Source organism: Carassius gibelio, chromosome A12 (assembly GCF_023724105.1).
Source record: "Carassius gibelio isolate Cgi1373 ecotype wild population from Czech Republic chromosome A12, carGib1.2-hapl.c, whole genome shotgun sequence".
NCBI lineage: Eukaryota > Metazoa > Chordata > Actinopteri > Cypriniformes > Cyprinidae > Carassius > Carassius gibelio.
In genome coordinates this window covers 4,941,689-5,050,155 of record NC_068382.1, presented here as the reverse complement: position 1 = coordinate 5,050,155, position 108,467 = coordinate 4,941,689, and the positions used below count along the sequence as shown (strand labels likewise).

Here is a 108,467-nt window from a genome sequence, read left to right as displayed (position 1 = left end):
TGTCGAGCCTTTCCACTTGGATTTCACAGGTTTTTATTTTGTATTTAAAATGTTCTCCGTGGAATCTCCAAAACCGCAACGCAAGCACCACCCCAACTGCACAAAATGGTCCCAAAATGAGAGAGAGCTGCAGGCGCAACGATCTGCGACCCTACCGCACACCTCGACCTGCCCCGCCCCACGCAAGCTCTTCTTCACAAGGTCCAGTGGTGCACATTACCACAAAAGCCCAAATGATGCACACTTCAGCTTTGTACACCGAATCAGGAACAGGGACAATTTTTTCACACTATTAGCGGCAAACCCTAACGCTAGTATTTCCTGTTACTCTCACTGTCATTCAGCGATGAAGACTGCCATCTAGCGGTCGGGATGCAAACTCAAAATGAAACAACTGCCATCAATCTTGTATGAATTATTTATTTTTAATATCGATATTCCGTTTTTGATAATCGATACAGTATAGCCAAACAAAATATCGCAATACTCACGTGTATTTATATTTTCTTACACGCCTAGCCGCTGTTGTGCCTTCTTGAGAGTAGTGTAGTGTTGGTGGTCCAGGTTATGTGCATTTGAACTTCACAAGTTCACGCTTACATATAATTAGCTGAAGTATGCTGATAAATCGTCAGTGGATAGAGGTAAGTCAGCTGTATTTATACTATGGTGTTGATTAACTTGATTGTGATTCACCTGTGTTTGATTAGGCTAAGTATCTTACGGGCTCCTCCCGAACCTTGTTAATAAAACATCATTTCAGGAGTTCACGCTTACAAATAATTAGCTGAATTATATGTGAGCCCTACCGGCCGATGGGGAGGAGCAGCGTGATTGTATGGTGGCAAGTATAGAAGCTCAACCAGGAGAAATCTCTCTGACGTCTGACGGGAGAACATGCATCAGACGGGTAACCCTCGCCGGGTGGGGAAAGAGAAGAGGAAAACCTGACTGGGAGGGCTCTCACGGCATCCAATGGGGTATCATACTCAGAACATCGAATGGGTAAGCCTCACCAGGTGGGGGGAAAAAGACATGAGGATAGCTGAGAGAGCTTGGACAGCGTTCGGCGGGAGGTCGAGACTCATGGCGTCAGATGGCTAAGCCTCGCTAACCGTTGAACAGAAAGGTTAAGTTGTGTGGCCGGGAGACTCTCACTGACATCTGATGGGAGCACACAGCATCGAACAGGTAAGCCTCGCCGACCGTAGCATGGAAACAGTAAAGATTGTTTGGCCAGGAGGCTCTCGCTGATGTCCGACAGGAGCACACAGCATCGAACAGGTAAGCCTCACTGACTGTAGAAATGGAAAAAGAAAGGTTGTCTCACCGACGTCCAACAGGAGCTAAATACTCCGGGCATCGGGGCAATGGTGGTGTTGAGTGAGGCAAGTTCTGGGCCTTGCGAGCTTTGCACAAAATATTGGCCGCCCTGCTGGAGTGGATTTAGGACTGAGGTTTGGCTGATTGCTGGGAGAATAACTTTGATCATACAGATCTGCTTGTTTACCCTTCACGAGGACAGAGCATCGGAATTAATAAGCGTTAGCCTCAGGCTTAAATACGGTTAACTTTACGATTGGAGGAATTGTGGGCACAGCCGATTGATAAGAGGATCCCAGGCAAAATTGGAAACGATGCCAATAGAGTTGAGGTTAAGCCTCGGCGTCGTGGTCAAGCAGAGAAAAGCGGATGGGATGAAGCTTGGAGCTCGGCGGCGGTGTCTGGTGGAGAAGGAGCGATCCTGGGGCTTTTCAACAGAATTTCTTCTGAAGTCCACCATGGTGCACGACAAAATATCTGCTGCCGAACTTCTAAGAGTCTGTGTCTAAAAACAGTACATGAACGAGTAGGAAGCATAAGCCACAAATCAACTGAACATGTCTGCATCAGTGCAGTGCGGCAGGTAATGTTAGAGAGAGAGGGGAAAATCCACCAGCTCACTGTTATAACTTGCTATAAGAATACTCTAAAACACATGAGCTTTTCTACTTGTTTCAGCTCGACGCAGCAGCAGAGCCGAGGGTGTAGTTGGACAACTAATGATTGGTAACATGGAGCGCCAAATCATAGTGCATAATAAACATCTGCTGCAGGACTCCTCAGAGTCTGCATCAAAAACAGTACACGATCAACAGTTGGAAGCATAAGGGCTAAATTAAATGAACATGTCTGCATTAGTACACCACAGCAGGTAATGAGAGAGAGGGTAAAAAATGCCTGCTCACTGTTATAGCTTCCTATAAGAAATACTCCGAAACATGTGAGCTCTTCCACTTATTTGTTTCATCTCAATGCAACAGCTTTGAGGGCAAACTAATGCATGGTAGCTTGAAGCGCAAAAACCATATAGTGCACAACTAAACGTCCTAAAAAAGAAAATGAGAAATAGGGCAGAAAAGGGCCAACGAAAGGACGGCCGTCAGGGTAGCATTGCCGAGGGGTCTTTTCCATTCTTTTTTCATTCAGTGTTATGTCAAAGTAAGATATTTTCCTTCGATCAACAAAAGATCCAATTAAGCTTCTGTCAGTTATTTTAATATTATTATTATAATTTTTATTATTATTTGTAATTTGATGATATTATAGCATATCTGCATTTGGCATAATCTTTGGGGTTTTTAGGCAAACCGTTTTTAACACTGTGTGTTACTGTAAATATTATTCATGACCAAGAGAGGGTGCCCCAAGCTTGTTGCATATGTGGATTTATGGTTGTGTGCATGTTCTTGAACATGCGGAGATTTATGAATTTATGCTGCATGTTATTCTAAACAAGTGGATGACCATTCAATAATGATAGATTACAATGAGCAGTGTGTAAACCTCAAAAACAGAAATAACAACAGAACATTTGTTTGCAAAGTCTCCAGATTTTCGTGTGTGCTTGCATACAGAGCCGACAGCACAGCCTGTAATAATTTCAGACATTATTGTAGATGTTTGGATAAGAGTGGGGTCTCTGAGCCTCCTTCTGCCTTATATTCAATGGAAGTAGGGGAGAGTGTGGTAAGTTGAGCCAGTGGGTAAGTTGACCCACCCCCTGTATCTTAGAAACTGTACATTTTAACTGTAATGTGACCATGTATTTTGGAACCACCAATAATTTCTGCCAGAATGTGAAAAGAGAAACAAATGAGAGGAGTGGAAGGCACCCATTTATTTTGGAAACTGATGATTTGGTTACATCTAAGCAGATTTATCCAGATTTAAAAATATTTATGACACATATAGGTGATTTAGTAACATATAAAACTATGCAAATCATTAAGCTAAATATTAGCCTGAACTGGTAAGCAACAGTAGCTATTTTTATCCAAAATGGCAGCTATAGGGCAAAGTGAGCCATATGTTGTGGGTTAAATTGAGTCAGTTTTTTAACTTGTCACATCATAAGGCACTGTAGTTAAGTTAAATATCTGAACTATAAACTGGTATTTTAATGTGATATTACTTGTTTAGTTTATCATATATACATATTATTTGTAGTTTATTTGATAGGGACAGTGTAGTGCACAAAATCTTTCTCTGATAAGAAAATGCTTTTCATCATATTATAATCAGACATATCTTTGTAGTCCCTAATGGCCAAGAAATTAAGTCTGTTTTTAGAAAGGCTACAAATTTGGTGTTCAACATAAGTTTTTAACTGCTAAATATTCTACATCATGTTTGCAATGTTGAACTGCCTTCTCTCCGTCTCTTTTGTCTGTTGTAAATAATTACAGACAGAAATACAAAAACAAACTACCAAATTACTAATTGAGTGAATCATCCAGTGACTGTAATGTGGATTGTAAACCTGTTAATGGAACGACATTGGGAACTGTGGTCTCCACTCTCCAGAAAGCAGCACACAGATCGTGAATGATGCTGCAGTCTCGAGCGGACAGGAAAGCACGGAGCGGATTAGCGGAATCCGCGGAACTTTAGTGGAGCGGTAACAGCCCGCTTTGAGCCGGGGTGATGGGGGGGGGATTGGTGAGTGGGGCAACTGAGCCGATGAGGGCAAAGACGGGCCACCCCCCGTGCACAGCCCACACACGAAAACACACACACACACACACACACACGCACACACACACACACACACACACACACACACACACACACACACACACACACACACACTCCATTACAGCCTATACATGTTCATAAATGTATTTTTAAATCGCTAATCACCTAAGTATTTTTAAAGCATGCATGGGGCGTCTCAGTAACCTTTAGGAACCTGTGTGCCACCCTGCCCAGTTCTTTGTTTGCCTTTCTGAAACTATCATGGGAAAGTGTTACCCTCATGCTGAAAGGGCAACAGGATAAAACATTGTTTAGCTACTTACTTTTTACATTCCAGCAGATTAAATGTACAGTGGAAGTATGATTGTAAAAGTGAGATATAAATGTTTTAAACATAACATTGTATGTGAAAAACTTCATTTGAAGGGCTTATGTTCTGGAATTTAAGTGTATAGTTTCCAGCAATAAAATTTATATGACCTTTTGAGTCCTTTTAGATAATAATCGTTTTAAAAGGCAAAACTTTAATGTACTCAATGTCTGTTCATTTCTGCATTTTAAAAGGATTTATATTATTTTTGAAAACCAGGAGCAGAAAGAAGGATTATATAGGCTACTGTATTACAAAATGTAACCAATACTATCTATGTATTAAAATATGAACTGTCTACCAGCAATGCGCATGTTTATTTCTCATTAGTATATATTAAATTAGACTTCATACTGCCTTTGCACAATGCTTTTTGAATAAAGCACGCATAAAACAGATGACACATTGCTTTAAGGATCACATGTTAACAAGTGATTATCTTATATTATGATCTGCAATTATCTGTCTTTCATTTAACAGATCCATCCTTCAGCAAAGGAAAAACTGACTTTGGGTCTAACACTGCTGGCCTGGCACTGCTGTAGTTAAACTGTTTTGACATATAAACTGTGCAGTAGGACTCATGAAGTGGATCTGCAGTTTCAAGATCCTGCATATACTCACACAGATTCACATAATTAATAATAATAATAACAAACTGATAAATAATGATCATCCGCTTTTTAGACTTTTTGTCTTAGCAAGCTAGCCAATAAAAGGCATTTACTATTTATTAATATGTTTATACCCCTCTATCTGCACGGTCTTATAATATATTGTAGCCTCTATTTTTTTTTTTTAATTGCCCTTTTATTTTGTGAAATTGTCAAAAAATTTAAGTGCTTTAAGAACAGTTATTAGAATGCATTAATAAATACCAATTGACATTGATGATGAAAGAATACATAAAAAAGTAAGATGTAGATGTAATTATAATCCAGTTTCAGTGAAATATCCTCACAATCCTCTATGATGTCCATTAAAGTCCATTAATATATGTGTATATTTTGGTGTAATTGAATGGTTGTTTCTCTCTGCAGTTGATGAGGCTGTGCAACTGAATTTAGAGTTACGACAGGTCTCTTCCAGTTGTTAATGTAAAAACAATTGTTTATGTAGGGTAAAACTAGCAAAAATTGACAGTATGTAAGCCATTCAGAGTCTTAAAAGAAAAATGTGATAAAATGTTTTTGTTGTGACTTGGTAATTTTATGTACAAAAACAAATACATTTTATTAAAGTTCAATTTTTTTAATTTATAGACTTTAAAAAAAAAATAACCTACTGATAGTGTTTTGACAATCTGTGTAATATAGCTGACCTCCAGAAAATCAATAATGAAGTGGTTTTGACCATTACAGATGTAGGGATCATATTGATCGGAACACCATTCATTCACATAGCTAACTTCTGACGAGTTGTTCATCTGAATCAGGTGTGTTATCTAAGCGAGACATGCAAAATATGTGCACGAGGACTGGAATTGGGAAACGCCGGGCTACATCATGTGTCATTCATGATTGTTGATGTATGTCTGCCATTCTTTCTGTGGCTGCACAGCATGTGTGAACGCGCTGATGACATATACTCTCTGCGTGAACAGGGTGCGCAGAGGTATCCAGATACATACGTTGACAGGCAGGTAAGAAAGCCATTTAAAATGCTCCAAGCATTTTGATTGGATGTACATTCCTTGGCCCTACGCCTTCCACAGAATATATAAATACAGATAAATAGATTTAAACCACTTAACTTAATAATTGCTATCGGGATGTGAAGAGGCTTCAACCAGCATAACAAAAACTAGAACTGATTTATGACTTCCTGAGGAGTTCGGCTCTCGTTTCAATGCACACAGCTCTGATAGACTCTTTGATTTGTCTGATTCGACTCATTTCTGCTACACCTGCAAGAGACAATCTTCAATTACTCACAGCTAAGAAACTTGCATACCTTTACTTCCTCTAAATATTCACCTTCAGACTGTGGCTTCTCATCCCGCTGCCTGTTTGTCAATAAACCTGTTGTTGTGAGAACTTACCTCTATGTCTCTAGCCTGTTTGCTGACAAGGGGTTCAAAAAAAGCACACTTAAATTTTTACATTTAAAGGGGTCATATGATGCGATTTTAAATTTTTCCTTTCTTTTTGGAGTGTTACAAGCTCTTGGTGCATAATGAAGATCTGTGAAGTTGCAAAGACTAAAGTCTCAAATCCAAAGAGATATTCTATATTAATTTAAGACTCGTCCACACCCCCATAAAATGGCTTGTTCCAACACGCCCCCACATCTCTACGTTACTATGTGGGAAGATTTGCATAACGCCGCCCAGACGCAAAGAAAGAAGGCGTACCTTTTTCTCTCGGAATATTGTTGTTGCCGTCGCCGCAATGTCATATAGACGCTGTGTGTTTCACTGTGAAAGCGGAACTACTTTGTTTGAACCATCATCCAAAATAAACCATGGCTAACAGTCAGATTCAGCCATTTATTTATGATCCAGAATCAGATCCCGAGGCTGAAACTGAACGAAAGCAGCAGCAGCAACCACTCGCTCCGAGCGGGGCTTGAACCCGGGTCTCCGGCATGGGAGGCGAACGCACTAACAAGGAGGCAGAGATATTTGAAGCAGTTTTACTCACCGCCTGCGGTTCCAACACACGATCGTGACCCTTTTTCGTTGGGATTGCATCATCCTTAAGAAATAAACGATACGCAAATCCGTCGTCAAACTGGGCCTTGTTTGTAAAACAAGCATCTTCGAAATGCAGGGAACAAACACAAACACTTGCACAACTCCGTCGATGCTCTGTAAAAATAAACTCCATCCACTGGTCCCTTAATGCTGTTTTTTTTTTCTTCGGTAATCTGTGCAGGGTTGTCTTGCCCTGGCAACCAAAAACACTCCTTTTGTGACATTTCGCGACGCTCTCGCTCTGATCAGTGAATGCTCTCAGTGCTCTGCTATACGGGAGCGCGCGCTCTTCCGGGAGAAGTGCCCTTAGCACCCATATAAGGAAATTCCGCTCCATCTAACGTCACACAGAGCCATACTCGAAAAAAACTTTCCGAAACTTGTGACAAACCGGAAGGAGTATTTTTGGAACAGAAATACTCTTTCAAACGTACAACTTAATTTTTGAAACTTTCCAACTCTTTAACAGTGTAAAAAACTCAGTATGCATGAAATAGCATTTTACCCCCCCTTTAAACCACATAAACACATTTCATCACAGAGAATGCAAGGTAATACAGGTAGCTTCAACATACTTATTGTTCGCCTTTGTTACCATATCACCGGATAATATGAAGGTATAACAGAAAATCATTTTGAGTGCCCCAAAACACACACACACACACACACACACACACACACAAACACGAACATCTTGTTTCATTAATTCCATAAGTGCTCCAGCAGGGCACAGATCTATCAGAATTAACAACAGCCCACACACAGGTCATCCTTTTAAGTAACTGTCTGATTTAGATTAAGTGTGTGAGACAGAGAAAGAGAAAGAATACAAGCGGGTGAAATAAATGAAAGATTACTTTCATCAGTCTAAAGGCTGCATTTTTTCTCTGTTGTCTAAATAAAATTACAGTAAATGTAGTAGAAAAAATTGCCTCTTGGGTTAGATGCAGAGCTTAATTAATTTGCTCATATTAAACAATATTGCAATATGCCTGTCAAGCCAGCACGTGGCAGCTATTATTTACGCAACAAGTTTTGTTTTAGCATGCGGGAGATATTAGGTTTTTCATAGATTTAAACTGGACAGATAATAATGTTACAAAGCTTATAGAATTATAATAATTTGCAACCAGTTATTCTGTTGTTTAATGAGATTTTCAGTGCATCCACTTGTTTGATTTTCAGTTCAGGACCTTATTTGATTCTTGTATTCTAATTTAATAATTACTTATATTAATTAATTAATAATTACAGTCCTCCTGGGATTTGTACAAATTATGACAGAATTACATTTACAGTTTTTCACATGGAAAATATCAGAATAAAGTGTCATGGCAACACTGTGAATGAACAATGAACAAATGATCTGTAGTTCACTGAAGTTAAAGGGGTCATATGATGCAATTTCATGTTTTATGTTTACGCGGTGTGATACACAAAAAGACAGTAAAAGTCATTATAGTCAGTTTATGTCCCCACTCATGCCTCATTTGTGGCATGAGTGGGGACACAAATGCCACAAATGCCTCATTTTTAATGTGTTTTATTGTTTTTGTCTTGTCACACCGGGACACGGCATCACAGTATGGTTGGGGCGTAACATTTCCATCACAAACTTGAGGTATTCGGTCAATCACAATGCACTGGCCAATCAGAGCACATTTCGCTTTTCAGAAGGATGAGTTTTGTAAAAATCTATGTGTTTCAGAAAGGTGGAGCATAGAGGAGAAACTATAATGTACAGTAGCTATGTGGAAAATAATGTTTCTTTTTTTTTACCTTAAACCACACAAACACATTTCATTACACCAAATACACCAAAATGTTGTTATTTTTAGCAACATTATATGACCCTTTCACAGTTATGTGGAATCTCTAATTTCCTTTAAGCATTAACCATGATTTTACTGTAGTAAAAGTGTAGCAACATTTTAATATAACATTTGAATAATCACTGTTTTACTACAAATACATTGGTTAGAATTATTTTTTATAAGTTAATAATTTGAAGTTGTTTGTAAATATGAATCAGTGATTTGTTTGGTAAAATAAAGTTTCTAAAAATCGAATCTCTCTTATATATATATATATTGTTGTAGGCAGGGGCGCCAAACTCTGGCCACACCTAGGATGATTTGCAGTGGGTACTATTAATTTAAATACAGAATGTAAATTCACAATAGTTTAAGAAGTGAACAAAACGCTCAGCATAGTTTTGCATCTCTGAGCAACATTATAGTGTTTCGCTCCTGAATGAATCAACCGTTTAAATGATTCGGTTCAATCGCAATGACTCACTTAATAACAGTGACTCGCTGCCACCTATTGGTGGTTTAAATTTCACATTTTAGGTACCTTTTCATTTTTAAAATAATTTCAAACATCAGTTTTCAATATTTTATCTATAAATATCAAAACATAATTGATCAATTTGTTACTGCAGGTTAAAATATTCCATGTTCCACAGAGGCAGAGCTGCATTAAACAGTGTGTAAAAATATCTAAATTGGCACTTCAGATGCAGCTTCTGTTTTCTCTGCATTGCAAAGATCAATTTTGTTGATACTGATTGCATTTGCCAATCATTTGACCTAAAAGATGGTGCACACTTTTACAAACAATGGTGTAAAGGTAAAAAAAAAAAAAAAAAAAAAAAAAAAAAAAAAATAAGGAGTCAGCTGTCAGCACAATTAGAAATAAGACATCAGCAAAATAGTCTATTTATCGTTATCGATAAAATCCCAGAAATCACAGAGATATAACTTTTTGTCTATATTGCAAACCTTTTTTGAATATTTTTTTTTTTAATGTGCGAACCCAAAAATTTACTGTGGCCTCATCTGGCCACCCCTGTTAAAATGTTCTGGGGGCGCCACTGGTTGTAGGAGTGTTGAATAGGAGAGTTTTTATATTTTGTATTAAAAGTCAATTCTCTCTCTCTCTCTCTCTCTCTCTCTCTCTCTCTCGCTCTCTCTCTCTCTCTCTCATTTTCTGACCGCGTCTGAACGCGTCCACGACTCGCGATGCGTGCTGATCTTCATCACTAAACCAGAAGGAATATTTGCGCAAATGACAATGAACTCCCTTCTCTACAGCAAACACGCGAAGGCGAATGCAGAGAAGAGAGGAGATCACAGAAGACAGAGAGGAGAAACGTGAGTCTGGCTTGTATTTGAATGAGAAGTGCACTGAACGCACGCTACTTTCCAACGCGTTTACATGAGGAAATAAGACATTTGACAGCTCTACAATAAGCTTTAATCGATCTATAGGTGTTTGATGAAGTTGAAGATGAAGCCTCTAGAGAATGAAGAACATGTAGCATACAACTAAGTAAAAGACACGTGTAACTCTTGTAAAACACGGCATATTTATATGTATGTACATGTTAAAATAGTATGTGCGTTAAGGTTGAATTTAGATATGTTTTTACATTATTTATTCGTATTATATTCAATACACTACCAAAAGTGAAAATGAACAGTCGTCAACTTGAGGAGTCATCTGTACCCATGCTTAAAAATTAGTTAAGGTAGTCAAATTGATTTTTGGATTTAATAAAATGTATTATAAGGTAATTTAGATGTTGAACATGAAGCACAAAAAAAATAAAAAATAAATAAATATTAGTGTGGATAATAACTACTTTATTTAATTATGCATAGCCTAAATATGTCATACAGTTCAGTGATATTATGTGGAGACACCAAGGACATAAAATCTGCTCTTTATAAATTACTTTATTTGTCTATTCACCTTTAGACCTTCAAGATAATAGGAAAGAGTTTGTGCATCATGGCGATGTTGTGTGATTTATGATTACTGGCAATTTCTGTAGATCATTTCTATAGATTGGCCATTTCAGTAGATTATTTTTTAGATTACTGATTTTATTATTATTATTATTATTATTATTATTATTAACTCAGATAATTGAATACAGGTTGGCAGTAGGGTCTCCATGTAATACACTGCCAGCTGTCAGGAGCACTCAGACATTGTTTGAAATGAATTATTAAACAAGACTAGAGATGAGGAAGCACAACAGTTTGTAGACTAAGAACTGTTTCTCAGGAGTAAAACTTTTGATGGATTCAGAAGACTAATTATGGATTATGGATTCATAAAACTAACTAAATCAAATAATGAGCTATCTCAAAAATATTTTTAGTGTATCAAACAGCTATTGTAACCTGCCCCCCCCCCCCCACAATTCTCTGTTCTCTCAGAGAACATCCACTCACATTTTACATTTACACTACTGTACACTGTAAAATGGAAAATTAACAGTTACCCTAAAGAGCTATTTCTACTTAATCTGACACTGAAAATTTCTTTACACTTAAATGTAACATATTTCATTCAGTCCTGTTTAATAAAGTTAGACATTTGAATATTGCCACTATTACCACTGGAAAAAAGGGGCTTACAGTCTTCAACTAAAGAGTAAAATGCTGGGTTAAATACAACCCAGCGCTGGGTAAAGGATGGACAAACCCAAAGATTGGGTTGTTTTCAACCAACAGTTGGGTTAAGAGTTTAACCCAACCTTCTGGCAGTAACCCAACCACTGGGTCAAAACAGCCCAATTCACTGGGTTTGTCCATATTTTACCCATCACTGGGTTATATTTAACCCAGCATTTTTTAGAGTGGACATTTACAGTAGCCTACTTGGAGAGTCAACATGATTTCCTTTGAGCAAACCAGTAGTCCAATTTAGCCAAAGATGTCGATAAAACATATCACTTAGCGTTCATCTAAGTGCAACTCTTAATGTTAGAGCTATCCAGAGTCAGTCATCTACCAGACTTTCTCATCCTATAATGCTTACATTCAGCATGAACAACAAGGATAACAGTTTAATAAAATGGCTAAGTGACAATATCAGGCCAATTATCATCTGAGTCAAGTTCCATCTAATGATACGTCACTCAATACAGTCCAGTTCAGCTCTGTCAAAGCTTCTTTCCTCCTTTCCCATCCCCACTTTAATGTACATTTCATTCTCTTCATCATAATTTGTATTCTTGTTTGAGAGTCTGGACACAAATCTTATGGCGGTTCACTGAAAAGTCATAGCAGTACTATTCAGGAGTTGCTGAAGACATAAATATCTGTGTACATGGCTAATCATACAAATCGCATGCATTTCCTTGCTGTTTTGTGGTGATTACTAGTGCTGGTTTGGTGGTTTGTTGGCCAACTGGAATAATGCTACAAACTAGTTAAGAAGTGTGGTGGGTAAAACAGCACACCAGCATCACATGTTTCCAGCAAGAATCCAACTCTTCAATCAGGCTGAAGTAGAAATTGACATATCAAAAATTATATCAAGTATGTGTCTGTAATTTGTGATATCTTTATGGTAATAGCATTTACATCACTAATCACAGCGTTTATTTTAATAAACTAAACTGGTTTGTTGGCCTTTCATTGCAGGGGCAGGGTCACACCAGTTTTCTCCCCCAAAATCTTCTGTCCTGAACCTTTTAACCCCATTTTTCCTCCTTCTCTTCTTTCTTCTCTTCTGTAATGTTAGACCGGCTCCTCAGATTCTCTTGTTTCCTCTCTTGTTCTCTCTGTTGAATCATGTTAACATCCTGTGTGGTTTCTCTTCACCCCCTGCATGCTTCCATCTCACGTCTTGTTACACCCTTTATTCTGTCTATCTCTGTCCACTGAGCTGCCATTGAGCTATCATAGAAATTTCCCCTATCTCTCTCAGTTGTATTTCTCTGCCGATCTGTGTTTAAGGTCTTTGTTGTCCTCATCTTTCACTGTCTGTCTGTCTCTCCTTATGTGTCCGGCCTACACTATCACTTGCGAAAATGTCATGACAGAACCCTGTTGTGTATTCATGAGAGGTACAGCTTTTCCAGGAGGTCTGTGACTCTTATCTAACCTATCTTCCATCACTTTGCTCATCCTTAGGCCACCCTTTCGTGCTTTAATAAAGAAAACTTTATGCTACAGCAAGGCTAAAATGACTTCTTTTAAACCTTGGTAAATAACTGTCTTGGTTTGGTTTTTGGCATGGGAAGACTTTGGTCACTGAAGCATGAAAGCTGAGCTAATGTCTGTCTTTCTCCCTCTCTTTCTCCCTTCTTCAGCCTTCAGATCTATTTGCCTGCCATTTCAGCTGCTTTTGTAGTCTAGCGTCTTATTCCCTCTCCCTTCAACAAACAGTCCCTGCTTTAAGAGACTCCCACTTGTTATGTGATACTAAGAGGTACTTAGAGATCGAGTTCATTTTTAATCTGTGTAAGTGGACAGTGGCGGTTTCGCTGCCATTTGTCAACTACGAACCCAGTTGACTTTTGTTACTGGAGAATTCAGAATTATAGGTATTAAGAGGTGATGCAATACATAAACAGAGAACCAGTGATTTTTATATTGGTGGATACTGCAGGCTTGTGCAGAGTTGAAATAAGTTTTTCTTACAATGGTAAGGGTGGAAATTATTGCAGCTATCAAGGCAGCTTCCTTGTTGTATGTTGCCTTGAAGATTTGTAAGAGAATAGCGGCTTCTTATATGCTGCTGATATATTAATGAGCTAAGGTGGCTAAGCTATTATTAGAAAATTAATAAAGAAAAGTGTGAATTATAAAAAAAGTTGTTGTTCATCTTTACTTGGACTAACAAGACCAAGATACATCTTAAGTGAAATTATTATTATGGATTACTGACCACAACATTGGTGGGATTAAATATCCAAAATGGCAACCACAGTTCGGATAGCAGGCAGTGTTCCTTACCTGCCCTGTCTTCTACTGTATATCATTTGGGCTGATGTCTTTTCCATCTGCAATATTTAGAATGACCAATGTTTGTGTTATAAGTAAGTTAAATATATACATTCAAATTAAGATATATTTGGGGAGTTTAACAAACACAGATATAAATTTGGCCCAGAATAAAAGAGCATATGTTGCACTTTGCAAGTCTGATATGTGCAAATGTGAACCCCAGGAGAACTTCAGATAAAAAAGTACCTTTTGCAAAACCATGGAAGTCCAATCTCACTGCTCAATATTTTTACCACGACATACTGTATTATACTTATCATATATATACATGCATATAGACTCTATATGACTTTAGTTGTCTTGTCACGATTCCAGAAGAAGGCAAGGAATCACCTGCCTCTCTAAATTGTTCTGAATTGTAAAGTAGCATTTTTACCTGAGCCTCTATGGTTAGATAATTTGGATATAATATATAAAATATTATATTCAGAAGAAAACTGACTGTATTAACAATCGGTCAATTAATTTGTTTTACATGAGGATCGAGAAGCCCCACATTCCACCTGTGTCATCATGAACGAGATACATCGGTGGAGAAAATGTGAGAAGTGTAAAGGCCTTGATATAATTAGTTTTGGGGGATTTAAAAAATTTTTTTTTTTTGAAAAGGCTGTGTGACAGTACTGTTTTTGAACATTCTAATAGCCATGTGCTGCTGGAGGCAGAGTTTAGATTGGGTATGTAAATATGTGTAGCTCTGCTCACATATTTCTCCTCAACCATGGCAGCTGTGAGAGAAGAACAGTTTCTTAAACATCTGGCAGTAGCATTAATCTATTCAATAACAAAGAAAAAGTAAAAGAGCAAACGATGTAGGTAGTATGTGTGTCCACTTCATGAAAACATAAAGAATAATGGCAAGTTTTTGCCCTTTTTATTCAACAAATGTGGAGCACAGATGAGGAAGTGCATTTTTTGTACTTCACAATGTGTGCCTTTCGGATTGACAATCAGTTTTTTTTCTTTGTTTGACAATCTCTTGAAGAGGGTATTCATGTTGCTCATAACATCAAGTAAGGTGGAGTTCTAGAACACACCCACTGATTGCGTAATCGCCACAGAACAATGGTAGCTCAAAGTTGTTTAGGAGCCAAAACAAACTCCCCCAGAAAGTTTGTTTTGGTGAGCTGTTGAAACTACTGAAACAAACTCAAAATGAATTTTGTTTAGAGCTGATTTTGTTTGAAATTACGTCATATCAGTTCGTTCTTCAATTTCATTTGAAGTGTATCGGGGCCTCAAATAGGACAAGTTATTGGGTCTTTGAAATTAAATTAAATTAAATTAAATTAAATTAAATTAAATTAAATTAAATTAAATTAAATTAAATTAAATTAAATTAAATTAAATTACATGGTATTATAACTATTTTTAATGTTCTGACTATTTAAAATTTCTTTTTGAAGAAGCATCTTATTCACATGCTTTGTCTTTTTTTGTTTAACTTTTTTCATTCTTGGGGTTCATTAATGCCTGTAGCAAAGTTGTGAATAAGGCCAGCATAGCAGGGATATAAATCAACCAACACTTTTGAGGAAGTACCACTTTTTTACGTCATCAACGTGAATGGATAAGCTTTGAATTTTTTTTTTATTTTTTTTTTATTTTTTTTGTAAGAGCATTGATTTGCGTCTAGCAAAAAAGAACAATAAATATATAAATAAATAAATTAATCCAGCCTGGAAATAATAATAGCTACAACCACACTGCTTTGAGCATCAAGCACACTAGTTTCCAATAGTAAATTAAATTTGAAATGTTAAGGCAACAGTCTGCTTATTAATTAGAATTTTTGTGCTGCATGGGTTTGTAATTCTTGCATGCATGTTTCTGTGTACATGTATGTATGTCTATGTATACTACACATAGACACTCGAAGACAGATGTAAGGGATGTAATTAATTGCAAGTTAATCAGGGACAATCAAAACAGGCTATGTACAAATCCTTAAATCACAAGAGACTGGCGAGGCATTGCTGCAAGAGATGGCAAGAAAAAATTATTTGATTTAGTATGAGATTGTACATGCTTTTAAACAATGTCAAGATAATGATATTGTATAGCATTAAAAAGGACTAGGAAATACAGCTAAAAATGATCTCTGCAATAATTATCTCTTTGAAAATGTTTGATGTGTATCTCTGTATGTATGCATTCACTCTGGAATGTACAGAGCCCCACACATGACACACAGGAAAAAAATATAAGGCTAAATCATGTGCACGATTTACTAATTCTTTCCCTCAATGTACTAAAACGTGGACACGATTACTATTGCGTTCCCTCGATTTACTATTGCGTTCACTCGAATTATAAATTGTGCACAAGATTTTATAATTTGTTCCCTCGAGTTGCTAAATCGTGCGCACGATTTAGCAAATCAAGTGAACGCAATAGTAAATAGAATTTAGCAAATCAAGCGAACGCAATAGTAAATTGAGGGAACGGAATAGTAATCGTGTGCACGTTTTAGTAAATTGAGGGAATGAATTGGTAAATTTTGTGCACAATTTTTTTTTTTCTTGTCATGTGCGGAGCTCCGTAGGAATGGTTTAAGGGTAATCTGTTTTAATTAGAGGAATCATTTAATCCAAATGTTTTACTTTTAATTCAAAAGTATCTCAAGCAAGGAGCACAGTAGTATTCAAAGGAAACATGTTATAATCTTGACATATCTGAAAGTCTGAAATCTGAAACATTAAAGAAATATATATTCCATTAACTGGTTGTATTCTTCAATATTCTAGGCATGCAAGCTGTTGGGGATTTTGATGTAGGGTACAGCCCCCTGGGTGCTCTCAGCACAGGTTGTCCTCTAAAGGGATTATGCCTGCAGTCCTACAATGCTGCTACCCTCAGGTTGGCTGCTTCGGCACTGTGTGGTCATGTGGTTGCTGTTTCACAGCTTAGTGCTGATGACACTATGTTTCCAACATGCTGCGACTTCCTGCTCCAAGCGCTGCTACTGTTCAGACAATGAGGACGCATTTGGTGGTAAGGCTATGCGCTGCAGCAACCTGCATCTTACTGAGATCCCTCAGGATATTCCCAATGACACACAACACCTCTACCTGGACTACAACCTCTTGACCAGCATCCCTGCCAATACTTTTCATGATCTTCCAATGCTAGCTGAACTGGATCTTTCCCATAATGAACTGGCTTTGCTTGAACCTGGAGCTTTTAGAGGTTTGGCAGCCTCTCTACAGTTTCTGGATCTCTCATCCAACCAGCTCACAACATTGGACCCTGATGCCTTTGAAGGTGTTACAGCAAGATCTAACTTCACTGGAAACCCCTGGCACTGTGACTGCAAGCTGCAGACAGCCTTTCCACACCTGGACCTAGAGCCTACATCTTTGACTGGTATTATCTGTCAGACATCTGAACCCTCAGACTCTGCAGCCCAAGGTGTGCCTTTCCTGCTGGCCAAAGACCTGGACCTGTGTGTGGTGCTCAAAAAGACCACGGACGTGGCCATGTTGGTGACCATGTTTGGATGGTTCACCATGGTCATCTCCTACCTGGTCTACTATGTGAGACACAATCAGGAAGATGCCAGGCGCCACCTAGAGTATCTCAAGTCTCTGCCCAGCAGGCAGGGCAAGTCTGAGGAGTCTTCCACCATCAGCACTGTGGTATAGTGCCATGACATGTGGAGGAAGCTTCTCAGGCTGCCAAAAAGCAATGGGCACACTGGACAATGGGCTACTGGACTTAAAATCATTGGAAAAACAAAGAATAATGGCTTTGTATCCTTGAATCACAGACCATTCACTTCAAGATAGCACTCAGAATTGATCAATACCCTCCCAAAGGACAAGGGAGAACTTCTGACATAGGATGCTTCATGGTCAGTGGAGTGCAATGTATACAACAGGGGAATGTGAAACATATCATATAAAACATCCACAGACATACACATGGAAAGAGATGACTGGAGAGGGAAATCACAAGGTCCATCTAATCCAATTCAGATGAATAATTGATTCAGAAATGTCTGAGCTTGAGGCTCCTCTTGACTAAGAGGTCTGTCTGCTCTGCCTGCTTTTAAAGTAGGCGTTGTCTGTTTTTTATTTTTTTTCTTCATCCAGTGTTTCTTTTTTCAGCCAGATCCCCATTTAGCAGGCAACACATGGAGCGTAAAGCACTCATCCTACTGGGTATTTACAAAAAGTACTGTTGTTGTCCCTGCAGGCAATATCAATATTTTACAGATAAACAAATTCTTGAATGCATCAGTGATTTTCATGTGTCTCACTAAACATAGTATACTGTGCAGATGTAAAAAGCACTGTAGTTTGCTTTGATACTCAGTGGTTAGATTTTTAGGGGAGCACAGAAAATGGCTTGTTATTTTCTTCATGAATCCTTCAGTGTTAATGACGCTGTGACTTAAAAGAAATAAACAGGTTAACTTGTTATTTTTGTGATCAGTCACTGTAAGATAAATCACTGTAGTTGTTTCTAGGGAAAACACCCTTAGACGCTTTAAGAAAATGATTTCAAATGTTTCAGAACTTTTATGTTTAAAGATAATGAGGTGATGTTGAACACCACATGGTGTGTTTGCATTGTTAGAGTGCATCCTTGATATGTCACATCCAATACTGTGTGATTTTTCAGTTTCTAATGTGGAGTGCCAGCAAGAATAATTCAGAATGCTTGCCAAGATAAATCATAAATTGAAATCCACCTGAATGTGCAGCCTGTGTGAGTCAATATCTTCAAAGATTTACGAGACATGTCCGTAAATTTCGAAAATACCGTTTTGTTAATCCTTTACAAAAGGCAGTGAAGGGTGTCATGGAATTCATCAGAAAAAAGGTTGACTCCAAAACCTAATGAGTTTCCGACCAAGACCTTTTAATGTATCATAGGCACCCCTGACAGGAAAGTTGTTTCAAATGATAGGCAGGCATCATTTTGCTGGTATGTGGCTACATATACAGGAGAAAACAAGGCAGCTCACTAGGTAATAAGTGTAGTCCAAATGTGGTTATAAATTGGTCCATAAGCACTAGATTTTCATATGAAGAAAGAAAAATGAAACACTTTACAACAAGGTTATAACCATTAACATTAGTTAATGTATTATATATCATGAACAAACAGTGTTTTTTGAAAAGCATTTTTTAACTTTATATTAGTGCTAATATAAAAATATACAATGTTACATTTAATTAAAAGTAAATCATGCAAAGTTAAAAATATATTATTCTATGTGGAAATTAAAAGCTCTAAAAGTACTGTACTGTTCGGTGTTTTCAAATATTGTATAAGCTAACCTTAATAACGTATACAACCTTATTGTAAAGTGTTAGTGAAATAAATGTTTTGCTGGTCATGCATATGCTAGATCTTCTGTTTCTGTGTAAGCAAAAGAAAATGTATGCAGTACGGTTTGCTTGAAAGTGTTATTTGTACTAGATTGCCGCCTTTATGTTTCATGTTTATGTGACACTGGCCATTGACATGTTTTAATACATGTGTTGGGATCTGATCACAGCTCCTCTTCAGAATGTTCCAACCTTTTGACTGATACTTAATGGAGAGAAAATGGATAAGGTACAACTGGCTTCTGCCTGATATTGCAGGTCCTTCCAGACTTCTGGAATTATTCCCCAAACATAATTTTATAGGTGCAGTTATATGGCCATTTATAATGCATAACATATTTTGACATGCCAATCAAGTATGAAGACCAGATGCCTTAGAGGTGACAGCTCTCCTTCCTGGTGTGTTTTCCTTCTTGGGATGCTGCGAGACAGATTTCCCTGCCCTGGACGGTTGCCCAGAGAACCTTGAGGAATCTTCCCAGCATCTAAGGATGTTCTGAAAGGGTATTCCTATGGGGATCAGAATTTTAAACACAGGAGAAGAAAAACATGACCTAGTCTAGTTACAGAGCCTGAAATAGCGAGTCCCATGTTATATACTGGTAGAAGAATGAAAGACCTAAGCATTTTGAGCCTAAATTATAGCAGTTATATATTGGTTCAATATAGAAGATAATTGGTGGTGATCTTATGGTAAACATGAACTGCTTCTTTCAACCTAATCTCTGGACAATGACAATGATATTGTAGGATTGATTGTTATTTTTAGATTATTCTCCATTTTTTACTACATTTTTATTTGTTTTATATAAAAATATTATTTAAATTATTATATAAATTCTATATTTTTATTTTAGTTACTTTATAAGAATTAAAATCTAAAACGTGAAAATGGAATGGAAATCAGATTAAAGGAATTCTTAAATTCTGGTGAAAGAAACTTAAAAAACAGAAAAACTTTTTAACAGAGATACAATGTAATAATTATTAAAGGGGTCATATGATGTTGCTAAAAACATGATTTTGTTTATTTGGTGTAATGAAATGTTTTATGTGGTTTAAGGTTTAAAAAACACATTATTTTCCATGTAATTTACATTATTGTTTCTCCTCTATGCCCTGCCTTTCTGAAATGCGTAAATTTTTACAAGGCTCATCATTCTGAAAAGCGAGGTGTGCTCTGATTGGCCAGCTATCCAGTGCATTATGATTGGCCGAATGCCTCAAGCGTGTAACAGAAATGTTACACCCCTTACCATACTGTGATGCGTGTCCTGGTCAGAACTCCAGCGAACCAAGACAAAAACAATTAAACCCATTACAAACGAGCCATTTGTTGCATCCAGTGGGGACATAATTACTGATTAAAATGACTTATACTATGTTTTTACGCATTGCGTTCCATTGCTCTGGGTACACATAAAACTATGTCTGCATTTGTGATCGGAGAAACGACAAACAACAAGCTGTACAATGCTCAGAACTCCTGTTTGATTCATCAGTGGCAAATCCTTTAAATATGAAGGGGGCAACTGTGGCCTAATGGTTAGAGACTTGGACTAGTTACCTTAAGGTCACCGGTTCAAGTCTCTGTGCTGGTAGGAGTTGTAGATGGGAGGGAGTGAATGAACAGCGCTCTCTTCCACCCTCAATACCCAAGACTGAAGTGCCCTTGAGGAAGGCAATGAACCCCCGGTTGCTCTCCGGTTGCTGGATCTATAGCTGCCCACTGCTCCGGGTGTGTGTTCACTTCTCACTGCTGTGTGTGTGTGTGCACTTGGATGGGTTAAATGCAGAACACTAATTCCGAGAATGGGTTACCATACTTGGCAGTGAAGTAACGAGCCAACACCGGGCCCTTAAGCAGGATTATCAAGGCGGGTCCCCCTACTACAACACGTGATGACGCTACGCGCACCAAAAAAAAAAAAAAAAAAAAACTGCTGGTGTCGGCGCACCATAATAACACATTGTTACTGTTACTGTCACTGCTATATACACATAGGCATAGGTCCAAATACATAAAAAAGATGCTCACTTACATTATAGTTGCATTTTCTGGGCTTTTCTCTGTGCAAAGTTGTCGATCATATCCTTAAGGTCCAGATTGTCCACACAGGCATTCTCAATTGACGGTATGGCAAGTCCAGAGAGACGACTCTGTCCCATTGAGCTCCTGAGATAGCTTTTTATCAGTTTTAGTTATGAAAAAGAAGGCTCTGCTGAGGCCACTGTCACTGGGATGGTCAGAAAAATCATGAAAGTAATGCAAACCACTTTTGTGTTTATAATTTGACGACTCCATGTCTGTCTCCAAGTTCAACGTTTTTTACTGTTTGATTCCCCAGTTCCAATTAGAAACAAATTACACCAAATTCATCATTGTTCGTTTCAAACATTTATTTAATTTTCAGTCAAATATGCTGTTGTCATTATTTATTCAAATCAATTCGCAAAAAATGTAAATGCGATCAAACTAAAAGTAGTCAAATGCGATAGGGGGACCCGGCTGTCAATCAAAATCTTCCAGTAATGCGGGCGGGCCCCTGATTGGTCCGGGCCCGTAAGCAACCGCTTACCCTGCTTACCGATAGTTACGCCTGTGATACTTCACTTTTTTTCACTTTCACTGAACGACTGTGAGTCAGAACAGCCAGCTTTGTAGTATAGTCTCCCAGGATAAGGAAACAGTCCTCTATAAAATGCACTGCACACATCTAAATATTTGGGTTGAACTGTTCTGGAATAGTGTTGTAAATACAACTTAAGCACTGATTTCTGGCTGTGTCCTCTTTTGGAAGGCCAAACAAAGTTTTTTCGCTTTAATAACAAAACAGCGTCTCCATGACATGCCCCTGGCAGCAACAGCGAGAATCAAAGTTTACGCCTTCTTTCTTTGTGTGAACATTTAGGCGGTGTTATGCAAATGTTCCCACACAGAGACATAGATATGTGGGGGCGTGTCCTAGGAGGCCTGGACATGTCTTAACTTTTATAAAGAATGTCTTTTGGGGTTCGAGACTTTAGTCTTTGCAACTTTACAGATCTTATCTATCAATGAAAAGCTTGTAATACTCCAAAGAGAAAGTAAAACATGAAATCGCATCATATGACCCCTTTAAAATGTCTTTTCATTTATTGACTTTTCATTTAAGGCATGTGACCTTTCAAGAGTCACATGTCTTTTGTTTAGTTTGTGTTCTTGTTGTTACCCACCTCTGCTGTATCTTTTCTCTTCATAATTCTGCTTCATCACATGTCTCACTCTCATTCACACATGCAACGGAAATGCACAGGATCAGACAACACAACTGTAATATGTTTACAAACGATCTTGTAGACAAAATACAGTATGTAATTATTGTAGCATTTGTCCCTGATTTTTCAATAGATGAGTAAATTAAGGGTTCATATTAAGCAGGTGTGTGTGTGCGCCTGTGTGTCAGTGTGCAGAGGGGGTTGGTTTAACAGGTAATGTTACAGTTGTTACAGTACCAAAAACACACCTGTTGCCTCAGTTTCATTTAGATTTCAGACTAGCTCACCTTGCAGTCTGGGAGACGGTATGTGTGTGTGTGTGCAAATGTGCGTATATGCATGTGCATGCTTAAAAATGACTCTGGATAAATAACTCAAGCAGAATAAATTTCAATGTAATTAATTCGTAAATACGTTTTTTTTTTATGTCTGATTTAAATTGTATTGCTTGTGTTTCATAAGGCTTGATATGTGGACCCTTACAAAAAAGTACAGTGGCAGTATCAAGCATGGCATCAGATGATATAACCATTCTTAATATTTCTTAATATATATATGAAATTTACATGATACTTCAGGGTACTTCAGATTTCCTCGCTTGCTTTCAGATTTCCTCTCTTGCTTTCTAAGTCTTTTTTTTCCCATAGAGTTTGATTTTATAAACAACATTGCCCTCTACAGGTAAGTACTGAGTTTACTCATGACTTAGGGTATAATAATGTAAACACCCATTGTTGTAGAGGTTAATATCATTTGTGTAGGCTACAGTGAAAACAAATCTCTATATTGGATATCTGTGTATTTTTATCAGTGTTTAGTGTAAGCCATGGGTGACTCTTTAGACATCCAAAAATAATGAATAATGGAAGCATGTTTTGCAGCAGCATCTGTAAACTTAACAGCCGATTTTTAAATGTTAAAGAAGAACGGTGAAGAATAGTGGATGAAAACCGAAAGTGAAGAATGGGGAAAGAAGGATTGTGACTAAACAACACAAAATTTACAAAGTGAACAATATTAATTTCAAAGACACAATTTCACAAAGCCAAAAGTCAGACAAGACAAGCTACAATTACTAAACCTTAAATCATTGACATCAAAACAGTAGTACAATGCAATAAATGAATAAATAAAAGTGTCAGTGTCATAAATCCTGGACAGTTGGAGCACCAAGATGAACCTCAGCATTTACCCTGGCCAATCAACTGACTATTTCCTAGGTATGAAATATAAGGATTGAGATATAACCTTTGATCTTACCACCACTGAGCCTGATACGGTTGTTGTATTTAATATTGTGAAAGCACACATATCCAAACATGTCTGCTAAACTGTATTGTTGTGTGATTAAGAGCAGGAGCATGATAGATAATGATAGAGCTTACATAATGGGTTCAGGACAATGATCAAGGCGGTTTATACCTGAAGAGCGCTATACATTAGCGTGCCATTTCTTCTCAGTGGCAATAGCTTGACTTTTGTATGAAACCCTGGACATATATGCAAGCTGCAATCCTAGAAACTTGCAGAGCAGACAACAGAGAAGCACTTTCAAAAATAATCAGTCACTAGTAAAAGATCTGTAGTGTATGTTACTTGTGGGGAAAATGGTCAGAATACCAAAGCCAGAGCAGAGCCACAGACTCCATAAAACATGCTGACTTATTATGGAGGCAGTTCTCTGTTCCATAAACGCCAGGTAATTAATTTCTTCAAAGAACTACTGAGGTTCTTTATTCATGCTGAGGACTCATCTTTTTAAGACAAGTTTTTGATCAAACAGTAAACCCTTAGAGAACGAAAGGTTGGTTATGAATCTTAAGGATGTACAGATATAAAGCTTAAGCATTTTTCTTTGCCAATCCCTACTTTCTTAATTTATATGAGCATAAAATTGACACCTACTTAATTAATTGACATTTTTAACAATGACATATTGTTGCTGTTTGACTCCTTCCACTATAATCTAACTGTATAAATTGCATATTTTTAAATAATTTTGTTTTAACATAGATATTATTTCTTTTCTTGGATTGAATGTTGAAAGCAGTTGTTCAGTTTATTGAAAATAATAAACAGAATAAAAAATGAAAGAATGCGAATAAAAAATGAAAAGCCTCGAATCATTAGAAGGAGTGTTGCTACAAAGGGGAATGGTCAAATAGATTAAGCTCATGGAACGGAAGTGTTCCATTTTCTCTCCACCACTGACGCCACAATCACATTTAGATTGATTCATTTCAAAATTTTCCCTTTTTGGACAGTACTCCTCTAAGTGATCGACAGATGCAAAGATTAAAAATGGTACAATTTAAGACACAATTCAGGGCTGTATTTATGGAATTGTTTTAAGATAAATTAGTAAAAAAGAAAAAAACTTTGATAAAAATCTGAAAAGACCTAGTATTTATTATGTTAATGCATTGGCATCATGATGTGCAACTGTAGCAGCACTTCCAATCAAGAGTGAATATCTGTCTGAGAAATGAGTGAGTTCATGCTAATGGAGGGTTTTGTGGGAACCCACTGAATTTAGCAACACCAATCTTCCCCTTTCTGTGTCTGTCTAATTCTGTTTCTCTCCGACCCTCAAAATTAAAAAATAAAAATCTTTTTTTGGTCAAACTAGACTCATACTGTGCATGTACATGATGTAATGGTGAGGTCACTTTTATTTGGCCTATGTCTTTAGGTTGATACCCCTTGTTTCCATAGAAACCCTAAACCCTTCTTCCCCTTTCCCCTCATCTGTTTGACATAATCTCTTCCCCTCTTCTTCCTTTGAAGGAAAAAATGTTTCTATCATTGGTTTTGGTTTGATGATGACAGAGTAGGAAAAAGTGATCTATCTATCTGTATCTGTATCTAAAAATCTTTGGTGAAAATCATACTTTATGTCAAAGCCTTATTACAAAACGTATTATTATGACCCTTTGTCACAAAATTTTGAATATGAGTGCACATGAATATGCCCATGCTTAAAGTTAAAGAAGGTTTTACATCATTATATATAATATAATATCTATATTAATATAATATAATATAATATTTAGGGCTGGTAAGCGATTAAAATTTTTTAATCTAATTAATTACATGATGTGGTGATTAATCTAATTAATCACACATCAGATTTGGAGAAATTACTCTGAAAAGATTTAAAGTCATTGTTGTGCAAAGCATCAAACAGGCATTACAAAAACTAGGTTCGGCAAGAAATATTTTGTTTGATAAAATTTATTACATACAGTATACTCTTTTGGACCATGGATAAATGATGACAGAATTGTCATTCTTGGTTGGGTGAACTATAACTTTAATCATTTATCTTCTTATTTATTTCTTATTTTCTTTTCTTATTTTTTTATTATTACTATGAAAATATTAAATTATTTCTTTAATGAAATGGTACTCTAAATAATAAACTAAAACTGCCAGTAGGTGGTGGTAAATGTCTTAATGATTTAGTCATTTATTCATTCATTCGATTTCTTCAAATGGCTGATTCATTTAGGAGTGAAATAAATTGTTCTTTATGGATGGTTCATTGAATCATAAGGCTCATTCGACTTGAAGCGGATCATCTCCATAAGATCGACCAGTGTGTGAGATCAAAGTACCGCATGAGCACTTTGATGTCATACACCGATCGTTCTGTGCAGGGCCACTTCAAAGCCAACGCCAGTGGTTCAACGCGCCAAATAGTTCACCCAATTCGTTCAAAGCGTGGATTAAGAAATGAAATGCCGCTGTGGGTTGCTCGGAGACAAACAGTTCTGCTTTGTCCTTATCTTCTGTTTGACAAAATTTAGCAAAACAGACAACATTGTGTCTAAAATAACATTAGTCATCAACACTAACATTAATCAATCGACTGTATGAAATGGCAGATTATCCACATAGGTCTGGGGCGGGGCAAGTGTGTTAAATGCGTTAATAATTTTAATGTGTTATTTTTCTCCATAATTAATTAATCTAGTTAATGCGATAAATTACCAACTCTAATATAATATAATAATAAAATGTTGTCCTTTTTTATTTTGTCATATTATCTGAATATAAACATGATATTTAGTCAATCAAAACAGTTCTGTGGTTAATTGATTTAATTGTGTGTGTGTGTTTGTGTGTGTGTGTCTATATTATCTTAGCAACATGGAACTGTATTAGTTATCACTTACAATATGTTATCTACAATATGATACTTTATAAATATATAATGGCACTTTTTGACAAAATGTTGTATTGTTCTCTGTTCTTTATGTTTAATTTTAGGGCATTTTTTTCAGAAGTGTCTGTAGTAAAAATGTAAAATGTAATTTAACAGCATTTAGCTACAAATATTTTGCATAATAACTTTCATTAATAACATAATAACACTGGAAAACATTACTGGCTTAACAGTTCATTAAGATGTTCATTTAAAAAAAAAAAAAAGTGGTTTATTGATGCAAAAGCATCAGTAAACTTTATCATGCTTTGAGACAAGTTTCTCAATATCTACTCAAGATGACGTCAGAAACAGGAATTTCCGCTGCAGGATATATAAATCGTGAACATGATGGGTCTTTGTTACTGCTGAGGTCTGTTGACTTTGTGCATGTTCTTTTTGATTGCTGTTGTCATAATGAACTTCCAGGGTATGTTTTTATTTATTTATTTATTATTATTATTTACATTACATTCAATTTTGTTATGTTTACATTCAATTGTATTATGTGAAAGAAATATATATTCTGCAGAATTTTGCTTCATATACTATTTTCAACAATATTTTAAATTATATTATACTGTGCACACAATTGTAATTTTGATGATAGAAGGCTTAAATGATTAATGTTTTATTTAAGGTTGTTTAAAATATATATATATGGAAATAAGAACAAAGAAGCCTTGGGAATTTTTGCAGTCAATTGGAATCAGGTTTTATTTACCTGAAATCAGGATGTCCAGACACCTGAGCCATCTGTGTGAGATCTGCGTCACAGTGTTACGCACTTCTAATCGCTTCTCTCTCTCACTCTCTCTCTCTCTCCTCCAGGGGCTCTATTAGTCACACTTGTTGGAATTGTGGCATCTGCCCCAATCTCAGACAAACTGGACATTTTTAAAAAGGAGACTATTCAACTGGCCCACAGTTTTATCAACAAAATTCTAGAAGATACTCCTAAGGCTCATGCAGCCTGGGTAAATAGCAAGGTAAGCACATTTATTTTTTAAGGACTGTAACCACCATATACACTGATGGACACACTGTCCCCAGTATTCAGAAGAGCGGTCAATAAATATGCTGTTCGGTGATCGATTCTTAAAAATGTGCATTTGGTCCGTCTAATCCTGAATATTTGTTTACATGCTTGCTGATTAACATTTTTATATATGAATATTTCTTATTTTGTGCATAGTGGCCAAAGATCTTGGCTGAACTAAAGAGATATAGAGTTGATCTTTGAATGTATCACCATTTCACATAGGATCAACTAGCTAAACTAAACAGAGTTTTTGATGATCGAAGTGTGTCCGAATACCTTCGAGGGTCACTGATTGCAAATTTACTTTGCTCTGGCATGTAGAGTATGTGAGGAGTATGTACTGACAAAAGAACAAGAGTCTCTAAAAACTATAGTTTTAGTTATTTGATAATATTATAAATTTTTAACGTCAAATGTTGGATTGTAATTTTCATTCTTGTAGTACTGTTATTTTTTGTATAGATTGTGTTTTATGTGTTGTGTTTGTTTTTTGGAGAATATGTTGTGATAAGGGCGTGTAATGAATGAATGACCATATGAATTTCCCCTTGTGGGACAATAAAGTTCACCTTGACCTTGACCTTGACAAGAAACGCTGTCCTGTCGTGTTTAAACAAGTCAAATGCTTGTCCTCTCTTTCAGAGTCTGACTTTGGGCGACAACTCAACTATACAACAGCTGGGGCTCTTGGAGGAAGAAATGATACCCTCTGACCCAGCTCTTCTTAACTTCTCCAGTAACTGCAGCATGGTACGTTTTCTTTTTGTTTTTCTTTTTTTGCCATTAGCAAATAAATCAAGTATGACTTTTTTGAATTTAACCTAACCCTATGCAGTACATTAAACCCACACCATCTGAGCTTCAAACATGAATAATGCCACATACTATGCAGACTGTTAAGGAGAGTAACATACTATACCGTTCAGAAGAAATCAGATTCAAAAAAAACTTTTGACATTTGAGAGATGGGTCGATAAGCAACAGCCTTAAGCATTAGCAGTGGGTTTGGCATAAACAAACACCACTTTTCTTCAGAAAGTGCAAAATCTTCTTGTATTATGATAGCTGGAATATAATTATTACTTTTCAGACTTTATAATGGAACACAGTTAAACAATGAACACAATGAAAAGACAAATATAACATGATTGTTCAGCAAATAAACTGTAAGATCTCTCTGTTACTGTCACAGGAAACCTGCCTTGCACACATAGTGAAGGGACTGCAACGACATCTGAATCTCCTGAATGAAATCAGCAAAAAACTGTCAAAGACAGACCAACTGAGTGAACTTAAAGCTGATATCCAAGAACTTCGTTCCCTAATCAAAAAGGTATGGTATTTGACTTGGAGACTGTTCTTTTGTGAATGAAATGTAATCAATTTACTGTTTTGTAGTATCAATTCCTGAATTCCCTAAATGATTGCCTTAGTCATGCCTTGATTTACTTATTATAACTTAATTTTGCTAAATTCAAATTATGTATGGCATCATATTGCAGTGGATAACAGTCAAGTAATTTAAATAGAGAAGGTCAGCTTTATCTCATGAGAAGTTATAATAATTCATACAAGATGGCAAAAATGTCTTACTCATGGCGAGAGTATGCTGGGAAAGTGCAACTTTTGGTTTTCTTTCCAAATGCAGTTTAACTGTCTTTTTTTATTTACCTTTGTTTTTGCGTGTGTGTTTTTGAATGCTCCATTCATGTATTTATGTATTTTCCCAGTTGCAGAAACAGGCGGGTTTTGACCCATCAAAGCAGGAAAAAGATGAGCAGTTACAGACCCTCGTGCATGATCTGCACAAGCATCTGACAAATGATTACTTAATCCATGTGGCGGCCCACCTCACCATTCAACAGCTTCTGGACTTCAGCTGTGAAGTCCTCCGCAGTTTCCTTAGGATTCGCAGAATGACTTCTAACATTTCCGTGGCAGAGAACCCTAAAACTGTGCACCTCTGCAGAAATGCAGCAGGTCTATGAAAAGCGTAGACTGTTAAGCCCAAAGTATACTTGTGTTTTGAAACAGACGCATAGCCTTTAAAAGTATACTGTAAGCAAAAAACAAACAAACAGATATGTGTTTCAAGGTACACACTCAAATTATTTGTTGCTGGAATCATGTTACATCATCAGTCAGGCCATGGAGGCACTGCAGGGTATTTGTTGTCTTCAAATTTTGCATTTTGTTTATTTATTTATCTATTTAGTTATCTAGTCTATTTATTTTATATTTCACTTCACATTTTATTTATTATTTATTAATTTAACACTTTAGGAACTCTCTTAAAAGGCTTTATTCTTTGCAGTCTGCCTCAGAAAGCAATGTATAATTTAACTCACTGTCAAAATGTATTATTCAACTTTACTGTGTCATACAATATGAGTGCATGAACACGTCTATAAGTTGCTAAATGAGATCATGGTCGTTGGACTGATCTCCTGATCTCTGTGAAAACTACCTGCTGTAATGTTCTGGTTTTTATTTTTCATACCCCTAAATATTACTTATAAATCTGATATCAGATTTAATTTATGAATATGTATTATTTATTTATTTATTTATTTAACTGAAAAATACATGTATTTATTTTTGCCATTATTTGTTATGTTTGGAATGTCTGAAGATGCTTTACATTTTAACCAAATAAATTTTTTTTGAGGTTAATGAGTGTTAAATATTGTTGTGCATGCAGTTAGTTTCGTTTATGCATTGGCCTGGCCTATGTGGATGCGTGGGAGGAATGAGCCACGACAAAAGGATCTTTTAGTTGCACAGTTCACTCACCAATAGTATGAGTGGCATAAACACACAATTTGCATGTCACTGTTCTCGCTGATCGGTGCTCTTGCTCTGGCACAGAACAGCACCATTTCCGACCATGCGATAAGCATGCGAGCAACCTCTACTACTACTCAAAAACTCTGTACACACATAACTCAGTGCAAACTCAATAATTGACATAACTAACAGCCAATAGGAATAGGAACAAAATGAAAACAGTGAATAGGCTTAAAGGGACCATGCCCTCTTTACTACACTACCCCCCACCCCACTTTAGCAGTACTTAGTCCCTTCAGTACAAAAAACAACTACAATAATAACCAGACAGTTACCAAAAAAAAAAAAAAAAAATTAATAAGAAAACTGTATATAATGAACAGTACAAGCAGCAGTAAAACACTAACTGTTGTATCTGGCCGGCTTCCAAATTTCTCTTCCTTTATGAGTTCTTCTATAATAGGGTTGTCAGGTGCATCCATGCTCTTTTTCAGGATCTCACTCCTTTGACGTCTGACCCTCGTCTGACCTAGGTCTACATTTTTGTGGAGGAAAATTTATGAATCCACTGTAGATGTCTTCAGCGCGTTCCTGCGCTCACTGATGGTGCGTCATTATTCACCCATCATTCTCATTATAAACACGGTCAAAACTTTTCCACACCTCAGCATTTGCTTTAGTTGCTGGTGCAACCAAAACGTAATCACCAGAGGCAAGCCTCTGTTACACCTGCTCAGCATTCATTTTTCGCATCTTTCTCGCGCTAATCGAAACACATCACATGACCGCTCGTTTACCTCGCAAACCGGAGCGCAAGCCCGAGCCCGACTCGAGCCCGCGTAAGATGATAGAAATTAAGCCCGAACCCGTCGGGTCCCAACGGGTCCCATCGGGTTCGGGCAAAGGTCTTCAGCTCTAAAAGGGGCCTTTCCAAGGGCCGTGAAGTTGCTCCTGGGCAACATCATGTGCGTCTCTCAATCCTTTTTCCAAGTTGTACAGGAAATCTTGTACTCCCAAACTGTCTGACCTTTGCTCTGCCATACCGGACCATAGATCCTGAGGTTGGCAAACTTCCCTTCCAAGCATGAGCCTATTTGGTGTGAATCCAGTAACTGCATGCTGGGAGCTACGGTACGCTGATGTAAGGAGAGAAAGATGCTCATTCCAGTTTTTCAGATTCTGGTTCACATAGCATCACATCATCTGAAAGAGCGTTTGATTGAACCTCTCAACTTGCCCACTGGAGGCAGGATGGTAAGGTGTTGTCCTTGTTTTTGTGATTTGTAATAGACTACAAACATTTCTGAATAATGAACTTTCAAAATTTTGACCCTGGTCTGTGTGCATTTCAAATGGTGCAGCAAACCTAGAGTTGAACTCATAGACGAGTGTCTTAGACGTAGTTTCTGCCCATTGGTCTTGCACAGGGAAGGCTTCTACCCATCGAGTGAACTGGTCAGTGATGATTAGGATGTACTTGGTTCCTGAACTGGACACAGGAAATGGGCCCAATGTGTAGATATGGATCCGATCCATTGGTGCCCCTGCTTGGTAATTTTGAAGCTTGGCTCTCTTGGTCAGCCCCGCTACTTTGCATTCTGGTATTCCTCAGTCCACGAGAATGTTACTTTTTTCCTTAGGAGTTCATTAAGAATGTTCATGTAGCTCAATTGGTAGAGCATTGCGTTATCAAGTGCAAGGTTGGGGGTTTGATTCCCTGGGAACACATGATAGGTAAATATTGATAGCCAGAATGCACTGTAAGTCACTTTGGATAAAAGTGTCTGCTAAATGCATAAATGTAATTTAATTTAATTAAGAGGGCTGGCTAGCTCAGAAAATGCCAGAACAAACTTTCTGTAGTAGTTACACAGTCCAAGAAAGGCCTTCAGCTCATGTACACTCGTTGGGGGGTTTCAAGCTTCCACATCACTAATCAAAGATGGGTTGGGCTGTATACCTTCGTCACTGATCACATGGCCCTGGAAAAGAACTTCATCTTTAAGCAGGTGACACGGGTGAATGCTGTCTTTGCTCTGTTAAAAGGCCAAGGTCCACATCTGAAAAAGCAAAGAGAAGCATGTATGAGATTAGAAGCTCAATAAGTCACTGTTGCTGTGCCTCACTTAATGCTCCACTTGAAGCGGCATACAGGGCTTGAAGGTGCTCAAGTAGGTCTGTGGCGGTTGTTAGTCTTCTCAGATCGGAATAATATGTGTCATCACTTTGTTCTTGATAGCTACAATAGTCCCTGTCCAGCTGTTTGTAATCCATTAAGCCCTCATCTGGATATGTTTCCACTAAGAGACTGAGACAGGCCCCTTTTGGTAGGGTGGTTTTATTACTGGAAAGATTGCAAAGTCTCACAATCACTCGACACTCCATGGTCACACTTCACCCCAGACTAGACATTCACTTTCTCGTAGTAACATAGGACCACTCAAGCAACGTGATAATCCGTTCCATCCTCTCCGACAATCTTAGCAGGAACTAGTTCTTCTGCAATAAACACTCTGCCACTAGTAGGGATGGTTACATTTGCAGCCTGCAAAAAAATCTAGCCCCAGAAGGACAGGGTCACATATCGGAGCCACAAAGACTTCTCATTCTGTACACCAGGTGCCAATCTGAAATGTAACTTTCAGTCCGCCTTTGGCATTCATGTCCTTCCCTGTTTCTGCATTGTGTAGATTTGTCTGTGTGGTAGCCGTCTGCTTACTGAAGGGAAACTGTTTATACAAAGTATCTGAGATAACTGTTGCTTCAGCTCCTGTGTCTACAATGGCTTGTGTTGGAATCACATCAATAAGCAAGCTTGGGCCTCTGCTTTTTGCCGGCCCACCTGTGGTGTGGGAGACTGGCTCCTCCAGCTTTGTAGCCCTTTTAAAGTGGTACTATGGTTCTGGTCATTCCTGCTATGACTAGGATTGGGTGGCAGAGTTGACAGCCTGACACACTCTCTGCGAAAATGCCCTTCTTCACCACAGTGATAGCACAAACCTGCTCCAGCACGATTGGGGCTTGGCGAGTAGGTTTTTGTTTGTGCTGTGCCATCTTGTGTTGGAGAACCTCCTCGAGTACATTCCTGATTTACTGCCTCCAGCTTTCTTGTCTCTCCGGCTGTGAGGATATGAAGCTTTGATTTCAGCTGTTCCATCTTTTGCATCAGGTGGTTAAACTGGTCAGCAGACACATAGCTCTTACTAATTTTCTCTACTTGCTCAGTTAGCAATGCAGTCTTCTGTGAGAGTGCAGCTACTTGATCTGCTGTAACGTAGCTTGGACTTTGGACTCTGTTCTTTACATCAATATCAAGACCCAAGGTGGCTCGATAATTGTGCGCATTGGCCTCTACCAGTCTTTGAGCCTCCACTAATGAATGGGGATCCTTGTTCATTACTTCATAGGCAACTTTTTGGTGACAAAGTCCCTTGAGGAAGAAATCTGTAGCAAGTTGGTCCTGCAGCTCGAGCTCCACACTTTGCTGATTCTTTGAGGTGGCGGAGTTCACCCAGTTACCCTCTGATTGTGGTTGGGGGTCATGCTAACCAAAATGTTGAGTCCTCACGAATATGTTCAGGAAGTGAACAGACATACTTAATAGCTGCCCCTCTCAGACTGTCATACAAACAGTCCACTCTGTAATCTCCAGTCCAACCATACTTCCTGGCCTGTCGCTCAAATGGTACCAGAAATGATTCCCAATCTCCATTACCGCCAAAAACAGCAAGCTTTGCCTTGGGGCCCTCTACAGCAATTAGATGGCATTGATAATGAGGCATGCTAGATCTTTGTTCAGCAGCATAAGTATGTGGAAATGGCTGGGAGCCACACTCAGTGTTTCGTTGCCTTGTGCCAGTCTCAGTGGAGGGATTAGCTCTGGAGGGACCTGAAGTACATGCTCTTTGCTTTATTACCTCTAGCTCTGCAGTGAATGGCCCACCCGTGATATTGTGTGACCTCTCAGAATCTTGAAAGAGGGTTGAATCTGAATACGCAATTGGGCGCGATGACGTTAGCCTGCTTGAGTCTCACCCTGAAAAGAGCGCTATAAAATTATCTTACTGCTTATCCGCTTCCGCCGTATGTGCTGTTTTGCCAGCGTCCGACTTTTCTCTCGTTTAATACATGTGGTTGGAATTTACAGATGAAATCCCACTTCGGACACCAGTTTGTCCTGTGTGCTGTTAGTTTCGTTTATGCGTTGGCCTATGTGGATGTGTGGGAGGAATGAGCCACGACAAAAGGATCTTTTCCATAGCGTTTAATTAACTTCTTGATCAGGTTAGTTGCACAGTTCACTCACCAACATTATGAGTGGCATAAACTATGGAGTCAATTTAACGGCGTATATATATATATATGCAAAAAAAAATACGTTTTACAAAAGAAAATAAAGTTTTGCAAAAGAAAATAAAGTTTTGCAAATTAAAATTTAAGTATTGAGGAAAATAAATTTGCTTTTTGCAAACAAAAATTAAGAATTGCAAAACATAAATGAAACAGCGTGAAAGCAATGATTTTGCAATACATATTTTCCATGGTCATATCTATTAATTGATTTGCAATGCTGCTTTTATTTTGCGTGTCAGTCTAGTTTGAGCTTGCGATACCATTTTTCCTCTGCGCTTCACTTTTCTGCACATCTGTCTTTGTGGCACTGTTTTGATGTCGGGGCGGAGTCAAGGGACGGGGGCGTGTACAAAATTCCTCCCTGGAAGTGACGTCATCGGCCCGAGACGCAGTTCATCGATCCAGGTCCTGTCATGATGAGCAGAGACTTTCGAGTGGATCATTTATTTTTATTCAATAGCATTAAAACATTCATGTTTTCATTTTATTTACTTTATTAACAAATGTATGTGTATTAGCAGTTAAAGAAGTTGTTAACATGAACATCTGCTGTAATGCATCTGTAATGCATGTCACTGTTCTCGCTGATTGGTGCTCTTGCTGTGGCACAGAACAGCAGCTTTTCCGACCGTGAGATAAGCATGCGAGCAACCTCTACTACTACTCAAAAACTCTCTGTACACACATAACTCAGCGCATACTCTCTGATTGACGTAACTAACAGCCAGTAGGAATAGGAACAAAATGAACACAGTGAATAGGCTTAAAGGGACCATGCTCTCTTTACTACAATATCCATTGTTGCTCATATTTTCTCTCTGTATTACTTTCTGTATCTGGAATTTAATTGTATCATCTTTAGCCAGTTGACAATTAATTAGGAAACAGACAAAGGACTTTAAAAAAATATTGCACACCTTAGGTGGTAATGCGGCCACCATGCAACAAGTTCTGCATGCATTATTTTTCTAGAATTAAATGGAGTTGAATATTCTGCTTAAACCACAGTTGTCCATTCATAGCTCTTGTGTGTAAAAATACTTTCATAAAATTTTCATGGAGTGATTTAAGTAAGACAATCATGGGCCAGTGCAGATAAAAAGTTCCTGTAGGCAAGTTTTAAAGGGATAGTTCACCCAAAAATGAAATGTTACGTTTATCTGTTTAGCCTTAGGGTATCTAAGATGTAGGTGACTTTGTATATAAATATTTTTAACATAAGCCGTTTCAGTCTCTCAGTCTTATAATTGATGTGAATGGGAATCCCACTCAAAACATACAATAAAAAAAGAAAAAATCAAAAACCCACACACTACCAATGTTAAACCCTGTTGCTTGTGACTATACATTGATGTATAAAGACACAAAACATTCGGTCTGTGCAAGAAACGAAACAGTATTTATATCGTTTTTTTTTTTTTTTACCTCTGATTCACGCAGTGTGTCCGAACTGTTAGTACTCTCCTGAGCGCGTCCTCAAGCAGGACTTATAAGTGCATTACCGCCACCTATCTCTCAAATGGACCATTGAGATGCTATCTAAAATTCAGAGATGTATAGTAACGAAGTAGAACTACTTCACTACTGTACTTAAGTACTAAAAGGCGATATCTGTACTTTATTAGAGTATTATTTTTTTCTCCTACTTCCACTTTTACTTCAGTACATATTTTCGCTGAGTTTAATACTTTTACTCCGATATTTTTTTTCATGTGCTGCATCGTTACTCGTTACAATTATAATAATGTTACGAATCATTCCATTACAAACCACTGCCAGAACTGTAGATGGCATGTTTGATGAAGCTGGCACATCATTGAGCGAATCAAGCGAGACTGCGCGTGCTGACTGAACTGCTGTGAAGAGAGAGATGAACACCGAGCCGAGCCAGATAATGACTCGTTCACGAGTCAAGAACTGTCACGTTACGAGGCGCTTGAAACGACGAGAGAGAACCAATTGCAGGTAAGTATGATTTATTCAAGGGATAATCCAAAAGGGTAAACAGTCCAGGCAGGGTCAAAACCAGAAGATCCAAAAATAACATAAACAAGACACGAATACTAGACAAGGCAAGGCAAGGCAAGGCAAGAATGACGGACATGAATTATCATAAGACACTTGACATTAAACAAGGACTCCCTAACATAGACTAAGACAGACTGGGTATTTATACACTGAAGGATAATTGGGAAACAGGAGACAGGTGGGGTGAACAATCAATTACGTAACAAGGAGGAAGGTGACCATATAAGGGAACAGGAAGTGATCTGGGACAGACACCGTGAGAAGGAGGACATCTAGTGGAACCCCGGGGAACAACAACCCAGACACTGTGACAGTACCCCCCCTCTACGGAGCGGCTCCCAGACGCTCCAAGACAAAACATGACACAGAGACCAGGAGGGAGGCGGACAGGTGGAGGCTCAGGGGGAGGGACGGAGGGCCAGAAAAGGAACACATGGGGGACAAACACCAGAAATGTATACATAAAACAGGGAGACCAGGAGGGAGGAGGACCGGAGGAGGTACAGGGGGAGGGACGGAGGGCCAGACTAAACTAAAGGGAACAGACAGAAAACATCACAGAACTCAAATACACAAAACAGAAGTCCATAAAGGGCATGTTGAGGCGCCCACCAGGGCGGAGCGGAAGACCACCACGGCCTTGTGGTCAAAGTCAGAGCCCTCCAGGGCGGAGCGGAAGACCACCACGGCCTTGTGGTCAAAGTCAAAGCCCTCCAGGGCGGAGCGGAAGACCACCACATCTTTGTGGTCAGGGCGGAAACCCCCCAGGGTGGAGCGGATGACCACCACGTCTTTGTGGTCGAGGCCGGAGTCCACCAGGGTGGAGCGGAAGACCACCACAGCTTTGTGGTCAGGGCGGAAGCCCCCCAGGTCCAAGTGGAAGACCACCTCAGCCATGTGGTCAGGACGAGAGCCCCCCAAGGCGGAGCAGATGACCAACACGCACCTGTGGTTGAGGCCGGAGTCCCCCAGGACGGAGCAGCAGACCACCACGTGACCTGACCCGACTCCGGAGAGTCCACCGGAATCTGACCCGACTCTGGAGAGTCCACCGGGACCTGACTCAACTCTGGAGAGTCCACCGGGATCTGCCTCGACTCTGAACTGTCTGTGGAAACCTGAGGCGCCTCGGTCTCGGGCACTGCCTCTGGAACGGCCTCGGGCATCACCTCGGTAACGGCCTCTGGAACAGTCTCGGCATCAGGCACAGCCTCGGCCTCCGGATCAGTCTTGGGCACAGTCTCGGCATCGGGCACCGCCTCGGCATCAGGCACCGCCTCGGCCTCCGGAACAGCGTCGGGCACCGCCTCGACCTCCGGAACAGTCTCGGGCACCGCCTCGGCCTCGGGCCCTGCCTCGGCATCGGGTGCCATCTCGGCCTCTGGAACAGCGTCGGGCACCGCCTCGGCCTCTGGAACAGCCTCGGGCACCGCCTCGGTAACTGCATTGGGAACAGCCTCGGGCACCGCCTCGGCCTCGGGCACCTCCTCGGCCTCCGGAACAGCATCGAGCACCGACTCGGCATCGGGCGCTGCCTCGGCATCGGGTGCCACCTCGGCCTCTGGAACAGCGTCAGGCACCGCCTCGACCTCCGGAACAGCCTCTGGCACCGCCTCGTAAACTGCAATGGGAACAGCCTCGGGCACCGCCTCGGCCTCCAGAACAGGATCGAGCACCGCCTCGGCCTCTGGAACAGCATCGGGCACCGCCTCTGCCTCCGGGACAGCATCGTGCACATTATCTGGAGACTCAGGGTTTGAGTCGGCCATCTTGTGCTGTGGCGCTGGGATGGCGGCCATCTTGTGCTGTGGCGCTGGGCTGGCGGCCATCTTGTGCTGTGGCGCTGGGCTGGCGGCCATCTTGTGCTGTGGCGCTGGACCGGTGGCCAATTTGGGCATTGGCGCCGGGTTAGCGGCCATCTTGTACTGTGGCACTGGGCTGGCGGCCATCTCGTGCTGTGGCACTGGGCTGGCGGCCATCTTGTGTCGTGGCGCTGGACTGGCGGCCATCTTGTACTGTGGCGCTGGACCGGTGGCCAATTTGGGCATTGGCGCTGGGTTAGCGGCCATCTTGTACTGTGGCGCTGGGCTGGCGGCCATCTCGTGCTGTGGCCCTAGGCTGACGGCCATCTCGTGCTGTGGCACTGGGCTGGCGGCCATCTTGTGTCGTGGCGCTGGACTGGCGGCCATCTTGTACTGTGGCGCTGGACCGGTGGCCAATTTGGGCATTGGCGCTGGGTTAGCGGCCATCTTGTACTGTGGCGCTGGGCTGGCGGCCATCTCGTGCTGTGGCCCTGGGCTGACGGCCATTTTGTGTTGTGGTGCTGGACTGGCGGCCATCTTGTACTGTGGTGCTGGACCGATGGCCAATTTGGGCATTGGAGCTGGGTTAGCGGCCATCTTGTACTGTGGCGCTGGGCTGACGGCCATCTTGTGCAGTGGTGCTGGGCTGACGACCATCTTGGGCTGTGGCGCTGGGCTTGCTGCCATCTTGGGCTGTGGCGCTGGGCTTGCGGCCATCTTGGGCAGTGGCGCTGGGCTGATAGCCAACCTGGGCAGTAGTGCTGGGATGACGACCACCCCGCCGGAAGAGACAGGAGTGGCTGGGGCATCCCACCGACACCGATGCTGCAGGTAGCTCACGAATTCCCAGAACTCCAGTGTCTCCAACTGCGCCATCTCCTCCTGAGACACTGGATCATCCAGCCCATCATTAAAATAGTCCTTAAGGGCCGCATCGTTGTAGCCCATGCCCTCGGCCAAGGATCAGAACACCTGAGCTAGGGCACCCACTTCATTGCCCTCTTGGCGGAGGGCGATTAACCTCAGGTATTTGGCTCGCCTCTCCGCCATCTTGACTGGGGAGCGGAAAAATGACATACCGCTGGTTCTCTATGTGACGGAGTCCTTCTGTCACGTTACGAGGCGCTTGAAACGACGAGAGAGAACCAATTGCAGGTAAGTATGATTTATTCAAGGGATAATCCAAAAGGGTAAACAGTCCAGGCAGGGTCAAAACCAGAAGATCCAAACATAACATAAACAAGACACGAATACTAGGCAAGGCAAGGCAAGGCAAGGCAAGGCAAGGCAAGGCAAGGCAAGGCAAGGCAAGGCAAGGCAAGGCAAGGCAAGGCAAGGCAAGGCAAGGCAAGGCAAGGCAAGGCAAGGATGACGGACATGAATTATCATAAGACACTTGACATTAAACAAGGACTCCCTAACATAGACTAAGACAGACTGGGTATTTATACACAGAAGGATAATTGGGAAACAGGAGACAGGTGGGGTGAACAATCAATTACGTAACAAGGAGGAAGGTGACCATATAAGGGAACAGGAAGTGATCTGGGACAGACACCGTGAGAAGGAGGACATCTAGTGGAACCCCGGGGAACAACAACCCAGACACTGTGACAAGAACCGGTTGCATCGGTTTTCGGATGACCAGTAACGTTAGTTCTTTCTGACAGTTCGATTCAATAAACCAGTTGAAGAAAACAGTTCACCGATTATTTTGCGCTCGATGCAATGGCGTCATTGGCGTTGACTGCACATGGGCTCATAACATTAACACAGAATCAGTTCAGAATCAATCACCAAAAGAATCAGTTCGGTTCCAGACGCTCTGTGTGTCGGTTTGCTTCACGCTAAATCACACATGCGCTGTATCATCAGCTCGGTTCACGAATCGGACGCGTCTGACAGAAACGGTTCTTGACTCGTGAACGAGTCATTATCTGGCTCGGCTCGGTGTTCATCTTCAGTTCTCTCTACACATCAGTTCAGTGTACTGTTTGAGTCAATGAATTACTCCGGGATATTGGTTTGTTTTAACTCAGAGGGAGTGTCAGACACATTTAACAAGTTAACAGCTTAATTCATCTGTGGATTAATGCGTATTGGAGACGCGAACTGTTTAAAACGATTCAGTTCGATTTGGTGGACTGTTTCAAAAAGATCCGGTTACATCGAATGATTCGTTCGCGAACCAGATATCACAAACGGCTTTGTTTTTAACTGTCTTACAACAGACACGGAAGAGAAGACAATGCTGAATAAAGTCGTAGTTTTTGCTATTTTTGGACCAAAATGTATTTTCGATGCTTCAAAAAATTCTAAATGACCCTCTGATGTCTTACTGGTTTGAAACAACATGAGGGTAAGTTATTAATGACATAATTTTGCAAATTGGGCTAACTAACCCTAGTAACCGTTTTTTTTTTTTTTTTGTTTACAAGAAGTTACAGTCAAAGGAATTGTGATTGTCCTTTAGGTTAATCATTTGAAATAGTAAAAACAATATGTTAAAACTTTTGACTACTTTCTTTAATAGCTACATAACACAATACTTCTACTTTTACTTTCAGTACTTGAGTAGTAAATTTTAAAATAGACTACTTGCAATACTTAAGTACAAAAAATGTTGAATACTTTAGTACTTCTACTTAAGTGTGGTGCTTAAAGAGCACTTCTACTTCTACTCAAGTCACTTTTTTGATAGAGCACTTGTACTTTTACTCAAGTATGGTTCTCTAGTACTTTATACATCTCTGCTAAAATTTCAGTTAGAGTGTCAATGGTCCATTGTTTTTGTGTATTTTTTGTGTATTTATTTTGTGTATTTGTGTAACAGGCGTTATAGAAACTCCTCCTCTAGGTGGAACAGCGTGGTCCCGGCGCTGGTCAATCGGGTCTGGCTCGATGAAACTCGATGAGAGAGGGATCCAGAATGTTGTAGGCAGCTACCCATGACCTCTCTCCAGGTCCATAGCTCTCCCAGTCCACCAAGTATTGTAGCTGACCCCCTTTCCGTCTTGAGTCCAGTAACTCATTCACCTTGTAAGCTGGGGATCCATCAACATCCAGCGCCGGTGGTGGCTCTTGAGTCTCATTGTGGGGTCAGAATCCGAGTGGACTGGTTTGAGTAGCAAAACATGAAAGGATGGAGAGAAGCAATAATTAACAGGAAGTTCTAACTGGTGTGTGACCAAATTTATTCTTTTTAGAATCTTGAAAGGACCAACATACCTTGGGCTGAGCTTCCTGCTTGGTAACCGCAACTTGAGGTCCCTCGTGGAGAGCCAGACCCGCTGCCCTGGTTGGTAGGGAGGGTGTGGCCAATGTCGCTTGTTGGCCTAAAGTTCCTGTACTCTCACAGCTTACTGAAGACGTATTTGTAAACTGTCCCACACTCTCTCACTATGCCGAATCCAGTGGTCCACAGCAAGGACCGATGAGGGTTCGCCAGACCACGGGAACATAGGGGGTTGACAACCAAGGACGCACAGGAAGGGAGTCAGACCTCCGGATGAGTGAGTCAATGAATTTTGTGCGTATTCAGCCCATGGAAGGAATTCAGACCATGGATGCTGTTCTCGGCTACAATAGGATCGAAGATACAGTATCTGCCCAGCTCTTGGTTTAGCCGTTCGACCTGTCCATTTGCTTGTGAGTGGTATCCTGAGGTGAGACTGACATTGATGTCAAGGTGCTTGCAGAAAGCTCTCCACTCTTGAGATGTGAACTGGGTTCCTCTGTCACTGACGACATCCTCTGGTAAACCATAACTCCGAAAGACATGATGAAACATTGCCTGTGCAGTTTCCATGGCTGTGGGGAGTCCTTTTAAGGGGACCAAACAACATGATTTGAGAAATGTCTATGATGACGAGAACAGCAGTGAAGCCATTGGACAAAGGCAGGTCTATGTCAAAGTCAATGGAGAGATGGGACCAGGGACGTTGTGGGATGGGTAGTGGTTGAAGGAGTCCTGAAGGTAACTCTTTGGGGGTCTTGGACTGGGCACAGACTTGACAAGCTTTTACATAGGTAGTGATGTCTTTAATAATTGAGGGCCACCAGAAAGACTTTCGTAATAAGTGCAGTGTGCGGGATATTCCTGGATGACCAGAGCTAACAGAGGAGTGGACCCATTGCATTACACTGTGATGTAGGTTTTGTACATATTGTCATATTATGTGGGCAGTTAACAGGGGCTGGTTGTTGGAGTTGTTTGTTCAATTCAATTCAAGTTTATTTGTATAGAGCTTTTTACAATACAAATCATTGCAAAGCAACTTTACAAAAAAATAATTTTCTACAATATTTAGTAGTAGCTTATAAGTGGTGATAGGTTTATGTGCAAATGACAGGAATTTTCTGAAAAAAAGACATAGTCAACCAGATGAAGAACACTATTAACAGCAATTATAATGTGATTGCATAGTAAATAGCAATATTTGTTAGTTCTGTTTGTTGATTCAGGATTAGCATAATCTGAGGTCCTCTGAGGGTCAGCATCATCTCTTCTCAGGTGTTCTGGATCCAGACTGGAGCTTGTGTAAATCCTAGTTACCACGGGATGTAAATCTGGCAAAACAGAGAAACAAATCAAGACATAATTAGCTGCTGTTTCAACAAAGTAAAATTAATTAGTTTAACCCAAGCTAAAGAATAAGAATGCACATTTGATCACAAAATTATGTCACAAATTATGAGATGCATTATTCGAATGCTTGGTGAAAGAGATGTGTTTTCAATCTAGATTTAAACAGAGAGAGTGTGTCTGAACCCAGAACATTATCAGGAAGGCTATTCCAAAGTTTGGGAGCCAAATGCAAAAAAGCTCTACCTCCTTTAGTGGACTTTGCTATCCTAGGAACTATCAAATGTCCTGAGTTTTGTTACGTTAGGGAGCGTGATGGATTGTAGCGTGGTTAGGTACACAGGAGCTAAACCATTATGGGCCTAATAGGTTAGTAATAATAATTTGTAACTGATATGGAACTTAATAGGTAGCCAGTGCAGATAATGTAAAATTGGGGTAATATGATCATATTTTCTTGACCTGGTAAGGACTCTAGCCGCTGTATTTTGGACTGCCTGTAGCTTTTTCATTGAGGATGCTGGACAACCACCAAGAAGTGCATTACAATAGTTCAGTCTAGAGGTCATGAATTCATAAACTAACTGTTCTGCATCAGAAACAGTTAACATATTTCATAGCTTGGCAATGTTTCTAAGATGGAAGAATGCTGTATTTGTAACATGGGAAATATGGTTTTCAAAAGACAAGTTGCTGTCTAATATAACACCCAGATTTTTGACTGTAGAGGAAGTAACAGTACATCCGTCTAGTTGCAAACTGTAGTCTACTAGATTCTGTGTACTGTTTTTTGGTCCAATAAGTAATATCTCTGTCTTATTCAAATTTAATAGTAAAAAATTATTTTTCATCCAATCTTTTACATTTTTAACACACTCTGTTAGCTTAGACAATTTAGAAGTTTCATCTGGTCTCGTTGAGATATATAGTTGAGCAGTGGCAGCTCCAGCCAATTCTCTCGAGGGGGGGGGGGGGGGGGGGCTTAAATGTTAGCTTGATTAATGAGGATAGGTCACCCATTCAATTGATAAATTAACGGCTAGTTAAAGATGTAAAGGGAACTGAACTACTATAGTATTAATTAAAAATAAACTGACATTAGGAATCAATCTCTTTCTCTCCTTATGTTTCTACTGTATATGCGTGTTAACATAAATCAGCAGCAAATGAAGACTGACGCCAGGATGAGTTTAAAAGAAAAAAAAAAAACATTTTATACTTTGATTTCAGTTTAATAAGAAATAACTGAAGTCACATAAATCACTGTTCACACAACTTATATTACACTGCTCATTTATATCACATTCCTCACTTACATTACACTGCTCCCTCATATCCATATGCATCTTTACTCTTTCGTGTTTTTTCACCTTCTCCAAGAGATGATGCATTTTGGTGACACCTGTAGTTGTCCATGCGATGTCCGTCACGCTCTCACGATGGAACAAAATGCAGTGGTAAATATGCAGAATACCACATCCTCGAAAATCCTTGTTTATATGACTTCCTGCCCTTTGTAGATACTTGTTTGATGTTTAAATTTGGTTTTGGCTGTCCTAATTCTTTAATTGCCAATTTATCCTTATTGCTACAATTAATGGTATTTCTTTCAATGACACAATAGATTTAATCTGCGCTGTGGTAACGTTCACCATGATGTTGATCAAGTTCAGCTGACAAAGGCACAGCTGTCCCCATCTCTCAGTTTTTTTTTTTCACATTTGATAAAGATAAAGTAGTTTTTCATTTTTGTCTAGTTGTTAAAATTCAAAATAGTTTTTAAATATTATTGGATGTCACTGTTCCCACCAGTTGTTGCACAAGTTAAGGTTACACACGAAGACGAAAGCACGTTAGGGCTAACCCTCCCGGAACTCATTGAGATTGCATTGCAGAGCCTGCAGTTCGAAAAAAAAAAAAGTCTATGAGAGCACTTGGGGCGATTCTCAGTTTGACAGAAATCGCCCACAAAGGGGTGGTACTACACAAAAACGCGAATCGACGCTGAATGGACTATATGGAGGCAGCACAAACAGTCTAGAATAGTGAAAGCTAGTGTAACACTGTGGTTGAATGTAAAAGAACAAAAAAAAATCCCTCCCTTTCGTTTGGTGGTGCGTCGCCCAATCACCCTAATGGAGAAACCACCAATGTATTTGAGTATCATGAGCATAACAGTGGAAACTAATCCCGTTTTTTCTAATAATATTACCAAGGGGCAACATGTATATTGAAAATAGAAGAGGACCTAGGACAGATAATTGTGGCACTCCATATTTTACTGGTAATAAATGAGTTTACTCCCCATTTACATAAACAAAATGGTAGCGATTGGACAGGTAAGATCTAAACCATTTAAGAGCCTCCCCTTGAATACCTGTATAGTTTTGTAATCGATCTACGAGTATGTTATGATCTGTGGTGTCGAACGCAGCACTTGTCAGGGTGCGTACTAGACAGAGGACTCAGATGCAGAGTAGAGAAAAGGAGAATCTTTATTCTCGCCACAAAACACAAAATCACATACAATAATAAAATGCTCTGGCGCACACAGAGATCTCCGAGCTGACCGGCACACTGCGGACCACTCGCGCTGCCGGATCTCCGAACTACAGATCTTTTGACGGAAAAACAGAAGGTGAGACTGATACTTAGAACCATACAAAACATGGATAAAGACAAAACAATCTACTCACGACAACAGACAGAAAAGCAGAGACATATAAGGGAGTGGGGGAACGAGCGACAGGTGGGGAAGAATCAGCTTGTGATCTGCACAACCCCGCCATGATCAGCGCTGATTGCCCAGACCACAAGCTACCGAACAGACAGGACAACACAGGGGAAGCTGAGACGGCACCCTGCACCATGACAGCACTAAGAGAAAGTAAAACCAGCAATGAGATGCAGCCTTGATCTGATGCAAGAAGCAAGTCATTTGTAATTTTAACAAGTGCAGTTTCTGTGCTATGTTGGGGCCTGAAATCTGACTGAAATTCTTCGTACAGATACTTTTTTTGCAGGAAGGAGCTCAATTGAGCAGACACAATTTTTTTCTAAAAGTGTAGACATAAAAGGAAGATTTGAAATGGGCCTATAATTTGCCAGTTTACTAGGATCTAGTTGTGGTTTCTTAATAAGGGGCTTAATAACCGCCAGCTTGAATGGTTTTGGGACGTGACCTAAAGATAACAACGAGTTAATAATATTGAGAAGCAGTTCTTCTGCTACAGGTAACAACTCTTTCAGTAATTTAGTGGGTAAAGGATCTAATAAACATGTCGTTGGTTTAGATACAGTGATAAGGCTGCATTTCCGTGTTAATAGAAATGAAGCTGACAGAAGCTTCAGCAGAATTCTTCTTTTATCTGCCTTCCTCTGCGGGACCTCCTGGCTTTCACTCCGCTGTTCATATCTTCATCCCTTTCAATCACTTCTTGAGGAATTGGTTGGGTTTCTGTGATAGTCTGATGAACAACAGCCTCAGCAGTTTGTGTTACCTCATCGTCTTTCTTTGGTCTTCCCCTGCGTGAACGTCTGCTTGCCATCTTGTTGCTGAGGTCTTTTTCTTGTCCTTCATCTTCCTTATGCACAGACTCGGTTTCATCTACGCTGATATGGGAGCTCGAGGGTATTGGGGATTCTGTGGATTTGTCTGCATCTATCTGTCTGGTGCTAACTGCATTAATCAGATCTTCACATGGTACCTCTTCTTCACACATAGGTTGCGTTTCAGCAACAGTGATACATGCTGTCAAGTCCGATTTAGCATGTTCTGGAGATCTTGTTGCTTGTTGTCTCCCAGAGCTAACCTCACTTTTCAGATCCTCAGCTTGTTCTTCCTCACACATTGGTTGTGTTTCTGTTATAGGTAGTGGGACTTCCTTCTCTTTTTTTGGTCTAAACCTGTGTGATTTTCTGATGGACATCTTTCTGCTGAGCTCTTCCTCTTGTCCTTCATCATTTCCACCGACAGACTGTGTTTCAGGGATGGTACGATTGGAGGTAGAGGCTTTCTCAATATGATGTTCAGGCTCACCCTCAGTTTGTCTTTTCCTGACCTCATTGTTCACATCATCCTCTGGTGCTTCGTTGTCCTCAAACATCGGCTGCGTTTCTGCGATGGTGACATGGTAACTGGAAGGTTTCTCTATATAACTACTGCTGACCACTTTGTCCTGATCTGGTGCGTCGTCCTCCTCACACATCGGTTGTGTTTCAGCTATAGCGAGATGGGAGCTGAAGTTGTTTTCAGCAAGATGTACAGAATCATATTTCTCAGCCTGTTGTCTTGTACTTGGTTTCTGAAAGCCATCCCCACATTATTTACCTCTTCCTGTCCTGTAGTTGTAAAGCGCTGCAGTTTATCTTTGGGTGCGATGGATGAAACTGAAGTATTAAATGCTGTAGAATCTACATTTGTTATTGTATTTTTGATGTTATCTATTTTATCAGTGAGATTCTCCATTTGTGCTCAAGACTATGAGTTTCTTTCTTGAGAGAGTGAGTATTACTGTTATACCAAGGCACAGTACGTTTTTCTCTAACCTTTTTAAATTTGATGGGGGCAACATTTTCCAATGTATTAGAGAAAATAGTGCCCCTGTTGCCAGTCATTTCGTCTAATTAATGTGTATTTATGGGTACACATAGCAGCTGAGATAAATCAATAAATCAGGCAGGTTATTTGCACATTTGTTTTTGGTGGCTGGAACAATAGTTCTGCTCAGACGGTAACGCTGAGCCATATAGTTAATATCAGTGATATGCAGCATGCACAATACAATAATCGGTTACATCATCACTTTGAGGTACAATATATATATCAGTAAGATTGATTCCATGTGATATAATTAAATCTAGTGTATGATTAAAACGATGAGTGGCCCCGGTAATATTTTGCTTGACTCCAAAAGAGCTTATTAGGTCAGTAAACGCAAGTCCTAATGCATCATTTGTATTATCAACGTGAATATTAAAATCTCCTACAATTAGCGCTTCATCACCTGTAACCAAAAGGTCTGAGAGGAAATCTGCAAATTCTTTTAAGAATTCTGTATACGGCCCTGGTGGTCTATACACAGTAGCCGGGAAAGAGACACAATAAATTTGTGCAGGCCATCAGAGCGAAAAAGCCTAGGACGCTCCTAGAAAAGAATTCAATTATTAACAAAGAGCATTTTCTGTTCTTCACACCATGACAATAACCATTCATTTAAAGCAACAGGTCTACTGAATCTTTCGTGTCCTCAACGATATGTGGGCAGTGGTCCTGATACGATGATAATCGCTGTGGACGTCGTTCTGTGAACCGTCTCGATCAGGCTCCTGAAGTCCCTCTTCAGTGTCTCTGTCTGCTGCAGCATGGTGTCGTTAACCCCGGCATGAAGCACGGCTGCTCTGGGGCTCTCGTCGGCTTTATTTACCTCTTCCTGTCCTGTAGTTGTAAAGCGCTGCAGTTTATCTTTGGGTCTAATGGGCTATAAGCTAAATAGTGGACCCAGAAAATCAAAATAAAACTAGTGATAACAATCTGATTGTTTTTTTGTAAAATATGACAAAGGATATATTCACACATTATAGGAACGAAAATTATGGTGTATAAAACAGTCCAACAGTCATAAACGTGAAGTCGGGAAGAATCATACGCAGGCAGGAAGGCAGGCAGGCAGGCAGAATAACAATGGGAACCGCTTGGCAAGGCAGGTAAACTGGCAATACTTCGCAGTGAGCAAACACTCAGACCCGTGTTAAGTACCGTCCCAACAGGAAATTAATGTAGAAGCAGAGGGAACATAAACAGTCAGTACTCAGGTGAGGGCTTCCTCTGCTGGTGCGCCGTACAGTAAGTCATATGCAACTGGGACAGTATGAATACATTTTTGCCTGGAGTATACCTTTCAAAGAGCAAGATGTGATGCAGAGGCCACATATTCCAAACAGAATACAAGAACGTGTGTTGAATCAATGATGAGTGATGCAGAATTAAAACATACAATACAGACTTACAGTATATACATTGTTCTCTCTGTAACAATACATCTTTTCATTGTTTATTTTACATCTAGTATTTAGAATTAATGAATTAATCAGCAAATATATAATTATTTTTGATTAGATTAATTCATGAGCAAATCATCTAAGTTTTTAGAATAAATAATGGAAACTTAATTAAAGATTGCATTTGATGGTGAACTTTTGAAGGCAGAAATTTCCCTGATGAAAGTAATAACTGATGTTGAAGCAGAAGTGCTTGATGCAGGAAAAGCATCACTGATTCTTTGTTTGTACGTTTGAGCTTCTGTTTACCATATTTAATGTGCATAATATGGAAGAAAATAAAATCCAAAATGTAAATGTAATCAAATAAAAGTACAAGTAATCAGTCTAAATAGAGTGGTGTTTTTTTTCACTTGATCGTACACTGGAATTTCTCAGAATGAGTCAACTGATTCATATCAAACTGAGTTGACTCACTTGGTCCATTATCCCACCATGTCTACCACAGTTCTACAGTAATTTGTTTTAATTATTGGATTATATAGGACGTTTACTCACACCACACATCACTTTTCCTTCTTAAACATATATTAAAGAATAACAAAACTTTCATGGGGTTTTTAAAAGAAAATAGCCATGCCATAGTTATCTAACAGACTTCAAAAGAACTTTTTTTTTTTTTTTTTATTGTATCAATGTATCAAATCCATTAATCATTTTTTGTTTTAAGGGGTTGTGTGTGTGTGTGTGTGTGTGTGTGTGTATGTCTGACCTGAATTGCCTGCATCAGTTGATGTCAGTTGGATTTCAGTTCTGACATTTCCATACATGACAAGTATTTATTTTTTTGCTTGTTTTTGGGTGGCCTGATATATGAAATTTTACATTGCTATGCCTACACTCTTAAAAATAAAGGTGCTTTGTGATGCCATAGAAGAACCTTTTTGTCCAAATGGTTCCATAACAAACCTTTAACATCTGAAGAACCTTTCTGTTTCACAAAATGTTCTTTGTGGTGAAATAAGGTTCTTCGGATTATAAAAAGGTGAGAAAGAGATGGTTCTTTAAAATAACTTTTGATTGACTGAATGGTTCTTTGTGGAACCAAACATGGTTGTTCTATGAAAATTGCTTGAAGAACCTTTTGAAGCACCTTTTAAGTGTGATTTTACATTTTTCAGAGTGTAAAACCTTTCATACCATGAGATTTATCTCCATTTTTGGAACCGAAACCTGGGTTTATCCACTTTCTCCCAAACATACCTGGGAAGATTTTCTGGAATACAGCCCAGGACTTGTACGGCTCATATTGTATGATATAAAGAACCAAAAATAACATTTTGCTATCCTAACTGAGAAAAATTCTGCAGTTTGCTACAGTTCCTGTTGTATAGCCAAAAATTCTTATAGCTTGCATTGTAAATCATTGTGATCTTTATAACAGTATAGTAGTCTATTTACCTAAAATAGAGAAATATTTGTCACTCTAAATAATGTCTTGGAAAGATGAAATTTAACTGCCTAGTTCGTAACACCTTTGTATAGGGATCAATTCTCACTTTTAACTAAAGTTGTTTATTAGTGTACCTATTATTAACAATTGCCATTTATTAGTACTTACAGTGGGTACAGAAAGTATTCAGACCCCCTTAAATTTTTCACTGTTATTTTGCAGCCATTTGATAAAATCATTTAAGTTAATTTACTTCCAGGATCCCTGGCTTAGAAATAAGGCCAAAAAGTTCTATCTTTGTTTTATCAGACCGGAACATCCTTCAGGTGTTTTTAAGCAAACTCCATGGGGGCTTTCATGTGTCTTGCAAAGGAAGGAGAGGCTTCCGTCGGGCCACTCTGCCATAAAGCCCCGACTGGAGTATGGCTGCAGTGATGGTTGACTTTCTTCAACTTTCTCCCACCTCCCGACTGCATCTCTGGAGCTCAGCCACAGTGATCTTTGGGATCACTGTGGGACCAAGGCTCTACTCACCCGATAGCTCAGTTTGGCTGGATGGCCAACTCTAGGAAGGGTTCTGGTCATCCCAAAGGTCTTCCATTTAAGGATTATGGAGGCCACTGTGCTCTTAGGAACCTTAAGCGCAGCAGAAATTGTTTTGTAACCTTGGCCAGATCTGTGCTTTGCCACAATTCTGTCTCAGAGCTCTTCAGGCGGTTCCTTTGACCTCATGATTCTCATCTGCTCTGACATGCACTGTGAGCTGTAAGGTCTTGTATAGACAGGTGTGTGGCTTTCCTGATCAAGTCCAATCAGTATAATCAAACACAGCTGGACTCAAATGAAGGTGTAGAACCATCTCAAGGATGATCAGAAGAAATGGACAGCACCCGAGTTAAATATACAAGTGTCACAGCAAAGGGTCTGAACACTTAGGACCATGTGATATTTCAGTTTTTCTTTTTTAATAAATCTGCAAAAATGTCAACAATTCTGTTTTTCTGTTAATTCGGTTGTTAAGTGATGATGTAAGAAGAGCTGTTTCTGGGTCCAAGCCTCAACTCGCTTCACTTGAGAATACGACCTCAGCAGCTGTTTATGAGCACTGATTATTCATATTAATCATTTAAGCTAAAAACTTTCAAACATATGGTGTACACTACAGTCTCTTTGCTCACAGCATCCCAAATAAAAATAATTTTTTTATATATATTTTTTTATATTTATATTTTCATTGTCTGGCTATCTGGGACTTCGGTATGGAGTTAAAGGTTAAGATTTAAACTTTGACATTGACGTTTATATTAACATTTAAGGGGTCTGAATACTTTCCGTACCCACTGTATAAAGCACATATTCTACATCTCTAATCCTACCCAGTAAACTTACCAACCACCTTACTAATTTATTAATAAGCAGCAAATTAGGAGTTTATTGAGGCAAAAGCCATAGTAAATGGTTTTTAACAGTGATATCTGAAAGTAAAGGTGAAGTGACATACAACAAAGTTGACCCATACTCAACAATTCATGCTCAGCAATTAACCCATCCAAAGTGCACACACGCACACATGGAGCAGTGGGCAGCCATTCATGCTGTGGCGCCCAGGGAGCAGTTGGGGGTTCAGTGACTTGCTCAAGGGCACTTCAGTCATGGTACTGCCAGCCCAGGACTCGAACCCACAACCTTAGGGTTAGGAGTCAAACTCTCTAACCATTAGGCCATGACTTCACCAAGTTTAATTTGGAGCAGTTAGTTTTATGATCAATGAATCAAGCTCAATGAATTGATTGGAGAATAACAAATAAAAATTCCTCAAAAGCCTGATGCATCAGATTTGATATTCACGTTTTCAAAGGATTTTTTTTTTTTAAATAGTACTTGGATGATCAAGTAAACCCAAGTTGTTTGGGTCCAGGTGTTGACCTTGAAATATTACTAACAATACAATAGTTCTTACGTTTACTTTATAAAAATCAAAAAAGATTTCACAGCAAAAAGAGGAGCATAACAGCCAGGTATTAGATGTTTTTAAAATTACAATAAACAGCCATTTGCTAAAAAAGTTTAAACTATAAATCAGACAGAAGGCATGGAACAGATTGTGTACAGCAGGTTTTTCATCAAAGTTTTAATCAGGTTGAAAATTTGGATGCCTTCAAAATTTGTGTATCAAATATGATATAATATAATGGGCTGCCAGTATTAGCGTACAGGATGCTTGTGTTCAGTTGAAAGTCCTGCTAAAAAGCCATAAGCCATGCATATATGCACGCACACGCACACACACACACACAGATTTGAACACATTTTGTAACTCTTATTTTCGTCAAATAAAGAACAGTTTGAGAACTTGTGACCAACAGATGATCAGATAAACCCCCTTTAGTGTTTCCTATGTACACAGATAATATCTAATGGTAAAAATATTTCATAGTGTGAAACCAAAGATAATTCAGACTTCAGTGGAAATCTAACCCGTAACCACAGCTGAACAAACACTTTTGCTCATGTTTGTTGACGGGCATAAATTGCACCACATGAAGTAAAATTTTAACAAAAGAAGTGGCATAGAGAAGCATCTACAACAGTTTTACCATTTTATTGGCATTTTACAAAAAAAATATACAATGTTGAGGTTTCATATTTTGCAGGAGATTCAAATCACAGGCATTTTTAATAAAAACACAAAAAAAGTTGTAAACAGGCAATACTATATGAACTTTGATAACGTATATAGAAAAACCAAACATCATACCACAATTTTACTCTGTTTACTTGTGATTGATGGAAGTAAATGGTTAATTAATGTGAGCAGTCAGCAGTCAGCTTCAGTTTTAGTTCACAGGTATGCCCATGAATGTCAAATCAGAACTAATACTGAGCCGTCCTCAAAATGTCAGACGTAAATGCAACATCATAGCTCACCAGCAGTTACAGGAATCATATGTAAATAATGAGGACAAAAGTCTGTTTTCCCCTAGGGAGGGAGGTTGAAGCAGTTTCCTCAGTCACACACCTACTAAAACCACGTCTTCTTTGAGGCGAGCTTTTGGAATTAATGTCCTCTACAGAGCAGCGATGGCTTTAGCTGCCATTCTCCGGCCCAGTGGAAGGCTCAGGTCTGTGATGGACAGCACAGTTCTGGGTTTTGCCAGCGCCTGAAGCTTCACCAGTTCTGAAATCTGTGGAGACGAATTAAAAGTAATTTATGAAAGACTTTTCATGCTACTATTTGGGGCTGAATTATTATGGTTCAACTGATAATCATGATTATTGCAAAAATTACACCACCCTGCATCTGATTTGCTGAATGATATGCTAAAATCCATTTTGATAGGACTGTGGTGAGTGATGAGACCGAACCTGAACTTTTTTGACCCATGGATGAGCAATAGGTCTGGTGCAAAAAAAAGGCAAGCCTTATGAGCAGAAGAACAAGGTGGAACAGTCTTATTATGGGAGTACTTTTCTGCTGTATGAAGGACATCATGGATTGTTGAAGTATTAGGTCATTTTGTCAAAGACTGTGATGCCTTCAGTGCGGAGACTGAAGCTGATGATCACAGGAATTCTTAATGCTAGCAGGGCAAACATTACAGGGCAAACATTACTATTTATTGCAAAATGTAATATTACATTTACAAAATGTATGTCCAAATGTATTGAGGCTTGGTTGAGAGATTGCTCATAGAATGTTCTTGAGTGGCCTGTTCAGTCTCCAGATATAAATCTCATTAAAGCAATTTATCGGTGATCTGAAAGCTTTTGCACATGAGGAATTGGCCAAGATTCTGGTAGAGAGGCCTCAGAAGCTTGAATGCACTTAGAGGCAACATTATAAAGAATAAAAGATTCTCTATAAACTTTGGGGGGTTGAATAATTTTGAACATGAATGTTTAGAGCCAATTATATGTATCTTTTTTTAAGGTCTAATTTTCACTATCAACAAACTATTAACTATGACTTCTGCCTCAATAAACTCTTTGCTGCTTATTACTAGTACAGTAGTTGTTAAAGTTAGGTATGGGGTTGGATTAAAGGATCTAAAATAAGGTCATGCAGAATGAGGCATTAACATGTGCTCTATAAATAATAAAAATAAAATATCTAATAAAAAAACAATATGATAGTAATTAATATGCATGTTACCAAGCAACTAGTTAATACTGAGAATTGGTCTTTAAAATAAAGTGTGTTACCATATATATTTTCATTTATTTTTCATAAACTTTACATCTTCAAAATCACTGAAATGATTCCATAATGGGTTTACTGATGAAAATTTCTATAATGGTTTACTGATGCTTTGGTTGAACATTTAAGTACCATTTTAGTGTAGGGACCAATTATCACTATTAACTAGTTTCTTATTACACGGCTATTATTAACACACTGGCTGTTTATTAGTAGTTCGCCCTAACCCTAACCCTAACCCTAACCCTAACCCTATATTCTACATCCCTAATCCTACCCAATACCTAAACTTAACAAGTACCTTACTTATTAACAATAAGGACCAAATTAGTTAATAGTGAGAATTGGACCTTAAGATAAAGTGTGACAAAAAATAAACAAAAAGGATTTCAGGATGAATAACCAGAGGGCCAATCTTACAGATGATTATGCTTATCTAATCAAGAGAAGCAGAAATCGTGATCTAATTGTGCAGTGCTTTTAGAAAACTCAAAGTATTTAAGTGTGAGTGCAGTGCATGCATAAAGTACAAGATGATTCCCTCACCATGGTAAAGGGCATAAATTGCAAGATGCTGCCCCGGTTGCCTTGCTCTGAGCACTCCACACACTCCTCGATAAAGCTCTGAACAAACTGTGTGTGAGGGCCTGCTGTCTTAGACCCCAACAGAGAGGAAATCAACAGGAACAAATTTGCTAGAAAGAAAAAAAAAAGACAAGAATCTCCTTTGACTCTAATAGCATGACTTGTAAATAAGTAGTATGGTGGTGGAACAAAGACAGTACCAGATGGTAACACCATGTTATTAATCTATCTAGTGGCACCAAATGATCAGCAGAAATACAGCACAAACCTAGCACTCTGTTAAGAGGGTCTCTCATGTTGACGGTGTGCAGCTGAGAGGCAGACAGTGAACTGCTCATGGAACGGTCACCTAGAAAAGAGAACATCAGTTACTTTGAGTTGATGAGTTCTTATTGACCTACATTTAATGTACAAGAAAAAAGAAAAAAGAAAAAAGAAAATGCGTACTGTCACAGTATCTATCAAATTAAATTTCACTATATCATATCCTGTTAACTTCCCTTTTCTCCGTTGACTGCGTTAATAAAATCAACACTTTCGTCCTTCATTTTTTCTTTTTTTTCTCTCAGTGAAAGTGACTAAACAGCCATTGCTTCCAGACACTTCTCATAACAATACGTTTTTTTTATACATACATACATATATACACTCACCTACAGGATTATTAGGAACACCTGTTCAATTTCTCATTAATTCAATTATATAATCAACCAATCACATGGCAGTTGCTTCAATGCATTTAGGGGTGTGGTCCTGGTCAAGACAATCTCCTGAACTCCAAACTGAATGGCAGAATGGGAAAGAAAGGTGATTTAAGGAATTTTGAGTGTGGCATGGTTGTTTGTGCCAGACTGGCCGGTCTGAGTATTTCACAATCTGCTCAGTTACTGGAATTTTCACGCACAACCATTTCTAGGGTTTACAAAGAATGGTGTGAAAAGGGAAAAATATCCAGTATGCGGCAGTCCTGCGGGTGAAAATGCCTTGTTGATGCTAGAGGTCAGAGGAGAATGGGCCGACTGATTCAAGCTGATAGAAGAGCAACTTTGACTGAAATAACCACTCGTTACAACGGAGGTATGCAGCAAAGCATTTGTGAAGCCTTCACGCACAACCTTGAGGCGGATGGACTACAACAGCAGAAGACCCCACCGGGTACCACTCATCTCCACTACAAATAGGAAAAAGAGGCTACAATTTGCACGAGCTCACCAAAATTGGACAGTTGAAAACTGGAAAAATGTTGCCTGGTCTGATGAGTCTCGATTGTTGTTGAGACATTCAGATGGTAGAGTCAGAATTTGGCGTAAACAGAATGAGAACTTGGATCCATCATGACTTGTTACCACTGTGCAGGCTGGTGGTGGTGGTGTAATGGTGTGAGGGATGTTTTCTTGGCACACTTTAGGCCCCTTAGTGCCAATTGGGCATCGATTAAATGCCACGGTCTACCTGAGCATTGTTTCTGCCCATGTCCATCCCTTTATGACCACCATGTACCCATCATCTGATGGCTACTTCCAGCAGGATAATGCACCATGTCACAAAGCTCGAATCATTTCAAATTGGTTTCTTGAACATGACAATGAGTTCACTGTAATAAAATGGCCCCCACAGTCACCAGATCTCAACCCAATATAGCATCTTTGGGATGTGGTGGAACAGGAGCTTCTTGCCCTGGATGTGCATCCCACAAATCTCCATCAACTGCAAGATGCTATCATATCAATATGGGCCAACATTACTAAAGAATGCTTTTAGCACCTTGTTGAATCAATGCCATGTAGAATTAAGGCAGTTCTGAAGGCGAAAGGGGGTCAAACACCGTATTAGTATGGTGTTCCTAATAATCTTTTAGGTGAGTGTATTTGTTTTAGTTAAGCAACAGCAAGCTTGCATATTGAGTGATACTGCCACAGGAAGCTCAAACCAATTGCAAGCTTTGCTGCTTTTTTGTGGGGATTTTTGCAGCATTTGCAGTTTCTAGATTGACTAATAGATAAACAAAATACATATACAGAGGGGAAAAATGATTTAAATGCAGCTTGTGGCAGGTGAGGCAGGCAGGAAATGACCTGGACTAGACAGCATGACATTCTCGTCCTCATTGGAGCTGAGCAGACGCATCAGTTTAGATGGCTGTGTGTCATCCAAAGGAAAAAGGCTGGTGTAATCCTATAACCAAAAAAAGAAGAGAGTGTATTCACATTACGGATAACACAAGTGAATCATGGCGGAGTTTAAATAGTAAGAATTACATTCTTAATGGGTAAGCATTAAGAATATAATCCGTATTGAATATAATCCATATTTAAAGCTGCGGTAGGGAACTTTTGACGCTCTAGCGGTTAATAAACAGAACTGCTTGCGTATTGCGGAAGAACATCGTAGCCGGAACTACTTCTCTCCGTTTATGTCTATGAAGAATCACAAAGGTACTGGGTTGCTCCGCCGCGGTATCCCCGAAGCAATCTAAAATAGTCCGAATATAAACACTTATTATAGGTGCACCCTAGTGATTCAGGACAAGCCAAAAAACACGATTTGGAAAATTGATTCATGGTGTACTCGCTTATTATATACATTTTTCTACATTTTGAACACAAACAAAGTTAAGGACCGCAGCTCTGATTGGTTGTTTCTTACCGGGAGCGGATTACTTTCTGCAAATGGCAATAGGAGCACTGGGAGGAGCTTGATTTTTTTCACAGATTATCTGTCTCATATTCTACTGTCAGGACATAATGACAGGTTTAACAAATATGTAAAAAATATTTTTTTACAAAAGTTCCCTACAGCACCTTTAAGTATGCAATTGTGTGAGAGAATACACAGAACAACGAAGTTCTGTGACAGACCTCAATATCCTCACGTTGTCTCTTGCGTTGTCGTGCTGATGCTTGACCCTTATGATGAGATGAGTAAGAACTGAGTGCACACCACACTGACAACCTAGAACACATCATCATTATCAACTTTTCATATAGACCTTGTGAAAGTAAAATAAGACATTTGTGGTTTTTATTTCCTGACTATCAGTTCTGAGGTTAACTTCTAGATGCTAGTATACTGATACGCTGGCAACAGAAATGTAAGATTTGATTTCTCTGCATTAAAGATGGTGAAAAAACTGTCAGATGAAGGGAGATTTACATCTACGGTAGTAAGTTTGACCTCATTTAAAATGGTGATTGAACTTTCTGTAACTAACTAAATAAAAATGTCCAAAAATGGAAAGAGAAGCCAAGAAGGAAAAAGCCTGAAAACTCCACATCTGACAGAACAGATGTCAGTTTGAATCTTAGACAAAAACTAACTAAATAAATAAATAAAGGAGGAGGTGGATCAAACAACGGATATAAAAAGAGAAATGGGAGTAAAGACTGTGGTTCATCCATACACATAAAATTGTCATTCTTTTATGAACCAATCCTTTCTACATAAACAAAACAATTGATCAATCAAAGTATGTAAAGAGTTATGTGGTGAGGCTCCATCTGTCTTTCCATGTTAACACAATATGGATTTTCCTGTGGTGTCGAAAATGGGGTGAACTATGGAAGTATACAGATGTCAGTGTCAAAGGATATTGTAAAAGATAAGACACTAATAACCAAACTGGAACAAAATAATCATACAGCATTAATGCATCACTGTGGTAATTATAAAGTAGAATTCTACAATCTCTGAGGAACATTTAACCGGTGCTCACCATCGTGAAGCTACAGCAGTGGATCTGATCCGACTCAAAGGCCCTCTCATAGTCTAACATTCAAAGACCCCTCTAATATAACTTAAGTAAGATCCTATGTTTTTCTGCTGTAATTATGACAAAGCTGCTTGTTTTCCAACATTTAATTAAAAAATAAACTGGGATACTACCACAATTTATTTTCTGATTCCTAAAATGTCAAGAACTGTCTACTCAAACCAATAAAGTTATTAATGGCTGCAACAGAATTCATTTTATGTTTTAAAAACCACATAAAAGAAATTCAGATAATTTTTCTAAACGCATTATAAATGCTAGAAATGTATTGCTGAAAACACGTTACAAAGACTGTGAACTATGTAGTACTGAATTGTGGAGTTATCAGTTATTAGCATCAGTGGTTCGCCCACTCAATCACAAGTCACTGGTTGCTATGTTTATAAAACAGCTTGGTCTCATTATTTACATTTTCTAAAAACGATGATATCAAGAAGAGGTGGATTAATTTTGTTAAGAGCCACGTTGATGGAGAGCTGATGATCTCCATGGTCATGGTTTCAGCCGCAGACAACAGACACACCCCCAGTGTTTCAGAGCAGAGAATACTGCTTATTATTATTTTTTCACTTTTTTGATAATTATTTTATTTACTTGCCGTTTTTTTTTTTATCTTTCTAAAATTTTTCGGCGGTGTGCAAACTCAGAACATACATTTAATATAGCTTTACACAGACTTTAATTGTATTTCTTAGTATTTTAATTAAGTTAGATAATCTTAATATATTCAAAATAATATTACTTATAATTAAAAGAAGTCGTCCTGTGTACAATTAAATATGTGTGAGTAAATACCTACACTCGAATACAAATATCACGAATCTGCAAATTAAGATTCTCTAGAACTTTTAGCATTAAGGCCTAGGATGCATCCTACATTCATTTATCCTTGAGTATACTTTAATACTGCATGGAAAAAAAAATGGGTCACACAGATATGGAATGATAAGATGTAAATAAGTACAAAGAATTTGGTTTGTGGTCATCGCTTTACATGCACCTAAAGTGTGTAGTTTGTGTTAATTTACCATGCTTCTAATGCACTATGCAATTAAAAAAAATAAAAAATAATACTAATTCAAATGAATTTGCAGCTCGTACTTTGCAAGGGCTCTTCCTGGGGGGTCTGCCAGGCTGTGCCAGTGCGCAGGGTCTGTGAGGAGACGTGGCAGAATGTGACCCAGCAGGGTGAGGGTGATCTGCTGTGTGTCCAGGCAGAAGATACTGTACAGCAACTCAACCACTCGAGACGCCCACTCCTTACGGGTCTCTTTCAGAAGCTCCTAGAACACGAATACACAACCAATTCTTATAACAGATGCAGTTAATTTCCCATAATCCTTAGTAGTGGAAACCCAGACACATTTACCTTAACCAGGTTGTTAGTAAACCAGAAAACCCCTCCCATATATAGCAGGTTCTCAAAGAGATGGAATGCATGCGAGTCCACCCAGCCCTTCTCCAGAACCTCCCTAAACTGGGTCTGCAGAACCTGGCGGATGGGCTGGCGGGCTGGGAGAAGGTTCCGGTATGGAATGGGCTCCTGACCTTCGACTGCTGGCCGCAGGGATAGTCCTGTCTGCTGAAATACATCAGCCCACATGTGCTCCAAGATAGAGCTCATGATCACCACACTGGAGATAGAGACAGAGAGGGGAAAATACCAGTCTTTGAGGGATATTTAGTGATAATATTCAAGGACCAAGCTATGCAAAGTTTACTTTCATTCAATTATGACAACAACTAGCAATTCACAACCGCGTGCAGAGATTCCTTACCGCTCATGGTAGAACTGCAAAGTGTTTTCTCCTGACATGGGAGTCATGAGCTGACGAATCATTGTCTGAGGTTTTTCTCTCTCGTCCAATCCCAGCATCCGAACATGTGCCACCAGCCAAGCCACTGCACAGATGGCCATACTGCACACCTTCCCTTTAATGTTATCCGTGATCTTCTACAAAAACGGAAAGAGAGACTTCTTTAATTACAGTTCATAAAAAATTAAACCGTATTCCTACAACATGTTCCCTTTAAGATCTTTTCAAATTGTAATATGACTGTGTGGAAATAAATGCCTCATTGCTTTTAAAAATGCTTTTTGTTAGGACACCATTAACCTCCTCACCTGAACAGCTTCCACTGATAAAACTCCATTCTCCCAGGCATTCAGAACCTCCAGTATAGCTGCTGGTGTACTGAGACATATTTCATGCCATTTCATCTGACTGGAGAGAGAGAGAGAGAGATCACATTTGACTAACAGATCCTTAACACTGCTGAAAAAAATAGCAGAACAATAAATGAATAGATAATACTGCATTTTGATTTGTCGACTCGGAACAGACAAAAACACAAGGTGCGCAGGGCTTATGTAATAGATACCACATAGCCACACTAACTAAAAGCTTCTCCAATTTATTAAAACTGCATAAACATCAATTTAAAAATTGTAGCTCATTAACTGCCCAAAAATCTCTACTTTAACAATTAATTTTGAACTAGAAGTTGTCATTTATTAAAACAGTTTTCTTAAGATTGCCCTGTCCCAGGTCCGAAGATGTGAATTCTTCACCATATGCAGTACATACACTGTAAGTAAGGGACTTTGTATCCCTTTTTTTTGGTTTAGGCCCAAGTCAAATTGGGTAGGCATGCTTGCCAAAGAAATGCTCAAATTCCAGCTTCCAAATACAAAGGAAACACTTTCATTTTAAACTAACTACCATGTTATGTGATATTTAGGCAGTTGTTTAAACAGAGTCATTTAAAGACAAATGTTAGTGAAGTCATAATGTACTTATTTCTCTGCTAAAAATACAAGGGTTTATTCAACCTTGATTAAAGGTGCCATATGCAAAAATATCCATAACATGACCTACACGCATCAAAAGAATGAGAAGAAATAAGGGCGATGACGTCATTAAAAAAATGGCAAGTTATAGTGCTGCAGAGATATCAACCTTAATTAGCATTAGCATTACTAGCCCCGGCCCGACAGGTGTCGTAATACCAGTTTCGGCCATGGGAGGCGGTATGCGGGCAACATAACCACCAGCCAACCTGCAATACACGAATAACTCGCATGGCTTGTGGGCGTGTACTTGAACCTGATGTCAATTGTGTGGAAAGTACAGCACACTACTTCATTTCAGTTAAGGGAAACTGCGCTCGGAAACACAAATCAAATCCGATAAGAAAAAGACCAGAGTAAACATCAGCACTGCTTTCAATCGCTGGAGAAAACTGATGGACCTGAAAGAAATGAGGTTCCACTCCGAACTTGCAACATTTCTTTTGGATTGGTAAGCTAACGTTAGATGCTGTTAGTATTTCGCTAGAAGTTTGTTTTATATGTTTGTGTATTTGTTTTCGGGAAGTTATAACATAGAAATGTATCGAAGGCTGTTTGATAAACGTGCTAATGTTAGCGATGGCTAATCATAGCTGCGTTTGATAATTAGCTATCTATAACTTACCCGTTGTTTTATTTCATAACTAACCTGCTCTGTCTAGTCTATTGGTCTCTGTGTCCTCTTTGCTTCGTGGTTTTTCTTTGCATGAGAAAATTGATGTGTGGCGTGAAAGCGTGTGAAAAGAGTCGTGTGTCTCACGGTGAATGCGTGAGGGTTGGCAGCTCTGGTTACGTTGGTTGGCGCTAGCTTTGATCAGCTGTCTGATGTTTACCAATGATGTTGACAGAATGCTGTCTGTCAAATTAAATTCAAATAATGTGTATATACAACTCAAAATGTAATATGAACAAACAAATAGGAACGAATAGGAACATGACTGGTAAAGGTGAAGGGGAGTAGCTTGAAGATGTCATGTTTCAATATCACTTGACAACACCCAACGTTCCTCTGGAGGCAAAACGTCCTCTTAGGCTTCGGGCTATGGCTGTAGGGTTGTTGTGAAGGTAGGTCGGAGCATAGAGACTATGCCGTTTCTCGTTTGTTACTCTAGAGAAGACCAATTCACTTTATTGAGGCATACTGCCCCCATCTGGTAGGGAATGTGGAGTATGACTTGATTTATTTTTGCCAGACATGACAGATGGCACCTTTAAAGCTAATTTGGTGCAAATAAGTATGGAAAAAACAATGCATTAAAATTATTAATGCATTTAACACACCCCACACTGGCCCAGACCTGTATGTCATCTTACACTGAATGCAGTTTCTGACGAACATGAATGCATGCAGCTGCTCATGAACGGTGGGACATATGTAAATATTTCTGAGTGATGACACAAATAAATCTATTTATAGTTTTAATCGATTCACAGAAATTAACCAAATTTACTAACATCACTACTAAAGTGGGTGGTATATACTGTAAATCAATGTTTATGAAGATGTTAGTGTGACGATGTGCAGCAGCACTTACACAAGCTTCATCTCAGAGGAAGAATTAAGCAGGGCCACCAGACTCTCCACCTTCCCAGACTCAGGTCTGAAGCAAGGGTGGTCTGGATTCAGGGTCTTCCCTTCCTCTGGCATGCATGTCTGCAACCATGTCTCGAAAAAGGGTGTCTCACCCGATGGGCTGGGGTCTGAAAGAATCACCTAGACAGATATGGGAAATGGATATGATCAATACACTAAAGTGTCTGTCACTGCAGGATGTGGTTACGAATTCTTAATATGTGTGTGTAGAGACTGACCTCTGACCCATAGGTCTGAACAACGTGACACAGCATGAGGAAGGAAATGTCAAACAGCAGAGCTCGCACTGATGCAGATTTTGCTAAAAAGTACATTCACAGATGTTATAAGTGAATCTGCTCTCAGATCCGGTGAGTAACTAAATACTGACACATTCTCACACGCTAAAGCTAAAAATAATTAACAAGTTCACACTGCAGATGTGAATGCTTGAGCAATTGTACATACTTAAAATGTGTTCTTTAGTTACTGTGGTGGTAACAAACCTCAGAACTTGAGGAGAAAATGTACTTAATTTTCTGTTATCATTAAAAAAAATAATACACAAAGATGTTTGTGTCTCGTGATGTCATCTTTCAACAAATATGCCTAACTAGAATTAAGTGATTAACTGGCCTGATGTAATCATAGCAAAATAAAGCACATGACTTACATCCTTCTCCACTGATGTGCTTTGGAAACTCATTCAGCCTGGAAGAGAACAGCAGATATCAATCTCCTAGACACTCATTCATGTATTTGTATTTATTTGGGTAAAATATATAAGCTAATCCTGATGTAGTGTATCCATTCACTTTCATATCGTCTTACTTGATGAATTTGCGAGCAAACGACTTGAGTTTTCCAGTCGCTGCTGCTGCAGCCAGGAGCAAATCAAGACTCTTTCCTGAAAGCATGTGACCCAAAACTCCCAGCAGTCCCTCAGGAGACTTCGAATGATCCGCATCCACTGTCTAGACAACCAAAAGGAAGAAAACCTGTGAGTAAATGGTAACACTTTACAATAAGGTTCTATTCATTAACATTAGTTTATTATATTATTTAACATGAACTGAAAATGAAAATACTTGTAAATCATTTATTCATCTTAATGTTAATTTCAACACTTACTAATACATTATTACAGTCAAAAGTTTTTTCTGTTAATATTTACTCAAAAGGCCTGAGATTACGTGAACTAACAATGAACAGTATTTAACTAACCTTAACTAAGATTAATAAATACTATTACAATAATACTTATTGTTAGTGTAAGTTTATGCATTATTGTAAAGTGCTATTCAGAAAGTTAGTTATCAAATAAATACCATTAAGAGCATGAAACCATTTACTCAACCAATTTGGAAGATAGAGACAATAGTTAGGGGGTGAATGGCATATTTAAAATAATATTTAATTAAAAAAAAACAATGCATGTATTATATATATATATATATATATATATATATATATATATATATATATATATATATATATATATATATATATATATATATATATATATATGTGAAAAATGTGCTTCACTTTTATGAAAATTATAGCCTTTATTTTTATTATGTTTTATATATATATATATATATATATATATATATATATATATATATATATATAATGCAAAACAAAGTTTTATTGTTGCAATATATGCATACATACATGGTTTGAGTAATAGAGCTTTATTTGCATCTAGTTGGTGATGGTAAATATCTTACTGAGAAAATCATTGAGTCATTCATTCATTCGATTCATTCAAATGGCTGATTATTTCAGGAATGAAGTAAATGGCACTATTTGTGAATGAGCCATTAAACCATTGGTTTACTCAATTTGTTGAAAACACTGATTCATTCAGAAATGAAACTGCTGTGTACTGCAAGATGCACAAAGTTATATTGTGGTTTTATAGGTAATATTTTTGTAGGCAAAATCAGGAAAAAAACAGGCAATATTATGCCTAAAATATAACAGCTCATGCACTCTTTATTGAACTCATGTGATATTGCTTAACTATTATCATATGACCTAAATATGAGACAAAAACTCACACAAGGTTATTGTGCCACAATATTGTGCCAGAATTTTAAGGACATTCTCACAACATTCTATTTTCTATTACCTACAAAGGTCTGGGACGGTCAGGTGCACTTAACACATTATTTTTTCCATAACTAATTAATGAAATTAATGTGTTAAATTGACAGCCCTAAAAATAATATAAAACCAGCTGAGAACCTTAAGGATGTTGGTGACGGTTGGTTCTGCTCTCAGGATGAGGCCTGGGTTCGGCTGAATATTTGCGTTCTCTGCTGTCCTTAGTCTGGGCGCATGCTCTCTGTCCTCAGTCCTGACAAAAAAAAAAAAGAAGAATAAAAAGAACTTGGAATGCAGTGATAAATAAACAAGGAAAAAACTAAGAGAAAGACAATAAAAAAAAGTGAAAGTGACATGACGTGTGGCCAAGTGTGGTGTCCCATACTCGGAATATGAGCTCTGCATTTAACCCATCCAAGCGCGCACACAGCTCTGAGAAGTTAACACACACTAGGGATGTAAAATATTGATTAATTCCATAATCGATTGTCGTTTAAATTAACGATCAATGAATCGATTAATCGTTAACCATAATGCTGCAAAATGCATCTATTGCAGGCAGCAGTCACTAGCATGACATGATGTGCAAAAAAAAAATCCTACATATGTCACATTTAATGTCCAACTGTAAATATTTCAGCAAAATGTATACGTTAGAATTGTTGCGCTTCTATTTCACTGAGCTATGTCTGTTTGGCGCATGTGCACAGCTCGTTCTTCAACTCTGTGGAGATTAGCGGAGAATCGCTAAAGCAAAAGCTCATGCACTTCTGACAGCAAAATGCAAACATTTCCGTTGGTTTTTTTAACATTTACAGATGGAGAATATACCTGTGAAATGTAAATTATGCATTAAGGAAAACAGCATATCTCAAACATTAAAAGGGGGGGGGGGGTGAAATGCTCGTTTTAACTCAATATCCTGTTAATCTTGAGTACCTATAGAGTAGTACTGCATCCTTCATAACTCCAAAAAGTCTTTAGTTTTATTATATTTATAAGAGAAAGATAGTCTGTACCGATTTTTTTCCAAACGCGTCGAGAGTGTTTGGAAGCTGTGACATTACCCAGAGCCGTTGAAAAACATATTTAACGGCTCTGACATTGCCTTGAGGAAAAAACCATCATCCCAAATAAACCATGGCTAACAGTCAGATTCAGCCGTTTATTTATGATCCAGAATCAGATCCAGAGGCTGAAACTGAACGAGAGCAGCAGCAGCAACGACTCGCTCCGAGCGGGGCTCGAACCCGGGTCTCGGCATGGGAGGGAACGCACTAACAAGGAGGCAGAGATATTTGAAGCAGTTTTACTCACCGCCTGCGGTTCCAACACACGATCGTGACCCTTTTTCGTTGGGATTGCATCATCCTTAAGAAATAAACGATACGCAAATCCGTCGTCAAACTGGGCCTTGTTTGTAAAACAAACATCTTCGAAATGCAGGGAACAAACACAAACACTTGCACAACTCCGTTGATGCTCTGTAAAAATAAACTCCATCCACTGGTCCCTTAATGCTGTTTCTCTTTTGGTAATCTGTGCAGGGTTGTCTTGCCCTGGCAACCAAAAACACTCCTCCTTTTGTGACATTTCGCAACGCTCTCGCTCTGATCAGTGATTGTCTGTGCACAGCCTCTCTCTGCTCTGCTATATGGGAGCGCGCAAGCACCCATGCCCAGACCCGGGTTCGAGCCCCGCTCGGAGCGAGTCGTTGCTGCTGCTGCTCTCGTTCAGTTTCAGCCTCGGGATCTGATTCTGGATCATAAATAAACGGCTGAATCTGACTGTTAGCCATGGTTTATTTGGGATGATGGTTTTTTCCTCAAGGCAATGTCAGAGCCGTTAAATATGTTTTTCAACGGCTCTGGGTAATGTCACAGCTTCCAAACGCTCTCGACGCAAAAGCCTACTGGCGCTCGTGATTCTTAACTCCGCCCACACGTCACGCCTCTAGGCGCTCGTGTTTTTCCGGGAAAAATCTGTACAGACTATCTTTCTCTTATGAATATAATAAAACTAAAGACTTTTTGGAGTTATGAAGGATGCAGTACTACTCTATAGGTACTCAAGAATAACAGGATATTGAGTGAAAACGAGCATTTCACCCCCCCTTTAATGTGGCTTTGTTCTGGTTTGCCGGTTTCTTTTCTTAAATCTTCACAGTCTAACCCTCTAATTTCACAGGTTTATTTTTATTATCTTTCCCTTTATTCGCATCTCTTACTGTGTGTGGTAAACATGGGAAGGGAAATGAAATATTTCATGAATTAAGAATTTGTTCTGTTTATTAATTTGTTCCCTTTTTTCAGTTAAATCATGGGTTATTGGGGAACAAAATGAACGAAGCGTGGACAATTGCCACAAATTAATAAGTCATTTTCATGTTGAAGAACTTTTTTGTTGTTTCTATTTTAATTTACTTTTAAAGTTTAAATCACATTTAAAGCTTAATTAGTACACTGTGAATGAATGATGATGTCATATTATATACAGTCACATCACTCACAGCTGCTCGCATGTGTTCTGCGCATGAGCCGCACGAAGCCCAACATTAAATCAGTTAACGACCATCGACAGCCTTAATTGATCAATCTCTTATCGACAATTAACCGATAATCGATTAATCATTTGCATCCCTGACACACACACAAACACACCCTGCAGCAATGGGAGTTATTTTTAATGAGGTGCCCGGGGAGCTGTTGGGGTTTCAGTGCCTTGCTCAAGGGTCTCACCTCAGACGTTTGAGGGTGTAAGGTCATTCACTCCCCCCACCAACAATCCCTTCTGGTACAGAGACTCGCACCCACAACCATGATTCTCTAACCATTAGGTCATGACTGCCCTCTTTTTCTTCTATGCATGTGGTCACATTTCCACATAAAACATACTTACATTTTTTTTAAAAACATACCGTTTTGCAGTAAGACTGCTGGTGTTTGCCTCAGACAGCAGGCCCAGTTTATTACACTCCTGCAGTAACAGACTCAAGCAGTCACAGCTACACACACACACACACACAACAGTGTTATAACATGCTCTACCAGTTGAGCGAACACCATGGTATTGATAAATACCTTAAAAGCACTGTCAGACATTTTCAGTAAAATAAGTTCATAATTACTCATAATTAATACATGTGGTATTGACATACTTGCATCTCTGGTCGGCTTTATCCAGCAGTGGAGTGAGATTCAGAAGATATTCAAATGCCACATTCACATCCTCCATAAAATCCTGACAAATTAACAAACATGGGCAGGTCAGATGGAGTAATTAACATTTTGGACGATGTGGAATGACAAATTTTGAGGGCAAACATTTAAGGTGTCAGGTGTGATGAGCAATGCAAACTGGAACTGGAACCAAAACAGTTCACACCCTGTAGATGAAGTTGAGGTAAACAGTCAAATAACGGTACCTGGGTCTTTTCCCCTTGTGGGTACTTCTTCAGCCTTAGTAAAACCTGAGGAATCTGAAAATGCAATGTAAAAAAAAAAAAATCAACAACAAACAAAAAACAATGATTAAATGTTTTGACTATGTTAACTACAAACAGGCAAAATGTCTAGAACAAAGACACAATAATAAGGATAAGTAGCCTTGTTCTTCTAATAATTAAAAAAGAAAGAAAAAAATTTTTTTTGGGAGGAAACCCCCCCACCCCACAAAAAATTCTGTCATAATTGCCTCGACTGTTTTTTTCCAAACAAATAAGCAGAAGTTGATGCTGTTTTTTCCATATAATGACAACAAATGTAGACAGATACTACCACGCTTCAAAGATGACAAAAAAAAAAAAAACCTCACTTGTCAGTCATGCAGGAGCCGGATTCAAGATGGAAAACTCTTGAAAGAGACATTTATCAAGATCAGTTTTAGGTTAAAAAAAGTCTTGAAAGTAATTAAGTTTGTTAAAGTTAATTATTTTCTTAAGTAGAAAAGCTGTGGTGTTTACTGATTCTCTTGAAAAATAGTTTTTGTTGCGACTGACTTGGCTTGAGTTCAGTACTCAACATCCATTTGAACATATTTTCAAAGTATTTTAAATTGTTATTTTTTAGAATGGAGCTCTGTCTTTCCTGCACTCTCTACAGAGTAAATGCATCCTGTATTTCTGTCACGCACTGCTAGAGTTAATGCATCCTGTACATGGGCACTCTAATGATATGTCCTGAATGCATTAAAAAGATATTTGATGATTTCTAAGAACATTCTTTTCAGGAATTAATTTTTTTTTTTTTTTCAAAGAAAAGAAAATAGCAGATTTTGTGAATCTGGCCTCAGGTGTGGAACAGCATGAAGGTAAATAAATCACGACACAATTTGTATTTTTAAGCAAACTATCCCTATAAGTAGCCTCTTTTAACATAATGAATATCACAATCCAAAGTTCAAGAGTGATTGGTGACTCAAACAGACCTTTAGAAAAGTAAAAGCTGTCCATTTCAGCTCCTCGTTCCCCTCTGGAGATTCAATGAGTCCAGTGAAACAGGCCTTCCAGATCTCCAGCACAAACAGTGGAGCTGGAATATGCTACAGTGAGAAATCACAAAAACACATTGGAAAACACATACAACACTTCATCTCCAATACGGACACTTGTGTTTGGAGTCACCTGCATCCTCTTGATCATCATGAGCTGCTCTACTAATGGCTGTGTCTCTCCAGTGAGGTTCATGGTTCCCTCCAGCATGATGAAGGCATGGACTGAAGGAAACGAGGTGTGGACCGGTGGATCACTCTGAAGAGACAACATCTGAGGAATGCTATGAAAAAACAACGAATACATACTATAACAAATAAAACACAAAGAGTATCACGAACAAATTAATTTGGCTTTTAAATCATGTCGTTTTTAACACTTAAATCATTTACAAACTATTGATTTATTGATTGGTTCCTTGTTTCATTTCATGGTGAGTAACAAGTAGAAATAGTATACAAGAGCAATTTTGCTGAAGTGGATTCAGGATTTCATAGTGAAACTAGCTGATTGACTAAATGGACAAACTGCATTAAAATCAATGTGATTTTCAAATGTTGCTTAATTTTATAATCGTCAGGCAATATCTTTGCGAGCAATCAATTTATTGTCCAGCCCTGTCATAACTGCACCTCAAACAGTGAGTCAGAGTTCTTTCTGGATTCTCACCTCTTGACCAATGAAACACACTCCTCAAGATCCTCCTTCAGCGTCTGATTGGTCACAGCGTTGAGATTTTCTGACAACTTGAGCAAAGCTTGCTCTACATTGGTCCAAGATGCTTATGAGACAAGCGAAGACATGGAAGTTTAAATGGGATATAATGAATCTTTCATTTATTAGATTATTATAATGATATAATGTTTTTTTTTTTATATATATACATATATAATACATAGTCATTCAATAAACAATACATTTATTTGGGTAAATGTTAAATGTTATGTTTAAGTCTACAAAAACAACTGATTGGTGATGCAAACAAATGAGCAATTTGATTCCCGAAAGAGAGTGTTTAAAATAAATGATTAGTGAAAACAAGACTAATTTCTCCCCTCAATTCTCTTTTTGAGTCACACTGATTAATAAGCGCATTACAGGTTATTTTGGGAATGGAATACTAGATGACTACTTATTGAGTCCTGTGAAACTGCAGGCATTACGCAATAAACAGCAGTATGCTGTACTCAAAAATTGCATGACAAAACCACAGTACAAAAATAAATGCAAATATTGTGAAATTCGAGATTAAACAGTGTATAAATTACTCATTTGTCTAGAATGACACTGTGGCTAGTTTTACATTAAAGAAAACACATACAAAACATACACTCATTTGGTAATTTGAATAAATACTAGATTGAATACATTGTTAATATAATATACAAAGTGTTATTGAACTAGTGGTTTTAGATTAAATAAATTATTTTGTTGTTATTACTTGTGCTTGGAAAATGGGTCAACATTAAATGAAAGTGTAACATTAATTTACATTCAGAAAATTTTTCAGAGCATTGACGAAAATCAATCAAGCAATCAATCTACCAATCAATACTGATTATCAAATCAAAGGCTCCTCCAATTTAATTAAATAAAAGTAATGTGCTGTGTTCAAAGCAAAGCATGGCACTGTATTCACACAAGCAATTGAAAATTGAAAATCGAAAACATCTCTGCATGTACAGTTCAACATACATTTAGGAAAACAGTGTGCTCTAGGTTCAATTTAGATATTTGAATGAGTGAGCGAGTAAAGTGACGTGTTGCCAAATAGGGTGAACCATTCTCGGAATTTGTGCTCTGCGTTTAACCCATCCAAGTGCGCACACACAGATGTGAACACATGACACACACCGGGAACACACTCATCTTGCTTCGGCGCCTGGGGAGCAGTTGGGGGTTCAGTGCCTTGCTCAAGGGTCTCACCTCAGTCATGTTATTGACAGCGGTAAGGGAGCGCTGGTTATTCACTCCTGAGACTCTTGTTCTTGTTTTTGTCTTTGTCAAGCACCAATTTAACAAGACAAATTCCTCTTACATGTATATATACAGTACTTGACAATAAACGTGATTCTGATTCATTCATTCATGAATGAAAAAGCACCAAATAAGGTGAATTAGCATTATGCACAATGTTTCTTAATTTTATAAAAGCAACAAAACCTTTGTAAAAATGTTATGAAGATAATTATTATTGTAAATCCTTAATAAATACACACACCTTGTTCCTCCAGGCGTGCGATGTGCACCAGGGCTCTGTTCTTGGTGCTGTGTAACAGATTGGTCATGCGCCCCAGGCAGGCTCTCAAACTGTTTTCTATCACAGGCAGAGCGCCGGATTCCCGTAGTCTCTCACAGTACCACGCACAGCCCTGTAGGAGCCAAACCATGGTACACAGCATGGCACGGCACAGCCCGATACACTCCTCTGCCTTTCCGTGGCAGCTTCAGGTGGAAAAAACAAGAGAGAAAACATATTACCTGCATCCTAGAAAAACTGCATCTCAATGACTTTTGCATGGAAAGATGCAACTATTTGACAGATGGATACCTGAGTCGGTTTGAGAACATATCCATAATCTCAAGTAATGATTTGATGCATAATTCTCGTGAAAAGTCATCAAACTGTGGGTGAACAAATTAACATAGTCTGGTTATTATTAAAATTCAATTGAGTGAAAATTTAAAAAAAAAAAAAAAAAAAAAAAAACATATACCTTGCTGATTGCAGTCAGCACACTAGAATATGACACCATCTACAAGTGGGAGACAGAAAATCATGTCTTTAAAAACAAGTCAAGAACTTGTGCTGGACCAATAGTACATACACACTGACACCTATTGGTGTAGTGATGCACAAGTTTACAGTTCCTGGCATTGTAAAAACGTGCTATTAAGAAAATATGGCAAATAACAAGCTATGATAAGTCAAGAAAGCATTTCTTAATAATCAACATGCCAAATAAAAAAGCTTTTATTAGGCTACTGATATGACTTATATTTTCACCTGTGAACTGATGGCATACTTCAGGTAGGACAGGATCAGAGGGTTGGGTGACGGGCCAATCATAGCCTGCTCCAGAAGAGCTTCTGTATCAGGAGACACAGTAATCACATTTAGTCCTTTTTTTTTATTTTTTTTTACATTTAGTCATTTAGCAAACGCTTTTATCCAAAGCGACTTAAAAATGTGGACCATGGAAGCAATCAAAACTAACAAAAGAGCAATTATATATAAGTGCTATAACAAGTCTCAGTTTGCCTAATGCAGTACACATAGCAAGGGCTTTTAAGTAATATAATAAATAAAATAAAAACAGAATAGAAAAAGAATAGATCAAGCTAGTGTCTTTTTTGTGCTTTTGTTAATTGTCTAATAAATAAAAAGAAAACAGATAGAATACAAAAAGATTAGAAAGCTAGTTATACTTTTTTTTTTAAGAATATAATTAGAACAGAGAGTGCTAGAGTTAGATGGTCAAATAAAGATGGAAGAGATGTGTTTTAAGCCGATTCTTGAAGATGCCTAAGGACTGCTCCGATTGAGTTGGGCAGTATATTCCACCAGGAGGGAACATTTAATTTAAAAGTCATTTCTGGTGCACCCAATAACAAAGATAACACATCAGCAGCATCGTACATCAGCAGCGTTTTATTCAATGCTGAATAAATTTTGTTATTTTTGGACCAAAATGTATTTTCGATGCTTCAACAAATTCTAACTGTCCCTCTGATGTCACATGGACTACTTTGATGATGTTTTTATTACCTTTCTGGACATGGACAGTAAACTGTACATACATTTCAATGGTGAGTCAGAAAGCTCTCGGACTAAATCAAAAATATTCTAAACTGTGTTCTGAGGATGAACGGAGGTCTAACGGGTTTGGAACGACATGAGGGTTATTAATGATATAATGTTCATTTTTGGGTGAACTAACCCTTTAACGACGACACAACAGAGTGTTATCTAACAGCAACTCTGGAGGGCTGTCGGTTTTCTGACTGGGTTTTGGATAGCAAAGACCACATTGTACAGTTTTTTTTCTTTTTCTATTGGATATTACTGAACCTCTGGCAGATCATGTTATTTATATCTATGTGTCAGAAGGAAATATCAGTTAACATTTCCAAACATTCTTAAAAATCATGATAATTATACACACACACCCCCATATATATATATATATATATATATATATATATATATATATATATATATATATATATATATATATATATATATATATACACATACACACACACACATATATATATATATATATATATACAGACCAGAAAAGACCATCAGAACATCAGAACTTAAAACATAAGCATGTGCATATGTCCTCAAAATTATCAAACAAGTTTATGCGTAATATGATACATTTATTTGTTTACTGAGTATGAGGTGAAACATTTAGGTATGACCTGCTAGATTGAGGTAGTCCCATGTGGCTCCTTTAGGACAGTTCTTCTTGATGTTAATGGCCCACTGGTAATCACTCCAGCGCTCCTTCCAAGCCTGCAGGATAGCCTGCTTCAGATTCACCACCTTCATCCTGACTGTTTCTTAAACTATAGATCAAAATATAAATTAATCAACCGTAGAAACTGAGTTTAAAGTCACATCCTATTGTATGGCAGGAGAACGTCAGATCTCATTTCATAAAAAAACAGTATATAGTTGGCGTGTAAAATGTGATAAAATGTAAATTTGTGATTTCTTCTTTTTAAAATACCGCTTACCACAAAATAGTCTAGTATAGTAGTAGTAGTTTATGCAGTAAATGAATTAGTTTTTCGTTCATTTACAATTCCCTACACCTCAACGCCGCCATATTGCTCTGTAAGATCGCGTCTTCTGATTGGCCGACATTGTCTGTTTGCTGCAGCATAGATCCATCCGATTGGGTGATCTGATGTAGCATCTCTTGATTGGACGAGAGATTGTGTTGCGTTGTACTTTTGATTTTGAAGAAACGCTGCAAGTGTAGTGAGTTTTCACTATAAAAATTCCGTATGTAACATCATACCATGTCTTGACACGACATCACGGTAATACCACGGTTTTATTTGATAAAAATAAATAATACGCGTATATGGTAATAATAACTGAGTAATTAATTCAGTATCATGTTATAAATGAAAGCATAAAATCAATGTCCCATATACTACACACAATCTTAAAAATACAGGTTTCCAAGTGCAGTGTTATTTTGAAAATATAACGGTGTTTACAACATCATTTGAATTCTCAATCAGAATAATAACGTTAATAATTATAATATTCAGAAATATCTTAAAATAATTAATAGTTCCGATTATAGTTCATCTGAACGATTCCAGACAGTTCTTTAATGATTTCATAAATGGTTCATACTCTATAGTAAAATAACAAGTGTTCATTTTACACTGAGGTTTTATTTGATATAAAAATACACATTTTAAGAGTCGGTGTTTGTCTCAGTTTTACAGAAAAGGTAGAGCTAAATCTGACAGAATTCTGATATTGCTATTGAGTCTTGATGTCGGATTCGAAATGTCTCAGCGGGTGAGGAGGAACAGGAGATCGATGATGGACAAATTATAATTTTTAAGGTAATGTTACACTTGCCGTGCTAAATCATTCTGATTCACTTAAAAGCACTCTTCGGGTGATTCGTTCGGGACTACAGTAGCTACTATATATGTCAGCCCATAGATTCAAAAGCAGCATCCCTTTGGGTGGAATAAGTTCTTATTGCTCATCCAGGTTCTGCCTAAAGCTGTAAAATCACATTTATGACATAGATTTTTTTTTTATTTTCTACAATTCCACAACACTCCAGACACTGCTTTCATCCTCGTGCCATAGTCTTCATCCCAGAACACCCCTCAACTAATCTCTCTGTAATGACAGATTTAATGATACAGGTCAGATATAAATGCCCACATATTCAGATGAATATGAGTTATTGTGCTAATTTGTCATTCATTTTGTCAAGTGTATTTAAGTCATCAAACTGGCTTGAGCCTGGTTTTGAAACGTTTTTAACTTCATGGACCTGTTGTTATCCATAATCCAGATTAAGCACATCTTGAACTCATTTTTTCTTCTTCTAAATAATATGTCAGAATTATTCTTTATGTGAATGTTTTCATGACAAACATGCTGAAGACATCTTATTAATGTTCAATAAATTACAAATAAATTACAAAACAATGTACATTCGTACACAATAATTTTCACATTTAGACACATTGCACACATGTTCATGAATCATTTTTTTTCAATAATATATGTAAATGAACAAATTTTGCAAGTCACCTTTATTTCTATATCCATCAGTAATACATTGTGAAAGCCATCGCAATGTTTGACATTAATAATGGCACCTGCAGCGTACTGTATTCAGTCTTTCAGAAACGCCATCAAGTGGTCAGTAATTTTTGTCCATCTTCACCCTGTCCATTTTTCCCGCTGTCCCGTTTTCCATGAACACCATTCTGTCGCTCCGTCCTATCTTTACCAGCAGCAGAAAGCATTTTCCTCTTAAAACTGAAATCTGTGCCACGACTACTGTCACAGTCATTCTGGAAAAAAGAAAAATAAATAAAAGAAAAATATAGACAGAATGTTTTTTTGTTTTTTTTTTAACAAGGAGCAAACTACCTTTGTTGGTCATAACTGTAATGTTTGAAGAAAGACTGCTCAAGCAAATCAACAGGAAACTGTACCACATGCTTTAATTCAGCATATTTAAACAGCACAGCAGTTTATTTACTGAGCACAAATTGAATATGCAGCACAAACCACCTTTAATATGATTAAGCTAGTGTGAATCTGTTTCAGTTCAATATAATATGATTTTCTTTCTAGGTGAACGATTTTGCTGTATAGCAGTGTGCCAGTGCCATCGATCTCCAAATGTTCCTCCATTAAAAATCTATATTAATGTTCTGCCTGTATTTTAAGATGTTCTTGCAAGCAGTTCTACAACCTTTCTGTCCCTTTTTGGATTTAGCATTCAATAGCTGGACTCTTCAAAGGTTTGGAATAATTAATATTTTAATATCATTTGAAAAAAAAGTATTTTATGCTCACGAAGCATGCATTTATTTGATCAAAAATACAGTTTAAAAAGTTGATTTAATTTAATTTATTCCTGTGATTGCAAAGATGAGTTTTCGGCATCATTACTCCAGTCTTCAGTATAAAATGATCCTTTAGAAATCATTTTAATATGATTATTTGGGTTCAGTTAATATTAATTATTATTGGGTCTCAAATATTAATAGTGGTTCTTATAATTATCAATAATGAAAACAGATTTTGATGCTTAAAATTTTTTTTTGCTTAACATTTTGATGCTTAACATTTTTTTCAGGATTCTTTGATAAATAGAAAGTTCAAAAGAACAGCATTTCTTTGAAAGGGAAATAATTTGTAACACTATACTGTAAATGTTTTTACTGTCACTTTTGATCAAATGTAATAAGTCCTTGCTGAATAAAGGTATTAATGAATAATTGTTTAAATCTTACTGAGCCCAAACTTTTGAATAGTATCATGAATTCCATAAAAAATAAAAGGTATCATAAACACTGTTTTCAAAATTAGGGGTGCTCCGATCACGATCGGCCGATCGTTAATGCGCATTTCGTCAGTAAAGCCGGTTCTCTAATCAGCGGTTAATTCCATCAGGTGCATGATTTCACATAGAGCAGCTGTTACTACACAGAGCCGTTGTTAACTGAGAAGATCCACCAAAAAACGCTGAAAATGAAGTGGATTTGCGCATCTTCTCTATTAACAACGGCTCTGTGTAGTAACAGCTGCTCTATGTGAAATCATGCACCTGATGGAATTAACCGTTGATTAGAGAACCGGCTTTACTGACGAGATGCGCATTAACGATCGGCCGATCGTGATCGGAGCACCCCTATTCAAAATGTTTCTTGAGAATCAAATGGCATATTAGTATGATTTCTGAAAGATAATGTGACACTGAAGACTGGAGTAATTATGCTGAAAATCCATCTTTGCCATCACAGGAATACATTTCTTTAAAATGTTTTAAAATAGAAAAACAGTTATTTTAAATTGCAATAATATTTCACAATATTACTGTTTTCATTGTATTTTTGATCAAACACAGTCTTCATAAGAGTACTTCAAGTATGAGATGTCAGAGACTTTAAAAATATACACTGTATATTATTTCAAACTTTTGTACTTTTAGCAGTGTACTTATTTATGTGTATTAACTATTCAGATAAGCCTGGGTGAACTATTCTATTAGGCTGTGTTTTACTCACCCCCAAGGCATCCTAGGTGTGTATGACTTTCTTCTTTCAGATGAATCCATTCAGAGTTATATTAAAAATGTCTTTGATCTTTTAAACTCTATCATTGCAGTCAGCAGGTGTTGCATTGCTTTAGTCCAAAAGAAATTAAATAAAAAGCACCCATAAAAAAAAGTGTCTCACATGGCTCCAGAAACGTAATAACCACTTGCGCCAACAGTGTACACAGAAGCAGTTCCAGGAACATGACGTATGGAGGTCAGCATTGCGTCAGTGAGTGTTGTTAGAAACCACCGTTTGTTTACAGGATCAAAAGAAGCAAAGTCTCCTTACATTAGCAAAGGAAAACCAATCTCCTTTTGGCTTATATCGAAATTCTCCAACATTCTTCTTTACAAATTCTGGTTTTGTACTTCTAATTAGAGACCATTGTTTTGTTTTGATCTCTCCATTTCGTTTCTGCGTGCGTAATTACTAAGCAGCGCCTACGCAAAGCCGAACTCACACGTCAACTGCTTCCATTTACAACAGTGAGCGCAAGCTACATTAAAGTGATTATTATGTTTTGAATATGGCTATTTCCTCACAAAAATGCATCGATTCACCATGTGAGACACTTTTTTTATGGATGGGTGCTTTTTATTTCACTTCTTTTGGACTGAAGCACTGCAAGACCTGTTGACTGCAATGACAGAGCTTGAAAGTTCAAAGACATTTTTAATATAACTCTGACTTGGTTTTATCTGAAAGAAGAAAGTCATACACACCTAGGATGCCTTGGGGGTGAGTAACACAGCCTAATTTTTATTTTTGTGTGAACTAACCCTTTAAAGGTGCAACTCAACTGGACTGACCAAATTTAGACATGACTGGGTAATTTACACAATATAGTTTAAGTTAATTTATCTCACCCCATCTGAATGCTCAGGGAGGGTCTGATAGGGTTGTGATGACTCAGTCTTGCAGGGTCTGCAGTCTTCTAGTAAACCCACTGAAGAATCAAAGTCCTCATCAGTACTGGAGCCCTTGAAGAAAGTGGAATGAGTGCTACAGCACTATAATATTCCATTATTGTCTGTTTAAAATAAATAATTAATCTCTGTCAAAGAGGCTTTTAATATGATCCTTGAGAGAATTCATATATAAACTGCAGTATTTATCATTATTTTCATACAGAGGCACAAAAGGTTGTTGGCATTCCTCCAGCACCATGGAGAGGTCCCACTGAAAGGGACTGAAAGGGAATGGCAGGTACTGTTCATAAATCTATGAATTAGGGGATGTTACCCTACCGTAGTGCCATCAAACCCAACATGACATGAAATGATAGCTTCCTAAAGTCTGGTTGAATACCTGAAATAAGGTCTGTGGTGAACAGAGGTTCAAGATATTTTCATGTTTTATTATATGGCATAAAATACATCATTAACACCCCTTTGAGATTTTTAAAGCTTTCACTTGTTTTGAAAAGCCAGTTGCTAAAAAGTGGCTAAATGGGATTACAGAGGTTGTTGGGGGACATTAAACAGCATTACACTGAACAGGAAAAAATCCATGTGAAAATTTGTAGTGGGAATAAGGTGGGTTATAAATTACGGCCTATAAAATACATGATCACTACAGCACTAGCACTCTATTTTTACTCATACAGTAATAGAACCTGTGGACCCTAATTGAGGTTAGGTTACCTGGGTGAAAGGTCTGGATGGGGACTGGTTGTTCCTGGGGGAGCCCGAACCTCGTATTCTTTCACTTAACCAAGAGAAAGGCACAAATGGTGGACCAGAAGAACGCAAGGATCGGTTCTCTGTCCTCTCTGAATCCCTGGATACAAACACAAAATACAAATCTATGTCTATATATGCATTAGCCGAATAAATGCACGACAGACTCACACACATACCGATTTCCTGCTGACAGTCTGTTGGATCTGTCTTTCCTGACCTTTCCATATGTGCGACGTAAAGTGACCCTGCCAACAAAAACAAGCAGATAACCTTTAAAGCCCAACTCTGGCCACTACTACTGCATCTGAATGATAAACAAACTTTACTCTCACATACACAGTGTTTACAGTTGTCAGAAAAAACCCCCCCAGCTCATTTATAGTTGTCCCAGCATTTTTTACATAACAAAAAACATTTAAAATCTTCCAAAATGTTTACTGACATAGTTAGCATGATTGGTATGATAAATAATATGGTTAAATACATTTACATTTAAAAATATGAGTGTAACTGCTGATTTTTTTAATCATTATTATTTTGTATTTCGAAACTCTTAAGATACTAACCCCAGATCAAGAAAACGTCGCCTGGTTTTCTTGTCCAGAAGCACTGTTGGACTATCAGGTTCATCAGGGCCTGTGTCATGACTGTCGTCTGAAAACAGATCATCAATATGAGCATCAGAATCCAGATCAGAATCTGGGCCCAGCAGTTTGAAAAGTTTAATATGGAGCAGAATGATCCCATGTTTTGCTATCCAGGATCAGGTAATCTTCATTTTATGACAGTTTTCTCAAAGCAAAATTGGACTGGATCATCCTAGGACATATTACCAATTTTTCCAGATTACCAAATCTGAATTTCCAGTGCTCTAAATTGGACACATATAAGTTTAGCAAAAGAAATGAGATCATATTTTTATCATATTCTTGAAAATGGGTTGCTCAACAGAAAAAAAGGATTCTGTAATCAGATTTGAAGTATCTTGTAAATTTGATCCCAAAAAAATATGGATTATCATGATCCCAGTAGAAGGATGGATTCAGAATGGATTTCAGGAACAACATTTTTTAAACTGTTTAAAATATATATTTTACATGTGGATATGTAATCCCATTTACAGCGCTGGAATCCATATTTGATCATCTGGAAAAGTTTGTGTCTGGATCAGGGTGATCTAATCCAATGTTGCTTTGAAAACCGGCACAAAAAGGATGACCTGATCCAGGAGTGCATTTACCAAAACCTTGGTTGCTAACTAAGTTAGCAACTTTGTTGGTTGCAATGCAATTTCCCATTGCCAACCAACTAAGTTGCTAACAGGTTAGCAACTATGGTTTTGGGAAACGCACCCCAGGTCAGAATCAGATTCAGGATCAGAATAACTATTAGTATCAAAATAATTTCAGAATCAAATTCACATTAATTGTAAAAGTTAAATTTGCTGATTAGTTTGTTAGCACATTATATTAAATAATCATAAAGTAGCTTTACATGTGTATATACATATACAAATATATGTGATGTGAGATCATATTATATTACATTAGATGAGATGTTCTAATGCAGATCAAACCTTCGCTCTGTGAGTATTCTCCATAGTGTAGAAGGGGTTGGCTGCCCTCACGTGACTGGCAAAGATGGGCTGGGGAAGATGTCTCTGAATGGACGCAGGGTCTGGAGGGAGACTTAGATGGTGTGAGGGGCAAAGCCTCTTGAGAGGAGGTGTACAGGTGCCTGTAGCTCCGTCTTTCATCCTGTGCTTCCCTTTCTCCAACCACAGTGCAAGGGTCAAAGGTGAAGGTTCGGTCTCTCCGTGTGGAAGGGGAGGAAAGGAGCAGGTCAGAGGAGGGGGAGGAGCAGCGAAAGGAAGGGTGGATTGGAGAAGATGAGGTCTGCACGGAGCCACCGTAACTCTAGACCACAGACACACACAATGACATATATCCCATGAGTCTCACATGAATGCATGTTTAACTGAATCTGAAACTAAAACTAAAACCATAAAAAAAGTTAACTGAAATCAAATAAAATATATTTGAATTTTTCTTTTTTATGTCAGATTGTTGACAAAGTAAGATTTCCCATTTTCATTTAGTTTAACATGATGTACAAAAATAACTAAAACATAAAATAAAATAATTAAATCTATATATGTACATATTAAACTTATTAAAAACATATAAAAAAACTACAAAATTACTAAACTTGAACTAAAATTAAAATGAAAACATGCAATATAAAAATTATTCAAAATGATGATAAAAACTATAATCGTTTTTTTGATGATGATGATGATGATGATGATGATGATTGTTAATCTCCAAAAATTACCACCAAAAAGCAACATTATAGTACCAATAAAGAGCTTTGGTAGAAGAGAAGATTTTTGGAATAATGTGAAATTTTGAAAAAAAAGAAAAAAAAAAAAAGGAATACTTTTATTAAGAAAGGATGCATTCTGATGCATTCTGCAAGGATGCAACTGATCAAAAGTGACATAAAATACATATTTTATGTAAGAACATTTTTAATTTAGTAATTTTACTATACAAATTTTATTATAAAAATGATAATTTTCACATTTATTTTGAACTTTCTACTATTTAAATAATAATATAATGGTTTTTCTACTGTAGCATATCAACGTCTTTGACACTGAAGACTGGAGTAATGGCTGCTAAAAATTAAGGTTCACATGAAAAAATTACAATCTAAAATATATATATAAAAAGAAAACAGTTATTTCAAATTGTAATAATATTTTATAATTGTACTGTTTTTACTGTATTGTTGCTTATTTATAGTGCTTATTACAACTAAAGTCCAGTCTTTTCTTGCCTACAGGGCATTCATTGAGTCAGCATGGCACTCCATCAAAAAAACAAACACAAAAAAACCCTTGATGATGTTCCTTTTAACAACATATGAGTTTGGAATAACACAAGGGTAAATAACATGACACATGACATAATTGTCCTTTTTGGACAGACGCATGAAATCTACAGCATACACACCAATCTATCAATGCTGTCATCTCCATCTATTGAGCTCACGCTGTCTCTCAGACGGGTTCGGGAGGGTCGATGCCTCCTGGTTTTGATTGACAGTTGTGCTTTGGCTTTCTGTAGGCTGCTGTCAAGTAGTTCGGTCTCTGGAACCGCCTCCGTCAGATCTAATGTGGTACAAAACACATAGACGTATGTTTACTCCCTGAGTTCTTTTGATATTGAGCATTTGGAGGCAAACATGTAGCCCAAGAAGCACAAACTAACACCACAATGGTGTTAAAAAAAGACATAAAAGACTGCTGCACTGCTCTCAACACACACTCCTACACATATTTGTGTTTTTGTTACAATCCATAAAATGTATAGTGACACCGTAAAGCAGGCCTAAAGCTCTATTAAGCTGCCAACAGCCTAGATTACTTACATGAATGATGGGTGGCCATTCCTCATGTACACCTGTGTGTGTGTGTGTGTGTGAGGGTCAGTCAAAACCCTCAGAAAGAATGGCACTGTGAAGTGTGTAGATGTGTGAAAAATACAAACTTAGAAGAATTTCATGAATGTTTCTATTTCAATATTTCATTTTTAGAGCGTGAGGTAGTGTATTGCACAACTCTACATTATTGTATTCATGAATTTAAATTTGTTGTGGTTTAAATGGCTCTGTGAAACCTAGAATTAGTAAATATATAATTCAATAATACAAAATACATACTCTACATACAGCTCTGGAATAGGACCAAGTTGGATGGCAAAAAACAATGCTGCTAGTAGTACCTCAAAAATAATTGGAATGAAATGATAACTATTGACCATGCCAAAAGAGTTGAAAAGAAATGCTTTGAGGGAGGACAAGAAGAGTTCAGATCTGGCTTTCCTGACAGAGGGATACAGTGGGCTGCTTCCATCCTTACAATTTCAAAACAAAGCTACAGAGTGAGGACAGTTCGAAACAGGTTCCTAGGTGCAGGGCTGAAGTCAATGTGCAAAGCAATAAAAGAAGACATCAATGAGAAGCAAAGAAAAGCCATAAGGACTTTCTCTGATGAGTCTAGATTTCAGCTTTGCCCAACACCTGGTCATCTAAAGGTTAGAAGGAGACCTGGAGAGGCCTATGAGTCACACACCCACTGTGAAATATGGTGGAGGACCGCTGATGATCTGGAGGTGCTTCAGCAAGGCTGGCATCAGGCACATTCGTCTTCATGAAGGGTGCATGTATCAAGCAACGTACAAAGTTGTACTGGAAGAAAACTTGCTTACTTCTGCTCTGAGAATGTTCTCCAACTCTGAGAACTGTTTTTTTTTTTAGCAGGACAACACTCCATGCCACATAGCCAGGTCAATCAAGGTGTGAATGGAGGACCAACAGATAAAACCCTGTTGCCCCAATTTCCAGACCTAAACCCCATTAAAAACATTTGGAATGTGATCAAGAGTAAGATCGATGGTCACAAGCCATCAAACAATAGTGAAGTCCAAATGATTATTATGCTGTCAAATTCATCAGTTTTTATCAGGGACTTTTGTATTTATTTGAATTTTATGCTGCATTGTTTTAAAAAAAATTAGTACTGTTATGTGAAGTGGAAATTTACTTAAAGAATATGTGCATGTCAAATTTTATAAACATTTGGTCAGGTTACACTTTGTTGTCACATGACATCATTGTTTGTCACATGACCTCATCACAATGAATTTTTAATTAAGTGGCAATTAAAGGCAGTAAAAGCAGCCCAAAGCAGTCATATTACATTAGGTGCATTCGACTTGAACCAGCGCTGCACAGAATGATCACTTTATGACATCAAAGTATGGTGAGAGAGATAAGAAAGCACACAGATCCAATTTGAATCGCTCTCGCTGTATTTTGATTTCATACAGTGATCATTCTGTGCAGCGCGGCTTAAAGTCGAACGCGCCTATTATGTCATCTGAGAGCATAGCATTGTGGGATATGACATTACATGTCTACGAAAAAAATAGTACAAAAGCTGTCATTGGTGTGTTACCCTTTCAAAAGGTATAACTACACACATACATACATACACAAAAACACAAAAAAATTAATAATAAAAAAACACTTATGGAATCAATGCCACAGAAAAAGCTTGTGGACACAAATGCACTCTATGTTGTAGGCTGCTTATTGGGTCTAGGGGAGTGGAAACATGCTCATAAACATTCTGAATTTTTAGGCTCTGTCACACGGTTCTACTCTATTCCATAGCCAAATCTTTCTTCTCCCAACTTGTTTTCAGATCTCAGCACTAACTTCTGTGGTTAAGACACTGACTCAGCAAGCTGCACCACCAAAGCCTGTACAAAAAACCTGTGAAGCCAATCTCTTAAATGTGCCCATTATACATATAGGCCTAACATTGTTCCTCATCCAAGATAGATGGCATCTAAAAATTCACAAAAATGTTTGATAAAATATTTATAACTTTAAAACAAACCAGTGCACATGCTCAGAGGGAATCACAACCCCTGGTGCTTTTAGAGGCCAGACTAATGCACTCGGTGCTTTGGGAGTGTGGAAATGAAGATCTGGACATTAATGGAGGGGGGGAGGGGATGGGCAGACGGGAGAGGTCACTCACCAAACACATCCTCTTCTGCCTCGGCCAGTGGAGTGGAGGACATCTTCAATCTGAAAGAGGGAAACTTTAAAATGTAACTGCATATGGACAAGAGACAATTTCTATCTTGGCCACATACAGTACAGAGCAGTGGCAGTCTTGGCTTTTCAAGTTGTGTAGCACAGATGTCACTGATCATTGTGTCTGCAATCTTGATTCTTAAATCTGCTTCTCATATTACCACTGAATGAAATTATTTAAGATAATTGACCAAGCTCAGAATTGTATGTAGACAAATATTCAGAAATGACAATAAACAATATTATGAAGGTTAAACTAAATGCTTAATAGCAAACTATTTCTGAGTATTTACATCTATGTTATACATTTCTGAATTACTGTAGTTGAATTTTAGGGGGAACCAAGAACTGTCTTAAAGAGGTGTTATGTACTGCACTGACTAGTTGGCCAGGTTGGATTTGGCTGCCACATACACAGTGTCCAGGCAACAGACCGCTGTGCCATCTGCTGCCCAGCACCTTAGTGCGGTCAGTGCCCTTACCATTATATTCATAACATCTATCTATCTATCTATCTATCTATCTATCTATCTATCTATCTATCTATCTATCTATCTATCTATCTATCTATCTATCTATCTATCTATCTATCTGTCTATGTGGTTAAAGCAAAAAAAAAAAAAAAAAAAGAAAGCTGTAAAAAAAAAAAAAAAAAGAAGCGCTGCACTTTTAAACACTGCTTTAGGCATTACTGGGGGAAAATGAAAAGCAAATATTAAAAAACAGTCAGTCCTCCATAATGCATTTATATATATTTTTTTTAATTCATACATTCCTTTAATTTCTTAATTCTTAATTTAGTTCACATTCATTTAAAACTTTTTTTTTTTACTTCCATGCTTCATAATCTTCATAATCATGCTTCATATCTCATGCCGACTATGTTTTCGCTCCGGCATCTATGCTTATTGGGACTCAGTTGCAGCTGGATCTCAACCACATTCAAACCTGCGCCTACTTCTGATTGACTCCTAGTAAGGTTTGTTTGTTTGAAAATGAAAGCTGTATTCCTCTCATACCATTGGTAGGTGAACTCATGAACTTGAAAATGCCAAAAACGATACACGCGTGAAAACTTTAAGCCCTATATCTATCTATCTGTCTGTCTCTTGTCTGTCAACCTGTCTATCCCTCTGTCCATCCATACGCCCACAATCTATCGGTTTGTCTATATTTATCTGCTTCTTTTAGGCTGATATGCACATTTTTCAACAATATGTTAATAAAATATATTTTTACCTTCATAATATGCCACCAAAACCACCTTAAAATAAATAAAAAAAGCTAGTAGCTAGTAGCTAGTAGCACAAGTAGCTTTTCAAGAAGCTGAGAAATAATACATCATGGTAACATACATGACACTAAAATAATGCAATAATCCTTATTTAACAACAACATGAGAAGAAAATAACTAAGAAGAAACAGTTATTTAAATGGAAAACCATCACATGTGATGCATTTATCCATTTATTAACAAAACAAAACTGTATTTAACCGTAGTTTTTAACTGTAAAATTACATAAATTGACCAATTAGATCTATTCGTGTTTTTTATTTTACCAAATAACTTACCTTTAACCAATTAACAGGTTTTTAATGGAGCATTTTACAGTGATGGTATAGCGTATAGAGAGGGATTGTGATTAGGAGAGGAGGTTGAAAAAGGTTCACCTCCCCTGTGGTTGAGTTTATATCTCTGACCTATTAACTAGGTGTCTTCTACACTGTCAGAAAAAAGGTACAAAAGCTGTCACTTTCTTGACTTATTTACTCCTAAAATGTGCATATTTATAGAACCTTTTGAAATGATTCTGCCCCAGTGACAGTTTTTGCACTTTTTTTTTTTTTAAAGTGGTTGAATAAACAGTCACAAAACACAGAACAAACACAAAAAAGGACTACAATGTTATAGCACACAGCTAACTTTTTGGTTCTCATTAGGAAATCACAAAATCTGACTGTCTAGGCAACTGACACTGTCTGTATTCCTGTAAGGGCCTCACTTTCACACGTCATCTCACAGTGATGGAGATATGAAGCTAATGGCCATAAAATTGCCCCCCCCCCCCCACACACATACATTATCTCATCTATAAGAATTAGGGGGTGGGGGTTGGGGGGGGGGGGCTGCTAAGTAGCTGACAGGCAGGCAATGGCAATAGCAAACAAATCAATATGGAGATGGGAGGGGATGAATCTGACCTGTGTGCACATATCAGCAAATAACAGCTCACTTTCACTGCAGGGCTAAAACAACAAAAATGGTACTTGGCTACGCAGAGATGTATAACCTTGTATTTAATACACATGATGCCTGATTGAGAAAAACATGTAAAAACTTACTTACATTCTTACATTAGCAAGCATTAATATAGCTCACCTCTGCTATAAGAGCTGCAGGAGACAGTCAGAGGATGTAAATCATGAATATTTCATTTAGAAAGATGGATGGAGCAGGGACAGGAAGGAAGAGAAAAGCTAGATAAACAGACTAACCTCTATGTAGTTGAGTATCCCACAGCAAAGCTCAGCTCCTGGCCTGCTCACTGGATGCTGCTGGAAGACTTCTATTCCTGGGTGAGCACAAATTTACAACGTCATTGGGCTTCTCTGCGTGTACCACCACACACACACACACACACATATAGTCCTCAGGAACAGAATGTCATACACTGCTATACACACCCAAGGACAGTGATGAAATGAAGGAGGCTGAGAGAGAAAGAGAGATAGAGAGAGAGAGAGAGAGAGAGAGAGAGAGACAAAATGGGGAGGGAGGTAGAGGCACATGTGCATCATGAATCAATGTTATTACCACTCCAACCAATCAGCTTTTATGTCCCATCACAGAGGAAATCTATGTGCGCCTGCTTCCATTTCACTTCCAAATATATATATATATATAAACATATATAAAGCTACCTATATGTGTAGGCCTAGGCTATATATGGTAGATATATAGCTGACTAAAGTGGATTATCGTCTTTCAAAATGCAATCACACAACTTCAAAGAAACATACAATATGAATTTAATATGCACGCTAATTTAAAAAGATATCAGTTAATTTAAAGTTAAAATAATATTTTTACAGTTATAATTAGATATATTATTATTTTATTCGTACCTAATATATTGCTATATTGTTAATATTACTTTCTAAATAATAATTATTAGAAGCTGTAACGTTAAGAATAAACATTATAAATATCTATATGTGATTTAATATATTTTATCCTCAAACACTCTTTCTTTTCTCAACATATTTTATGCCATTCACGGAAATATAATGACAACAGTAAAAAATATTTTCCAATGCTGACAGTGGATTTGACAGTGAGAGAAACCGGAACAAAAATATCATTGGATTTGGGTGCTATCGCCTTTTTTATTGGACCCATGAAAGGAGGCGGGTCGCTGGCTGCTCACAATCTTTAACGCTATTGGTTAGAAATGCAACAAGCCCCAACCCACGACTGACCATAGACAGCTACTGACAGAGAAAGGTCAAAGACAACTCAAATACCTTTTACTGTCTATGCAAATACCGATATGTGTGATTTGAAATTTGAAAAGCGGTTAGTGTCTGTATCATTGGATTAGTCCAGTCGTTCATCACTTTAATTCGGATAGTTTGAGGCATCTTCCATAATTCAGAAGGGGTAGAGATTTGACAGCAGCACAAGGCAGATCTGTTTGTATCATAGTTTAAATCGTTTCGTGCTAGACGTTAAATGTAAGAATGGCTGGTACAGAAGGACCTCTGAAGGTAATTTGTTTTTATTGTTCAAGCAAGTTACTGATAAATGTAGTTACTTTAAGGTTTAGACATAAACAAAAAGTTACCATGGTAACCATAATTTCCGCTGCAGTTCCCTGTGCTGTTGTTACCCATGATCTATTAGGTTCCCTTATTGAGTCAGTCTCTCGAAATTAAGTATGGGGAAATCCATTTCCTTGAAATTATGAAGTCTGATTGAATAACTCTTTTGCTTGCAAATAGCCAATGGCGCCCCCGCCCTCACCTGATTGGCTGACAGCCATCAATATAAGTGACGGCGGGCGCCAAAGAAACTCAGAATCTTTTTTCTTCACTGGAGTCTGGTTTCGCCATGGATTCATGCAATCAGAGGGGAAAATTATCTCCTCTCACGTCTCCTCTCCCCCGTCGGCTGGCGTCGAGCTGCAAACCGAGAGACTGCAGAGAGCTCCGTCGACGGATTCTGTCGAGGTATTGGCATCGGCCCAACGCCCACGCCATCCTCACGTGAAAGATCCCCTCTCATTCTCTGAGGCCAGTTGCCGCCCTCCACTAGAAGCGCGGGAAATGGTCTCGTTTGGATATGACGAGGACGACGCCATGTCTACGAATGCCTCTGGCCCGGGAGAGTGGTCTGAGGCCCCGTCTGAAACCACCCCTGCCTCGCTGGATGTGGAGCTTATGGCGATCCTCATGGAGGCAGTGGCAGATATGGAATTGGAGTGGACAGCCCCCAAGGAGCTGCCGTCTTAGAGATGGATGGATGGTTCCTTCCTTGGCACACCAATATATCACATTCCTGGGTATGATACTGGACTCGCGCACTATGATCACGAAGCTGTCATCCAGACGATTCACAATACACTAGCCAAGCGGTCCCCAACCCCCAGGCCGTGGACCAGTACCAGTCTGTACCTCATTTGGTACAGGGCCGCACAAGAAAGAATAAATAACTTGCATTAAAGCTGCAGTTGGTAACTTTTGGCGCACGCGTCTGGCGGAAGAACATTGTAGCCGGAGCTACTTCTCTCTGTTTACATCTATGGCGGGTCACACAGGTACTGTGCTACTCTGCAGCATTTCCGACCCCAACCAGACTAAAATAGTCCGAAAATACACATATTATAGGTGTACCATAGTGATTAAGGATAAGACAAAAACAAGGTTTGGAAAATGGATTCATGATGTACTCGCTCATTATATATTATTCATGTTATGTTGTTGGCGCGATGTTACGAGGACGCTGCTAATAAAGTTGCATACGAATACACAGTGGATTCATTATTATTATTATATTTACAATATACCACAGTTTTTATGCCAGTCGTATCATTTTATTTTGTTGTATTTATCCTTCGAACCTTAATGCCCGGTCCGTGAAAATATTGTCTGACATTAAACCGGTCCTTGGTGCTAAAAAGTTTGGAGACCGCTACACTAGCGGGAACGCCTTATCATTACGCGTTCATGTCTCAAGACTCTGGCACCTTGGTTCGGCACGACCATATTCGAGCAGGGTGCTGCTATGGGCAGAGTGGTCAGACGTGTAGTGGTCACTACGGATGCATCAATATCAGGCTGGGGAGCCCTATGCGATGGCAGACCAGCATTCGGTATGTGGGCAGGGGACCAGACGCGCTGGCATATAAACTGCCTGGAGATGGAAGCGGTACATCTCGTGCTGCACAGTTTCCTTCCGTTCGTGAAAGACCGTCATGTTCTCATCAGAACGGACAACACGGCAGTGGTGGCATACATCAATCGCCAGGAAGGTTTGCGTTCGCGATCCCTGCAGGGATTAGTGAGACAGCTGCTTTTATGGACGGACAGGGTACTTCTGTCGATTCAAGCAGTGCACGTGCCGGGCAGTTTGAATTGCGGTGCGGACATGCTGTCCAGGGACAGCATTGTACACGGAGAATGGAGGCTCCATCCGCAAACAATAAATATGATCTGGAATCTGTTTGGCAAAGCAGAGATCGACCTCTTTGCGTTGCAGGAGAACGCCCATTGCCCTCTGTACTTCTCACTGACAGCATTCCCCCTGGGGGGAGACGCGCTGTCGAGCCGCTGGCCCAAGGGACAGAAGTATGGTTTCCCCCAGTCAAGTTAATCCCGCTGGTGCTGCAAAAGATCAAGGAGGAGAGATGTGCGTTGATCCTGGTAGCACCCAAATGGCCCAACCAGCCGTGGTTCCTGGAACATATTTGCTACCTGGTGTGTTGACAAAAATGAGGACCCCAGGAGTTGCGATATCTTCATTATTCTGATCTTCTTACAGGAACGTCTGGATGCTGGCAGTTCTCCATCTACAGTGAAAGTCGCCGCTATCGCTGTTTTTCTTGACTTGCTAGACAGCCATTCAGTGGGGAGGCACCCCCTGATAATGAGCTTTCTTCGGGGAGCTAAGCAGCTTAATCCACCTCGCCTTCGTCAGATGGCATTCTGGGACCTGTCGTTAGTGCTTAGTGCGCTGTCCGACCCACCTTTTGAACCAGCCAAGTTTAGCAACCTTAAAGTGCTCTCATTTAAGATGGCGCTACTGCTTGTGCTAGCTTGCGGGAAACGAGTGGGAGACTTGCATGCCCTGTAAGTGAACAGCGCGTGTATGCAGTTTGGACCGGACGATAGTGAACAGCGCGTGTATGCAGTTTTACCCAAACGCGGCTATTCACCTAAAGTGCTCTCAACGCCATTCAGAGCTCAGATAGTTACAATTCAAGCATTTTGCCCCGAGGAGGACAGTAATTCAGTGCCTCAGAAGTGCGCTTTGTCCCCCGTGTGTGCCCTGCGTGCTTATGTGAACAGAACTAGCCAGTTTCGAACATCAGAGCAGCTTTTCATCTGCTACACGGGTGCCAAGGATTGCAGCATGCTGTCGAAGCAGAGGCTATCACACTGGATAGTGGAGGCTGTGCGAATAGCTTATGCTTCCCGGGGAACCGCCTGCCCAATCGGGGTCTATTCAGGACAGGACATTTGTTTCGCAGCGGGCTGGTCGTCACGCAACACGTTTGCGAGATTCTATAATTTGGAAATTCCCTCGTTCGCATAACATGTGCTATCAGTGCAGGAGGAGCGAATTGAGCAGTCAGGCGTGCCCTAGCCATGGTTTCAACCAGGTTGTACAGACAGCATCAGTTATTTTAGTAATAGCTGCGGTTGATTTATTAATTAGCTATCTAGTGTGGTCCCCTTATTATGCCCACATTATAAGCCAGCAGTGTATTCCCAAGCACCAACATATTGCTGCATTTTCCCCATATCACACCAGTGTTGTTTATCTGGCAGCATGGGATTACGATTGGTGTAGGAGCCGATTTGACTCGGTGCCAAGAGGTGTTTCAACCAGGTCCGGTATCCGACCTAGAGCTAGCACTGTAAGAATAAGTGCTTATGCTCTACTGTGGCTCGATGTGAGCCGGGCCGGACAGTTATTTCAACATGGCGGGGGTTTTATTGTTTCCCATACGTAATGTTGAGAGACTGACTCGTTAAGGTAATGTCTCCGGTTACTCACGTAACCTTAGTTCCCTGAGAGGAGGGAAATAGACATTACATTACCTGCCGTGTGGAAAGCTTTCCAGCGTCGTAGCTCTCGTTCGGTCAAAGGTTCTGAGGTTTTTTGGTGCCCGGGGGCGCTATTGGCTAATTGCAAGCAAAAGAGTTATTCAATCAGACTTCATAATTTAGAGGAAATGGATTTCCCCATATGTAATGTCTCGTTCCCTCCTCTCAGGGAACTAAGGTTATGTGAGTAACCAGAGAAGGGCAGGCGCTGTCGAAGCAGAGGCTATCACACTGGATAGTGGAGGCTGTGCGACTAGCTTATGCTTTCCGGGGAACTGCCCGCCCAATCAGGGTCTATTCAGGACAGGACATTTGTTTTGCAGCGGGCTGGTCGTCACGCAGGGGTTGTTACGGGTTCCTCCCAAGCATAGATATATAAATGTACAGTATTGTTCAAAATAATAGCAGTACAATGTGACTAACCAGAATAATCAAGGTTTTTCGTATATTTTTTTATTGCTACGTGGCAAACAAGTTACCAGTAGGTTCAGTAGATTCTCAGAAAACAAATGAGACCCAGCATTCATGATATGCACGCTCTTAAGGCTGTGCAATTGGGCAATTAGTTGAATTAGTTGAAAGGGGTGTGTTCAAAAAAATAGCAGTGTGGCATTCAATCACTGAGGTCATCAATTTTGTGAAGAAACAGGTGTGAATCAGGTGGCCCCTATTTAAGGATGAAGCCAACACTTGTTGAACATGCATTTGAAAGCTGAGGAAAATGGGTCGTTCAAGACATTGTTCAGAAGAACAGCGTACTTTGATTAAAAAGTTGATTAGAGAGGGGAAAACCTATAAAGAGGTGCAAAAAATGATAGGCTGTTCAGCTAAAATGATCTCCAATGCCTTAAAATGGAGAGCAAAACCAGAGAGACGTGGAAGAAAACGGAAGACAACCATCAAAATGGATAGAAGAATAACCAGAATGGCAAAGGCTCAGCCAATGATCACCTCCAGGATGATCAAAGACAGTCTGGAGTTACCTGTAAGTACTGTGACAGTTAGAAGACGTCTGTGTGAAGCTAATCTATTTTCAAGAATCCCCCGCAAAGTCCCTCTGTTAAAAAAAAGGCATGTGCAGAAGAGGTTACAATTTGCCAAAGAACACATCAACTGGCCTAAAGAGAAATGGAGGAACATTTTGTGGACTGATGAGAGTAAAATTGTTCTTTTTGGGTCCAAGGGCCACAGGCAGTTTGTGAGACGACCCCCAAACTCTGAATTCAAGCCACAGTACACAGTGAAGACAGTGAAGCATGGAGGTGCAAGCATCATGATATGGGCATGTTTCTCCTACTATGGTGTTGGGCCTATTTATCGCATACCAGGGATCATGGATCAGTTTGCATATGTTAAAATACTTGAAGAGGTCATGTTGCCCTATGCTGAAGAGGACATGCCCTTGAAATGGTTGTTTCAACAAGACAATGACCCAAAACACACTAGTAAACGGGCAAAGTCTTTGTTCCAAACCAACAAAATTAATGTTATGGAGTGGCCAGCCCAATCTCCAGACCTTAATCCAATTGAGAACTTCTGGGGTGATATCAAAAATGCTGTTTCTGAAGCAAAACCAAGAAATGTGAATGAATTGTGGAATGTTGTTAAAGAATCATGGAGTGGAATAACAGCTGAGAGGTGCCACAAGTTGGTTGACTCCATGCCACACAGATGTCAAGCAGTTTTAAAAAACTGTGGTCATACAACTAAATATTAGTTTAGTGATTCACAGGATTGCTAAATCCCAGAAAAAAAAAATGTTTGTACAAAATAGTTTTGAGTTTGTACAGTCAAAGGTAGACACTGCTATTTTTTTGAACACACCCCTTTCAACTAATTGCCCAATTGCACAGCCTTAAGAGCGTGCATATCATGAATGCTGGGTCTTGTTTGTTTTCTGACAATCTACTGAACCTACTGGTAACTTGTTTGCCACGTAGCAATAAAAAATATACTAAAAACCTTGATTATTCTGGTTAGTCACATTGTACTGCTATTATTTTGAACAATACTGTAAGTGCTTCTAATTGACTTCACTGCAGAGACATCACATAGTTAATGTCAAGTAGTCTGCAGCTAGCAATGTTTACTAATGGACTATTCTTGCCATACACTGTTTTTCTGCTTTTAATTAAAACATGTTATGCATCATTACAGTTTCAAATGTTACTCCAAGCTCATTACACATTCATCTTAATAACACAAGTGAAGATATTTTAATGAAACCTGAGAGATTTCTGTCCCTCCACTGAAAATCAATGAAACCCAAACTTTCATAAACCATGAAAGATAAAAAATTGCAACATTTATCCAAATTAACTGAGTGGTTTAATCAAAATCATATAAAGCAATAATGTCTCTTCATATAATGAAGAGATTCAAAATAGGCAATTCACATAAACATTGATCAGTGCGCATTAAATATTGTTAAATGAAGCTCAAACATTTGAAAGGCAACTCAGTTTCGACCTTATGCAGAAATTATGTACTTCTTGAGTGTAATAGTGTAATAGGCTACTCATACTCTGATTCATAGTGAATGCTGCTGATAACAAACAGAGGGACAAGGCTATGAATTGCATCAAGGTCAACACTGATCCGTAAGTACTTCCTACCCTCTGTGTGTACACTGGTGTAGCTCGAGAAGATATCTGTGTTGCATGTTCGTGTGTGCAGGGAGAATAACACCATCAGTTTGTGGAACAATGGGAAGGGTATTCCTGTGGTTGAGCACAAGGTGGAAAAGGTGTATGTTCCTCCTCTGGAATCGGTAAAAACGGAATCGGTAACACTTTATAATAAGGTTCATTAGTTAACTACTTTAGTTAAGATGAACTAAGAATCAGGGCTGAACAAAAAAAAATTTTTTTAATGATGTCGATTGGATATCGATTCTCAAAAGCCGCAAATTGATGTAGAAATTTAGGCTGATTTGGCTGTTGCTACTGGAATGGTGGGTCCATTAAAACTCATTCAGTCATCAAGTACTTTTCCCAGTTTATTTGTGCTGACATATAGGAGTAGACATTTCACAGATGGCATTGATGGTAATTGTTGGTTTCTAAAACCCATAAACAAAACCATTAATAAAATACAAACACAATAGCAAACCTTAAATCATACATCTGAAATCAGCTTTAACAATCAAATGAGTATAACATTAAAGAGCTACTAAACATAACTAGAATTCAATATCATATCAAACACAATCATTTAAACTAAAACAAATCAAGAAGGAAACTTACATAATCAACAACGCAACGATTCCACACAAGCCATGTCTGAACAACAGCTTTTGGTTCAAACAAAAGGAGACTGAAACATAATTAGTAAGGGCCACAGGTGCTCTTTATCAAGACACAGTCAGCCAATCAGATCCCAGCAGGATTTTCTACAGCCGCCCCCAAATATGTTAACATATTTGCATTTACAGAAAGTTCATGTGGTTGAATTATCAGAATCAGTCAATTCAGGAAGAACAATCAGACGGTTGACTGGACGAATTAAATATTTCCCTTTGCTGAAAATCTCAGCAACTCTCACTCTTCCATCAGAACTTGGCAAAATCTTACTGACAGTCCCTATAGGCCAGTGTCCCCGAGGAAGCTGAGGTTCCACAATCATGACGATAGCAGAATGAGCTATAGGATTACCATCAAGTTCCCACTTTTGACGAGTCTGAAGACTTGGAAGATAATCTCGAACAAAACTGACCCAGAATCGATCCGCAAGAACTTGGCTGTGTCTCCACTTTCTACGGGTAAGTAGTTCTGAATCTGCATACATCACTTGAGGAAGAGATGCATCTCGCCGCCCCATCAGTAGGATATTTGGTGTGATTGGATCAGGGTCTGAAAGATTTGAAGATACATAGCCAAGAGGTTTTGAGTTTAACAACTCCTCAATTTCAACGAGCACTGTATACAAAACTTCCTCTGAGACTACTTGTATTCCCAGAACTACTCGTAATGCCGTCTTAACAGACCGTATCTCTCTCTCCCAAGTACCTCCAAAATGGGGAGAATATGGCGGATTGAATGAGAATTTAATTTGCTGTTGGGCTAGTATCTCTTGGAAGGAAGGACTAAGCTGCGAAAATGCCTCCTGGAGTTCTCTTTCTCCTCCCTTGAAATTAGTTCCTTGATCAGATACTACTTCATAGGGCCTACCTCTACGGGCTACAAATCTTCGAAGAGCCAAGAGGAAACTGTCAGTATCCATACCAGAGAGGAGTTCTAAATGAAGACACCGTGTCGTCTGGCATTTGAATATAATGCCCCACCTCTTCTCATGTCGGCGACCTACTTTGATGGTTAAAGGCCCAAAACAATCCATACCTGTCGACCAAAAGGGGGGGCTTATACAGGCGAAGTCTGGAAACTGGTAGATCAGCCATTCTAGGAACTGAAGGCACACCTTTCCACTTCCTGCATTCAAGACATGATCTCTGAATCTTCTTTATTAACTGTCGCCCTCTCAGAACCCAGTATTTCCGACGAAGCTGAGCGAACACTCTTTGTGGTCCTGGATGGCACAGAGTGGAGTCATAATCAGCAACCAAAAGTTTGGTAACATTATTCTTAGGATCTAAAACAATTGGATTAATAGATTCAAGATCCAAATCCTCACTCTGACGAAGTCGTCCACCCACTCTTATTAGCTCTGTAACGGGATCATACTCTGGTGCCAAACCAACTAAACGGCTGTGTGAGGGAGCTCCATGACCGTTTTTTAGCAGTTTATATTCCTCAGGGAAATCTTCCACCTGTGCTTGACGCAAAAGACATAATTCTGCTTGTGTTTGAGAAGGTTTAGTCTCAGCTCTTAAGTCCAAAGAGAGGTTCTCAACAGTTGCTTCAATCAACTCTGACCAGGTATTGAATTGAGATGCATCATACTTGAGAGAGTTTACTGATGCTTGATTAAGTCCACAAAACAAAGGTTTTCTCAGCTCTGTCCCAACCTCCTCTGTTCTTAAGGCTGGAGATTTTGGCCATTGCTGATAGGGCAAATATAGAAAAGGTGGTCCTTGAAACCAAGAACTGGTTGCAGACAATTGATCAAGTCTCTTGCCTCGAGTGATGTCATCTGCTGGATTACTTACAGTGTCAACATATCTCCAGTGATCCGGTCTAGTATACTCAAGAATCTCCGTAATGCGGTTTGTCACAAAGATCTTGTACCGGCAGGATTCGGACTGGATCCAGGTCAACACAGTTGTGGAATCAGACCAAAGTGTCACCCTTTCAACATCCAAGGTGAGTTCCTTTTGCAACAGGTTCGCCAGCTGAGCCCCGGTCAGAGCAGCACATAGTTCCAAACGAGGAATAGAAATGGTCTTCTTTGGTGCTACCCTTGAACGAGCCATAACCAGAGATATAGAAATCTCACCATTTCCGTTTACCAGACGCAAATAGGAAACTGAACCATAGGCCTTTTCGGATGCATCGCAGAATATGTGAAGCTCTCTGATGACTGGATCTTCCCAATTCGTTCTTGGACCATACCATCGAGGTACTTGGAGCTTGACCAAATCTGGCAACTCTCCTTCCCATGCCTTCCAAGCTGCCTTGATTCCCTCTGGGATATCTGGATTATCCCATCCTCTGTTAGGTTTCATCCATAATTGTTGCAGAAGAACTTTAGCACGTGTCGTGAATGGAATGATAAAACCCAGAGGGTCATACTGGCGAGCAAGTATACGATATATCACTCGCAAAGTTAGGACAGTATACTCCACTAGACGGTGCTTATAGCTCAAAGTATCCTGCAAGCAATGCCAACTTAATCCAAGAGTTCCCTCGCATGGATCTGTGCAGTCATGACTTAACCCCAGGTTGGTCTCTACTGAACGAGCTTCGGCTGGTAAGTGGTCAGTCACAGAGACATGGTTACTGGCCCATTGTCGAATCTCAAAACCTCCTTCAGCCAAGGAAGAACGCAATTTCATAAGCATCTCCTTGGCCTCTTCAGTAGTTGGAAAACTTTGTAGGCAATTATCCACATAAAAGGAATGCAAGACAGAAGACTGAACATCTTGAAATTCGACTGGAAGATTCTGAACACATTTCTGGAGAGCATATATGGCACAACAAGGGCTACATGTAGCACCAAAAGGCAAGACCTGCCATTCATAGACATCAACTGGATCATTTCTTCTCATGTTTCGCCACAAAAAACGTAGCAAAGGAGAATCAGAAGCCAGGAGACCAACTTGATGGAACATTGATCTAATGTCTCCACTTATCGCAACTTGATGTTCTCTAAACCGAAGTAAAACTCCAATCAAGGTAGGGCCTAGAACCGGTCCAGGTAACAAATAGGCATTTAAACTCTCTCCGTGATACTGATAGGAACAATTAAATACCACACGATGCTTGCCATTATGTTCTACAAGATGGTGGGGAATATACCAAGATTCGTCACTGAGATTAATCTCATTTAACTTTAGTTTCTTGACATATCCAGCTTCAATGAGCTTCTGAATCTCTTTCTCATAAATAGCTGCCTGTGCTGGATCCTTAGCTAGATGTCTCTCCATTCGACGCAAAGCCGGCATTACTGCCTCTTGAGATGCTTTAAGGACTGGTGCATTCTCAACTCGAAGTAAAGGAGTCGCATATCTTTTGATTCCGTTCATTTCTTCTAGCTTTGTTTTCTCGTCTAGACATTTGAGAGCTTTCTTATCTTGTTTAGACCGCAGAGCATGCTTTGGATTCTGAGAGAAAGGAATTACGTCAACTTGCCATAACTTCTCCACATCTTTATGCAACTGATCCATGGAGAGAGATGCCTGGAAGAAACACTGAGCCGTGGAATTAGTCTTCTCACCCAAGGAAGTAGGTCCATGTAGTACCCATCCCAGTCGAGTATGCAAAGCGGCTGGACTTCCAGGAGGACCAAAACGTACTCGCTCTTTGGAGCATAGAAGGTGAGGATGATCAGATCCCACTAGTAACAAAGGTTTAACTCTCTGAAACTCCTCCAGAGGGAGGCCTCTTAGATGTTGGTAGCGTCTCTGTAGGACTTGCACAGGATAAGTTTGTTCAGGTAAGTCAATCATTTGAGCAGTAAATGCACCTTGTATTTGGTATTTACTTTGCTTGTGAGAAGCTGGAGATATGGTAAAAGAAACCGTTGCACCTTCAATTTTCTCTGTGTCTTGTCGAATGGTTCGAAGAACCAATGATTCTGCCGCCCCATGAAGACCTAAACTCTCTGCTGCAGAAGACATGAGCATAGTTCTCTCAGAACCATCATCTAGGATAGCATACGTCTCCAGAGTCTTTCCTTTGTGGCTCAGAACTACCCTCACAATTTTCAGAAGAACAGAGTTCGGACCACTTGATCGGCTCAAATAAAATATCCTAGAATCTGGTTTGCGAACATTTACTTCATGCAGTACTCCTAAGTGACGATCTTGACACAATGGACATTTTCCTCTTAAGTCACACTTAGATGATCTATGGGCCCAACCACATCTCCAACAACGATTATTGTCAATAATCCATTTCCGTTTGGCTGCCGTATCGAAGCTCTGAAATTCAGGACAATGACTGAGATGATGATCATTACTGCCACAGCTTGCACATGACGGTTTAAGGCCCTCCTTCTTGCGGTGTCGCAGAATTTCGTGGTTTGCAGTTTCAGAGTTCCTTTTTTGAGTTGGATCAACTTCTTGACTTATGCCATGAAGAAATGTAGCTGTGTGATATTGGGACTTGGTAGGCCTTGCTTCTCTTACCTGATACTTTTTCATACCTTTAGACTGTTCAAACACTTGGGTAGCTAGATTCTGACAATCTGATTCTTCTTCCAACCAAACTGAAAAATTCACCAAGTTGTAGGACTGGTCTGGTCGGGTGGTTTTGGCATATCTTGCAAAACTAGCAACCTGATGTGCTGGAAGTTTACGGAGTAACTGATGGACATGTGATGCACAGGATAATTCCTTTGCTCCTTCTTCATGATCCCAGGATTGAAGCATTCCCACAAGAGCTTGAACTCGTACAGCAAAGTCACCGAATCCACCAGAATCTCCTGAACGTACAGCGGGTAAGTTCTTAATTGTAGCAATCTCTCGCAGCACCAACTGGTGAGGTTGCCCATATCTTTTCTGAAGAGCTTTTAAGGCAGTAGTATAAGGCTGGGAATGATGGGCATAAGCCAAGGCCAGAAGTCGAGCTGCCTCCAACTTCAAATGATCAAGAAGAATATGATACTTGTATTGCTCAGTTTCCTCTGAGGGTAACAAATTCTTTAAAGCCATATTCAGCATGGCAAACTCATGGGGGTCATCACTCTTCAAATATGGAAATGAAAGTCTTTCAATACGGGCCGACCTGGAGGGATGTAGAGCTGTCATACTTGCGTGGGGCACATTCACGGGTGAATGAATAGACATATGCTGGTTAGGGACCATCATTTGCATTCCAATTGGGGATAATGCAGTTATTGGATTTACATCTCTTTGCTGCCCCTGCTCCAGAGGTGCTGATGCAGTGGTTATAACTCTGGGTATCAAAGGATTCTGATGAAACATAATAGAAGGATTATCTTGCTGCGGTACAGTACTAGTTGTCTGCTGTTCTAAAGAAGTTTGATGTGAATGACCAAGAGAAGCATAAGTAAATCCAGCTGATAAATCTCTAGTAGGCAATGTTGCAACCCTTGAAGGAACTGGCAGAACATTCTGGATATGAGCTGGATATAATACTGGATACGAATAATCAGGTAGATATGGAGGCCTTAAAAATCCTCCATTTGGAGGGAAAGTTGGCCAACTTGGAGGCATCCACTGGTGACCAGGCATACAGAATGCATTTCCCTGCATTTGATCAAGTGGCCAAAGGCTTTGGTCCCTTCCTACTTGTTGATCACTGGGATAAAAACTGGGATTCATTTGATGATGACTGACTGAAGATGAAAGACCATTACGTTGTTGCTGAGTTAAGCCTTCACCCATTACATTTGGATGCATTAAAGGTGGCCTGAGGTTATCTGGGAGTGGAACTGAGAGCCTAGTAGGCGAACATGGATCAGAAAGATGCTGGTGTTGTCTCTCTGATGGCCCTCTAGTGGTGACTGCTGAGGAAGTAGGCATTGAGGAGGTAGATGGCACATACTGAGATGGGGGCAAAGTATTTTGTCTCTGAACTTTTGATGGTGTAGAAAGCACATTATCCTGCTTGGTTTGATGTCGTCGCATACATTCACTCAACTCATCCACAATCGAATCTCTGGCGTTCATCTCATTTTGCTGGATCTCATCTTGCTGGTTTGCTTGTATGGGGATATGACCTGGGGATGCTTGAATAGAACTGCATTCAGAACCAGTAGAAAATGAAGAACTTCTTTTCCTTTGCATATCCTTCATCATGTGTCCCACATCCAACAACATTCCTTTCATTTGTTTAATCTCCTCAGACAAAGACTTCACCTCATTTTGAGTAGCAGTAATGGAAGCTCCCTGTGATGCAACCAAATGGCTCAAATCTTCTGGCTGGTGTGCCAATTGTCCAGCTGGATGCATTGAAGGATTTAACTGAGTCATCATATAATCTTCGTGCCATCTTGGAGGTTTTACAATCCTTGATGAACGTTTAGGTTTCACACAGTCATCCTCAGTCTCCATTCCAGTTGCCTTTCCGGCTCGAAGGACCATGTAGAAATTTAGGCTGATTTGGCTGTTGCTACTGGAATGGTGGGTCCATTAAAACTCATTCAGTCATCAAGTACTTTTCCCAGTTTATTTGTGCTGACATATAGGAGTAGACATTTCACAGATGGCATTGATGGTAATTGTTGGTTTCTAAAACCCATAAACAAAACCATTAATAAAATACAAACACAATAGCAAACCTTAAATCATACATCTGAAATCAGCTTTAACAATCAAATGAGTATAACATTAAAGAGCTACTAAACATAACTAGAATTCAATATCATATCAAACACAATCATTTAAACTAAAACAAATCAAGAAGGAAACTTACATAATCAACAACGCAACGATTCCACACAAGCCATGTCTGAACAACAGCTTTTGGTTCAAACAAAAGGAGACTGAAACATAATTAGTAAGGGCCACAGGTGCTCTTTATCAAGACACAGTCAGCCAATCAGATCCCAGCAGGATTTTCTACATTGATATTTTCGGTATTTATGTAAACAAAACTTTAAAACAAGAGCTGATTAATGCGAATGTTATCATTAATCTTCTCCACTAGATGTCACCCTTACACAATGTTACAATGGAAAGCCTGTCATTCATTCAGTGCTTATCGTGGTGGAGGTACTGTTGACAAGAACCAAGAACAAATGCAATATGTGAGATTTGCAATACTCGTTAAAATTCTAGTAATATATAAATATATATGTAATATATATAGTAAAATCTAAAGGGTTTAATTTGATTGGGATAAATTAAGTTAATGTTTTAGGCCTTCATCTGATTAACAGAATAATTAAGAACATTTTATTAGGCCTTATTATTGTTTAAAAAGGACACTATACGAAAAAAAAAAAAGTTTAAAATACAGGCCTGTGGCTCTTAATTTCTTTTTACAAATTTCCCATGTGTAAACTTATGTTTACTGTTCATTTTTTTTTAGAAATATCAAGTACTACTTTATCTGTAAAGTTATCTGATTTAGAGTGAGCAGAAATCTGTAAGAAATATAACAACCCAAAGACAAAAAAAACTGATAAAAATGAGCTGTTATAGGAGCAATAACCTTTTAGGCAGTGATGTGGCATATGCCATAGCTTTGGGTAACACTTTAGAATAGGTAACACCTATCAGTTGCATATTAGCATATTACTAGATTATTAGCCATGTATTAGTGCTAATTAAGAACATATTAATGCCTTATTCTACCTAACCTTATTCTACATCCCTACCCAATACCTAAACCTAACAACTACCTTACTAAAAATTAATAAGCAAATTAAGAATTTATTGAGATAAATGTTGTAGTTAATAGTTAACAAGTGTTACCTATTCTAAAGTGTTATCTCACTGTCTAAAGCATTGAGCCACATTAAGCATTGGTCAAGTTAAGCCAGCCGGTATATAGTGTACTGTAAATGCAGATATCGGATACAGGTCACTTTTAAAAGAAGGTGTAAGCAGTTCATCAAAAAAATCTGATATAGTCCACAAAATCAGATTGGGGCATCCAGATAGCAGTGTAAATGTGGCCAAAGAATTGGCTGTCAGTCAGTGATGCACTCTGATGGTTGGGAAAAGCAGCATTTTCAGTAGAACACTCCTGCAATTTCAAATTCTGTGAGCAATATATAGAGATCAGTGATGGTGATGCTTCAGTTAATGTATACTCAGATATGATATAATATTGGTAATGTTGATCATAATATGATGTGCCTTATCTTGGACCAGTCTGTTCAAACTGTTTTAATCTTTCTCCGAAGACATGGTTTGATAACATGGCCCGAGCAAGCGAGTGTAACATCAAACCTTTTGATGGCGATGACTACACCTGCATCACGTTCCAGCCAGACCTTGCAAAGTTTAAGATGCAGGCTTTAGTTAAAGATACAGTCGCACTGCTGACTCGACGATCGTATGACATCGCTGGGTCCACAAAGGGCGTCCGTGTCTTTCTAAATGGCAAGAAGCTGCAAGTGAGTAGATGACTGATATTTGCCCTTAAGTTTTCTGTTTGTTTACGTCACTGTATATTCTTCCTATGTTTAATTTCCTTTAGCTTTTCAGATTAATATAAAATTAGATTAATATAAAAACTTCACAATCACGGGAAGAAGGAGCTGGGAACCGGCGGACATTCAAATGAAAACTTTAATAATAAAATAAACACAAAACTGCGCGACAGCCCCTCACGGACATCTTCCGCACACAAACAAAACCAAAAAATAAAACCCAGGCCTGGTCCTCTCTCGTCCTTCACTGTCGTCGCTCCTCTTTTGTATCTTTCCAATCTTCTCTGTGGGACTCGAGACCAGTGAGTGGAGCAGGTGTCACTCATTTCCAAATCACTCCACTGGCCTCGCTCCGTTCCCACGGCTCTCGGCCCCACCCCACTCATCAACATTGATAATAATCAGAAATGTTTCTTGAGTGTCACATAAATTGTAATGATTTATAAAAGATCATGTGACACTGAAAACTGGAGTAGTGATGAAGAAAATTCTTCTTTGCATCACAGGAATAGCATTATATTTTATTATATATTACAATTGAAAACTTTTTGTATTTGTAATAATATTTCACTTTATAATCCGTTTTTTTTTTTTTACTTTTCGATCAAAGAAATTCAGCCTTAATGAGCAGAAGATAGTTATTTAAAAATCATTAATAATTGTAATGTTTCCTAACTTTTGGCAGGTATTCTAATAATAATAACAATTCTATATAGCTTACTATAATGTGTTATATTACTTTACAATAACATATAATTCATTGTCATGATTATTATATGCTGCTTTTTATTTTTCAGGACAGTGTATATTTTTTAAATATAACATATATAGTTTTTAATGTGCTAAAGTATAATAATGAGTGTTTGGGGCATGGTCAGATTTTCCTTCTTTTTTTTTTTTGTCTCTAGCTGATCACATGCCTTAAATCAGTATTGATTCTAAAATCTAATTCATCTATTAGCACTAGTCTAGCTTGTTTTCAAATAATGAACAGAACCTTGTGCCTCCCACTCAAACATTTGTATAATATTTAAAAAATATATATTATACAGTCTTATTATGATACCCCAAAGATTAGTAAAAAAAAAAAAGATAGAAAGAATAGTTTCTAATCATTACATAATCCTTCTAAAATACTGGTAAATATTGACCAGTGTTGTTTTTTTTGACATCTGATATCTTGGAAAGCAGGGGAGCTGTTAGCCAATAAAAGCTAATATAGTTAAAAAAAAAAATAATAATAATATTTCAGAAATTTGAAATTATTTGAAAATGAATTAAAACAAATTAGTAAAATAAACATACTTTGGTTTATATGACAAGATGAAAGTATTTTTCACAAATAAATATGTAATAAAAATATAATTAAAAAGTAAGTAAACTCTAAGAAGTATTCTGGGAAGTGTGTTTGCATTGGGATTCATATTTTTCAAATAATGCCAGGGTTACACTTTTTACTTTACTTCACTACTTACTTTATTTTACATAGAGCCCACTGAGGAAATGACATGAATATGACACTGGGTGCATGAAGCACAGCATAACTTGAAATCACGAGTTGAAAATTTAATGCATTTAATTCACACGCACCGACCATCACACAGAGAACATGCGATCATGCTGGATAAAAATGCACACTTCCTAAGATCTCACAGCTGGATTCGACTAAGTTTGCAAGGTTTGTGAAATTAAATGCTCATTAGCCATTCAAAGATTTGTTTCAATTATATAAATGCATATCTGACGGCAATGTTTGCCTTTCTTTTACTAATAATAAGAAAGCAATCGTTATAATACTTTTTATATAGATTAGTTCCTTTGTTTAACCATTCTACCTGATGATTAGACAGACTTGTAACCATTTAAGACAGAACTGTTAACAATGACAGCGAACTAGAGGTAGGATGTGATCTCTGTGTGTTCAGGCGCAGCCTTGAAGAAAAACTTATCTGCCAATATTTGAAAAATGTCAAATATCTGCAGATATATTGGCCTTGGAGATATATCGGTCGACTACTACTGGTAAACCACTGTTGATTAAAATGCTGAATCTAGTATTATATCAGCGTGAACTTGATCCTTCTCCCCAGTTCACAGGACAAGAGTGACATCAGAAGAGAAATATTCATCATTATGCTTAGCTAAAAAATACATCATTATTTTAAACACAAATTATTAAAGTGTTGCAACATTTAAAGCATTTTATATATTTTACTAAATAATTTTTGTTTACTTTTTAGTAATAATTAATGATCTCTTGGGTGATATTATTATATCTGATACTAAATTAAATTGTCTAAGCTTAAATTTTTGCTACACAATATTGTCGCTATAAATTGAACAATTTAATCAACATATGTATATTTTCTATATTCTGCGATCCAACAGAGGATAAGAGGTATGGAGAATGGATCAGTTTTTATAGGGAAAGACTGTATACCATATTTTTTGGACTATAAGTCGCACCTGAGTATAAGTCGCATCAGTCCAAAAATATGTCATGATGAGGAAAAAAACATATATAAGTCGCATTTATTTAGAACCAAGAACCAAGAGAAAACATTACCGTCTACAGCCACGAGAGGGCGCTCTATGATTTCAGTGTAGACTACAGGAGAACTAAGCAGCATAGAGCGCCCTCTGGTGGCTGTAGACGGTAATGTTTTCTCTTGGTTCATTACTCTTGGTTAATGTCAAATTAATTTGGATAAATAAGTTGCACCTGACTATAAGTCGCAGGACCAGCCAAACTATAAAAAAAGTGTGACTTATAGTCCGGAAAATACGGTAGTTAAATGTTTAGTCATGTCACTACTGATTTTTGAACTAATCAATCATGTTAACAGCTTTACAGCACTTACTGTGAATTTTAGTGACACTGTAGTAGGGTCCCTTTGTGGAAACATCTAAATGGTTAATTATAAAGTAAGACAGAAACTCACCTGCTCCCCACTCATGTTTGCCTGCTGTATTCCCTGAAAAGTTAAACGCGTGTTTCGGGTCTCGAAACACTAGCATAAATTGACCAATAGCGCTATCTGCTGTTTTTGGAAAAGATATTTGCTCAATTGCATGTGAACATATATGCCTGCATGCATTTGTGAGAAAATCAATTCCTTACAAATGAGTCTCACAATTGTAACACACACTACATATATTTGTCCATACCTCTGCATCTTCTCTCAAAAATAGAGGTTTGAATTTGCAAATAACTTTGCGTTTGTTTGAAACGTTTGAAACGACAAGTTTTTCTTTGCAAAGCAGACAAAATGCTGGATTTGTTGAATGATATTGGCTCAAAATTCTCTCCATATGATCATCTCCTCTGCTTTAATACCAGTTACAGCACAAAATAAACATGAATGAAATTCCAAAGGAATGTTAGAAGAAAGAGTACAACTTAGTGAAATCCATATCTCATGTAATCAGTCAATCAGTGTTTCAACAG

The 108,467-nt window shown here is 38.7% G+C and overlaps 4 protein-coding genes across 4 annotated transcripts; 2 read left to right on the top strand and 2 right to left on the bottom strand.

Moving 5' to 3' along the window:
- The first annotated feature begins 10,091 nt into the window (after positions 1-10,091).
- Positions 10,092-18,794, top strand: LOC128025781 (leucine-rich repeat-containing protein 3B-like). The gene is made up of 2 exons (XM_052612308.1): positions 10,092-10,237; positions 16,639-18,794. Exon 2 carries the CDS (start codon positions 16,735-16,737, stop codon positions 17,533-17,535), a length of 801 nt encoding a protein of 266 aa, XP_052468268.1. The 5' UTR covers positions 10,092-10,237; positions 16,639-16,734; the 3' UTR covers positions 17,536-18,794.
- An 8,254-nt stretch (positions 18,795-27,048) lies between these two features.
- On the top strand, positions 27,049-30,404 carry LOC128025757 (uncharacterized). Its single transcript, XM_052612286.1, has 5 exons — positions 27,049-27,125; positions 27,527-27,684; positions 28,380-28,487; positions 28,930-29,070; positions 29,468-30,404. The coding sequence occupies exons 1-5, from the start codon at positions 27,086-27,088 to the stop codon at positions 29,723-29,725; spliced, it is 705 nt and encodes a 234-aa protein (XP_052468246.1). The 5' UTR covers positions 27,049-27,085; the 3' UTR covers positions 29,726-30,404.
- Positions 30,405-53,328: 22,924 nt separating this feature from the next.
- On the bottom strand, positions 53,329-75,226 carry LOC128024933 (mediator of RNA polymerase II transcription subunit 24). The gene is made up of 26 exons (XM_052610819.1): positions 75,069-75,226; positions 74,751-74,897; positions 73,327-73,409; positions 73,037-73,075; positions 72,871-72,944; positions 72,541-72,764; positions 70,989-71,100; positions 70,452-70,602; positions 70,256-70,369; positions 69,255-69,308; positions 68,988-69,070; positions 68,748-68,834; positions 65,972-66,083; positions 64,553-64,695; positions 64,395-64,432; positions 63,961-64,043; positions 63,684-63,862; positions 61,423-61,522; positions 61,076-61,251; positions 60,667-60,931; positions 60,399-60,580; positions 58,387-58,480; positions 57,604-57,703; positions 55,797-55,877; positions 55,490-55,638; positions 53,329-53,930 (listed from the first exon to the last, which is right to left on the bottom strand). The coding sequence occupies exons 2-26, from the start codon at positions 74,878-74,880 to the stop codon at positions 53,814-53,816; spliced, it is 2,970 nt and encodes a 989-aa protein (XP_052466779.1). The 5' UTR covers positions 74,881-74,897; positions 75,069-75,226; the 3' UTR covers positions 53,329-53,813.
- A 497-nt stretch (positions 75,227-75,723) lies between these two features.
- Positions 75,724-88,698, bottom strand: LOC128024934 (sterile alpha motif domain-containing protein 14-like). Its single transcript, XM_052610820.1, has 9 exons — positions 88,505-88,698; positions 85,950-85,999; positions 83,353-83,510; positions 81,912-82,251; positions 80,902-80,989; positions 80,512-80,580; positions 80,297-80,432; positions 79,520-79,633; positions 75,724-76,895 (listed from the first exon to the last, which is right to left on the bottom strand). Exons 2-9 carry the CDS (start codon positions 85,990-85,992, stop codon positions 76,734-76,736), a joined length of 1,110 nt encoding a protein of 369 aa, XP_052466780.1. The 5' UTR covers positions 85,993-85,999; positions 88,505-88,698; the 3' UTR covers positions 75,724-76,733.
- Between the last annotated feature and the right edge of the window lie 19,769 nt (positions 88,699-108,467).

Bases quoted from the DNA above. Each gene is read 5' to 3' on its own strand.
- LOC128025781 (XM_052612308.1), top strand. From the start codon at position 16,735: ATGCTGCTACCCTCAGGTTGGCTGCTTCGGCACTGTGTGGTCATGTGG.
- LOC128025757 (XM_052612286.1), top strand. From the start codon at position 27,086: ATGTTCTTTTTGATTGCTGTTGTCATAATGAACTTCCAGG. The intron at 27,126-27,526 runs GTATGTTTTTAT...TCTCTCCTCCAG, and splicing joins TGTCATAATGAACTTCCAGG to GGGCTCTATTAGTCACACTT. The intron at 27,685-28,379 runs GTAAGCACATTT...CCTCTCTTTCAG, and splicing joins CAGCCTGGGTAAATAGCAAG to AGTCTGACTTTGGGCGACAA.
- LOC128024933 (XM_052610819.1), bottom strand. From the start codon at position 74,880: ATGAAGGTGGTGAATCTGAAGCAGGCTATCCTGCAGGCTTGGAAGGAG. The intron at 69,309-70,255 runs GTCTGTTTGAGT...TTGCATTTTCAG, and splicing joins CAGCTTTTACTTTTCTAAAG to ATTCCTCAGGTTTTACTAAG. The intron at 57,704-58,386 runs GTCTGTCACAGA...TTTTGGTTATAG, and splicing joins GACAACGTGAGGATATTGAG to GATTACACCAGCCTTTTTCC.
- LOC128024934 (XM_052610820.1), bottom strand. From the start codon at position 85,992: ATGTCCTCCACTCCACTGGCCGAGGCAGAAGAGGATGTGTTTG. The intron at 80,433-80,511 runs GTATGTGTGTGA...GTTTGTATCCAG, and splicing joins AGACTGTCAGCAGGAAATCG to GGATTCAGAGAGGACAGAGA. The intron at 79,634-80,296 runs GTAACCTAACCT...ACTTTCTTCAAG, and splicing joins CATCCAGACCTTTCACCCAG to GGCTCCAGTACTGATGAGGA.